A 144,179-nucleotide genomic window follows, 5' to 3' on the forward strand; every position below is an offset into this window, starting at 1 on the left:
AAGGATGAATGACTATGCCTGCTTGCCCTGACTCCTAGATCCCAGCGCTGAGGAGGACCCCCTTGGGGAGTCCCTGGCCCAGTTGGCTGTGTTGGTGGAAGAGGAGGAGCACATGAGTGTGTTGCTAGAGGTACTAGAAGCGAAGGAGGAGCTGGATGTATTGTCAGAGCAGTCAGAAGACTTGGAGGAGACCATGACCCAGTTGGCTGTGTTGGTGGAAGAGGAGGAGCACATGAGTGTGTTGCTAGAGGTACTAGAAGCGAAGGAGGAGCTGGATGTATTGTCAGAGCAGTCAGAAGACTTGGAGGAGACCATGGCCCAGTTGGCTGTGTTGGAGGACGTGCTCGTGGAGGAGAAATAAAGGGAGGTAGAGGAGGAGCTTATTGTGTCATCACAGCAGAAGCAGTTCTCATGGGGAGAAGGAAATCAAGTTGAGAAGCAGCTCTGTCACACCCAGGACCGACTACGGCTGAAGGAGAGAGGTGAGGGAGGAGGGGCTAGTGGAGGAAGACGTGCTCGAGGAGAAGGGGAGGGAGAGGTGAGGGATGAGGGGCTAGAGGAGGAGGAGAGAGAGGTGAGGGAGGAGGGGCTCGAGGAGAAAGAGAGAGCGAGAGAGAGAGGGGGGAGGAGGGACTAGTGGAGGAGGACGTGCTAGAGGAGGAGGAGAGAGAGGTGAGGGAGGAGGGTCTAGAGGAGGAGGAGAGAGAGGTGATGGAGGAGGGTCTAGAGGAGGAGGAGAGAGAGGTGAGGGAGGAGGGTCTAGAGGAGGAGGAGAGAGAGGTGAGGGAGGAGGGGCTAGAGGAGGAGGAGAGAGAGGTGAGGGGGAGGGTCTAGAGGAGAAAGAGAGAGAGAGAGAGAGAGGGAGAGGTGAGGGAGGAGGGGCTAGAGGAGGAGGAGAGAGAGGTGAGGGAGGCGGGTCTAGAGGAGAAGGAGGGGCTAGAGGAGGAGGAGAGAGAGGTGAGGGAGGAGGGTCTAGAGGAGGAGGAGGGGCTAGAGGAGGAGGAGAGAGAGGTGAGGGAGGCGGGTCTAGAGGAGGAGGAGGGGCTAGAGGAGGAGGAGGAGAGAGAGGTGAGGGAGGAGGGTCTAGAGGAGGAGGAGGGGCTAGTGGAGGAGGAGGGAGAGGTGAGGTGAGGGAGGCGGGTCTAGAGGAGGAGGAGGGGCTAGAGGAGGAGGAGAGACAGGTGAGGGAGGAGGGTCTAGAGGATAAGGAGGGGTTAGAGGAAGAGAGGTGAGGGAGGAGGGACTAGTGGAGGAGGACGTGCTAGAGGAGGAGGGGCTTGAGGAGAGAGAGGTGAGGGGGAGGGGCTAGAGGAGAAGGAGAGAGAGGTGAGGGAGGAGGGGCTAGAGGAGGAGGAAGACTAGAGGAGAAGGAGAGAGAGGTGAGGGAGGAGGGGCTCATAAACCCCCTTTACTGTGCTAAGCCTGATTGTGAAAGCATGAGGAATATGAGTTATTACATGTTCATTGATCACCTCAAATCATCATCTGAAATGGACCAATAACCGTGAATAGAATGTACAGATGTTTCAATTCAGTTACGAAATGAATCATTTATACACATGGAAGGTGAAAACAGTGTGTGTGTGAGGAGCTGCAGAACGAGCTGGAGGTCGTGGAGGCAGAGTACCAGGTCCGTCTGATGCAGCAGCAGCACAGTGACAATCTCCCTCCCTCTATTGTCCCCATAACCCATGTAATGAAATGAAATGCATTTCTCAAATATGCCCCTGACGGCCCAGTTACATCCACTTTGAAGTAAATGTTGTTTTTTATTACTGTGCTTGAATACAGGTTAACGTTTCAAAGATGTTTCTAGATGCCTTGTGTCTTGTGGCTGACTTTGTGTGTGTGCTCCTGCTGCTGCACCTGTCCGTGGTGATGGGTGCCATCTTGTGGGCGTGGCTCCCTCCTTTCAGGGACCAGGTCCAGGACCTGTACTCGGCTGTAGAGGAACACATAGAGGGCTATCTACTGCAGGCAGCTTTAGCACAGCTCTCTGGCTGCTTCAGGCCTATCTGGCCACAACACTAGCCTGAGTCACAGGTTGGTGTGTGCTCTCTTGCCAACTCTATGACAGAGGAGGCTCTCTTGCCAACTCTATGACAGAGGAGGCTGTCTTACATTTACATTTAAGTCATTTAGCAGACACTCTTATCCAGAGCGACTTACAGTAGTGAATGCATACATTTCATACATTTAATTTCATGCATTTTTTTGTTTTTGTACTGGCCCCCACGTGGGAATCGAACCCACAACCCTGGCGTTGCACACACCATGCTCTACCAACTGAGCCACAGGGAAGACCAAGTCTTGCCAACTCTATGACAGAGGAGGCTGTCTTGCCAATTCTATGACAGAGGAGGCTGTCTTGCCAATTCTATGACAGAGGAGGCTGTCTTGCCAATTCTATGACATTGGAAGCTCTCTTGCCAACTCTATGACATTGGAAGCTCTCTTGCCAACTCTATGACATTGGAAGCTCTCTTGCCAACTCTATGACATTGGAAGCTCTCTTGCCAACTCTATGACATTGGAAGCTCTCTTGCCAACTCTATGACATTGGAAGCTCTCTGCCAACTGTACGACATTGGACTTGGCAAGACAGTACAATGAGATCTGGGACTCAGGCTACCACAGCACAGCTCAGGAATAGGAGTTTGTTTGGTGTAAATTATGAGTTTCTCTTCAGGTATTAAACATTTATTTAATTTGTATCTCAGAACTGTTGGGTTCCTTTATAGATGAATGACGACTGAGAATGAGTTGTTTTTTCATTTCAACTTTAAAGAAGTCACTGCATATAGTTTGATTTATAGTACTTAAATGTTTACAATATGTTACACATTATGCAAACTCAGGGACTAAAAGTACAATATACTGCCTATATGCATCAATATGTAATAATTGTTCAATATCTGTGTTTAAAATGATCATATTTGGCTGCATATTTTACTTGGACAAAAATCAGTGCTGTTCATGAAAATCAGTTCATTAGTATTCTGTTTGTTTGATAAACAAAGTATTGGATGGGTGTTTCCACACTTTAAGGTAAATTATTTTCTGTACGTTGTTTTCTAACATCTCAACTACAAACTACCACTTTTTGTAGAACTTGAATAAAATGCCTGTAAGGTTTAATAATATGCCGAACTATTTCCAATGAGTTGTCTTTTTTTGTTGTTGCCTTTGTTGTAAACAGTTGTAAAATAAAACATTTAATTAACTCTATTAAAGACACCAAATCAAAGGAGGAAGTGACTGGAGGGGCCGACTGCTTCTGTTGTGGAGTCTCTGCAGCAGGATCTTTTGAAATACAAATTATTTTATGGAACAATGATACTGTCACTGTGAAATACATATGCTAATGTTCTTACAGATATTTTTGGTAGGAGAAGAGAGACTCACTGGCAGGATAGCTGCATTCATACCTCACTTCTAAATATTTCCAAATTGACGGACATGGATCCCCGAAAACAGAATTTGTTGCAGAGACTGCTCATTGTCTGTGGCCATTACACCTATGATAAAAAACGAGCTGCTATGTACAACTGTGTGTACGAACTGACAGGTGACATCCATAAATAAATACAGTAGGGGATGAGGTAATTGTTTGGGCTATTTATAGATGGGCTATGTACAGGTGCAGTGATCTGTGAGCTGCTCTGACAGCTGGTGCTTAAAGTTAGTGAGGGAGATAAGTGTTTCCAGTTTCACAGATTTTTGTAGTTCGTTCCAGTCATTGGCAACAAACACATTTCGGTGGGCACAACTCTATCGCAATTACCTATCCACTGGGAAACGAACCCGAGCCTCCCGTGTGGCAGGCGAGAATTCTACCACTGAACCACCAAAGCTATTGAAATGACGAAGACTCCCCGCAAATAACCCTTTTTATAATTGTCTATAGTCGTAAAATCAGGCACGTTCTACCGAGACAATTCCCAGAAAATAGCCCTAATTTAAAGGTCCAAGCGTTACTCCGGCGATGATTCTCATTACTCTCGCTCTCGTTGTCTCTGTCTTTCTCTTTTTCTCCCTTCTCTCTTAGGTCCCTTTCCCTTAAAGCCTCCTTTATGCTTATCTACAATTACCCCGATAGTTACTATTAGCTGCTCTGCTCCTTTCTGTTCTTTCTTTTTACAGTCTCGGTGATTATGGCCTACTTTATTGCAGTGTTTACACGGCGCCTCACAATCTCTAACAAAATGACCCGGTTTGTTACAGTTGAAGCATCTATCTCCCCCTTTCTCTTGACTGTCTCTTTCCGGACTCTGGTTATGGGAATCGAGTCTACTAAGGGCTCTAGGTCTTGCAGCCCCATGAACACGCTATCTTCCCTTTTCTCTTCCTCTCCCTTGTCTCCACATACCTTATGTATCTGTTTGATCATTAATTCTAGTTTTTCTATATTTAAACGTCCATCCATCAAATTCGTACTTTTTTCTCAATTTCGGGCAAAAATAAATGTTTCTTTTATCCTTGGATTCCATATACCTCTCATCCCCGGTTAATTCCGGGACCTCCTTTGAGGATTTATTTTCTTTGTTATTATGCTTATTCTCACAATCTATGTGTGTGCTCTTATTCTCATATATTTTTAATAGTCCCAGAATACTTCCCATATATTTTTACTAGTCCCAGACTACTTCCCATATATTTTTACTAGTCCCAGACTACTTCCCATATATTTTTACTAGTCCCAGACTACTTCCCATATATTTTTACTAGTTCCAGACTACTTCCCTGTAACGGCTGTCGGGAGAGAGAGTAGACCAAGGCGCAGCGGAGTTAGTGTTCATCATGATTGTATTTAATTAACGTAAGAACACTATACAAAAACAAGATAACCGACAGCAAAACAGTCCTGTTCGGAAATAATCTAAACAGAAACAATTACCCACAAAACCCCAACGGAAAAACAGGCACTTATGTGTGACTCCCAATCAGCAACAACCAACAACAGCTGTGCCTGATTGGAAGCCACACGGCCAAAATCAATGAAACAGACAACATAGAAAATGAACATAGAATGCCCACCCAATGTAACACCCTGGCCTAACCAAAATAAAGAACAAAAACCCCTCTCTATGGCCATGGCGTTACAGTATCTCCCCCCCAAGGTGCGGACTATGGCCGCAAAACCTGACTCTGAAGGGGAGGGTCCGGGTGGGCCTTCTTACGGCGGCGACTCAGGTGCGGGACGTGGCCTCCGCTCCACCCTCGGCGTCGCCCACTTAGGTAGCACCCCTGGCCGCGCCGGAGGACTGGAGGGCGAACCTGGCTGCGCCCGGCTGGCGGCGATGGCTGCGCCCGGCTGGCGGGCGGCGATGGCTGCGCCCGGCTGGCGGGCGACCCTGGCTGCGCCCGGCTGGCGGGCGGCGATGGCTGCGCCCGGCTGGCGGGCGCTCTGGTGGCTCCGGACAGGCGGGCAGCTCTGGCGGCTCCGGACAGGCGGGCGGCTCTGGCGGCTCCGGACAGGCGGGCGGCTCTGACGGCTCCGGACTAGCGGGCGGCTCTGACGGCTTGGAGGAGGCACAGGACGGACCAGGATGGGGGGACCCACTGGAGGCCTGGTCCTAGGAGGAGCCACAGGATAAACCGGGCTGTGGGGGAGCACTGGAGTTCTAGTATGGACGCTCTTTACCCACACTCCAGGCTGAATGCCCACTTTGGCCCGGCACGGGCGGAGCGCAGGCATTGGGCGAACTGGGCCCTCCCAGTGCTCTGGAGACACAGTGCGCAGCACGGTGCAGGATAACCTGGACCGAGGAGGCGCACTGGAGACCAGACGCGCTGAGCTGGCACCATCCGACCTGGCTTGATGCCTGCACTCGCATGGTACTTGTGGGGGGCTGGCCTATAGTGCACCGGGCTATGCACGCGCACTGGAGACACCGTGCGCTTTACCGCATAACACGGTGCCTGACCAGTACTGCGCTGCCTGCCGTAAGCACGGGGAGTAGGCCCAGAATTCCTTCCTGGTTCAGCCACACTCCCCGTGTGCCCCCCCCCCAAAAAAATTTTTGGGTCTGCCTCTCGTGCCTGTTGCGCTCCCTCGCTTCGTACCAGCGCCTCTCAGCTCTCGCCGCCTCTATCTCCCACTGCAGGCGGCGATAATCCCCAGCTTGAGCCCATGGTCCTTTCCCGTCCAGGATTTCCTCCCAAGTCCACGAATCCTGAACGCTCCTCTCCTGGCGCTTCTCCTTCCTCCGCTGCTTGGTCCGTTGTTGGTGGGTAATTCTGTAACGGCTGTCGGGAGAGAGAGTAGACCAAGGCGCAGCGGAGTTAGTGTTCATCATGATTGTATTTAATTAACGTAAGAACACTATACAAAAACAAGATAACCGACAGCAAAACAGTCCTGTTCGGAAATAATCTAAACAGAAACAATTACCCACAAAACCCCAACGGAAAAACAGGCACTTATATGTGACTCCCAATCAGCAACAACCAACAACAGCTGTGCCTGATTGGAAGCCACACGGCCAAAATCAATGAAACAGACAACATAGAAAATGAACATAGAATGCCCACCCAATGTAACACCCTGGCCTAACCAAAATAAAGAACAAAAACCCCTCTCTATGGCCAGGGCGTTACATTCCCATATATTTTTAATAGTCCCAGACTACTTCCCATATAGTTTTACTTGTCCCAGACTACTTCCCATATATTCTTACTAGTCCCAGACTACTTCCCATATGTTTTTAATAGTCCCAGACTACTTCCCATATATTTTTAATAGTCCCAGACTACTTCCCATATATTTTTAATAGTCCCAGACTACTTCCCATATATTTTTACTTGTCCCAGACTACTTCCCATATATTCTTACTAGTCCCAGACTACTTCCCATATGTTTTTAATAGTCCCAGACTACTTCCCATATATTTTTACTAGTCCTAGACTACTTCCCATATTCCTCTAATAGTCCCAGAGTATTTCGATACGGGGTAGTTTCTTTTGGTAATGGCCTCAACCACCTTGAGTCATTGAGGACCCAATTTTGTTCAATACTCAGCCCCCCGTTTTATATTTATCTAGATACTTTGTTACTTTTGAACTTTCTCTATATAAACTTCTAAAAACGGTATACTGAATATGAATCCTCCTGGACTTTAGTAATTATCACCTTACCTACACAAGAATTATAACAATGTATACATCTAATGCAAGTTTAGATCCTACCGCCGAAACCCATAAATAAAGACTACTGACCTTATTCTTGCAGCTGAGAATTCAATGTTGGTTGGATCTCGTCACCGTTTCTGTCGTATACCAGTTCGCCACCGGCCTGTAAAGAACCCTCAAACTGGGGCCAGGACTTTAATCTACGGATTTCTCATCCGCCCGTGCACGGTTTCGGTGTGTCCATGGACCGACAGAAGCAGATATTGAGATCCGGCCTCGAAAGGACCAAGCTGTCACGAGAATTTTCTATCCCAATGATGGTAACTAACAATTATTTAAGCTTTGACCAATCCCCGAGATTTGTAAGATCCTGGGTTTAATAATAATTAGGCAAAGACTCACCTTATGCAAAAGGTCCGTACAGTTTATTCAGAGAATTTTAAAGTTAAAAAAAATGCAAAGACATGACATTTTATAACTTCCATTTCTCCCATCTCCTTACACGTACATACAGACACACAAACAGTAGGTGGGCTGTATCTTTCCCCATTCCTAACCTAACCCATTCCTACATTCCTCGTCTATCACTACCAAGCTGGCAGTTCTATCCTCCCGAGATTAGAGGGACCTTGACGGGACTCCCTTTCCTGCCGTAAGTTTCTCAGAGTTCTAACCGGGTCAGGTCATGAATAGTTTAATTGTTCTCTGTGTTTTCTTAAGACACACACACACATTTCTACTTGTCTCGAACAAACCACACACACACACATTTCTACTTGTCTCGACCAAACCTTATTGGACTGTAGTTTATCATTCTAATTATTAATTATATATGTTACACAATCCATCAATTACGCTTCAGGGTGGAATTCTTTAGTCATTACCTTAAACATATAAATTCCCTTATCACAGGTGCCTTGGTGGAAGAGTGGGGTAACATCTCACAGCAAGAACTGGCAAATCTGGTGCAGTCCATGAGGAGGAGATTCACTGCAGTACTTAATGCAGCTGGTGGCCACACCAGATACTGTTACTTTTGATTTTGACCCCCCCTTTGTTCAGGGACACATTATTCCATTTCTGTTAGTCACATGTCTGTGGAACTTATTCAGTTTATGTCTCAGTTGTTGAATCTTGTTATGTTCATACAAATATTTATACATGTTAAGTTTGCTGAAAATAAAACGCAGTTGAAGTGCGAGGATGTTTCTTTTTTTGCTGAGTTTATTAAGCAAACCAGACGACACCATTTTTAAATGTATTTATTTTATTTATGGATAGCCAAGGGCACAGTCCAACATTCAGACATAATTTACAAATGAAACATGTGTGTTTAGTGAGTCCTCCAGATCAGAGGCAGTAGGGATGACCAGGGATGTTCTCTGTTACGTGAGTCCTCCAGATCAGAGGCAGTAGGGATGACCAGGGATGTTCTCTGTTTACTGAGTCCACCAGATCAGAGACAATAGGGATGACCAGGGATGTTCTCTGTTTAGTGAGTCCTCCAGATCAGAGGCAGTAGGGATGACCAGGGATGTTCTCTGTTTAGTGAGTCCACCAGATCAGAGACAGTAGGGATGACCAGGGATGTTCTCTGTTTAGTGAGTCCTCCAGATCAGAGGCAGTAGGGATGACCAGGGATGTTCTCTGTTTACTGAGTCCACCAGATCAGAGACAGTAGGGATGACCAGGGATGTTCTCTGTTTAGTGAGTCCTCCAGATCAGAGGCAGTAGGGATTACCAGGGATGTTCTCTGTTTAGTGAGTCCACCAGATCAGAGGCAGTAGGGATGACCAGGGATGTTTTCTTGAGAAGTGCGTGGATTGGACCATTTTCCTGTCCTGGTAAGCATTCGAAATGTAAGGAGGACTTTTGGATTTCAGATAAATATTTTCTTAAGGAATGTAGTGAAGTAAAAGTAGTCAAAAACATAATTAGTAACATACAGATACCCCAAAAAAATTACTTCAGTATTACTTTAAATTATTTTTACTTAAGTACTTTACACCACTGCTATGACATAACAAAAGATGTCAGCCTAACGTCTTTTCAACCAATAGTGCCATTTTGGAATATGACTGAAAAGCTGTAAAAAGAATAACATTACTTGTAAGACAAAATATCTAGTTAACTAGCATGGTAGCAGTTGGTATTACTTACACGCCATGTATCCCAAATGCCATGTGAGCAAACCCAACTATCTGTCCTTCCATAGTTGGCTTGACCTTTATGGTTCCCCAGTCTGATCTTTATGGTTCCCCAGTCTGATCTTTATGGTTCCCCAGTCTGATCTTTATGGTTCCCCAGTCTGACCTTTATGGTTCCCCAGTCTGACCTTTATGGTTCCGCAGTCTGATCTTTATGGTTCCCCAGTCTGATCTTTATGGTTCCCCAGTCTGACCTTTATGGTTCCCCAGTCTGATCTTTATGGTTCCCCAGTCTGACCTTTATGGTTCCCCAGTCTGATCTTTATGGTTCCCCAGTCTGACCTTTATGGTTCCCCAGTCTGTTCCCCAGTCTGATCTTTATGGTTCCCCAGTCTGACCTTTATGGTTCCCCAGTCTGATCTTTATGGTTCCCCAGTCTGACCTTTATGGTTCCCCAGTCTGTTCCCCAGTCTGACCTTTATGGTTCCCCAGTCTGATCTTTATGGTTCCCCAGTCTGACCTTTATGGTTCCCCAGTCTGATCTTTATGGTTCCCCAGTCTGTTCCGCAGTCTGACCTTTATGGTTCCGCAGTCTGACCTTTATGGTTCCGCAGTCTGATCTTTATGGTTCCCCAGTCTGATCTTTATGGTTCCCCAGTCTGACCTTTATGGTTCCGCAGTCTGACCTTTATGGTTCCCCAGTCTGTTCCCCAGTCTGACCTTTATGGTTCCCCAGTCTGATCTTTATGGTTCCGCAATCTGACCTTTATGGTTCCGCAGTCTGACCTTTATGGTTCCCCAGTCTGACCTTTATGGTTCCCCAGTCTGACCTTTATGGTTCCCCAGTCTGACCTTTATGGTTCCCCAGTCTGATCTTTATGGTTCCCCAGTCTGACCTTTATGGTTCCCCAGTCTGACCTTTATGGTTCCGCAGTCTGACCTTTATGGTTCCCCAGTCTGTTCCCCAGTCTGACCTTTATGGTTCCCCAGTCTGATCTTTATGGTTCCCCAGTCTGACCTTTATGGTTCCCCAGTCTGATCTTTATGGTTCCCCAGTCTGTTCCGCAGTCTGACCTTTATGGTTCCGCAGTCTGACCTTTATGGTTCCGCAGTCTGATCTTTATGGTTCCCCAGTCTGATCTTTATGGTTCCCCAGTCTGACCTTTATGGTTCCGCAGTCTGACCTTTATGGTTCCCCAGTCTGTTCCCCAGTCTGACCTTTATGGTTCCCCAGTCTGATCTTTATGGTTCCGCAATCTGATCTTTATGGTTCCCCAGTCTGACCTTTATGGTTCCCCAGTCTGACCTTTATGGTTCCGCAGTCTGACCTTTATGGTTCCCCAGTCTGACCTTTATGGTTCCGCAGTCTGACCTTTATGGTTCCCCAGTCTGACCTTTACGGTTCCCCAGTCTGACCTTTATGGTTCCCCAGTCTGACCTTTATGGTTCCCCAGTCTGATCTTTATGGTTCCCCAGTCTGATCTTTATGGTTCCCCAGTCTGATATTAATGGTTCCTCCATCTGTGGTAAAACATTACATTTACTGGAAAAGTCCACAATAGTGTCACAAATGACAGACATGTCATGACAACTTCCAGAGCTGGTTTATCCAGACACATTTTAAACCCAGTGCTGGACTAAGAAACACTTTCATTTGAGGAGTGCTTCTTAGTCCAGGACTAGGTATAATTTCATCTGTACTGGAAATCGACCCCAAATGTTAAAAACAGTACAGCTGTTTACAGCTGAAACAGGCTCCTATCAGAACTTACTACGATCAAGAGGAGCGGTATTCCCTTCACAAGCTTGAACAAACTTATCTGAAAATCGTGACAAAAATAAACAAAAGTCATTCAATATTTTTTTCACGTATTATGTATACACTTGTATGGGGCTGTAAAAAAAAAATGGATAAGAGGTTCAAGTGGTGAAGGGTCCCTTTAAGAATTTCTGTTTTTTTCTTCATTAAATCCATTTTATGTGGTAATGTATCTACTTGTTAAGCTTTTATTGTTTGATAAAAAAAATGCTTAGAAGATCCTGTATTGTAAGCTATTTCAAATATGATCGTATTAAAATAAATCCACATAGTATTCCATGGTAGAAGCGTATAAGGATACATTTAATGCAACAAAACAGATTATTTCTAAACTGCCGAAAATAAACACTAAAAGTGTGAGAAAAATATACTTAAAACATCAGACAACCCCACGTTTTGTCAAAGAACAAGAAACGATTTACTTAAAATATGCACAAAATTATATACTTTTACTTAAAGACCAGTTTCCTTACTCAGCACTACCAACGGGATACTATACACTTGATTGTCTAGTAATCATTGACAGACTTGGCCATAGACCCACAGTGTATTCCTTATTATTGTGTCTGAGTGGTAATTCATAAACACTACAAAGTGAAAGCTATTTTTTTTACTAGAGGGGCTGAAAACACAACTATTTCCTTGTACCTTAACTACCCCCTGAAATCTTAAAATGTAATGTCTAATGGCTACAATGCACAGGGTGAAAATATTTCGTTGGGCCAGGGGCTGATCATAGTTGGGGGTCCTTGACATGGAAAAGTTTGAAAACCCCTGATCTAGCTCACAGATTTAGAAGAATGATTGGCAGTCTTTTATTCATAGTCCTAGTATCATATGGATTCTCTCTGGTCTATTGTTGGGCAGCACTTCACCTTTGAGACAATAGTCAGTCAGAAGCAGAACTTTCTGAATGTGTGATGAAGTCCATTGTGCCTGTGTGTTTTCAGTGGTGTAGCCAATGTGGTGTGTGTGTGTGTGTGTGTGTGTGTGTGTGTGTGTGTGTGTGTGTGTGTGTGTGTGTGTGTGTGTGTGTGTGTGTGTGTGTGTGTGTGTGTGTGTGTGTGTGTGTGTAGTCAGTCAGAAGCAGAAGTTTCTGAATGTGTGATGGAGTCCATTGAGCCACTGTGTTCAGTGGTATAGCAAACGTTTCCAGATAGAGCTCCATTCTGAATTTCCCACTGACACAGCACAACAGACCCCTGCCCTCTGCCCCATGTTTGTGTCCCAAATGGCACCTTGTTCCCTATATAGGCACTACTTTTGACCAGAGCCCTATGAGTAAAAGACAGTTGGGGCTAATGGAATAGGGTGCCGTTTGGGACGCAGAATCTCATGTCTTTCACCCTCTATGTTACCTGTATGTTCCCAATATAGCACAGGACAGGACATTCGGGAGACGGCTCTTCCCTCCACTAGGGCTGACCTACCTGAGAAACTAGCACAGAGGGTAAGAGATATTCTGATTTCAAATGAGTAATATTAAGGATGTCTAATTCGATGAATATTACAGATTATTACGCAATATGAATGACATATTATACAACGGAAATATAAACGTTAAGCTACACAGCTGATCTAGTACAAACTTAGTTATGGATGAGTATCTATAACCCCAGACAAATACAGGCCCACGAACATGTTTTTATGTTGTCACAATTCAAACATAATTTTGAGCAGCTCTACTGTTTTACTGTGTTTACAGAAATCCTATTCAAAACAGAATGAAGTGGCCAGTTCTTGTGACGTGTTTTGTGGGACTGTGGCACATTGCAATGTCACTGAAAATTTGTGCCTTCAACGTTCAGAGCTTTGGGGAGGCGAAAGCTAACAACAAAAAGGTTATGGGAATTCTGATCAAGGTAGGTGTAAGAGACAAGAACTGTGAAGATAGCTACAACTAAACAACTAAACTAGACAGCTACAACTAAACAACTAAACTAGACAGCTACCACTAAACTAGACAGCTACAACTAAACTAGACAGCTACTACTAAACTAGACAGCTACTACTAAACTAGACAGCTACCACTAAACTAGACAGCTACCACTAAACTAGACAGCTACAACTAAACTAGACAGCTACTACTAAACTAGACAGCTACTACTAAACTAGACAGCTACCACTAAACTAGACAGCTACTACTAAACTAGACAGCTACTACTAAACCAGACAGCTACTACTAAACTAGACAGCTACCACTAAACTAGACAGCTACCACTAAACTAGACAGCTACCACTAAACTAGACAGCTAATACTAAACTAGACAGCTACCACTAAACTAGACAGCTACCACTAAACTAGACAGCTACAACTAAACTAGACAGCTACTACTAAACTAGACAGCTACTACTAAACTAGACAGCTACTACTAAACTAGACAGCTACTACTAAACTAGACAGCTACCACTAAACTAGACAGCTACCACTAAACTAGACAGCTACCACTAAACTAGACAGCTACTACTAAACTAGACAGCTACCACTAAACTAGACAGCTACCACTAAACTAGACAGCTACCACTAAACTAGACAGCTACAACTAAACTAGACAGCTACCACTAAACTAGACAGCTACCACTAAACTAGACAGCTACAACTAAACTAGACAGCTACCACTAAACTAGACAGCTACAACTAAACTAGACAGCTACTACTAAACTAGACAGCTGCAACTAAACTAGACAGCTACTACTAAACTAGACAGCTACAACTAAACTAGACAGCTACTACTAAACTAGACAGCTGCAACTAAACTAGACAGCTACTACTAAACTAGACAGCTACAACTAAACTAGACAGCTACTACTAAACTAGACAGCTACTACTAAACTAGACAGCTACCACTAAACTAGACAGCTACAACTAAACCAGACAGCTACTACTAAACTAGACAGCTACTACTAAACAACTAAACTAGACAGCTACTACTAAACAACTAAACTAGACAGCTACTACTAAACCAGACAGCTACTACTAAACAACTAAACTAGACAGCTACTACTAAACCAGACAGCTACCACTAAACTAGACAGCTACTACTAAACCAGACAGCTACTACTAAACAACTAAACTAGACAGCTACTACTAAACAACTAAACTAGACAGCTACAACTAAACTAGACAGCTACCACTAAACTAGACAGCTACCACTAAACTAGACAGCTACTACAACTAAACTAGACAGCTGCACTAAACAACTAAACTAGACAGCTACTACTAAACTAACTAGACAGCTACAACTAAACAACTAAACTAGACAGCTACTACTAAACAACTAAACCAGACAGCTACTACTAAACTAGACAGCTACTACTAAACTAGACAGCTGCAACTAAACTAGACAGCTACTACTAAACTAGACAGCTACAACTAAACTAGACAGCTACCACTAAACTAGACAGCTACCACTAAACTAGACAGCTACTACTAAACAACTAAACTAGACAGCTACAACTAAACTAGACAGCTACAACTAAACTAGACAGCTGCAACTAAACAACTAAACTAGACAGCTACTACTAAACAACTAAACTAGACAGCTACAACTAAACAACTAAACTAGACAGCTACTACTAAACAACTAAACCAGACAGCTACTACTAAACTAGACAGCTACTACTAAACTAGACAGCTGCAACTAAACTAGACAGCTACTACTAAACTAGACAGCTACAACTAAACTAGACAGCTACTACTAAACTAGACAGCTGCAACTAAACTAGACAGCTACTACTAAACTAGACAGCTACAACTAAACTAGACAGCTACAACTAAACAACTAGACAGCTACTACTAAACTAGACAGCTACTACTAAACTAGACAGCTACTACTAAACAACTAGACAGCTGCAACTAAACAACTAAACTAGACAGCTACTACTAAAAGAGCAAGAGGGAGTGTGGTGATGTAGTGTCCACTGTTATGTGTAAGGCTTGGATGCCACCTGCTGGTATGGTACTATACTGTTAGGTTACAGACCGGATGCCTTTGTTCTAACCGCGGGATATGACAGTTGTTACACGCTGGCTTCATGAAACATCCACAACTAAAGAATCATTGTGGAATCTGAAAATACACTTATCTTAAAAGTATGATGATGTACTTACTACGTGCACATGCTAAAAGAACGGAATGAGGTGGGTAGTAAGTGTAAGTCTCTAAGTGTGTCATTGTAGCAAAGGATTTATAAGCTAAAAATCATATCTCTTAAACCAGTGGTCATCAACCTTTTCTGAGTCAAGATCACTTTCGAAATCAAAAAGCAAGCTGAGATCTACAGCTCAGATTTTTTATTTTTTACATTAACCTGACACAAACAGTTTTGTAAGAATGAGGTTTGGGCAGTAGGACTAATACATTATCACAGCATATTGGCTATATGATTGGCCTGCGAATATTGTTAATCAGACCATAATATATTTAAAAACTCGAGCTTTGATAACAAAATAGATCAGTTGGTTAAGCACTTGTGAGGCACTGTGGAGCATGAAATAAAATAATTCATTTTTTATTTTACTGGACTAATGGTACCTGCATGACCACTAGCGGTTCTGGGGGGGGGGATGTGCCCCAACAATTTTGGACCCCTTGTGGCCCCCCTAAATGTGGAGTATGAAAAAAAAATGGCATAACACATTTTTGCTATCATTCTTTTTTACATCCATTATTAGACAGTGGCAACGCGGAACATGGTATTTTGCCTGCTAATGCCTGCGAAGAAAACGATATGACAACAATAACGTCTAATGTAACTGGCCCCTCTAACAGTACAACTGGCCCCAGCTTGGCCCCCCCAGTTGAAATGGTCTAGAACCGCCACTGCCTGCATCTGGTGGTCAACGAGATCAAATCACGACGTCAGTGATCTTCAGGTCGAAAAGTCGGAGCTCTAGAAAGATGCCCGAGTCTCCGACTTGGAATTCCGAGTTTGATGACCGTTCAAAACGATTTTTCACCGTCCCTGCTCTCTCCTTCCTTTCCTCCGGTGAGACTGATCAGAGAGAGGGGACACCGTCTTCACCCTGATGGCGAAACTCGAGTCGCACCGCATCTGCCTCATGCACAAATTCACATTGTTCCTATGACCAGAGAAAGTGAAATATTTCTTAATATTAAAATCGACACGACGAGCTGCTAATAATAATAAAACGCAGGGCTATCGATATTTGGCTACTCATTCAGCTGCAGCCCGAGCGGAAGTACGGAGAAGCGCGTTTTGTAATAGCGTTGAAGATGAACTCACTCATAAAAACAGCAGCTCTTTGATGTATTCGCTGACAGTCTCTCTGTGGTCATGGTTTGAAAAGTTGTTACATCTTACGTAGACTAGTAGCCTGTTAAACTTGGCTGTGGCCAGGGTCATGGAAGCTCTGTAGCCACGATGATTTGAGCTATCCGATTTGGGCAGCGCAGTAGGTGCACTCGATTTAGTCACAGATTCGCCGGTCCGCCGGGTAGGCGGAGTTTATCTCATGGGAACACTTTTCTACCCGGTGCGCAGGACTTTTGAATCAAGTGCACCTACCCTCAACAGCTCAACACGATTTTTAAAAAGGAGCCCAAGCCTTTATCGTTCGTTGGCTTTTCTACATAAATATTTGGTGTTCGACTAGGAATGCCTTAAAGATCGACCGGTCGATTGGCGACCACTGTGTTTAACGTTTCGTTCATTTTCTAAACAATAGGCCATAATTTATTTTGGCCCAATGGGCCTGGCATTTTCCCACGCTCAAGGAGCTTTCCGTTTTGATTGGGTTATTTTGTCTAAAAACCTTTAGGCCTACCTATAGAAATGTGTAAAAACAACTCTGCATCTCTGCCTAGCCTGACAAGACTGGCCAAAAGGTTGTTTAGCATCCCGTGGCTCTGCAGATGTGGAGAGAAAGTTTTCCGCTGCTGGCCGGTGCTGTGCCGAAAGTCTCCCCCCGCAAGACCCCCCCCTAGTTGAGATTTCTGTTCATGTTAGGCTACGTTTCATTTTATTATCCTTCGCCCCTTCTAATTGTCTTAATTTTGTGGCTAGAGTCAAATACTTTTTGTGGCACCCATCAGAGTCAAATATTTTCTATAGAACAAACTTCTTGTCAGGATAGGCAACCGAAATGAATATTGAATGTATGTGTGTTAAATTATTAAACATAGAGGAGGGAGTAAAATGTAGGCAAGCAATAAACATTTCAGAACAACTACTAGTGGAATAAGACATGGCAGAGATGACGAATTTTGGCAAAGAGATTTATTTATAGACTAATACACTTGAAACAAATAGCCAAACCGAAAACTGCAGACATTACTCGTGCCTCCCCCGCGATCAAACCGACATAAAATAAAAAATAAAAATGAAACGCAGCCTAACGTGATCAGAAATCTCAACTAGCAAGCAAGTCGCAGCAATGAAGAATTGAGTTCGTGCGCGTCCACCCGAAGGGGGGGCAGAATTCTGTCAGGGGGGAGATTTTCAGCACAACACCGGCTCTCCAAGCACCATCGCATGAATCTGAAGCCACAGACTGACTGGTCAAACTCGTGTTTCTAAAAACGAATTCTAAAAACGAATTCAAAGGCACTAATAAGTCATTTCTCGTTTAATATATTTAAGTAAGTCACAGCCTAATAAGTAAGTCACAACCTATATGCGCAATTTATAGACGAAATGTTGTTTAAATGCTGCGCGCTTTATGTCCCTACCAGCCTATTGTGTCGCAATCGCAAATCCTTCACAATGTATTTCTTTGTAGGTTATAGCCTTAAAATAATATAGCCTGAATAATTCATTTGCCTTCCTTCTTAGTCTCCCTGTCTGGCTCCTGACCTATATAGAGTGTTTATATGCTGTTTAATATGACATGTCGCCTATTTGAAACGATGTTCGCTTCTTAAATTCACCTTTTCATGTTTATTCAAAAACTTTTCATTCAAATCCATATGGTTTGGTTTCAATACTTAAAAAACAATTGGTAGGTCCAGGTAGTCACAGAAAATAGATGGGTGTTGGTTAAATGGTGATGTTAATGAATGGAGCGAATTTGCATGTTTTCCCTTTGCGCATGGAGCGTTTATAGTGGAGGCTTGGAGCGGTAGGAAAATACATGCAGCACCATGAGAGTGATTTCCAACTGCTCATCTCGGCTCACGTACTCTGGTCACAACTATTATGTGTTCATTATTATGGTATTTTGATATCCAACAATATAACCAAAAGCTTTTTCCCTCCCCTTCCCAGATTCTTGCTCGCTGTGACCTGTGTTTGATCCAGGAGGTCCGAGACGCAAAAGGTGAAGCAATACCTACACTGGTGAAAGATCTTAACAGGTACATAAATTGAAATTGCTTTGTTGACCTTTTTTTAAATGTGTGTTATGTTTTTAGATATGGATGATGCAGAGAGAGTGAGTCAGGTTAACATGTTTCCTGAAGTAATACATATACATATACAGCGGGGTCAGCCATTACAGAATAAAGCCTTTCCTTTATAACACATATACAGTACGTACAGATTAAGTCTGGTCACGGTTAGGGTTCTAATCGTCACCTGATGTCTGTTTGTCATTCCACCATCAGCTTTGACAAATCACATGCATACTCCTACGTGGAGAGTAAGAGACTGGGGAAGAAAACTTACAAAGAGCAATATGTCTACATTTACAAGTAAGCCATTACATTTTTACACAGGCTTTACATTAAACTTTACATTTTAGATAAAAAAATCTTTAAAACACTAACAGCACTCCTCATTTCAAGTATACTCTCTCTCGTTTGATTGGTTGGTTGGTTAGGTGATTGATTAATTGGCTTGAATCATCTCTAGGAAAGATGTGCTGCAGGTCCGAGAGCATTGCCAGTATCCTGAGATAGAGGGAGGAGAGGGGACGAATAACGACACTGAGGTTTTCTCCAGAGAGCCTTTCATTGTCCGGTTCCATTCACCCACTACCTGTGAGAACCTTCAATACATCGATCACTGGCTTAAGTTAAAATGTGATATCATCTCATATCATGCAATTTGGAGACAGGAACATGCCATGTGTTAAAGGATTTTAGGATAACTTAGACAGATAGCCCTAGCCTGGTCTCACATCTGTTTGTGCTGTCTTGCTAGCCATTGACCATGACGGTTGTCAAGACAGCACAAACCAGTGTTGTTTTCGTGACTACCTAAAGCGAGACCGATTCAAGACCTAGACCGGAGGGGGGGGAGACCGATTCAAGACCTAGACCTGGAGGGGGGGAGACCGATTCATGACCTAGACCGGAGGGGGACGAGACCGATTCAAGACCTAGACTGGAGGGGGGGTGAGACCGATTCAAGACCTAGACCGGAGGGGGGCGAGACCGATTCAAGACCTAGACACCTTGAACAGAAAAATGCGAGTTCAACTCAAGATCATGATTGTAATTTTGTCAAATCGACAACATAATAATACTTCAACAAATCCAAGATTTCCATGTTCATATTTCAGAAGAACATGTGGATCCTTTAGATATACAGAATGGTGAAATAATTAGTTCTTAACTGATTTACCTAGTTAAATATAAAAAAAAATATATCGGTCCTATGTGTTTTACAAAAAGTGCAATCCTATATGGAGTGCGCTGGTATAATGGGCGCTGGCCTTACAACATCAGGAGCCCGTTACAAACATCCTTGGACGTGTCACTGTTGTCGCTTTTGTGTGATAGTGTGAGAGTGATGGTGTCAGGCTACCACAAGGGTTGGGTAAACAGTCTGGTTGTGGTTGTTGCTATGGGTATTTTATTAGGATCCCCATTAGCTGTTGCAATAAAAGCCACAGCTTCCTGGGGTCCACACAGGACATGAAACGTGACATAATACAGAACGTTAATAGACAACAGCAGCTTAAGGACAGAAGTACATCAGTTTAAAAACACAAACCAAAACATACAAACTATCTAGGTCAAATACGGGAGAGGCGTTGTGCCATGAGGTGTTGCTTTATCAGTTTAAAAAAAAAAAAAAAAGGTTTGCTGTTCATTTGAGCAATATGAGATGGAATGGGAGTTCCATGCAATAATGGCTCTATATAATATTGTATCATGACACAAGGCGAGATCCAGATGCACATGGTTGGAGTCTTACAATGTTTATTAATCCAAAGGGAGTAGGCAAGAGAATGGCCGTGGACAGGCAAAAAGGTCAAAACCAGATCAGAGTCCAGGAGGTACAGAGTGGCAGACAGGCTCGTGGTCAAGGCAGGCAGAATGGTCAGGCAGGCGGGTGCAGAGTCCAGAAACAGGCAAGGGTTAAAATCGGGAGGACTTGAAAAAGGAGAACGCAAAAAGAAGGAGAACAGGAAACCGCTGGTTGACTTGGAAACATACAAGACAAACTGGCAGAGAGAAACAGGAAACACAGGGATAAATACACTGGGGAAAAATCAGCGACACCTGGAGGGGGTGGAGACAATCACAAGGACAGGTGAAACAGATCAGGTCGTGACAATATTGTAGCTTTCTTTAATTTATTCTGGATTTATGGACTGTGTTGTTGGACTATGGGGGCTATGTTGTTGGTAGCATTATCCATGTGTGTGTTATCTCTGTTTGAGTGGCAGCTCGAAGCTCGGCTCAGCCTCAGGCCGGTTTGACTCAGTTGGGTGCATTCAGTTATTTTTATGATTTTTTAATTTGGTACAACGTGTTGGAAGGTCCAATAGCCACCGTTCGCCACTGCCCAAACATGTCTATATATAAAGACTGTTACAATTCGCCGGGGGGGAGTGCGCAACTTTCAAACAATTCCCCCCACTCTTCACTACCAGCCAGATGATGTGAGCTGAGCGGGGCTGGAACAGAGCGAGGAGCAGAGAGTGCCCAATTTGACTGGAGCGTGGAGCGAGATTCACAAAGGCTAGACATAGGCTTTCACGCCCGCTCCAATTTCGCTTACTTCAGGAGCTCAGGGAATACCCGCCCCAGCATGCAATTGTAGTCTACTTGTGTGCTGCTAATAGCCACTTGCTTTAGCTACTGTCATGCAGTTCGCTAAATATTTTCATAAAGAAACTGATAAAACACACAGGTGCAAAATCAAGGTGACTTACAAAGAATGAGGTCCAAGAGCAAGAGAGGGAGTGTGGTGATGTAGTGTCCACTGTTATGTGTAAGGCTTGGATGCCACCTGCTGGTATGGTACTATACTGTTAAGTTACAGACCGGATGCCTTTGTTCTAACCGCGGGATATGACAGTTGTTACACGCTGGCTTCATGAAACATCCACAACTAAAGAATCATTGTGGAATCTGAAAATACACTTATCTTAAAAGTAGGATGGTGTACATGCTGGAATAAAGGAATGAGTTGCGTAGATAACGACGTGTGTTATTGTAGAGAAGTATTTATAAGCTAAAAAATCAGATCTCGTAAACTTTTCGTTCATTTTCGTTCTATTATCTATACAGTAGGCCATAGTTGATTTTGAACCAATAGGCCTGGCATATTCCCACGTTCAAGGAGCTTTCCATTTGATCTGTCCAGCCTGGCAAGAGTGGCCAAAGGGGTGTTTAGCATCTCCAGTGTATCTGCAAGTGTGTAGAGGAAATTCTCCGCTGCTGGGAGGTGTTGTGCCGAAAATCTCCCCCTGCCAGAATTCACCCTTCTGATTTCCTTAATTTTGTGGCTAGAGTCCAATACTTTCTGTGACACACATCAGAGTCATAATTTCTATAGAACAAACTTCGTCATGATAGGCAACCGAAATTAATCATTAATGTACGTGTGTTATATTAAACATAGAGGAGGGAGTAAAATGTAGGCAAGCAATAAACATTTCAGAACAACTATGGCTGAATTATTATCCTTACACTTAAAAAAAAAATACTAGTCAAATAAGACATGGGAGAGATGACGAATTTTTGTCAAAGAGATTTATTTATAGACTAATACATATCAGTAGCGGATTTAGGTACGGGCGACATGAGCAGCAGCCCAGCGCTGCATCTTGCCGGGGGCGGAACGGGGCGCTCCCGGGTGTTGGCGGGCGCTGAAAAAAATACACTTGAAACAAATAGCCAAACCGAAAACTGCACACAGAAATGCTTTCTGCTACTAAGATCAGTGAAATGTAGGCTATACTGAGAACCGAGTGAAGAGCATAAATCTCAACTATCAAGCAAGTCGCAGCAATGAAGAACGCGAAAGGGGGGGATTCTGTCAGTGGGGAGATTTTCAGCACAACACCTGTTCCCCTTGCACCATCGCATGAGCCTGAAGTCACAGACTGGCCTAACTCGTGTTTCTAAAAATGAATTCAAGATGAAGGAAAAAAGGAAACCGCACACTGCTCTTGATAGTATCACTGATCTTTAATAAGCTTTAAGTATCGGCCTTCGTCAGAGCTTTTGTGAGTTTAAAAAAAAAAGAGCACCCTTATCTAGACCTAGCCCCACCCACATCCGTTCCACGCATCGAAGGGGGTTGGAGGCGAAGGAAAAACAAATAAGTGATACCAAATATAACAATATGCATTTTATAAATATTCAAATAAAGTGTGTAAAACCACAATGAGGACATAAACCTACCGAGCAAGTTTTCATTAATCATTGTGTACATCGTACAAAAAGCATCAGAGTAATCATAAATAGGGGCATAATTCATGTTCAAATTTACAACATAACATACATAGGTATTTCATCATTAAGTCCTTTAGGAAATAGTGTCTGGAGGGTGAAAATCCCCAAACATTCTCTTTTACTCAGAGTATTATTAATATCACCTCCCCTGTCTGATATCTTAACTTTATACCACATCATCTAAAGGTAGAAATGTCATGCTTTAGGTCATTAAAATGTACTGCGACTGGATAATCCCTGTCGTTTCTCCTGATTTGAACTTTTATGTTCATTGATTCTCTATTTGAGAGAACGAGAGGTTTTACCTACATAGCAGAGCCCACATGGACATTTAATCATGTAAATAACATGGGTGGTGGAACACGTAATAATGTCATTTATTTGGAACCGTTTTCCTGTTATGTGGGTGGCAGACATATTCACACTTCATCATATTGTTGCACTGTGCGCATCCTCTGCATTTATAGCCACCATTTGGAACAGGGTGATAAAAATAGCCTGATACTATCAAGAGCAGTGTGCGGTTTCCTTTTTTCCTTCATCTTGTTCTACTGTTGCCATGCACCTGCAAAATAAGATTGCTCAGATGTGCGAGTGCCTTTTGAAATTTAAAAATGAATTCAAAGGCACTTTTGGTTTAATTTGTAGGCTTTTTAATTCAAAGTAAGTCACAGCCTATATGCGCAATGTATAGCCTATAATTATTTAATACAACGAAATGTTGTTAAAATGCTGCGCGCTTTATGTCCCTACCAGCCAATTATGTCGCACTCGCAAATACTTCACGATGCCTTTCTTTGTAGGCTATAGCCTTGAACTAATTGAAGTAATATAGCCTAAATAATTCATTTCCGTTCCTTCTTAGGCTCCCTGTCTGGCCCCTGACCTATCTAGAGTGTTTATTTAATTTATCCTTTAATTAACTAGGCAAGCCAGATAAGAAAACATTCGTATTTACAATGACGGCCTACCAGAAGGTAATTGGCATCCTGCGGGGACGGGGCTGGGATTAAAAATTAAAAAATCGAATAAAAATATAGCACAAAACACACATCACGACAAGAGAGACACCACAACACTACATAAAGAGAGACCTGCCTGGCAGCAACATATGACAACACAGCATGTTAGCAACACAACATGACAACAACATGGTAACAGCACAAAACATGGTACAGACAACAGCACAAAGGGCAAGAAGGTAGAGACAACAATACATCACACGAAGCAGCCACAACTGTCAGTAAGAGTGTCCATGATTGAGTCTTTGAATGAAGAGAGATAAAACTGTCCAGTTTGAGTGTTTGTTGCAGCTCGTTCCAGTCGCTAGCTGCAGTGAACTGGAAAGAGGAGAGACCCAGGGATGTGTGTGCTTTGAGGACCTTTAACAGAATGTGACTGGCAGAACAGGTGTTTATATGCTGTTTAACATGACATGTAGCCTATTTGAAATGGTGTTCGCTTCTTACATTCACCTTTTCATGTGTATTCAAATCATTTTCATTCAAATCCATATGATTTAGTTTCAATACTTAAAAACCAATCGGTAGGTCCAGGAAGTCACAAAAAAAGATCGGTGTTGGTTATATGGTGATTTGAATGAATGGAGCGAAATTGTAACGGGATTTTTTTTTAGTATAGAGAAGTTTTTAACAGAGCAGTAGTAAAGGACATGGAGCGCTGGAGCGATGCGCGTGAGTGATGAGCTGGATTTTCAACGAGAGAGACAAAGTGTTGAGGATATTTATTTTAAAGAACTGATTCTAGGTCTGAAAGATTATTTTAAAAAGCGGCCAATTATTGCAGGCCCGATAACATTGCTGGGCCGCTGCTGTGAAATATTCATCAAGCTACTGGCATTACACACCTAAGCGTTGTTGGCATAACTTTTATAAATAACACCTTTTGGAAACAGAAGATGTTCTACCGTGGGTTAACTGCCTTGTTCAGGGGCAGAACGACAGATTTTTACTTTGTCAGCTCAGGGATTCAATCCAGCAACCTTTCGGTTACTGGCCCAACGCTCTAACCACTAGGCTACCTGCCGCACCAAATTAACATATACATTAACATATGTAGCCTAATAAACAAGGCTCATGAATTCAATAACTTGCTAGTAACATATGACATTCATATACTGACTAACTATCTCTTAAACTTAGATAATACAGTACCTTTGATGATACAGTGGTAGCAAAACATGATTTCAACATCTTCAGAAGAGACAGGAATGCCAATGGTGGAGGTGTTGCCGTTTATGTTCAGAGTCATATTCCTGTCAAGCTTAGAGAGGATCTCATGTCAAATGCTGTTGAAGTAATATGGTAACAGGTTCACCTGCCTCACCTAAAGCCCATTTTTGTAAGAGGCTGCTATAGACCACCAAGTGCTAACAGTCAGTATCTGGATAATAAACTCAGCAAAAAAAGAAACGTCCTCTCACTGTCAACTGCATTTATTTTCAGCAAACTTAACATGTGTAAATATTTGTATGAACAAAACAAGATTCAACAACTGAGACATAAACTGAATAAGTTCCACAGACATGTGACTAACAGAAATTGAATAATGTGTCCCTGAACAAAGGTGTCGAAATCAAAAATAACAGTCAGTATCTTGTGTGGCCACCAGCTGCATTAAGTACTGCAGTGCATCTCCTCCTCATGGACTGCCCCAAATTTGCCAGTTCTTGCTATGAGATGTTACCCCACTCTTCCACCAAGGCACCTGCAAGTTCCCGGACATTTCTGTGGAGAATGGCCCTAGTCCTCACCCTCCGATCCAACAGGTCCCAGATGTGCTCAATGGGATTGAGATCCGGGCTCTTCGCTGGCCATGGCAGAACACTGACATTCCTGTCTTGCAGGAAATCACGCACAGAACGAGCAGTATGGCTGGTGGCATTGTCATGCTGGAGGGTCATGTCAGGATGAGCCTGCAGGAAGGGTACCACATGAGAGAGGAGGATGTCTTCCCTGTAACGCACAGCATTGAGATTGCCTGCAATGACAACAAGCTCAGTCCGATGATGCTGTGACACACCGCCCCAGACCATGACGGACCCTCCAAATCAATCCCGCTCCAGAGTACAGGCCTTGGTGTAACGCTCACTCCTTCAACAATAAACGCAAATCCGACCATCACCCCTGGTGAGACAAAACCGCGACTCGTCAGTGAAGAGCACTTTTTGCCAGTCCTGTCTGGTCCAGCGACGGTGGGTTTGTGCCCATAGGCGACGTTGTTGCCAGTGATGCCTGGTGAGGACCTGCCTTACAACAGGCCTACAAGCCCTCAGTCCAGCCTCTCTCAGGCTATTGTGGACAGTCTGAGCACTGATGGAGGGATTGTGCGTTCCTGGTGTAACTCGGGCAGTTGTTGTTGCCATCCTGTACCTGTCCCGCAGGTGTGATGTTCGGATGTAATGATCCTGTGCAGGTGTTGTTACACGTGGGCTGCCACTGCGAGGACGATCAGCTGTCCATCCTGTCTCCTTGTAGCGCCGTCTTAGGCGTCTCACAGTACGGACATTGCAATTTATTGCCCTGGCCACATCTGCAGTCCTCATGCCTCCTTGCAGCATGCCTAAGGCACATTCACGCAGATGAGCAGGGACCCTGGGCATCTTTATTTTGGTGTTTTTCAGAGTCCATAGAAAGGCCTCTTTAGTGTCCTACGTTTTCATAACTGTGACCTTAATTGCCTACCGTCTGTAAGCTGTCAGTGTCTTAACAACCCTTCCACAGGTGCATGTTCATTCATTGTTTATGGTTCATTGAACAAGCATGGGAAACAGTGTTTAAACCCTTTACAATGAAGATCTGTGAAATCATTTGGATTTTTACAAATTATCTTTGAAAGACAGGGTCCTGAAAAAGGGCCGTTTCTTTTTTTGCTGAGTTTATGTGTGAAACGCTTGATAATTTATGTGACATCAACAGAGAGGTATATTTTCTGGGTGACCTAAATATTGACTGGCTTTCATCAAGCTGCCCACTCAGGAATAAGATTCAAACTGTAACCAGTGCCTGTAACCTAGTTCAGGTTATCAGTCAACCTACCAGGATATATTCAAACAGCACAGGAATGAAATCATCAACATGTGATGATCACATCTTTACTAATGATGCAGAAATGTGCTCGAAAGCAGTATCCAGATCCATGGGATGTAGTGATCACAATACAGTAGCCATATCTAGGAAAACCATCGTTCCAAAGGCTGGGCCTAATGTAGTGTGTAAGAGGTCATACAATACGTTTTGTAGTGATTCCTATGTTGAAGATCTGTGGTGTGTAATGAGGAGCAACCAGACGCTGAACTTGACATATTTATGAAATTGCTAATAAACATTCACCAATTAAGAAATACTGTAAAAACGGTTAAATAGCTGAGGATTGATGAGAAATTGAAAAATTGTATGGTTGAGAGGGATGAGGCAAAAGGAATGGCAAATAAGTCTGGCTGCACAGCCGTTTGGCAAACGTACTGTAAATTGAGAAAATCATGTGACTAAACCCAACAAAAAGAAGAATAAAACTGTACTATGAAACAAAGATAAATGATATAAAGAATGATGGTAAAAAGCTTTGGAGCAGCTTAAATGAAACTTGGGGCAAAAAGGCAAACTCAGCTCCATCATTCATTGAATCAGATGGCTCATTTGTCACAAAACCCATCGATATTGCCAACTACTTTAATGATTTTTTTCATTGGCAAGATTAGCAAACTTAGACATGGCATCACAATCACATCACATGACATGACAGCCACAAATTCTGAACCTTCATATCTAAGCATTACTCACCAAATTATGAACAAAAAAAATTATAATTGCAATTCGTGAAGTGGTGAAAAAATTGTTGTCTATCAACAATGACAAGCCACCTGGGTCTGACAACTTGGATGGAAAATTACTGAGGATGATACCGGACGATATTGCCACTCCTATTTGCCATATCTTCAATCTAAGCCTACTAGAAAGTGTGTGCCCTCAGGCCTGGAGGGAAGTAAAAGTCATTCTACTACCCAAGAATAGATAAGCACCTTTGACTGGCTCAAACAGCCGACCAATCTAACGCGAGTCAGGATAAGACCCAGATGCAGACACAGGAAGCAGACAGTTTGAATCTCAGATGTTTATTACAAAACAGGGGGCAGGCAAACGGCAGGTCAAGGGTCAGTAATCCAAGGCAGCGTCAATATGGGACAGAACAGTCGGCAGGCTCAGGGCAGAACAGGGAGGACTAGAAAACAGAAACTAGAGATACTGGAAAATGTGAAAACACGCTGGTAAGACTTGACAAGACGAACTGGCAACAGACCAACAGAAAATGCAGGTATAAGTACACAGGGGATAATGGGGGAAGATTCGGAGACACCTGGTGGTGGGTGGAGACAAGCACAAGACAGGTGAAACAGATCAGGGTGTGACACAATCAGCCTGTTACCGACCCTTAGTAAACTTTTTTGGGAAAAATTGTGTTTGACAAGATATTTCACAGTAAACAAATTAACAACAGATTTTCAGCACACTTATAGGGAAGGACATTCGACATGTACGGCACTTACACAAATGACTGATGATTGGTTGAGAGAAATTTACAATAAAAATATTGAGGGAGCTGTTTTGTTAGACTTCAGTGCAGCTTTTGACATTATTGATTATAATCTGCAGTTGGAAAAACTGATGTGTTATGGCTTTACATCCCCTGCTATATTGTGGATAAAGAGTTACCTGTCTAACAGAACACAGAGGGTGTTCTTTAATGGAAGCCTCGCCAACATAATCCAAGTAGAGTCAGGTATTCCCCAGGGCAGCTGTTTAGGCCCCTTACTTTTTTCAATCTTTACTAATGACATGCCACTGGCTCTGAGTAAGGCCTGTGTGTCTTTGTATGCTGATGACTCAACACTATACACGTCAGCTACTACAGCAAGTGAAATCACTGCAACACTTAACAAAGTGCTGCCGTCAGTTTCAGAATGTCTGGCAAGAAATAAGTTAGTCCTCAATATTTCAAAAACTTAAAGCATTGTATTTGGGACAAATGATTCACTAAACCCTAAACCTCAACTAAATCTTGTAATGAATCATGTGGAAATTGAGGCAGTTGAGGATATTAAACTGATTGGAGTAACCTTGGATTGGAAACTGTCATGGTCAAAACCTATTGATGCAACAGTAGCCAAGATGGGGAGAGGTATTTCTATAATAAAGCTCTGTTTTGTCACACCTGGACTACTGTTCAGTCGTGTGGTCAAGTGCCACAAAGAGGGACTTAGGAAAATTGTAATTGGCCCTGAACATGGCAGCACGGCTGGCCCTTAAAATGTACACAGAGAGCTAACATTAATAACATGCATGTCAATCTCTTCTGGCTCAAAGTAGAGGAGGGATTGACTTCATCACTACTTGTATTTGTTAGAGGTATTGACATGTTGAATGCACCGAGCTGTCTGTTTAGACTACTAGCACACAGCTCAGACACCCCACAAGACATGCCACCAAAGGTCTCTTCCAAGTCCAGAACAGACTATGGGAGGCACACAGTACTACATAGAGCCATGACTACATGGAACTCTATTCCACATCAAATAACTTATGCAAGCAGTAAAATTAGATTTGAAAGAAAACGGATAAAAAATACACCCTATGGAACAGCAGCGACTGTGAAGAGACACACACACATGATAACATACACACTATACACACATGTACACATGGATTTTGTGTTGTAGATATGTGGTAGTAGAGTAGTGGCCTGAGGCCACACACTTAATGTGTTGCAAAATTCTGTTGTGAAATGTAATGTAATGGGGATCCATAATAAATACAAATACAAATATTCCGCTTGTCTCGGGAGGAAATGACAAGTCCTCACTGTCTGAGACCGAGTCCAGACTGAGTAGAAATGTATCCGACACCGAGACAAGATCATGACACTCAACATGTGGTCTCGAGACCAGACTCGACAACACTGTCAGAAATAGATCTGGGACAAGGCTAAGATAGTCTTATCAAACTTCCAAAATTACAAAATGATATGAGAGGAATTTCTTTTAAATCTCTCCTTCTGCAGTGGTGAAGGATTTTGTCTTGGTGGGCCAACACACCTGTCCCAAAACGGCAATGAAAGAGATTGATGAACTCTACACTGTTTTCAATGGGATCTGCAAGAAGTGGAAGACTGAGGTTAGCTAGTTTAAATCATTGATATCAGATAACATTATTAGAAGCTCCTCAGATTTCTAGAATCTTATTCCTTCCTATTCTCCTGATAATAACTAACTATTCCATTGAGGTCAATGTACTGTAACTTCCTGTTTTGTGTTTATTTGTTTGATACTGTTCGTTTGTCTTCCTCTAGAATGTGGTGATCTTAGGGGACCTGAACGCAGCCTGCAGCTACATCACCATCAAGGGCTTTAGAGCTGTGCGTTTGAGAAGCGACCCCAAGTTCCGCTGGCTGATTGGAGATGAACAGGATACAACCGTCCGGCAGAAGACACACTGCGCTTACGACAGGTCAGTGACCCCTGACAATAGAATCATTGTACAAGACTTGGATGTGTGCTGGTACATGTGTTCTGTATGTTTATCTGTGGGTGAAGCTTCTTCTTCTTCTTACTGTAATCATGATATGCCTCCTCTCTCTATACGTCATACTCCAGGATAGTTATCCATGGCAGAGAGATGATCTCTGGGATAGTTCCAGATTCAGCTAAACCCTTCAACTTTAAAGAGGAGTTCCACCTTACTGAAGACGAGGTAACTTAACTTCTCAGACATTTGAAATCAGTTGATATGTATGATATACGTTTAAATTAACCTGTATTCTTTTGATTGACTGATTGATTATTTGTTTGTTTACATTTAGGCCTTGGAAGTCAGCGACCACTTCCCAGTAGAAGTTGACCTGAAGCCCATCCATCGCTATCTCTTGCGCCATGAACTTTAGACCCCACTGCACCATCAACATTACCAACAACCATTGCAATCATGTTTTTACTCCCAATTATTTCAGTTGTATTTATTTATTTCAATTTATTTTAGGTACTTAAATTAAATTATGTAGGAGTTTAGAAAAAAATGATAGTGATTGTTGTTGGAATTTATAGTGTACTAAACTGTATATACTATTAAGGAAATAAACATACTGTATCTTTGTCTACACAGAGACTAATAAACTTAATTTATTGGATATCTAAATATTGTGATGTAGAATGAATTCTACTTTGGATTAATCCCTAACTCAGACTAACATAAGGAAATCAGTTGATTTAAATAAATTCATTAGGCCCTTATCTATGGATTTCACATGACTGTGCAGGGGCGCAGCCATGGGTGGGCCTGGGAGGGCATAGGCCCACCCACTTTGGAGCCAGGCCCACCCACTGGGGAGCCAGGCCTAGCCAATCAAAATGAGTTTTTCCCCACAAAAGGGCTTTATTATAGACAGAAATACTCAGTTTCATCAGCTGTCCGGGTGGCTGGTCTCAGAAGATCCCGCAGGTGAAGAAGCCGGATGTGGAGGTCCTGGGCAGCTTTATGGTAGAGAAATTAACATTCAATTCTCAGTGAACCGTTCTGGTGGACATTCCTACAGTCAGCATGGCAATTGCACGCTTCTTCAAAACTTGAGACATCTTTGACATTGTGTTGTGACAAAACTGCACATTTTTAGTGGCCTTTTATTGCCCCCAACACAAGGTGCACCTGTGTAATGATCATGCTGTTCAGCTTCTTGATATGGCTCACCTGTCAGGTGTATAGATTATCTTGGTAAAGGAGAAATGCTCACTAACAGTGATGTAAACAAATTTGTGCCCAAAATTTGAGAGAAATAAGCTTTTTGTGTGTATGGAACATTTCTGGGATGTTTTATATCAGCTCATGAAACATAGGACCAACACATTACATGTTGCGTTTATATTTTTGTTCAGTATAAATTAGGGCCTGCCCTATACAGACGATGCTTCATTTGATAGAGCCAGACACAGTCAGGGTGGAAGTGGTAGCCTACATCTCTGAGGGAGGGAGGGCTGGGTCTTGTGTTAGACATCGGAAAGTAAAACCACAGCACGGCTTATGTGCTGAATCTACGGTGAGTACATCAACATCTTCCTATGTGGGACTTCATTTATGAACAACCAAAGCCTTTTAACAGACTTGGGTTTTGTGGCATTTCAATTTGCATATTTTTTTAAATTATTTTGTTGTTCTCTTTGTCCTGTCTGTCACTACTTGTCGATGAGTTTTGATCTATTTCTGCATCCCCTTATTTTGACAGGAAGCTAGTTGAAGCAATAACAGACGAGAAACCTAACACACTCTCTTCCTGTCAGAAATCAGAAGAATTTTGTTGTTAAAGATGCTTTCAAATCTTGCCAAAACGTGTCTCTTGGTAAACTGAATAACTTAAAAGGCACAGAAATCTTATGACATATAGTTTGACTTTACCTATTACCTAGAGAAGATGGAACAGAACTTTGCTGATTTGTTAACGGATGCATTTTCAGGTAAGCGTTATGCAGGTTGTAGTTAGAACACTGCACCTTCACTGACATTTAGTACAATCATTTCCGGAAAGTTACAATTCATATATTATTGCTTGGGTTTTCTGTCTGTCATTATTTGCCATGTTGATGTTGTTGTTGCAGACACATCCCTACCATCTTTCCCTGAAGGAGGGTTCGACTTTGAGCCTCTCGATTTTGACGAAGCCAAGACAGAAATGTCCTCTGGAAGATTACCAGTGCTGAGAGAGGAAGAGGAAGATGTGGATGAAGGACAGGAAGAGGAAGAGCCTGGTGGAGAAACTGGAACTGTACCTGACCATATCTCAGTGAAGACATATGATGTGAGTTTGACTGAAGAAGATACACAACATATTGATGATGTGGAGAAGTGGGAGGAGGAGGGCAAGGAGGAGGAAGAGGAGGAGGAGGAGGGCAAGGAGGAGGGCAAGGAGGAGGAAGAGGAGGAGGGCAAGGAGGAGGAAGAGGAGGAAGAGGAGGGCAAGGAGGAGGAAGAGGAGGGGGAAGAAGAGGAGATGGACTCAGGAGAAGAAGAGGACACAGGAATAGAGAACATTGGCTCCCCAGGGGTTAGGTCTGTGGTTGTTCACTACGACGAAGAGAATATAGAAAATATAACTACAGGACAACCTTTTGCCCAAGAGGAGAGGGAAAACCCTAACATCAGAAACATAGAGCAAGGTGCTTACGAGAACAGTGATGTGAGTTATTTTGAGAGTGTTACTGAAGATGACACCATGAAGATCACAGCAGATATAAGTGAAGGGATTGAAGAAGAGGAGAAACCGACGGCTGAAGAAAATCAAGAGAAATCATCTGATTCAGACCTGGAGGTCCTGACAAGCTCTATCACTGAAAACCAGAGAGAAGAGGGAAAGAAAGAAGTGAACTTACTCTCCCCACATTTTCCCCAGGAGAATGAAGAGGAAGAAGAGCAAGATGAACATGGAGCTCCAGAGATTGTTTCTGATTGTCCTGATCCAGCAGCAACACAGAATCTGCAATCTCTTATGGTCAATACCTTTGTGGAACACCCGCTTGAGGAGAAAATTAAGGACTTCCTAGGGGACGACCACCAAGAGGCGGGTGAAAGCTTTGCAGATTACCCCTCTGACTTCTCTCCGAGTGAATACGACAAGGATGGAGGGAAAGGGAGAGAGCGAAACAAAAATGGGAGCACACTGTCTAGTCCCTCTGAGGGTCATTTAAAGATAGACCAGAATGTCTACCCGGAGAGAGAAATAACCGAGCAGAAGGATAGCCATGTACAGGGAGAGGAAGATGAAAAGGAAGATGCAATACCTGCTATCTCTCTGAGCGTAGAAGGCAAACAAGATTTTGCAGATTGTGCGATGTGTAATATCAATATTGACATTAGCATGGGCAAGGGCAAGATTATTGAAGACAATCTTGAAGCTGATTGCTCCAGTGATAGCTCCAGTGATAGCTCCAGTGATGGCTCCAGTGATGGCTCCAGTGAGGATGAGAAGGATGAAGACCCAGAGAAGCATAATGAAGAACACCCAGCACTGCCAAGATACCAGGGTATTCCTCAGAGAGACTGCGGATCTGATGTTTCACCTCTACCTGACTGGGAGGGTGGAGAGGAGAACAGCTCCAAGCAGAGTGTTGCTGACCTGCATCTTTCAGACACCATCTCCGATGTCCCCACTTTTACCCTTCACAGTGAGGCCGGACCCAGTACAGCAGAGGTAACCAGGTTTAACAGGGGTAAGAGGAGTACAGGCAACATGTCATCATCTGACTCTGAGGATAATTTTCCCGGAGAATTTTGTACGTTGGAGACTGAACTAAGAAAGGACAAAGGGGAGACTTGCATTTGGGGTAAAGAAGAGTATCTTCCAGAAATCCCGCCGGAGCTAGAAAGAACGTTGGAGAACCACCTTCACACCAATATAAGCTGGGACACAGGGGATAATAACGTGGACAGGAGTGGTTTCATTGTAAATTACAAGTATGAGGGGAGTGGAATCACAGTCGGAGAGGAACAATTTGCAGATGATGAAGAAGAGGAGGAGAGGAGTTGGAAACAAGAGAGAGTGAGAATCGAGGCATTCTACAAGTTCTATAATGACGAAGAGGAGAAGGAGGCGATGGAAACAGAAGATGCTTTTTCAGGGAGGAAGCCTAGAGTTCAGTTCTGCATGGATCCCCTGCCTCAAGTCATTGAATATACAGACAGGTAAGGGAAATTGCCTCCATAAAATTACTCAAGACACCCGCCAACCAGGAAATGCTTGTTTCTACTTGAACAAGACATGTTCACTGTGGTAGATAGATAAGTGAAATAATTTCCTATATTACTGTCTGTCTACTACGTTCTTAGCAGCAGTGACACGGATTTGGTCGACAGCTCATCTGACAGAGATGAGGACCTGGATTCTACAGCAAGGCTTGAAGTGAGAGCTCTCTCTCTCTCTCTCTCTCTCTCTCTCTCTCTCTCTCTCTCTCTCGCTCTCTCACTTTCTCTCTCTCTCTTAGCCACCAGCAGCACATGACAATGCAGTGTGTCTATTTCAGGAGCAGCGTGAGCCTGAGACTCAGGAGAGTCAGAAGCCACAAGGAGAACTACAAGATCTCAGCAAAATACCTCGGACACACAGCAAGAGAGACCGGGTAAGTCTTTAACCAACAACTTTCTGTAAAAAGGGCTTCATGAAATTGATGGATTCCTCTGACACACTGTGTTTGTGTAGTGTCTGAGGGTGCTGAAGTTCCTGCTGAAGATGGCCCTTTTGACATTGATTGGACTTTTGACATTCTGGTGGACAACAGACCTACTGGACTTGGACTGGTGATCTGGACCAAATACAGTTTTTACTAACAACTGTACTGTATTGTCAATATGCCTGAAAATAATTACATAATAAAGTAGCAGCAGCTAAGTAAAAAATGCTTACTTGTAAGGAAAATACTATCTCCTTATACTGTAGTTGCTGTCACTTTCATTTTCATCTGTAACATGACTTCATCTGTAATGTGACTTCATCTGTAACATGTCTTCATCTGTTTGATGGATAATAAAAAGGGGTCTATTTATATTCCCATTCAACTTTAAGGTTCAGTATTTTATATATTGTTTTACATCAAAGATATCTGTAACATGCGCAGTTCGGTGCTTGGCTTTTCCACACAAATATAAGCCTTATTGTCTAAATTCTCTGGTACTATGTGACTCTTGCCAGAGCATAAGATATACCTAAGAGGCTGCTGTCACGGATGATTTTTTTTTTTAAAGAGGAACCTGAAACAACGTTGTAACAATCATATAAATAGAATGAATCAAACGGATATCCGCTATTCAAGTCAATGACGGTATAATGATTGGACTGGTGGTCATTGGGAGTGTACCCACCCATAGGAGCAAAGCAGGAAGTAAAAGCAGGAAGTACACCCATCAATATAAATCAAATTAATTGTATTTGTCACATGCTTTGTAAACAACAGGTGTAGACTAACAGTGAAATGCTTACTTATGCTGTGATTTGTTGATCCAACTCAACTGACATTACAATACGTACATTCTATTGCATGAGCCACAACAATTAACATAATTTAAATGAACAAATCTACATTACCATTAAAATTATCGCATCATAATAACAGGCAACCATTGCGAGTGTACCAGTCAAACTGCCAGGGTAGTACCAAAGACAGCACAGTATGAAGAACGGTCAAAAATGTTTAATTCAAATCACAGATGAACAATTTACTTTATTATCCAAATATCATTTTTTAAATTCAAAATACAGATCAACTATTTACATTCTTATCCAAATTGAAATCCCCGATGACACGGTGGTGTTGGCTAACTAATCTCATGCTTTAGAAACACGTCGTCGGGTCCTAACAGTCGTCTCAGTCGTCTCGCACCGAACTGCGCATGTGCAAACCGTCAATTCAAACGCACTCCTTCGAATAAAATGTCGTTTATGACGAAAATTGAAAAACTGTTTGTTCCCGTTTCATAAAGCTTTTTCCCGGAAGTCTCGCGATATTACCCCTCCGGGTTTTAGAAACTTTGTGGTCTGAGGGTCCAAGTCCGTTCTGTTCATAATATTTCTATGGTAGCAATGTGTGGAAGTGGGTGGTGCCAGAACATTGTCGATTTTTGCTAATTAAACTGTAGTTAATGTAGCCAGTCAACACGAGTCATTTTCCGTTGCAATCAAAGAGCAAAATATATAGGCGACAGTATGGCCACACTGAGAAGTAAGTCTGACCAAGAAATCATGGAATTGTTGGACGAGTATGGAATTAAGCACGGGCCTATCGTTGGTAAGTCATGCTTTCATTTTTTAACGTTAACGATAGCTAGCTAAGCTTACCCAGCCCTCAGCTGAATTATGTTTTAGCTAGCTACTCTAGCTATTCATTCCTAGCCTACTAGTCTAACGTTATGTCTATGACCAGACAGTCTCAAACGTATTGATGATATTATAATAGTTATGTAGCAATGGTTTCATTGCATTACTGAGCCACATCTAACATTTCTGCATTTTTGGAGACACTACAAGACCCCTGTATGAGAAGAAGCTAAAAGAGGCCATGGCCAAAGACAAGAAAGTCACAAAACCATCCTCAGACAAAACCTTCTACAGAGAAGAGCGTAAGTTATACATACATGACAACACAATGCTACATTATGCATACACATACTATCTTTAGACTGAGCTAAGTGGAAATCAGGAATTATATTTTTTGTCGTTTAGCAGATGCTTTTATCCAGAGCGACTTACAGGAGTAATGAGGGTTAAGTGTATTGCTCAAGGGCACAGCGACAGGTTTTTCACCTAGTCGGCTCGGGGATTCGAACCAGCGACCATTGGGTTACTGGATCGACTCTCTAACACCTAGGTTACCTGACTGAATGTTTGTTTACTTTTTCTTTCTTCATTTCAGAGGAAGAAGTCACTTACGTTACCTATCGCACACCAGTAAGTATCCAACCTTGGGTTGATTCATTTGTTCGTAGTTGCGTCTACATTGTAAATAAGAATTTGTTCTTAACTGACTTGCCTAGTTAAATAAACTCATTTTATAGATGAAAAATCTTACCATCAATATTATTCTGTTTCTCATATTTGCAGGTTATAAGTGAAGGGCCTTCAGGAGATGGAAAACCTTACATGAGGTCAAGACCAGAGTATAGTGAGAGGGACTTTGTGGATGAGTACGTTTGTTTACAGATTTTTATGTTATCCGGTGTTTTTTTTATTTATTTTTATGGTCAGTTGATTTAAAGTAGACCAATAAAAATGAATCCACTTGTTTCTCTCTCCTTTGCAGAAAACTCTATTCAAGATCAAGACCAGAGTACAGCAGCGGAAGACAATACATTGATGAGTGAGTCTCTTGTTTTGAAAGATTTCAAATTGTTTATGTATAATAATGTTTTCATAGCTTGGTCCCAAATCTTTTTTTAAAATGTTTTATGCCGTCTTGCCAAGTCATATGGTCGTTGTCATCCCGACAAGAACCATATGACAAACAGATACTGAAACTATGCTCATGTTCATGGATGTGATTCCTGCCTTTCTGACATTTATCCTCCATTCCTATTCCGTGCCTTCTGAAGGTATTCATACCCCTCGACTTATTCCACATTGTCGTTACAGCCTAAATTCAAAATTGATTAAATATTTGTTTTTTTTCCTCACCCATCTACACACAATACCCCATAATGACAGTGTAAACACGTTTTGAGACATTTTTGCAACTGTATTAAATGAAATACAGAAATATCTCATTTACATAAGTATTCACACCCCTGAGTCAATACATTTTAGAATCACCTTTGGCAGCGATTACAGCTGTGAGTCTTTCTGGGTAAGATTTTTGCACACTTTGACTGTACAATATTTCCCCATTCTTTTTTTCAAAATTCTTCAAGCTCTGTCAAATTAGTTGTTGATCATTGCTAGGCAACCATTTAAGTCTTGCCATAGATTTAAGCAGATTTAAGTCAAAACTGTAACTTAGCCACTCAGGAATATTCACTTTCTTCTTGGTAAGCTACTCCAGTGTAGATTTAGCCTTGTTTCAGGTTATTGTCTTGCTAAAAGGTGAATTAGTCTTCCAGTGGATAGCAAACTGAACCAGGTGTTCCTCTAGTTTTGCCTGTACTTAGCTCCATTCAGTAAACATTTTTATCCAAAAAAAAAAACTCCCCAGTCCTTAACGATTACAAGCATACCCATAATATGATGCAGCCACCACTATGGTTGAAAATATGGAGAATGGTACTCAATGTGTTTTGGAATGTTTTCTATTCTGTACAGGCTTCCTTCTTTTCACTGTGAATTAGGTTAGTATTGGTGATCTATCCTCAGTTTTCTCCTATCACAGCCATTAAACTCTCTTTTAAAGTCACCATTGGTCTCATGGTTAAATCCCTGTGCGGTTTCCTTCCTCTCCGGCAACTGAGTTAGGAAGGACGCCTGTATCTTTGTAGTGACTGGGTGTATTGATACAACATCCAAAGTGTAATAAATAACTTCACCATGCTCAAAGGGGATATTCAATGCCTGTTTTTAAAAATTTGTACCCATCTAGCAATAGGTGTCCTTCTCTGTGAGGCAATTGGAAAACCTCCCTGGTCTTTGTGGTTGAATCTGTATTTTGAAATTAACTTCTCGACTGAGGGACCTTACAATTATCTGTATGTGTGGGGTACAGAGATGAGGTAGTCATTCAAAAATCATGTTCAACACTTACTGCACACAGTAAGTCCATGCAGCTTATGTGACTTGTTAAGCACATTTTTATCCCTGAACTGATTTAGCCTTGAATACTTATTGACTGAAGATATTTCAGCTTTTCCTTTTATAATTTGTAAAAAATAAAAACATTCCACCCTCACGTGGTATTGTGTGTTGGCCAGTGATACAATCTCAATTTAATCAATTTTAAATTCAGGCTGTAACATGTGGAAAAAGTTGAGGGCTGTGACTACTTTCTGAAGCAGTGTATATACACTGAGCATACAAAACATTAAGAACACTCTTTCCATGACAGCATTTATCTAGTCAGTCTATCACCCTTTATTGGTCACTTATAAATCCACTTGTGTAGATGAAGGGGAGGAGATGGGTTCAAGAATGATTTTTTTTTTTTTTAAGATTTGAAATTAAATGAGACATGGATTGTGTATGTGTTCATTCAGAGGGTGAATGGTCAAGACAAAAGATTAGTGCCTTTGAACGGGTTTTGGTAGTAGGTGCCAAACACACCGGTTTGTCAGGACTGCAACGCTGCTGGGTTTTTTTCCCACACTCAACAGTTTCCCGTGTGTATCAAGAATGGTCCACCACCCAAAGGACATCCAGCCAACTTGACACAACTGTGAGAAGCATTGGAGTCAACCACAGGAGGTTGTTGGCACCTTAATTGGGGAGGACGGGCTCGTGGTAATGGCTGGAGCAGAATAAGTGGAATGGTATCAAATACATGGTTTCCATGTGTTTGATGCCATTGCAGCCAGTATTATGAGCCGTCCTCCCCTCAGCTGCCTCCACTGCAGTCAACATGGGCCAGCATTCTGGTGGAATGCTTTTGACACCTTGTAGAGTCCATGTCCCTGACGAATTGAGGCTGTTCTGAGGGCAAACGGGGAGGGGTGCAACTCAATATGAGGTAAGTTGCTCATAATGTTTGGTATACTCAGTGTCTATGGAAACTGACCTATCCCCTAGCTAAGAGCCTGCTTTTCTATGTTCTGATCACATACCTGAATGTAGTCATGTGAGACTAAACCCCCCCCGTTTTCAGGCCCCATGTCTACAACACACCATCATACTCCTCCTACTCCAAACCAACGCCTGTGGTGAAGTCTGGAGGTGGCGTTGTTAAGGATGAAAAAACAGAGAGTTCTGAGAGACTGGTCCCTCTCTGGATCCAGTTCCTGGTCTTCCTGATCGTAGCCGGATTCCTCTACTTCATATTTATCAACATGGAGTCCGTAGAGAGTAACCCCTTTAACAGAATCCAATGATCAAATTTTACCAAAATCTGGGATGTGTTCATTAGGCAGAAAATTTCAAAAGAAAACAGTCCAAAATGGGGAGGTAGTATTTTTTTAAAAACGTATACATTAATAAAATTGCAAATTTTCCGTTGGACGTTTTTAAAACGTTTCACTACGGTGTGAATGAATACGACCCAGTGTTCATATTTTGACAGATGTATTATGGCAAATCCCATGCCTGTCATTCTTTGTGCTTGTGGTTTATATAAAAAGGTGACTGACATTGGATTCTGCCAAAGGAAAGCCAGAACATTTCCTCCCGTCCAGACTCGTATTTAGTTACTAGATGATGTATAGTATTCTGTTATCATACAGCTATGTTACCAAAATGGGGTGCTTCTACTATGGGTAATAGTGATGACACTTTCTCACAGTACTATCTTCCAAAAAATGTAATGTCCACAGCTTATAGTAAATACATATACCACATACTATATATATATATATATATATATATATATAGTGTATCAAATCAGAAATACACTATATACACAAGTATGTGGTCACCCCATCAAATTGTTGGATTAGGCTATTTGTTGCTGACTGGTATAAAATCGAGCACACAGCCATGCAATCTCCATAGACAAAAAGTATAATGGCCAATTTCAACGTCAGTTCCTCAAATTTTTGCCCTGCTAGAGCTGCCCCGATTAACTATAAGTGCTGTTATTGTGAAGTGGAAACGTCTAGGAGCAACAACGGCTCAGCCACACAGTGGTTGAGGCCACACAAGCTCACAGAACGGTACCTCCGAGTGCTGAAGTGCCTAGAGCGTAAAAATCGTCTGTCCTCGGTTGCAACATTCACTACTGAGTTCCAAATTATCTCTGGAAGCAACGTCAGCACAATAACTGTTATTTGGGAGCTTCATGAAATGGGTTTCCATGGCCGAGCAGCCGCACACAAGTCTAAAGCCCACTGCCATTGGACTGAAGCAAGCAGTGGAAATCAGTTCTCTGGAGTGATGAATCACACTTCACCATCTGGGTTTGGCAGATGCCAGGAGATCGCTACCTGCCCCAATGCATAGTGCTAACTGTAAAGTTTGTTGGAGGAATAATTGTCAGGGGCTGTTTTTCATGGTTCTAGGCCCCTTCGTTCCGGTGAAGGGAAATCTTAAAGCTGCAGCATACAAATGACATTCTAGACCATTCTGTGCTTTCTAACTTTGTGGCAACAGTTTGGGGAAGGCCCTTACCTGTTTCAACATTACAATGCCCCTGTGCACCAAGCGGGGTCCATACATAAATGGTTTGTTGACATCGGTGTGGAAGAACTTGACTGGCCTACACAGAGCCCTGACCTCAACCTCATCGAACACCTTATGGATGTAGCCGACTGCGAGCCAGGCCTAATCGCCCAACCTCACTAATCCTCCTGGCTGAATGGAAGCAAGTTCCTGCAGCAATGTTCCAACATCTAGTGGAAAGCCTTCCCAGAAGAGTGGAGGCTGTTATAGCAGCAAAGGGGGGACCATCTCCATATTAATACCCATGATATTGGAAAGAGATGTTTGGCGAGCAGGTGTCCACATACTTTTGGTCATGTAGTGTACTATGATTTGGTTATGGCTATTTGTGTAAAAGTCCTGACACAATGTGCTATCTAGTTGTATATAGTCTGGCTTAGTCAGTCATACGCAGTATCCTCATATTCTCTCTACGTCCTGGGGTATACTACAAAGTAGCAACAATGACTCTTGCCTAACTATTGTGAAAAACGGTATTTATTTGGAAGATGAGCTTGAAATGGGCATGGTCTAATTGAATCAAAAACACAAGTTAAGCTTTCTTCATAAACAAGAAAATCAATTGTTATTTTTGGTTGTTTAAATGACATTAAAAGTTCTAAATTACAAGGTTCTAAATGGCATTAAAGTTCTAAATGACAAGGTTCTAAATGGCATTAAAGTTGAAAATGAAGTGCCTTAGCATTTTGACCTGTTAAAGGTTCCATTCACACTATTATACAAATGCAATTGCTGTGATAGGTGTGTTGTCATTCAAATGTTCAGTGTGTGAGGTGGTTCTGTTAGATGTACATTTACATTTTTTACATTTTAGTCATTTAGCAGACGCTCTTATCCAGAGCGACTTACAGTAGTGAATGCATACATTTCATACAATTTCATACATTTTTTTTTCTGTGCTGGCCCCCCGTGTACTCGTGACGTCACCATAAGACATGTTTCTACACCTGCAGTATCATTTGTAATACTCACTATGACGTTACCAGACACTTGTCTGTTTTATCAGAGATCACTTTGGTCACACAATAATGTTTAGCACAGATTGCATCCTATATGGCACCCTAGTCCCTATATAGTGTACTACTTTTGTAGTTCGCGTGCACTATATAGGGAATAAATAGGATGCAGTCTACAAGTAAATACTTTTCAGCAAGACAGTAACTGTTGACATATTTTGTATCCAGTCATTTTGAGTCATTCCTATGAATCTCCCAATTTTAAAATAAATGTTTCTGTATCAAACAGAATTTCTGTAATTTCTTTCTTTAACTTATTGAATACAGGTTAGTAGAGAATAAAATATAAATATTTTGTATTTATTCCCAGCAACATACGGTGAACAGAACTTACAGCGATACCGGTGAATGTGGGAACTGAAATATAAAACCCTGGGACCCAGAGATTCTAGATACTAAAGGGCAAACTGTTTCTATTGGAGATGGACCAGTCAGTCTCTACTGGAGATGGACATCAGCTAGTCGGTCTCTACTGGAGATGAACATCAGCTAGTCGGTCTCTACTGGAGATGGACATCAGCTAGTCGGTCTCTACTGGAGATGAACATCAGCTAGTCGGTCTCTACTGGAGATGAACATCAGCTAGTCGGTCTCTACTGGAGATGGACCAGTCGGTCTCTACTGGAGATGGACATCAGCTAGTCAGTCTCTACTGGAGATGGACAAGTCAGTCTCTACAGGAGATGGACATGAACTAGTCAGTCTACTGGAGATGGACCAGTCAGTCTCTACTGGAGATGGACCAGTCAGTCTCTTCTGGAGATGAACATCAGCTAGTCAGTCTCTACTGGAGATGGACCAGTCAGTCTCTACTGGAGATGGACATCAGCTAGTCAGTCTTTACTGGAGATGGACATCAGCTAGTCAGTCTCTACTGGAGATGGACATCAGCTAGTCAGTCTCTACTGGAGATGGACATCAGCTAGTCAGTCTCTACTGGAGATGGACCAGTCGGTCTCTACTGGAGATGGACCAGTCGGTCTCTACTGGAGATGGACATCAGCTAGTCAGTCTGTACTGGAGATGGACATCAGCTAGTCTCGCAAATTCTAACTTCCAGATCGATCGAATCCTGGGCTTCCGAGGCTACATCATAACTACCAGCAAGATGGTCCCATATCGGTTTGTGCGACCCATCCTAACTATGGTCGCGTGGGTCCCCTCTACTCAAACATAACTACACATTTCTCTAACTAATCATGGACTGTTATCTGTGAAAGCAAGAATTCATGATCCTTGATGTAGCCTCGTGGTAATTTACAATCTTGTAAAATAAAAAAATGGATTCAACGAATAAATAGTGGAAATACACAACATATTAACAAGAGACATGAAGCGAATAGATGGATTTCACAGTCAAAGCTTTGAATACCAGTATCATCAAAAACGGCTAGCGACCACTCCTGTGGTCATTGTCTCACCAACAGTGGCAAAACAGCAAAAACTGATCTGGGACCAGGCTATCAAACTACTCCACCAATCAGGAGTGGAGCTGCCAAGACTGAAGGCATCCATCGGCATGCTTACAAACCGACAACCAGTTCGGGAGAGTTTGTGCATATATTATGACAATTGTGTCGTTTTTTAATGTTGTTCATGCACACATTTTTTTTTATAAAGGCAAGCCGAACCCCTTCGTCGGTGATTCTTCAGTAAAGTCTGTTGTCATTCAACGAGAGACGACGTTTGCGGTTCCAATTCATAAAAGACACACCCTCGCCTTATGCCCTTGGGGGAATCCCCGTCACCATCTTGGTGGGCGGTCCAAATGAATAGTAAGGGAAGTTTGCAACGTCAGCCCCTCAGCCCTCGTTTTTAGACTAGTTTGCTTGTGTACAGTTATGTTCACTTCGGAGCCTGAAACTCCCCATAATTCAAATCGCGGCGATTGTACATCCGCTAAGAAAAGTACGCCAAAAAATTAAAACCTCAACGTCAATATATGGAGTCAAAATACAAGTGTAAGTAAAAACGAATATAAATAAGTTAGAAATTGTGCTACTAATGCACATGAAGGCACAAACATGTCTCATTAAAGTAATGATGTTTTTGTTTGGTTAGCTTTTGGAAATTGTAGAAATAAAACATTTTCCTTCAGAAGTTCCAGCTAGGCAGGCTAATGTCATTTAGCTAATACATTTTTCTAGACATCATATAGTAGGCGTATATTAATAATTATATATTTAATGTAAGTAGACATGCAATCATAATTGACTGTGAAGCATATACAGCCCCCACAAACTACCGGTGGCTGAAAACATAATCACCGCGGGGTGAACGACTGACGAGTTTCCGGCCAAGGACGGTCCATTTAAAAATCACTCCTTCCTCCCCCGCCCTGCAAGTTGTCATGACACGTCATCAGAAGTGTCCACTTCATTTGAGTGCTGAGGGGATAAGATGCTTTTCGGTCTTGTTGTCATGCACATTTTTTTCATTGCGAAATACTGCACCAAACGTCTTAGTTAGATGTAAAATTACACGACTAAAGTCCCCTGAGCAAAAACGTCAAGACAGATGTCTTGAGTTACTGTACCTTAGATTAATTCATACTATTTTCAGGAAGTATATACTGGCTACGGCGTCTCAAACTGGACAAACAGTACTACTGCCTCTTTTCTTGTTTTTCAAGCGAAGGTCTTTTAAGGGAGTAGGCGACCACACTCGTTCGGTTTGCCTAGCCGAACTGAAGTATGCCGACGCCTTAAAGTGAATCTTTCTTCAGTCCAACAAGTGTCCGCTGTTCTCTTGTTGACGTCAATAGTGAAATAGTTTAACTGACCGTCAGTCTTATTCAACCATCATTTAACAATTAAAATCATTGGCATTGGAACTTAGTGCTCAGTCGAATTCATGTCCAGTCTCCTCACTTGTAGCTGCTTTTTGGCATGAGAACTGGCCTAGAAAGGCCAAAGTGTCATTGTAGTCATTGTCCTTTTATAGTTAGTTGATTGTAGTGTTCATTACAGTGTGCCTGGTATATGGATGATGGCTTAACAAATCTACCTACAAGTGTTGTCATGTTCTAATGCAGGATTCTACCAGGTTCTAGTAGATGTCGTGTGTATGGCTCAGGGGCGGAAATCCCGGGGGGGCGGGGGGGACACGACCCCCCCATCCTGGAAAAAATATGATTTGTCCCCCCCAATATATCACTGAAACATAACTATGTAATTTAAATAATATTAATAATACGCAATGAAAGCAATTGTGCTGATTATAGACACTTAATAGCGCGTTTTTAAGTTTTAAAAGATTGCGACCCCTCCGCCCTTTGCCTCACAATGGTTTGATCCACTGCCAGTTCCTTAGCTTGCTACGTAACTGCCGTGAGGTTCATCCAGTCAATCGCGCACACACACACTAGCTGAATATGCAGAGCTAGCGCGCAAATATTAACTATTAAGCTAGCTAGTACCTATTCCATTTATGTGGCATCGTCAAAGATGGAATCAGCATGCAGATGATGTAAGTTAGTGCTTCAAAGTCCCTGTGATAAGGTTAGCGATAAACTGAAGTCCAAACTGAACAGAACTACACTCTCATCTACCATTGTCTTAAATATATTTAATGGTCTCGTTGCAAAAGCTAAATTGTCGCAAGGGAACTTTTATTTATTTAATTTCACCTTTATTTAACCCGGGTAGCAAAGATTATAGCAAACACCACTGAAACTGAATTGGTGCTCGCTAGCTTTGCAAATTCAGCTATTGTTGGAAGCCAGCCAATATGAAACAAACTATTAAAATTACAAAAGGTTGCAGCATATGTTGTGTAAACTCATACAGCTGTCAACTCTTGTCATTTTAATCCGTTTCACATTTGCTAGCTACCTTTTAGATCGAAGCCAATATAGAATGATTGAAGATGATAGAAGCCCATCTCCTACTGCAAATAACCTACACACTGTGTGTGTAGCCAGCCAGGTAGAAAAATGGCAGAAAAATAAAAGACGGACATCAGAGTATTTTTCAATACACCAAAACGCATAGTAAGAACCCTAGTAGCCTAATATCTCAAAGACTAGTTGATAAAATGTTCATAAGAAAGAAATGGAATTCTAATGGAAATGTTTCACAATGATGTCATTAGGCAGAGCAGGCAACAGATGGCACACAGACAGCAGAGTTGGGGACAGATATGCAGAGACAGACTGGCAGAGACAGGGAGTCTCAGGTAAGTTTGTTGAGTCTTTGTTTGGCAACATTATGAAAGGTTCTCAATTTTTTTTACTTGTAAAATAGGAACATAATTGGAAAATGCCATGGATACCCCCACTCTCAACTTAAACTGGTGACTGAACTAAGATTTGTTAAAGGCAATGGTATTGCTGTTGTGATTAGTTGTGTAGTTTTGGGTACCGGTAGTTAGGAGTACGGCAAACACCTTATTTCTTTGGTTCCTCAATATACATTTACCATATTACAATGTAGGCTATGTGTTACAGCACTACTTTTGGTGTCCCCCTCAGGAATTACTCTTGAGAAAATTTCATGTAATTGTCCCCTCCAAAGTGGATATCAGATTTTCGCCCCTGGTATGGCTCCTACGTAGTGCTTTGGTACTTGTCTTGTGTCACTATCTCTGTCTGTGACCCATCCCTGAGGAAGGTTGTCAGCTCAGGAATGTCTGAATTGTGGGTTCCGTTGTGGTGGAAAATTGTCTTAAGAATAACATTTCTTACAAGAACTTGTAAATTCAATATAGACTTTAATACAGAGTAAAAAAGCCGAGCCAGTCCGCGGACAACAACTCCCTCTTTCCGGCCCCGGCTCTGCTTTTATGCACATACAATACATAGGTCCATCCTCTATGTAAATGAAGTAAAACCCCCTATGCCTTCTGCCACCTTTTTCTTTCAACTCAATGGATAACGCCCATATCTGCTTTTAGCTCTAACATAGTAGGGGCTAGACTCCTCATATGGATATGAAATAATGCTTGCATTCAGGGGCGGAAATCCCGGGGGGGACGGGGGGGACACGACCCCCCCATCCTGGGAAAAATAAGATTTGTCCCCTCCAATATATCACTGAAACATAACTATGTAATTTAAATAATATTAATAATACGCAATGAAAGCAATTGTGCTGATTATAGACACTTAATAGCGCGTTTTTAAGTTTTAAAAGATTGCGACCCCCCCGCCCTTTGCCTCACAATGGTTTGATCCACTGCCAGTTCCTTAGCTTGCTACGTAACTGCCGTGAGGTTCATCCAGTCAATCGCGCACACACACACTAGCTGAATATGCAGAGCTAGCGCGCAAATATTAACTATTAAGCTAGCTAGTACCTATGCCATTTATGTGGCGTCGTCAAAGATGGAATCAGCATGCAGATGATGTAAGTTAGTGCTTCAAAGTCCCTGTGATAAGGTTAGCGATAAACTGAAGTCCAAACTGAACAGAACTACACTCTCATCTACCATTGTCTTAAATATATTTAATGGTCTCGTTGCAAAAGCTAAATTGTCGCAAGGGAACTTTTATTTATTTAATTTCACCTTTATTTAACCCGGGTAGCAAAGATTATAGCAAACACCACTGAAACTGAATTGGTGCTCGCTAGCTTTGCAAATTCAGCTATTGTTGGAAGCCAGCCAATATGAAACAAACTATTAAAATTACAAAAGGTTGCAGCATATGTTGTGTAAACTCATACAGCTGTCAACTCTTGTCATTTTAATCCGTTTCACATTTGCTAGCTACCTTTTAGATCGAAGCCAATATAGAATGATAGAAGATGATAGAAGCCCATCTCCTACTGTAAATAACCTACACACTGTGTGTGTAGCCAGCCAGGTAGAAAAATGGCAGAAAAATAAAAGACGGACATCAGAGTATTTTTCAATACACCAAAACGCATAGTAAGAACCCTAGTAGCCTAATATCTCAAAGACTAGTTGATAAAATGTTCATAAGAAAGAAATGAAATTCTAATGGAAATGTTTCACAATGATGTCATTAGGCAGAGCAGGCAACAGATGGCACACAGACAGCAGAGTTGGGGACAGATATGCAGAGACAGACTGGCAGAGACAGGGAGTCTCAGGTAAGTTTGTTGAGTCTTTGTTTGGCAACATTATGAAAGGTTCTCAATTTTTTTTTACTTGTAAAATAGGAACATAATTGGAAAATGCCATGGATACCCCCACTCTCAACTTAAACTGGTGACTGAACTAAGATTTGTTAAAGGCAATGGTATTGCTGTTGTGATTAGTTGTGTAGTTTTGGGTACCGGTAGTTAGGAGTACGGCAAACACCTTATTTCTTTGGTTCCTCAATATACATTTACCATATTAAACGTAGGCTATGTGTTACAGCACTACTTTTGGTGTCCCCCTCAGGAATTGCTCTTGAGAAAATTTCATGTAATTGTCCCCTCCAAAGTGGATATCAGATTTTCGCCACTGCTTGCATTGCATGCTTACGCTTGGCATATATTTAGTCATGGCCATACATACGGCTTGCCTGGCCTTTGCGTGGTTCCTGCTTGGGGATGCATAGCCATCTGTTATTTCCACTCAGGGCCTGCTGCCAGTCTCCTCTTTCGCTAGCTAATGTATTTCTATTTTTCTTTCCCTCAGCAAGTCTACCTTTCTCCCACACCGTCTTGATGGTTCTCTCACAAACACATGGTCCTTCTCTTTATCCAATATATCTGCCCTGCTCATCACCCAAGGCAACGTACGTGTTGTCCACACCTGTTGGTCAAATCAGACATGTAAATAGTCTGTTAGTGGTTATATAGGATGATTCTTCTGAATTAACTTGACAGTGGTAAGCAAAGATAGCCAGGAATCCAAACTGATAAGCCCTGTTTCACCAGTGTTTTCTATCTGTTAGGATTCCAGCAGAGTTCAAGTCAAATTATTTTCAATGGGAGGAAAATATGGAATTGGGTTTACTTTCTGATTTGACTGGAATTGAAATGGAAATGACCCCAACCTGGATTCCAGGATAAAAGCTAGGAGTGGGACGATACAAGACAAGGACTCACTGGTTCTGGTCTCTAGCTCTAGCGCCAAGTGGTTCTCCTGTCTCTTGCAGAGCTTGACTCTGGCAACGATGATGATGATGATGATGGCGACGAGAGTCACGAGGAAGGTCAGAGCAGAAGCTAGCCAGCTGATCACCATAGGGCTCAACACTGGGTCTGGGTCGCACACAACCCAGATGGACAGACAATATGAGAAGTGATAAATGTTTTATATTACAGTTAATATCTTCCAAAATCATGGGCATTAATGTGTACTTGGTACCCTTCCCCAGATCTGTGCCTCGACACAATCCTGTCTCGGAGCTCTACGGACAATTCTTTCGACCTCATGGCTTGTTTTTTGCTCTGACATGCACTGTCAACTGTGGGACCTTAAAAAGACAGGTGTATGCCTTACCAAATCATGTCCAATCAATTGAATTTACAACAGGTGGAAACATCTCAAGGATGATCAATGGAAACAGGATGCACTGGAGCTCAATTTAGAACCTCATAGCAAAGGGTCTGAATACTTATGTAAATAAGCAGTTTATGTTCAATACAGTCTCAGTCAAAAGTTTGGACACCTAATCATTCAAGGGTTTTTCTTTATTTTTTACTCTTTTATACACTGTAGAAAAATAGTGAAGACACTATGAAGTAACACATATGGAATCATGTAGTAACCAAAAAAGTGTTAAACAAATCAAAATATTTGAGATTCAAAGTTGCCATCCTTTGCCTTGACAGCATTGCACACTTGGCATTCTCTCAACCAGCTTCACCTGGAATGCTTTTCCAACAGTCTTGAAGGAGTTCCCACATATGCTGAGCACTTGTTGTCTGCTTTGCTTTCACTCTGCAGTCCAACTCATCCCAAACCATCTCAATTGGGTTGAGGTAGGGTGATTGTGGAGGCCAGGTCATCTGATGCAGCCCTCCATCACTCTCCTTCTTGGTCAAATAGCCCTTACAGCCTCCCGAGTGGCGCAGCAGTCTAAGGCACTGCATCGCAGTGCTATCTGCATCACTACAGATCCTCGTTCGATCCCAGGCTGTGTCGCAGCCTGCCGTGACCTGGAGACCCATAAGGTGGCGCACAATTGGCCCAGCGTCGTCTGGGTTAGGGGAGTGCTTGGCCGGCCGATGTGTCCTTGTCTGATTGCGCTCTAGCGACTCCTGTGATAGTGTGCACTGCGCCCGGCCTAACACGGTCGCCAGGTGTACTGTGTTTCCTCCGACACATTGGTGCGGCTGGCTTCCGGGTTAAGTGGGCATTGTGTCAAGAAGCAGTGCGGCTTGGCGAGGTCATGTTTCGGAGGACACAAGGCTCTCGAACTTCGCCTCTCCCGAGTCCGTACGGGAGTTGCAGCGATGGGACAAGACTGTAACTACCAATTGGAAATCATGAAATTGTGGAGAAAAGAGGCTAAAAATATAATAAAAATATATATTAATATAAAAAAAAATAGCCCTTACACAGTGAAAAACAAATGATTGTCCCACTAAGCCCAAACCAGATGGGATGGCGTATCGCTGCAGAATGCTGTGGTAGCCATGCTGGTTAAGTGTGCCTAGAATTCTAAATAAATCACAGACAGTGTCAACAGCAAAGCACCATCACACCTCCTCCATGGTTCACAGTGGGAACCACACATGCAGAGATCATCCTTTCACCTACTGTGCGTCTTACAAAGACACGGCGGTTGGAACCAAAAATCGCACCTTTGGACAGATTTCCACCGGTCTAATGTCCATTGCTCGTGTTTCTTGGCCCAAACAAGTGGTTTCTTTGCAGCAATTCGAAGGCGTGAATCACACAGTCTCCTCTGAACAGTTGATGTTGAGATGTGTCTGTTACTTGAACTCTTCATTTGGGTTGCAATTTCTGAGGCTGGTAACTCTAATGAACTTATCCTCTGCAGCAGAGGTAACTCTGGGTCTTCCTTTCCTGTGGCGGTCCTCATGAGAGCCAGTTTCATCATAGCGCTTGATGTTTTTTGCAACTGCACTTGAAGAAACTTTCAAATGTTCCGGATTGACTGACCTTCATGTCTTAAAGTAATGATGGACAGTCATTTCTCTTTGCTTATTTGAGCTGTTCTTGCCATAATATGTACGTGGTCTTTTACCAAATAGGGCTATCTTCTGTATACCAACCCTACTTTGTCACAACACAACTGATTGGCTCAAACACATTAAGGAAATAAATTCCACAAATGAACTTTTAACAAGGCACACCTGTTAATTGAAATGCATATCAGGTGATTACCTCATGAAGCTGGTTGAGAGAATGCCAAGAGTGTGCAAAGCTATCATCAAGGCAAAGGGTGGCTACTTTGAAGAATCTCAAATATAATAATTATAATAATTATTTTTTTTAACACTTTTTTGGTTACTACATGATTCCATATGTGTTATTTCATAGTTTTGATGTTTTCACTATTATTCAACAATGTAGAAAATAGAGAAAAACCCTGGAATAAGTAGGTGTCCAAACTTTTGACTGGTACTGTACATTTGCTAAAATTTCGAAGAATCTGTTTTCGCTTTGTCATTATGGGCTATTGTTTATAGATTGAGGATTTAAAAAAAAATGTATTAATCAATTTTAGAACAAGGCTGTAACGTAACAAAATGCGGAAAAAGGGAAGGGGTGCGAATACTTCCCGAATGTACTGTACGTCTACGGACACAACCGAGATGGACAGAGTCATTATATGAACATTGAGAAAATGTTGCAGTTTTAAAGTAAGTTTGCTGCAATTCTACACATTTTACCACGGGGAGAAATATATGCAGTTTTTAATGATATGAGTGAGACTGACTAACAAAATCAATGGGGGCCCCCCGGGCCAGTAATTCAATCATGATAACAAGTTTAGATAGCTGGCCGCTAAACTAATTTCAGCAATCCCCCCAAAAACATATTGCTGACATAGGCTAATTGACTGACTATCAGTGACATAACAAAACAAAAAAACTGCTGATACACAACAACATTTTGAAATTGCATATTTTCTATTCTACTATTTTGGGGGAAATTGAGCCGAGGGCTTCAAAAAGGGGAGCCTGTGCCAGTTGCCCATCCCTGCCGTAGATGCTGACTGGCCTGCCCTCACCTCTGATGGAGACAAGGAGCGGTTGGCTCTCCCGGGACACGAAGGTTCTCCCGTCAAGCTGGACCATATAGAGGCAGTAATAGAAGCCCTCGTTGGAGAGCTGTGCGTTTGAGAAGCTGAAGGTGACAGCGGGAGTGAGGGCGGGCAGTGAATAGCGTACCGTTTTGTTGGAGCGGATCAGACGCAGCTGGAAGGAACCTCAATAAGGAAATAAAACAATTTATTTAATATCGTGTTATCCTGGATAAGTTTTGTAAATGTAGCTATGTACGGCTTGTTCTTGCCTATATGGGCCGGTACTGCTTGTTCTCCGGTTTTCCGGAGACAGCTTAGCACTAGACTAAAAAGATTGCTTATTGGAGAATCTCCATTGAAATTGCTATTTAGTCCAGGTCTAGGCTTAATGTCCAAGAAACCAGACCAATTAGTATTTCAAAATCTTTTTTTTTTTGAAATGGTAAAATAAATCAAATCATTTAATGTGTCAATCAATCAAGCTACCTCCAGGATACTGCTTCTCAGTGAAGCAGGTGATGTTGAAGCTGTGGCCTTTGACGACAGAGCCTGTGGGAGCCTCGATGGACATGTTGTACCAGTGCTGAGGGGTGAGCAGCTCCACTGACGAGATGGGAGGGAGACAGGGAGTTGTGGATCAATTTGACCCGTCATTGAGTTACAGGACAGATCAAAATGACAAAACGAAGTCAGTTTTTTTCTTTTCTTTTGTTTTGTTACTGGAAAGGATGTCAGGATCTCATGACAAAACCAAAATGATAAAAGATGAGTTCAGTAGGGAGAACAGAGTGAAACGAGGCAGTACTACCTATCCTGAACTCGTCCAATAAAAAAAAACAAGTTGTCCCTTTTTTTATGTTGCAAAAACATTTCTCTACGTTTTGCTCTAATGAACTTTAAAGCATACTGTAGCAAATCCCTTTTTCCTCTTCCATTGGAGCAAATCCCTTCCATCTTCCTCTAACTGAACAGGCCCTAGATGACTCACCCACAGTGATGTTGATAGTGTTGCTAGGTGGAGAGCTGAGCATGGAGGAGGAGGGAGGGATACCCTTGATCCTGTACAGACAGCTATAACTGCCCTGATGAGTAGTCTTCAGGTTTGACAGAGTAAACTCCACCCTGGACTGGTCAAAGCCCACCGGCTGAGTCTTCAACGGTGTGGCTATGCCCCTCTTATACAGGTGGAAGTCATTCAGGTGGTGGCCCAGTAGCACAGTACAGCTGAAGCGAACCGCCTCACCGGGAGATAAGGTGGTGTGAGGGGAGAGCAGGGACAGGGTGGGGATCAACATTGCACCTGTCAGGGAGATAGGTACAGTGCCTTCAGAAAGTATTCATATCCATTGACTTATTCCACATTTTGTTATGTTACAGCCTGAATTCAAAATGGATTACATTGATATTTTTTCTCACCAATCTACAACCAATACCCCATAATTAAAAATGTTTTTAGAAAATGTTGCCTATTTATTGACAATTAAATACTGAAATCTCATTTACATAAGTATTCACACCCCTGAGTCAATACATGTTAGAATCACCTTTTGGCAGTGATTACAGCTGTGAGTCTTTCTGGGTAACTCGAAGAACATTCCACACCTGGATTGTGCAACATTCGCCCATTATCCGTTTCAAAATTCTTCAAGCTCTGTCAAATTGGTTGTTGATCATTGCTAGACAACCATTTTCATGTCTTGCCATAGATTTATGGGTATGCTTGTATTTGTTAAGTACTGGGGAGTTTCAAGATAAAAAGAAATGGAATGGAGCTAAGCACAAGCAAAATCCTAGAGGAAAACCTGGTTCAGCTTTCCACCAGACACCGGGAGGTGAATTCACCTTTCAGCAGGACAATAACCTAAAACACAAAGGTCAAATCTACACTGGAGTTGCTCACCAAGAAGACAGTGAATATTCCTGAGTGGCCGAGTTACAGTTTTGACTTAAATCTACCTCTTAAGGATCCACCTCTTTTTTTTTAATTTTCGCCTAAAATGACACGCAAATCTAACTGCCTGTAGCTTAGGACCTGAAGCAAGGATACGCATATTCTTGATACCATTTGAAAGGAAACACTTTAAAGTTTGTGGAAATGTGAAATTAATGTAGGAGAATATAACACATTAGATCTGGTAAAAGATAATACAAAGAAAAAACCAACCATGTTTTGTATTTTTTTTTTACCATCTTTGAAATGCAAAAGAAAGGCCACAATGTATTATTCCAGCCCAGGTGCAATTTAGATATTGGCCACTAGATGGCAGCAGTGTATGTGCACAGTTTTAGACTGATCCAATTAACCATTGCATTTCTGTTCAAAATGTTGTATCAAGACTGCCCAAATGTGCCTAATTGGTTTATTAATAACTTTTCAAGTTCATAATTGTGCACTCTCCTCAAACAATAGCATGGTATTATTTCACTGTAATTGCTACTGTAAATTGGACAATGCATTTAGATTAACAAGAATTTAAGCTTTCTGCCCAAATCAGATATGTCTATGTCCTGGGAAATGTTCTTGTTACTTACAAGCTAATCGCATTAGCCTATGTTAGTTCAACCGTCCTGTGGGGGACCCACCAATCCTGTAAAGGATAACATGATGCAGCTACCACTATGCTTAAAAATATGGAGAGTGGTACTCAGTAATGTGTTGTGTTGGATTTGCCCCAAATGTAACATTTTGTATTCAGGACAAAAAATGTATTGCTTTGCCACATTTTGTGCAGTATTACTTCAGTCCCTTGTTGCAAACGGGATGAATTTTTTTGAATGTTTTTTATTCTATACACAGGATTCCTTCTTTTTAATTCTGTCAATTAGGTTAGTATTGTGGAGTAACTACAATGTTGTTGATCCATGCTCAGTTTCCTCCTATCACAGCCATTCAACTATTTTAAAAATCTCCACTGGCCTCATGGTGAGATCCCTGTGCGGTTTCCTTCCTCTCGGGCATCTGAGTTACGCCTGTATCTTTGTAGTAACTGGGTATGTTAATACACCATCCAAAGTGTAATTAAATAACTTCACCATGCTCAAAGAGATATTTTTTTTTACCCATCTACCAATAGGTGACCTTCTTTGCGAGGTTTTGGAAAACCCCCCTGGTCTTTGTGGATGAATCTGTGTTTCACTGAATGAATGACGTCAATTGATGAACATCAGATAGAAACTGATAATTGTGCACATGACTTCACGATTACATTTGAAGAGAACTGAAATAATGAGGATGATTGAGTTTAGAACAACAGTGTGTAAGAATTGCTCTTCCTCTGTCCCAAGCGCACAAAGGCTCACACCTGGGAAAAATACACCTTGTTTTTTGTTTTTACTTTGTCAGAAGAAGCTATAACTGGACTGTAGAATATGACTTACTATAACTGTTGTTACACTGTAATGTTTTTAAAGAGAAACTAAAATGTTACATTATATTTCATTATATTCTTACTGTAAAATATGTTCACTGAATATATGCGATTGGTGTCTGCTAAATGAATGAGTTTGATGGTGCAGCCATATAGCCTCGGCTACTAAGCACAGATAAATTCAACTCAAAACACAATATTAATATATTTTAAAATACATTGTCTTAGTTTCATGTTTTTTTTTTTATGACCTTCCTAAATGAAAGCCTCATATGAAGCAGACAATGTGGTCTTGGATAGAGTGAGGGGTGCAGAGAAATAAATCTGGTCTCTTTGAAGCGAGAGGAACTCAACAAGAGCCCCAAGTATTCTTTCACAATAGCTGGCCTTATGTTATCTGCAGTTTTGCGCTGGGAACTGTTCCTCTCCATGGTGGATTGCAACCTCTCCACGAGCATCCACTCTTTGTTTATGTAATGGGCTGTATCCTATTTTTTTTTAAATCGTCAGTTCACGTGAAGTATAACTGCGCCATTACTCAAGTTCTCTCAACTGATTTAATTTTGTCCCGATTCAGAACTAGAGTGCGAGAGGAGAGAGACTCTCAGACAGAAACATTCACACCTCCATTCATTTACAAAGGGATAGGTGTGAAAATCCCCCAATTTGTGCCAGGAATGGGTTTATCCTGCTGATGAATGAATGAATTATTATGTTATATTACCGAACAGATGACAAAAATAGAAAGAAGCATCTTGTAGCATCTAGATTTACAGCATTTCTCTCACTCAGACAACAGAACATTTCTCTCACTCAGACAACAGAACATTTCTCTCACTCAGACAACAGAACATTTCTCTCACTCAGACAACAGAACATTTGCAAAAGTAGCCCAATTAGCTGGAGAGATGGGGCATCTTGTTGTTGTTGTTGCGCGGTGCTGAAGTTTCTAACCGCTGTCAGTCAAACCCATACAGCCCTGTGAACCGGAGAACGGGCTACCACTAAAATCATCCTAAATAAAATATCAACAAGAGAATGTAGAATGGAACAAGTCACATTTGAATTGAAATAACCAGATTTAAATTGAAACGACCAAATGTCGGTCTTTAACCATCCAAATATTTCATACAGTATTCTGCCCATGTTGGGACTCGGCTTGCTTGATCTTCTTCCGTTTCGCTTCCCATTGACCATAAATGAAATATATCATTCCATTTTAATCATGAAGTGTACTCACAATTGCATGGCATGGTGATCTCTGCTCAGCTTCAAAAGCCCTTACTAATAAATGGAGTAGAAGTGCTCAAAGATGCCGGCAAGCACTGTAACGCATACCGCACACTACACCATGGTATGATGCAACTTTTAATTGAGGAACCACTGTACAAACACATCACACGCATATTATGAATTCTTAAAACGTTACTATTGTTAAGATGTATTACTTAATTACATTCCAATGTGGAAATGTTTTCTGTCCCATAACAAAACCCCTACTATTTTAGGTGTCTTTACCTCCTGAAGCATGGGGGCCCCAGATCTGTTTAAACAATTTCAACTGATCTGGTACCAGGCTATCCTCCTGGGACTCAGTCTCACCTGAACATTTCACCCCAGCGTCATTATCATGGGTGCAGGTGGGGTTCCCGTTGTCAACCCTGGGACATCGCGTCAGGCTCGCCTCATGGCCCGAACACTTGACGTGCCTCAGCCAGATCTCTCCGGTGCCCCTTCCAAACGCAGCTCTACGGACGGCTTTATCAGCCAGCCCACAGCCCAACTCCTTGCACAACACGTCAGCATCTTTCAGGTCCCAACCTTCGTCACACACCGTCCCCCACTGCTCTCCCTGGAGCAGCTCCACGCGCCCCGCACAGTCACTGTCCCCACGGACTAGACGGATGAACGAAAAGCCATCTGCAGCTGGTATTATTCTGAGTGACTCACCGTCTGCACCTACCCCATCCCAAATAACAAGAGCACAGCCTGTACAACAAGACCACAGCCTGTACAACAAGAGCACAGCCTGTACAACAAGACCACAGCCTGTACAACAAGACCACAGCATGTACAACAAGACCACAGCCTGTATGGGAACAGCAAGAGAAAGAGTGAGGAAAACTGCAAATTTAATCTATAATCTTGAAAATACTTGTCAAATCGATGTTAGTTGCTACAGTATCAGTACTCAAGGTTGTCTCTGATACTTAACTCATCACACAAGCATATTGAAATACTTAAACTAGCTAATTCTAAAATTAACAAATTACACCACACAGAAAAAAAAAATGGAATGATCACTGACCTAGCGTTGTAAAGACGAGTAGAATATTCAGCATCTTTGTCATCATTTCATTTGACAGCAAGTCGAGAGATGATTCTGCTGACGTTTAGCTTGATGCGGTTTTCGAGGGAAACGGTCTCCTCAAACTGCACCCAAAAGTGGAGTAGAGACCTTCAACTTGAGACCGCTATAGTTGGCTAACTAGTCAAATTACCGCAATACTATCTGAAGGATTTCGGTGTGTTAGCCTGTAGTACAGCTGGCTACTACATACCTACTCGCTGCCAGGCAGCTAGCTTAATTCCTTCAGTCACTGACACGGCTCGATCATGCCTGGTTAGTTTAGCTGGCTAACTTCAGGTCCGACCCGATCTTTCCTTTCGCGTTTCATAACGTATATCAAACACATACAAATATCAATCCGAGAAAACTACTCCATGTCGTAACTATGAATATTCTTTCACTACAAAACCTTGTTTTAAAGAACGCGAAAGTTATAGTTAAAAACATTAATTATTCAATATGTAGATACAGTATTATTTGTCATCGATATATAATCACGTCAAAACTATCAGGGAATCCTTTCGAAAGATTTGTTGTTTTCGGAAGAAAAAAAAATAGCAAGACACATATACGTAATTACATATCCTTAAATACGTAATTACGTACGGAATTCTACCAGTGTTTGGGGAACTACATCAGCGTGAGCAACTATAGTGGAATCGGCGGTTCGCCTTCAAAATCAATGGCCCCCAATGAAACATGTAAACTGATAAAAAATTATAATAATAGTGGAATCATGCCACAATTAGAGTAAATAATGGTGAATACGTTTGGAATGCTGTTACATATATTCAACAAAACCAAATAATGAGTTAATTTTACAAAACAAATCTGTGCAAATCGCACTGTGGATGTATTTAGATTCAGAATTGCGTTGGGGGCTTATATGCCTAGCCCTTGATCATCAAAATCAAATCAAATTGTATTGGTTACTTACACATATTTAGTAGATGGGTGTAGCGAAATGTTTGTGCTCCTAGGTCCAACGGTGCAGTAGTATCTAACAATTCACAACAATACACACATCTAAAAGTAGAAGAATGGAATTAAGAAATATATCATTATTAGGACGAGCAACATCGGAGTGGCATTGAATAAAATACAGTAGAATAGAATACATTATATACATATGAGATGAGTAAAGCAGTATGTAAACATTATTTAATCATTATTAAAGTGACTAGTGTTCCATTATTAAAGTGGCCAGTGATTCCAAGTCTATGTATATAGGGCAGCAGCCTCTAAGGTGGAGGGTTGAGTAACCGGGTGGTAGCCTGCTAGTGATGGCTATTTAACAGTCTGATGGCCTTGAGATAGAAGCTGTTTTTCAGTCTCTCTGTGTCAGTTTTGATGTACCTGTACTGACCTCGCCTTCTGGATGATAGCGGGGTGAACAGGCAGTGGCTCGGGTGGTTATTGTCCTTGATGATCTTTTTGGCCTTCCTGTGATATCGGGTGCTGTAGGTGTCCTAGAGGGCAGGTAGTTTGACCCCTGTGATGCGTTGGGCAGACCGCACCACCCTCTGGGGAGCCCTGCGGTTGCTGCCTGTGCAGTTGCCGTACCAGGCAGGATGGTCTCAATTGTGCATCTGTAAAAGATTGTCAGGGTCTTAGGGGCCAAGGCAAATTTCTTCAGCCTCCTGAGGTTGAAGAGGCTCTGTTGTGCCTTCTTCACCACACTGTCTGTGTGGGTGGACCATTTCAGTTCCATTACACATAAGAGGGAAAGGGGGATACCTAGTCAGTTGTACAACTGAATGCATTCAACTGAAATGTGTCTCCCACATTTAACCCAAGCCCTCTGAATCAGAGAGGTGCAGGGGGCTGCCTTAATCAACATCCACAGCACCTGGGGGTTAACTGCCTTGCTCAGGTGCAGAACAACAGATTTTCACCTTGTCAGCTCAGGGATTTGATCCAGCAACCTTTCGGTTACTGGCCCAACGCTCTAACCACTAGGATACCAGTCATTGGACAAAGGTGTTTTGTGTTTTGTTAAGATCTCCGACGGTATTGGAAGCCTAAGGACGTCTTTCATATCAGTGAGAAATCATTTTGGAAAAACAAATGTTAAATTGATACACACGTTTATAGGGTTAGTGTTCCCACAGGGCCATACCTCCATGTTACAGCGTGTGTTTACGGAAAACACGGAAGATGAGGCGACCGCCGCTACTAATTAGCTACCTAGCATGCTCCGAACAACTGCATGTAAACGTAACTCGCGAAGTGTATCAGAAATGTAGTTTGGTCTGGAGGCACCCGTAGCTGTATAGAGCCCCACAGTGGAGGTGTCATTAATACCCATAAAATCTAGCGGTCAAACAGGGAAATTAGCATTTTTGAAATCTGAGAGTAAATTGAAATTGGTTATCAAAACGTCACGCAAGGGTAAGCCTACACGAAACACAGCCCTTATTTTAAGTGTTTCTAAAATTCCCTATGGGAAAAATGAATGGTGGAAAAACAATTGGAACTATTTCCTTGTTTGACCGCTAGGTTTTATGGCTATTATGACTCATACTGTAGTACTCTATTGATCTGTACAAAACTGCTACAGTAAATGTATATTTTTATTTAAAGGATTGCTTCTCTCTGATGAAAGATAAGGGCCATACGTTTTGAAAGCCGTTATCACAAGCGACGATTATTGACGTTCCCAAAGGCTAAAACACAGCGTCGGTATTATACTTATCATATGAGGCAGTCGTGTGCGAAGCTAATGGCTGAGAACTGTAGGGAGAGAAGGCAGAATGCAGCCTAGAGTTTTTTCGAGAGCCATGTACAGCCTAACCTATGGACTGTGCACCCATGAAATGGAGTATCAGCCTACTCAGTGACATCAACAGAACACAACTATGTAGAGTTTACACCTATATTAGCTTCGCAGCTCTTATTGCAGAGCTTTGACATAGGGCACTATACAGTTGAAGTCGGAAGTTTACATACACTTAGGTTAGAGTCATTAAAACTCATTTTTCAACCACTTCACAAATTTCTTGATAACAAACTATAGTTTTGGCAAGTCGGTTAGGACATCTACGTTGTGCATGACGCAAGTAATTTTTCCAACAATTGTTTACAGACAGATTATTTCACTTATAATTCACTGTATCACACTTCCAGTGGGTCAGAAGTTTACATACACTAAGTTGACTGTGCCTTTAAACAGCTTGGAAAATTCCAGAACATGATGTCATGGCTTTAGAAGCTTCTGATAGGCTAATTGACATCATTTGAGTCAATTGGAGGTGTGGATGTATTCCATGGCCTACCTTCAAATTCAGTGCCTCTTTGCTTGACATCATGGGAAAATGAAAAGAAATCAGCCAAGACCTCAGAAAAACTATTGTAGACCTCCACAAGTCTGGTTCGTCCTTGGGAGCAATTTCCAAACGCCTGAAGGTACCACGTTCATCTGTACAAACAAGTATAAACACCATGGGACCACGCAGCCGTCATACCGCTCAGGAAGGAGACTCGTTCTGTCTCCTAGAGAATAATGTACTTTGATGCGAAAAGTGCAAATCAATCCCAGAACAACAGCAAAGGACCTTGTGAAGATGCTGGAGGAAACAGGTACAAAACTATCTATATCCACAGTAAAACAAGTCCTATATCGACATAACCTGAAAGGCCGCTCAGCAAGGAAGAAGCCACTGCTCCAAAACCGCCATAAAAATGTCAAACTGCGGTTTGAAACTGCACATGGGGACAAAGATCGTACTTTTAGAAGAAATGTCCTCTGGTCTGATGGAACAAAAATAGAACTGTTTGGCCATAATGACCATCATTATGTTTGGAAGAAAAAGTGGGAGGCTTGCAAGCTGAAGAACACCATCCCAACCGTGAAGCACGGGGGTGGAAGCATCAAGTTGTGGGGGTGCTTTGTTGCAGGAGGGGCTGGTGCACTTCACAAAATAGATGGCATCATGAGGGAGAAAAATTATGTGGATATATTGAAGCAACATCTCAAGACATCAGTCAGGAAGTTAAAGCTTGGTCACAAATGGGTTTTCCAAATGGACAATGACCCCAAGCATACTTCTAAAGTTGTGGCAAAATGGCTTAAGGACAACAAAGTCAAGGTATTGGAGTGGCCATCACAAAGCCCTGACCTCAATCCCATAGACAATTTGTGGGCAGAACTGAAAAAGCATGTGCGAGCAAGGAGGCCTACAAACCTGACTCAGTTACACCAGCTCTGTCAGGAGGAATGGGCCAAAATTCACCCAACTTATTGTGGGAAGCTTGTGGAAGGCTAACCGAAACATTTGACCCAAGTTAAACAATTTAAAGGCAATGCTACCAAATACTAATTGAGTGTATGTTAACTTCTGACCCACTGGGAATGTGATGAAAGACATAAAAGCTGAAATGAATCATTCTCTCTACTATTATCCTGACATTTCACATTCTTAAAATAAAGGGGTTGATCCTAGCTGACCTAAGACATGGAATTTTTACTAGGATTAAATGTCAGGAATTGTGAAATACTGAGTTTAAATGTATTTGGCTAAGGTGTATGTAAACTACCGACTTCAACTGTATATTAGCATTGTAACTCTTACTGCGGGACTCTGAAACCGTTGTAATGAACATTAAGCTCACCAGTTAAACAGTGTGTATTGCAATGTCCAGCCTACTTCAGTGACAGCCACAGAACACAACTATGTAGATGTGATTGCCTCTGCGTTGTGTTTTGATCGGCTTACAGGATCAGGTTGGTGTTGATATTTTATTCTCTGATAAAGAAACAAACAACATCCATAAATGAAGCGTTGTGCTGCACTTATGCATCAAACTCATCTATTCCACATAGATACAATAGAAAAAGGCAAGAATAACAATAATGTAATTTGACAATGTCCTGGAAGATGTCCTTGATCATCAGGCCAACAGGCAGCCTGGGTTCTCTACCAAACATCAAGTAGAAGGGTGCAAAGCCAGTGGTCTCATGAGCAGTACAGTTGTACACCAAAGTCAAGTTCCGGATTATCTGGGGCTACTTCTGCTTTGACTTTGTGGGGGCAAGGATCTCAGTATGTTGCCTAGTGTTCTGTTGAACCTCTTGATGCTCTCCAATGGGGCTCTTGCTGCGGGCACACCTTTGACAGGTCTTGACATAGTTGCGGACGTTTTTCTTCATTTCGTGCCAGAAGAACCTCAGACGGGCGAAGGAGAGGGTGTGTGGCTTACCCTGGTGGCCAGCCATGTTGTGAACACTGGACAAGGCCTCCTTCCTCAGAGTCTCAGGCAGGACGTACTGGTATCTCTTACTCTTGGTCAGTGGATCATTGGAAACTGTACAAGATACTGTTCAGCAGTCTGAGCTTTTCCCATTGCTTCAGAATCTTCAGAGCGAGCAGGTTTCTCATTGTGATGCTCACGCTTGGATGGTCTGCGCTTTCTATACAACAATAGTGGATCACTCTGGAGATGGCAGTATTTTGTTGTTGTTGGGACTTGAGCTCTTCCATGGACAAGGAGCGAAATGTGTCTTTTTTTAGCCATCTGGGGGCTAACGTGCTCATGTGGTCCACTAACACAGCAGCTCTCTGTCGAGACGCAGACCCCCAGTGAGAGGAGAGTAAAGCTGACTCGTCATTCTCAGACAAGGACACACACAGGGAGGAGTTGTCCAGGACTTGCGGCTGACACATCGGGGACACACACACACACACACACAGGGAGGAGTTGTCCAAGACTTGTGGCTGACACATCAGGCGGAATGCATCCTGCACACATCCATCTCCCAGGGGTGTCGTAAAGGCTGTTCATTTTTAGTTAGACTCATGGGGGCGGTAGGTAGCCTAGTGGGTAAAGTGTTTGGCCAGTAACCGAAAGGTTGCTGCATCCAATCCCTGAGCTTACAAGGTAAAAGTCTGTTGTTATGCCCCTGAACAAGGCAGTTAACCCACTGTTCCCCGGCAGGCCGTCTTTGTAAATAACAATTTGTTCTTAACTGACATGCCTAGTGAAATTTTAAATAAATGTATGTAGAGGGACATTGTAGAACCCTGGTGTGAGGTCCATGATGCAGAAATAGGCGTTTCAACCAAGGGCAGCCAGGCAGTCAGCTTGAGGTGGCGTCCTTGATTGTCCTCGCGTTGATCCATAGGTAAGGCTGTACAGTGAAATATGAATGCACAATAGGCTGAATAGTGAGGTAAATTCCCACAGTCAAAGCTCTGCAATAAGAGCTGCGAAGCTAATACAGGTGTAAACTCTACATATTTGCATTCTGTTGGTGTCAATGAGTAGGCTGATAATCCCTTTCATGGGTGCTCAATCCATAGGTTAGGCTGTACAGTGCAGTATGAATGTCCAATACACACAATAGACTAACTGGAAAGGTCAGTCTTTCTTTATGCCCCCAATGCAATTCTGAATTCAAATACATCCACAGTGCGATTTCAACTGATTTTAATTTTTGTTGTTGTTGTTTAGTTGTCTTTTGTTTAATTTATATAACATTCCAACCTTGTTTAGCATTATCTAGTCCAGTGATTCCACAATTTGTATCCGTTTGTATCAGTTTCAATGGGTGACTTTTATTTTGAAGGTGAACCACAGATTCTACTATTGCTGCTCAAGCTAATGTTGTTCGCAACACACTGGTAGGAATTATCATGGTCCACACACACCAACACAGTCATCTTCCAGCCTCTTCCCCCCTCGGGAGGCTGCAAAGATACACCATGGGTCCTCAGATCCTCAAAAAGTTCTACAGCTGCACCATCGAGAGCATCTTGACTGGCTGCATCACCACATGGTTTAGCAACTGCTTCGCATCCGACCGTAAAGTGCTACAGAGGGTAGTGCGTAAAGCCCAGTACATCATTGGGGCCGAGTTCTCTGCAATCGAGGACCTCTACACCTAGGGTGACCATATGTCCTCTTTTTCCAGGACATGTCCTCTTTTTCCAGGACATGTCCTCTTTTTCCAGGACATGTCCTCTTTTTCCAGGACATGTCCTCTTTTTCCAGGACATGTCCTCTTTTTCCAGGACATGTCCTCTTTTTGGACCTAAAAAAATGCGTCCGGCCGGGATTTCTAAATCGCCCAAAATGTCCGGGATTCGGCTTTTGCTTTCTACAGTCTCCATTCAGTGTGTGCGTTTTTGGGGTTTTGCATTGCTTTGACCTTTCTCTTTAGGTCCCGCCTTCTCACACGCCACCATTGGTGGGTCATGTAGGGCCTACGCAAACATTGGTCAAACTGCATCTCAATCATTACCCTCACCATGGCAACAGCCAAGAGACAGAGCAGCAGCTTGCTTGTCAACAGTGGCACATGGCTCCAGAACAGCGTAAAAATGCCCAAACGCAAATGTAAATTCACAGACGATTTACAGAGAAAATTCCCGTGTTTTTGTCTTGGTCGGGATCCGTGTGAAGCAGAATGCATGACCTGCAAAGCTGGCACGTACGTGTCAGTGTCAAATAAAGGTGCTAGCGACCTAGAAGCCCACATAAGCTCCGCAAAACACAACATTGCAGCTAAAGGAGAGAGTTCGTCAGGTAAATTAACTGACTATTTTGTGAGAGCAGGTAAAACAGAAGATTGCATCACAAAGGCTACAGATCAATGGACTACACGTCTGCCTTGTTAAAAAAGGCTTTCCCTGATTCCGAGACTGCGCCAAAAATGTTCAGGCGCTCGTACTAAGACCGAAGCTGTGATAGCAGCACATTCTGTCGAGAAAGCTCAGAAAGCACTAGAAGACATACTTTACTGTGGTGTTTCTACTGATGGGAGCAATCACGGTGCTGTGAAAATATTCCCCCTGCTTATTCAGTATTTTGATTGGAAGAATGGTGGCGTGCAAAGTAAATTAGTCGAAGTTAAAAAAACACTCCAAATGAGACAGCTGATACGATCGCGCAATACATCAAAGAAACACTGGAAAATAATTGGATTTTTTCCAAATGTATTGCATTTACAGGTGACAACTGCAATACAATGTTCGGGGGAATCCGGCGTGATGAAGAAGGGAAGAATGTTTTCGCAAACTTAAAGAAGTCATTGCAGAACAAGTCTTTAATCGGTGTGGGCTGCCCAGCACACGTCCTGAACAATTGTGTTCATTACGGGGCAGACACACTAGATGTCGATATTGAGAACATCATCTTCAAAATATGTCAATATTTTCACATCTACACTGTGCGCACAGAGAATCTGAAGGAGTACTGTGAATGTGTTGATGTTGAATACAGAAGTCTCCTTTCTCACAACAAGACGCGATGGCTGTCATTATTCCCAGGTATTGAGAGGCTGCTACAGATGTTTCCAGCCTTGAAAGCATTCTTTTTGTCACAGGAAAAAACACCCTCCTTGATCAAGAAGTTTTTTGGAAGATGAGTTCAGTGAAATTTACCTCTAGCACATGCACTCACTCATGTGTGTGTTTCATTCACATATCCAAGAGATGGAAAGGGAGAGTAATTCAATTGTGGAAGGGAAGAACCTTTTGAACAAAGTCCACACCATGCTTCTTGAACGCAAGACCAATAACTTCATGTCCCTTAAAGTTAAGAGACTATTGGCACAAAAGCACAAGGATGGACTTGGTAAGAATTGTGACCATTTCAGTGCTCAAGTACAGGGTCTGTACAGTTCATGCCTGGAGTATCTGGAGAAATGGATGGCACCCATGGAGGAGTTCTCCTCTTTCATGTGGATGGATCTGAGTGAGACACCTGACTGGAATGACATAGAAGCCTGTATAAAACACCTGGGAGAAAAGGGGGTGCCAATTGATGATGCAAAGTGCTTTGACCAGGTCACCAACCTGAAGAAATTCACAGAAATGTGTAACAGTGATGGAGAGTTCAGTAATCTGCAAGCACACAAGAAGTGGACCAAATATTTTGAAAGGTCCAAAAGCATAGATTTTCATTCAGAGCTACTGAAGATTGCACAGTTTTTCTTTGCTAATCCTTCTCACAATGCAAATGTAGAGAGAGTTTTTTCACTGATGCAAAGCCAGTGGACAAAGGAAAGGAATCACTTGTCTGTTGAGTCACTGAAGGGGCTTCTGTGTACACAATACAACTTTACAAACATGTCTTACAAAGACTTTCATGCCTACTTGATTGGTAATCAAGGACTGTTGGGAAAGATTCGATCTTCAGGAAAGTATCAGGAGGACTGACATTATTTTTGACTGAAATAGTGGATTTTTTTTGTAACTGTTTTTTAACCTATGGCCATGAAAAGAAAGGTGTTAAAAGCTAAACTATTTTTTGTTTGTTTTTTGTTATTATTCTATTGTTGAGGGCCAACAGTTGAATGGAAAGGATGTATTACTTCATGTATTAAAGTTCAATAACATGGTTGAATGGAAAGGATGTTTTACTTCATGTATTAAAGTTCAATAACATAGTTGAATGGAAAGGATGTTTTACTTCATGTATTAAAGTTCAATAACATAGTTGAATGGAAAGGATGTATTACTTTATGTATTAAAGTTCAATAACATAGTTGAATGGAAAGGATGTATTACTTTATGTATTAAAGTTCAATAACATAGTTGAATGGAAAGGATGTTTTACTTTATGTATTAAAGTTCAATAACATAGTTGAATGGAAAGGAGGTTTTACTTCATGTATTAAAGTTCAATAACATAGTTGAATGGAAAGGATGTATTACTTCATGTATTAAAGTTCAATAACATGGTTGAATGGAAAGGATGTTTTACTTCATGTATTAAAGTTCAATAACATGGTTGAATGGAAAGGATGTATTACTTTATGTATTAAAGTTCAATAACATAGTTGAATGGAAAGGATGTATTACTTCATGTATTAAAGTTCAATAACATGGTTGAATGGAAAGGATGTATTACTTTATGTATTAAAGTTCAATAACATAGTTGAATGGAAAGGATGTATTACTTCATGTATTAAAGTTCAATAACATGGTTGAATGGAAAGGATGTATTACTTCATGTATTAAAGTTCAATAACATGGTTGAATGGAAAGGATGTATTACTTTATGTATTAAAGTTCAATAACATAGTTGAATGGAAAGGATGTATTACTTCATGTATTAAAGTTCAATAACATAGTTGAATGGAAAGGATGTATTACTTCATGTATTAAAGTTCAATAACATAGTTGAATGGTTGTGAACGCATTTGTATTTACCGCCCCCTGTGTCCGTCTGATAATACCCTACCTACACCAAGCGGTGTCAGAGGAAGGCCCTAAACGTGGTCAAAGACGCCAGCCACCCAAGTCATAGACAGTTCTCACTGCTACCGCACAGCAAGTGGTAACGATGCAGCAAGTCTGTAACCAGCAGGACCCTGAACAGCTTCTACCCCCAAGTCATAAGACTGTTAAATAGTTAGTCCAGGTATCGATTGGTTAACTATTTAACTATCTGCATTCACCCTTTTTGCAACTCTTTTGACTCATCACATATGCAGCTGCTACTGTTTATTATCTATCCTGTTGACTAGTCACTTTATCCCTACTTACATCCGCAGCCGATGTGAGAAAGACCTTTAAATAGGTCAACATTCACAAGGCCGCAGGGCCAGACGGATTACCAGGACGTGTACTCCGAGCATGCGCTGACCAACTGGCAAGTGTCTTCAATTACATTTTCAACCTCTCCCTGTCTGTCTGTAATACCAACATGTTTCAAGCAGACCAGTGCCTGTGCCCAAGAACACTGTCATCCCTGTGGCTCAGTTGGTAGAGCATGGTGTGTGCAACGCCAGGGTTGTGGGTTCGATTCCCAAGGGGGGCCAGTACAAAAAATAAAAAATGCATGAAATAAAATGTATCAAATGTCTGTATTCACTACTGTAAGTTGCTCTGGATAAGAGCGTCTGCTAAATGACTTAAATGTAAAATGTAAACACTAAGGTAACATGACTACAGATCCACAGATGATGCCATCTCTATTGCACTCCACACTGCCCTTTCCCACCTAGACAAAAGGAACACCTATGTGAGAATGCTGTTCATTGACTACAGCTCAGTGTTCAACACCATAGTGCCCTCAAAGCACATCACTAAGCTAAGGACCCTGGGACTAAACACCTCCCTCTGCAACTGGACCCTGGACTTCCAGAGGGGCGGCCCCCAGATGGTAAGGGTAGGTAACAACACATCCGCCACGCTGATCCTCAACATGGGGGCCCCTCAGGGGTGCGTGCTCAGTCCCCTCTAGAGTGAGCAGGTTGAGAGCTTCATGTTCCTTGGTGTCCACATCACCAACAAACTAACATGGTCCAAAGCACACCGAGACGGTCGTGAAGAGGGCACGACAAAACCTATTCCCCCTCAGGAGACTGAAAAGATTTGGCATGGGTCTTCAGATCCTCAAAAGGTTTTACAGCTGAACCATCGAGAGCATCCTGACGGGTTGCATCACTGCCTGGTATGGCAACTGCTAGGCCTCCGACCGCAAGGCGCTACAGAGGGTAATGCGTAAAGCCCAGTACATCACAGGGGCCAAGCTTCTTGCCATCCAGGAACTCGGTGTCGGAGGAAGGCCCTAAAAATTGTCAAAGACTCCAGCCAGCCTAGTCATAGACTGTTTTCTCTGCTGCCGCACGGCAAGTGGTACCGGAGCACCAAGTCTAGGTCCAAGAGGCTTCTAAACAGCTTCTACCCCCAAGCCATAAGACTCCTGAACAGCTAATCAAATGGCTACCTAGACTATTTGCAATGCCCCCCCCCCCATGCTGCTGCTACTTTCTGTTATTATCTATGCATAGTCACTTTAATAACTCTACCAACATGTACATATTACCTCGACACCGGTGCCCCCGCACATTGACTCTGTAGCGGTACCGCCTGTATATAGCCCCGCTATTGTTTTTTACTGCTGCTCTTTAATTATTTGCTATTCTTAGCTCTTACATTCTTTTTGGTTCTTAAAACTGCATTGTTGATTAAGGGCTTGTAAGCATTTCACTGTAAGGTCTACATCTGTTGTATTCGGTGCATGTGACAAATACAATTTGATTTGATTTTTATGTACATATCTACCTCAATTACCTTGTACCACTGCACATCGACTCGGTACTGGTACCCTGTGTATAGCCAAGTTATCATTACTCATTGTATATTTATTCCTTGTGTTATTATTTTTCTATTTTTTTTCTCTCCCCGCATTGTTGGGAAGGGTCCTTAAGTAAGCATTTCACTGGTAGTCTACAAAGTGTTTGACAAATAAAATGGTATTTTATTTGATCAGATGTTGTTTTCTCTTAAGTCAATGACATGTGACTATAGAATTAGGATTCTCTATGCGTGACCATCATCCTGCAGACAGAGGTCACTCATTCACCACTAGCTAATCTGCTACAATGTATCCCGAGAATGCCGAGAGAATGCCAAGAGTGTGCAAAGCTGTCATCAAGGCGGCTACTTTGAAGAATCTAAAATGAAAAATATATTTTGATTTGTTTAACACTTTTTTGGTTACTACATGACTCCATATGTGTTATTTCATAGTTTTGATGTCTTTACTATTATTCTACAAAGTAGAAAATAGTAAAAATAAAGAAAAACCTTTGAATGACTGGTGTTCTAAAACTTTTGACCGGTAGTGTATATAGATTGTGTATAGGCTTGTCTCCCGTTTCAATCTTATTTTTGTGCCAGACTGGGTTTTTCTGTATATGTTATGTGTATATATACAGTGTATATGTACATATGTAAACTCTGCAAAAAAAGAAATGTCCCTTTCGCAGGACCCTGTCTTTCAAAGATAATTCGTAAAAATCTAAATGACTTCAAAGATCTTCATTGTAAAGGGTTTAAACACTGTTTCCCATGCTTGTTCAATGAACCATAAACAATTAATGAACATGCACCTGTGGAACGGTCGTTAAGACACTAACAGCTTACAGATGGTAGGCAATTAAAGTCACAGATATGAAAACTTAGGACACTAAAGAGGCCTTTCTACTGGTCTCGTATGGCTCAGTTGGTAGAGCATGGTGTTTGCAATGCCAGGGCTGTGGGTTCGATTCCCACGGGGGACCAGTACGGAGAAAGAAATGTATGCATTCACTGCTGTAAGTCGCTCTGGATAAGAGTGTCTGCTTAATGACTGAAATGTAAAATGTACTGACTCTGAAAAACACCAAAATAAATATTCCCAGGGTCCCTGCTCATCTGCGTGAACGTGCCTTAGGCGTGCTGCAAGGAGGCATGAGGACTGCAGATGTGGCCAGGGCAATAAATTGCAATATCAGTACTGTGAGACGCCTAAGACAGCGCTACAGGGAGACAGGATGGACAGCTGATCGTCCTCGCAGTGGCAGACAACGTGTAACAACACCTGCACAGGATCGGTACATCCGAACATCACACCTGCGGGACAGGTACAGGATGGCAACAACAACTGCCCGAGTTACACCAGGAATGCATAATCCCTCCATCAGTGCTCAGACTGTCCGCAATAGACTGAGGGCTTGTAGGCCTGTTGTAAGGCAGGTCCTCACCAGACAGCACCGGCAACAATGTCCCCTATGGGCACAAACCCACCGTCGCTGGACCAGACAGGACTGGCAAAAAGTGCTCTTCACTGATGAGTCGCAGTTTTGTCTCACCAGGGGTGATGGTCGGATTCGCATTTATCGTCAAAGGAATGAGCATTACACCGAGGCCTGTACTCTGGATCGAGGTGGAGGGTCCGTTATGGTCTGGGGCAGGGTGTGACAGCATCATCGGACTGAGCTTGCTGTCATTGCAGGCAATCTCAACGCTGTGCGTCACAGGGAAGACATCGTCCTCCCTCATGTGGTACCCTTCCTGCAGGCTCATCCTGACATGACCCTCCAGCATGACAATGCCACCAGCCATACAGCTCGTTCTGTGCGTGATTTCCTGCAAGACAGGAATGTCAGTGTTCTGCCACGGCCAGCGAAGAGCCCAGATCTCAATCCCATTGAGCACGTCTGGGACCTGTTGGATCTGAGGGTGAGGGCTAGGGCCATTCCCCCCAGAAATGTCCGAGACTATGCAGGTGCCGTGGTGGAAGAGTGGGGTAACATCTCAGAGCAAGAACTGGCAAATCTGGTGCAGTCCATGAGGAGGAGATGCACTGCAGTACTTAATGCAGCTGGTGGCCACACCAGATGTTACTTTTGATTTTGACCCCCCCTTTGTTCAGGGACACATTATTCAATTTCTGTTAGTCACATGTCTGTGGAACTTGTTCAGTTTATGTCTGTTGTTGATACAAATATTGACACGTTAAGTTTGCTGAAAATAAACACAGTTGACAGTGAGAGGACGTTTCTATTTTTGCAGAGTTGATATTCTTTTACCACTCTAGGGATATAATTAGTTTTGATAACCTTATTTACTATTATATACTGCTCAAAAAAATAAAGGGAACACTTAAACAACACAATGTAACTCCAAGTCAATCACACTTCTGTGAAATCAAACTGTCCACTTAGGAAGCAACACTGATTGACAATACATTTCACATGCTGTTGTGCAAATGGAATAGACAACAGGTGGAAATTATAGGCAATAAGCAAGACACCCCCAATAAAGGAGTGGTTCTGCAGGTGGAGACCACAGACCACTTCTCAGTTCCTATGCTTCCTGGCTGATGTTTTGGTCACTTTTGAATGCTGGCGGTGCTTTCACTCTAGTGGTAGCATGAGACGGAGTCTACAACCCACACAAGTGGCTCAGGTAGTGCAGCTCATCCAGGATGGCACATCAATGCGAGCTGTGGCAAGAAGGTTTGCTGTGTCTGTCAGCGTAGTGTCCAGAGCATGGAGGCGCTACCAGGAGACAGGCCAGTACATCAGGAGACGTGGAGGAGGCCGTAGGAGGGCATCAACCCAGCAGCAGGACCGCTACCTCCGCTTTTGTGCAAGGAGGAGCACTGCCAGAGCCCTGCAAAATGACCTCCAGCAGGCCACAAATGTGCATGTGTCTGCTCAAACGGTCAGAAACAGACTCCATAAGGGTGGTATGAGGGCCCGACATCCACAGGTGGGGGTTGTGCTTACAGCCCAACACCGTGCAGGACGTTTGGCATTTGCCAGAGAACACCAAGATTGGCAAATTCGCCACTGGCGCCCTGTGCTCTTCACAGATGAAAGCAGGTTCACACTGAGCACGTGACAGACGTGACAGAGTCTGGAGACGCCATGGAGAACGTTTTGCTGCCTGCAACATCCTCCAGCATGACCGGTTTGGCGGTGGGTCAGTCATGGTGTGGGGTGGCATTTCTTTGGGGGGCCGCACAGCCCTCCATGTGCTCGCCAGAGGTAGCCTGACTGCCATTAGGTACCGAGATGAGAGCCTCAGACCCCTTGTGAGACCATATGCTGGTGCGGTTGGCCCTGGGTTCCTCCTAATGCAAGACAATGCTAGACCTCATGTGGCTGGAGTGTCAGCAGTTCCTGCAAGAGGAAGGCATTGATGCTATGGACTGGCCCGCCCGTTCCCCAGACCTGAATCCAATTGAGCACATCTGGGACATCATGTCTCGCTCCATCCACCAACGCCACGTTGCACCACAGACTGTCCCGGAGTTGGCGGATGCTTTAGTCCAGGTCTGGGAGGAGATCCCTCAGGAGACCATCCGCCACCTCATCAGGAGCATGCCCAGGCGTTGTAGGGAGGTCATACAGGCACGTGGAGGCCACACACACTACTGAGCCTCATTTTGACTTGTTTTAAGGACATTACATCAAAGTTGGATCAGCCTGTAGTGTGGTTTTCCACTTTAATTTTGAGTGTGACTCCAAATCCAGACCTCCATGGGTTGATAAATTGGATTTCCATTGATTATTTTTGTGTGATTTTGTTGTCAGCACATTCAACTATGTAAAGAAAAAAGTATTTAATAAGATTATTTCTTTCATTCAGATCTAGGATGTGTTGTTTAAGTGTTCCCTTTATTTTTTTGAGCAGTGTACATTGAATTGTTTCACTCTTTATGCGATGCACCCTGCAGAGAACACCGGAAGAAGAATTATCACTGAATTACCTCAGTGAATTGTAAAGTCTGTTTGTGTCAATTCATTCCATAAGGGATGGGTTGTAAATTGGCGATTTGACATGAAAACATTTTTCATTCATTCAGTGTAAGAATAGTTATTACTGACACACTGTATGAATAGTGATAATACACTGTATGAATAAAGGTATCGGTACTTATCACAATTAAAATGTTAGACTTTGGATACAAACCCATGGGATTGCATTCCAAATCCACTAAATGTACTTTACAGTACTTTACTTTTAATTATTTTAGTAGGGATAGACTTTTCAAGCTACAGTATTTTAGTGTGCACAGTCCTCTCCAAAACAGTTTATACAACATGTTATGGTAATCAAAAATTTCATTGGATAAAGATTAATAGACAATCACTAATATGTACCCTTCAAAGTACAGTAATGTAATAATCTCAATCAGGCATAGTGGTTCAATCAAAAGTGAAAATCATTTATATAAGTGTAGTTTGATTTATATTGTGAAGCTGTGAGGAAACTCAGTTAACATTTTCAGCACCTTTACTAAATTCCACCAAGTGAAATCTTAAACACCACTGGTCCAGTCCATCTTTCTCAACCAGATTACTGTAGTTTTACACCATTCAAAAACAATGAACCGAACACTGGAGCCAAATTTTATTGAGCCACTGGTCAAATAAGCATTCACGTTGTGATATTGTAAAAAAGGCGATTATGTTCTTTAACACAATATAGAAATTAACCTGTATTTAACCTGTATTTGTCATGGAAAATAATTAAAATCACACTTCAAAAATCACTAATGGTAGTAAATGAATAAGCAGGAACTATCGTGATGGATGGTGTGTGGTGGCTCACAAGGAACAATTCTAGCTATGCCTTGATCTTCCTTAATTAGAGGAAAATTAAATAACCTGTAGCCCAAGACCTTTGACGGATCTTTGGACATTCAACATTGATAAGCATCAGAGAAAGTCAGACAATATAATAACAAAATACTAAAATAATTTAGTTCCAACTTAAAACAGTACTCTTCTATTCAGATGACCTCTTAATCTTGTATGACAACTACAGTTATTCTCATATGGTCCTAGCCTGAATCCCAGATACTTTTGTGCCGTCTTGCCAACTCAACCCATGACAGCAATGGAGTTGGCGATACAACACAAACAGATCTGGGACTCAGGCTAGAGTTGTCCTGTCAGTAGTACCACAATTCTTGAGAGTTTAAATTCTTCTGAACAACTTCTAAGTAACATGCTTTAATTAAAACAAAAAAAAAAGTGTGTTAAGTGTCCAAAATGGCCCCTTATACAGTGCACTACGTTTGACCAGAGCCCTATGGACCCTGGTCAAAAGTAGTGCACTAAATAGGGGATAGTTTGCTATTTAGGATGTATCCTAAAAATCCGTTACAGCTCATTGGATAACAGTAAAACCTGCCTTCAGATTCCCTCAAGAGAAACCAACCGTCTCTAAACCAGTCTTTCCAACAGAAATTCAGTTTCTTCTGCAATTTCACAATTGTCTCTTTCTTGCCCAACGTGCCCTTGGATATATCTACATTGTGTTGCCCTTCCATCTAGGATGGGCCGACCAAAACTGGTCTTTTCCTTAGCTACCATGTTGTTGTTGTTGTTGTCGTCGATCACTGCGAGGAGTCTCCCATCAGGTGGACAATGAGTTCGTAGGTGGAGAGGACGATGGCTGTGTTGGGGATCTGTCTGATAAGCTGAGGAATGAGTCCTCTGTAAAAAGCAGCGTAGCCCTCCTCCACTGCAACCAACCGTGCTGTCTGGAAAAAGTACTGATATTTACTGCCCTCTTCTCGCAGCCTTGTACGAATCACCTCTGATGAATGGAGGGAACGCAGAGAGAGAGAGAGAGAGAGAGAGAGAAGCGACAGAGACAGACAGAGAGAAGGGGAGAAATTAAGATGAATTAGAAATAAAAGGTGATTTTGAACGCAGTTTACAGAGTATTTTGACTAAAGACGGAAGGGAATGTATTGAGTTTTAGTAAAGGCTTCTCACTCAAGTTAACATTGAGTCATGGTTGTATGCTGTGCTACTGTACAGTAGACAGTTGTAGATTGGGCCATCGTCAATTAAAAGCTGTTGTTTTGCCTCTTACGTTAATGTGTGTTGTTGTCGTTTGAGGTGTGGTATGACAAGTTAATACCATAGCCATTTATTTGATTCATACCCGTTAATACCCAAGCTTACCGTGTGGGTAGGCTATGCAAGAAGCACAACCCTTAGCGAAAGCAGCCGCCATCATCAGGCCTAGGAAATCCGACGCCCCTTTTTCAGTTTCGCTGTTTGGCGAAGTGAAGCGCGCTTCGTTCAGGCGTTTTTTCAGCGTCTCGTAGATGAGGAAACAGATCATGGTCTCGGAGATGCCAGCGTAGGACGCCGTCAGGCCCCGGTAGAAACCTCTCATGCCCTCCGTCTTGTAAACGTAACGGGCACACTGCAGCGCATTCGTCTTCTTCTCCCCTCGTACCCTGGAGGAAAAGACAGTCAGTATTGATCTAAAACACCTGCAGGTGTCACAAAGTGTTTTTGGCAGAAGATTTAGAGAAGACGTTGAATTGGATCAGAAAAACATTTTCCTGCAGGAAAGTCGTTTTGTGGGTGGTAACCTACCATCTGAACTTGTTCTATAAGAGTGGTTTTGCTATATTTTGTTAAGGTGTGCCCTAATGCAGATGACCAAGAACAGAGGTGTCAGGGGCACAATAGCCAGGAAACAACACAACCTCGAGCAGATCAAGTGGCATACCTCACAACCTCGGGCAGATCAAGTGGCATACCTCACAACCTCGGGCAGATCAAGTGGCATACCTCACAACCTCGGGCAGATCAAGTGGCATACCTCACAACCTCGGGCAGATCAAGTGGCATACCTCACAACCTCGGGAAGATCAAGTGGCATACCTCACAACCTCGAGCAGATCAAGTGGCATACCTCACAACCTCGGGCAGATCAAGTGGCATACCTCACAACCTCGAGCAGATCAAGTGGCATACCTCACAACCTCGGGCAGATCAAGTGGCATACCTCACAACCTCGAGCAGATCAAGTGGCATACCTCACAACCTCGAGCAGATCAAGTGGCACACCTCACAACCTCGAGCAGATCAAGTGGCATACCTCACAACCTCGAGCAGATCAAGTGGCATACCTCACAACCTCGAGCAGATCAAGTGGCATACCTCACAACCTCGAGCAGATCAAGTGGCATACCTCACAACCTCGAGCAGATCAAGTGGCATACCTCACAACCTCGAACAGATCAAGTGGCATACCTCACAACCTCGAACAGATCAAGTGGCATACCTCACAACCTCGAACAGATCAAGTGGCATACCTCACACTCCAGTCTTGTGACAAATAATCAAGGAGACATCCTGTTACTTTTTTTTGTTTAAAACCTTTTATGAAATGTGCATTTAACATGATACTATTTAAAAATATATATTCCTATTTTTCATCTACCAAATCCCCTCCCCACTAGTTAACTATAGTTTGAGTGACTACCTATATGAACAAGTCAGCAGGGTGAATAGGACACTAGGTCACCAGACATTGTCCCTGTAACGGTGACCCTCAGACGGTTCTATTACTCCATATGTTCCAAACGCCACCTCATTTCCTACATAGGGTCACTACTTTGGAACATGTTTCTGGTCAAAAGTAGTGCCCCTATATAGGGTGCCATTTGGGATACAGATCCTGTGTAAATATAGCCTCTTCCTCCAACGCAGCCTAATGCGTCAGCAGCTATGGGTATTTATGGATCTGTCTGGTCACGTTACACCACGCAAACTGAGTAACCCAAGGACAGGAGAGCAGCCAAGATGGGGGGGGCCCGTCAAAGATCACATTCAAATGGTGGTGGTGGTGGTGGTGGTGGGGACTGGCGACAGAACTGGAATTACACACTACCTACAGTAACCCTTTAATGAATGTTCTGACTCCATTAGTACAAAACTAACATCTAAAATATGTCTGCATTTAAAGCCTTTAAAAAGCTTCTAAAAGAGACTTAATAAAAGTAAATGAAATAGGAAGTAAGAACCGTAGAATAATATAAATGTACATACTTCCTCTCCAGCTGCATCCTGGTCTTAACCATCCAGACGGGGTTCATGAGGGAGTTTGTAACAAAGGCTGAAACAGGAAGTAGAAACAGAGAGTTGTGTCATATCACTGGATGGAGCAAGAGAAAGGGACAGAGTTCATTTTATATTTCTGGATGGGAGTTCAGGGAAAGAACAGGTCAGGGAGGGCAAATCCTCCAGGATTCCTGACAGAGCAGAAATTCAATTATTATACAACACATTATAGTTAGAGTTATATAATAAATACGTGTATTATATACACACATTATAGTTATAGAGTTATATAATAAATACGTGTATTATATACACACATTATAGTTATAGAGTTATATAATAAATACGTGTATTATATACACACATTATAGTTATAGAGTTATATAATAAATACGTGTATTATATACACACATTATAGTTATAGAGTTATATAATAAATACGTGTATTATATACACACATTATAGTTATAGAGTTATATAATAAATACGTGTATTATATACACACATTATAGTTATAGAGTTATATAATAAATACGTGTATTATATACACACATTATAGTTATAGAGTTATATAATAAAAACGTGTATTATATACACACATTATAGTTATAGAGTTATATAATAAATACGTGTATTATATACACACATTATAGTTATAGAGTTATATAATAAATACGTGTATTATATACACACATTATAGTTATAGAGTTATATAATAAATACGTGTATTATATACACACATTATAGTTATAGAGTTATATAATAAATACGTGTATTATATACACACATTATAGTTATAGAGTTATATAATAAATACGTGTATTATAGTTATAGAGTTATATAATAAATACGTGTATTATATACACACATTATAGTTATAGAGTTATATAATAAATACGTGTATTATAGTTATAGAGTTATATAATAAATACGTGTATTATATACACACATTATAGTTATAGAGTTATATAATAAATACGTGTATTATAGTTATAGAGTTATATAATAAATACGTGTATTATATACACACATTATAGTTATAGAGTTATATAATAAATACGTGTATTATATACACACATTATAGTTATAGAGTTATATAATAAATACGTGTATTATATACACACATTCTAGTTATAGAGTTATATAATAAATACGTGTATTATAGTTATAGAGTTATATAATAAATACGTGTATTATATACACACATTATAGTTATAGAGTTATATAATAAATACGTGTATTATAGTTATAGAGTTATATAATAAATACGTGTATTATATACACACATTATAGTTATAGAGTTATATAATAAAAACGTGTATTATATACACACATTATAGTTATAGAGTTATATAATAAATACGTGTATTATATACACACATAGTTATAGAGTTATATAATAAATACGTGTATTATATACACACATTATAGTTATAGAGTTATATAATAAATACGTGTATTATATACACACATTATAGTTATAGAGTTATATAATAAATACGTGTATTATATACACACATTATAGTTATAGAGTTATATAATAAATACGTGTATTATATACACACATTATAGTTATAGAGTTATATAATAAATACGTGTATTATATACACACATTATAGTTATAGAGTTATATAATAAATACGTGTATTATATACACACATTATAGTTAGAGTTATATAATAAATACGTGTATTATATACACACATTATAGTTATAGAGTTATATAATAAATACGTGTATTATATACACACATTACAGTTATAGAGTTATATAATAAATACGTGTATTATATACACACATTATAGTTATAGAGTTATATAATAAATACGTGTATTATATACACACATTATAGTTATAGAGTTATATAATAAATACGTGTATTATATACACACATAGTTATAGAGTTATATAATAAATACGTGTATTATATACACACATTATAGTTATAGAGTTATATAATAAATACATGTATTATATACACACATTATAGTTATAGAGTTATATAATAAATACGTGTATTATATACACACATTATAGTTATAGAGTTATATAATAAAAACGTGTATTATATACACACATTATAGTTATAGAGTTATATAATAAAAACGTGTATTATATACACACATTATAGTTATAGAGTTATATAATAAATACGTGTATTATATACACACATTATAGTTATAGAGTTATATAATAAATACGTGTATTATATACACACATTATAGTTATAGAGTTATATAATAAATACGTGTATTATATACACACATTATAGTTATAGAGTTATATAATAAAAACGTGTATTATATACACACATTATAGTTATAGAGTTATATAATAAAAACGTGTATTATATACACACATTATAGTTATAGAGTTATATAATAAATACGTGTATTATAGTTATAGAGTTATATAATAAATACGTGTATTATATACACACATTATAGTTATAGAGTTATATAATAAATACGTGTATTATAGTTATAGAGTTATATAATAAATACGTGTATTATATACACACATTATAGTTATAGAGTTATATAATAAATACGTGTATTATATACACACATTATAGTTATAGAGTTATATAATAAATACGTGTATTATATACACACATTATAGTTATAGAGTTATATAATAAATACGTGTATTATAGTTAGAGTTATATAATAAATACGTGTATTATATACACACATTATAGTTATAGAGTTATATAATAAATACGTGTATTATAGTTAGAGTTATATAATAAATACGTGTATTATATACACACATTATAGTTATAGAGTTATATAATAAATACGTGTATTATATACACACATTATAGTTATAGAGTTATATAATAAATACGTGTATTATATACACACATAGTTATAGAGTTATATAATAAATACGTGTATTATATACACACATTATAGTTATAGAGTTATATAATAAATACGTGTATTATAGTTATAGAGTTATATAATAAATACGTGTATTATATACACACATTATAGTTATAGAGTTACATAATAAATACGTGTATTATAGTTATAGAGTTATATAATAAATACGTGTATTATATACACACATTATAGTTATAGAGTTATATAATAAATACGTGTATTATATACCAGTTATAGAGTTATATAATAAATACGTGTATTATATACACACATTATAGTTATAGAGTTACATAATAAATACGTGTATTATAGTTATAGAGTTATATAATAAATACGTGTATTATATACACACATTATAGTTATAGAGTTATATAATAAATACGTGTATTATATACACACATTATAGTTATAGAGTTATATAATAAATACGTGTATTATATACACACATTATAGTTATAGAGTTATATAATAAATACGTGTATTATATACACACATTATAGTTATAGAGTTATATAATAAATACGTGTATTATATACACACATTATAGTTATAGAGTTATATAATAAATACGTGTATTATATACACACATAGTTATAGAGTTATATAATAAATACGTGTATTATATACACACATAGTTATAGAGTTATATAATAAATACGTGTATTATATACACACATTATAGTTATAGAGTTATATAATAAATACGTGTATTATATACACACATTATAGTTATAGAGTTATATAATAAATACGTGTATTATATACACACATTATAGTTATAGAGTTATATAATAAAAACGTGTATTATATACACACATTATAGTTATAGAGTTATATAATAAATACGTGTATTATATACACACATTATAGTTATAGAGTTATATAATAAATACGTGTATTATATACACACATTATAGTTATAGAGTTATATAATAAATACGTGTATTATATACACACATTTTAGTTGACATAATGGCAACAACAAAAACTTGACTCTTGTTTCCCCAGCAGGCATAGAACCCACATGGTTTCCCCAGCAGGCATAGAACCCACATGGTTTCCCCAGCAGGCATAGAACCCACATGGTTTCCCCAGCAGGCATAGAACCCACATGGTTTCCCCAGCAGGCATAGAACCCACATGGTTTCCCCAGCAGGCATAGAACCCACATGGTTTCCCCAGCAGGCATAGAACCCACATGGTTTCCCCAGCAGGCATAGAACCCACATGGTTTCCCCAGCAGGCATAGAACCCACATGGTTTCCCCAGCAGGCATAGAACCCACATGGTTTCCCCAGCAGGCATAGAACCCACATGGTTTCCCCCAGCAGGCATAGAACCCACATGGTTTCCCCAGCAGGCATAGAACCCACATGGTTTCCCCAGCAGGCATAGAACCCACATGGTTTCCCCAGCAGGCATAGAACCCACATGGTTTCCCCAGCAGGTATACAACCTACATGGTTCTATTGCTTTGTGTTTCATACAGAATGAGGGTAGAGTGCTCCCCCCCTACGCCGGCGTCTCCGCCCCCCACGCCCGGCGTCTCCCCCCCCCCCTACGCCGGCGTCTCCGCCCCCCCACCCCTACGCCGGCGTCTCCGCCCCCCCCCTACGTTGGCGTCTCCGCCCCCCCCTACGCCGGCGTCTCCGCCCCCCACCCCTACGCCGGCGTCTCCGCCCCCCCCCCTACGCCGGCGTCTCCGCCCCCCCTACGCCGGCGTCTCCGCCCCCCCTACGCCGGCGTCTCCGCCCCCCCCTACGCCGGCGTCTCCGCCCCCCTACGCCGGCGTCTCCGCCCCCCTACGCCGGCGTCTCCGCCCCCCTTACGCCGGGCGTCTCCGCCCCCCTACGCCGGCGTCTCCGCCCCCCTACGCCGGCGTCTCCGCCCCCCCTACGCCCGGCGTCTCCGCCCCCCTACGCCGGCGTCTCCGCCCCCCCTACGCCGGCGTCTCCGCCCCCCTACGCCGGCGTCTCCGCCCCCCTACGCCGGCGTCTCCGCCCCCCTCGCCGGCGTCTCGCCCCCCCTACGCCGGCGTCTCCGCCCCCCTACGCCGGCGTCTCCGCCCCCCCTACGCCGGCGTCTCCGCCCCCCTACGCCGGCGTCTCCGCCCCCCCTACGCGTCTCCGCCCCCCCTACGCCGGCGTCTCCGCCCCCCCTACGCCGGCGTCTCCGCCCCCCCTACGCCGGCGTCTCCGCCCCCCCCTACGCCGGCGTGTCTGTGGTCTGCTTCAGACAGTCTCACCTGCAAAGCCAGCTGAGGACATGTGCACCAGTCCACTGTTAGGGACGAAGACGCCATTGAACGCCTCCTTAGACCTCTTGTAGGCAGCAAAATAAATAGCTCTACAAGAAAGACAGAAGACAAAAAGGGTGAGAAATCAGATTCCCTCTTTAAAATGTACAAACAAATGTATATACCAGTATATTTCTCAGTGAGTGGGTGTCCATCTTTCACTGTGTTTTAGAAAACGGCAGTGTGCGTTTATGTAACATCCCGTTTCCAGGTGCTGCCTGAAACCTGTGAAGCAGCAGCCTTTGACAGAGCCAGCTAAGCCACGTGTGTCCTGTCCAGAGTAGTCTGCTATGCTTCTGGAACAGTCCATCCCATACAGTGTGTGTATCACAGGCAGCAGCAGAATGGCTTGAATAAGCACCGAGGCAGGCCACGGGGGGTGGTCGAGAGAGAGATGGGTCTGGACTAGTGCTATTCTCATTCTGAATGCCAGGCAGGGTTTGGAAGCTGGCTGACCCTCCCTCTGCTCCATGCTACCTATTTCTGGGAGTGAAATCGTTTTGACGGTATGTTGGTGAGTTTCCAGAGTGACCCCTCCCCATTCCCACCCTACTTACTGAGGACTGTATAATACGTTACTGTACAAACCCAAGGAGTGTAAAAATGTCTTGTTTATATGAATGGCAGCGCTTGTAAGTTGGGCGATGGCATAATGCAGAGAGAGAGAGAGAGAGAGAGAGAGAGAGAGGGACAGACAAACCCCTTAGTGAGGACTGTATACTACGTACTGTAGACGGTGCATTCATAAAGTATTCAGACCCCTTCACCTTTTCCACATTTTTTGTGGACTCGAGGCTGTAATTCGCTGCAAAAGTTGCTTCAACAAAGTACTGAGCAAAAAGTCTGATTTTTAAGTTGTTTACTTTTAATACATTTGCAAACATTTCTAAAAACCTGCTTTTGCTTTGTCATTAGGGGGTATTGTGTGTAGATTGATAAGGGGGGGGGACGGGGAACGATTTAATCCATTTTAGAATAAGGCTGTAAGTAACAAAATGTGGAAAAAGTCAAGGGGTCTGAATACTTTGCGAATGCCCTGTAGAATCCCAATTTATGGCCACAATTCTGTCCTCTCTCACCCCACCGTTCTGACCTCGTATGACTTCATTCAACAACACAGCAGTAATAATATATTACAGTCTGAAAGCTGGTCCTTGGTAATGACATGATAAAAAGGATGAGTGTGTAGGTTGTTAAGGGTGTGGACATACAAAACACATCCACACCCAAACATTACTTACACCAAAACGAATCCACCCTTTCAAATGCAGTCCGTGTCTCATTAGCAGGCTTACCTTGAAGGGGCCACCCCAACAAGATTGGGACCCAGTCCCCGGAAAAGAGACCTTGGTCCTTCTTTTTCTAGAATTGACCTAGAAATGGGAAGAGAAAACAAACCAGTTCATTGAATAGACACTTTAAAAATGTTTGAATGACAAGAACATTATTTTGGACGGGTATTCAGTAGTTGGGACAACTGCGGTAGGGTTCAAGAAGTTGTATGGTCAATCCGACGTCTGCATTGGCCAAACAGCATGTACTGCCATGGGTATATTGTTCAATTTATCGTTAGTGATAATTCAGTTAATTAAATCGTGATATGAATTTTTGTTCCCCCCCCTTCCATATCACCCACCTCTGCAGAGTTTGTTTTGGACAAGACCCTACTCTCAACCCAGTACCCTTTGAAACTGGAGGTGCACTGAACTCCTTCGCCTCTGTGGGATTAACTTCACACACACACACACACTTAGCCCAGTAGCAGACAAATAGGCCAGGTGAGTGGACACACAGGGACACAACAGGACTGATACATTGGTCCCACACTCTGCTGTAAACCACACTCTACTTAAAAAGGACACTGTTATTCGTTTGTTTTCCCACACTGTAACGTCATTTTGTTCCAATAGATAAAACCACCCTTCAGGCTAAGGAAATAAAGGATTTAAAAGTTAACATGTTATGACCCAACAGGATATTGATTTAGAGATTAAAGAGTATTAACATTTTACCTTTGAAACAGACCAACAACAGCGTTTGTTAAATGAGTCATTGTAATTCCAAGTGACTCTACAAAACCTTCAAGCAACCTTATACTGTCTTTACAGACAACACTGGATAAACAAGGATTTGAGAGAAGAGGTTCATTCAACAGTTATTGGAGAAATTAACCAAAATGGATGCTTGAAGGTTGTAGAGTCACTTAGAATTACAATGGCTCACCTCCAAATGCCATTGTTGGTCAGTTTCAAAGGTAAAAATGTTAAAACTGCACTGGGTGAACAGGTTGAGGATACCATTTGAGCCATTCCCCTCTGAACCATTCAGCTGAGTCCAGTCCCAGACTGGTTCAGTCACATTCAGCCAAAGGCCTCCAGCACTAAACCCTTGAGGCGAGAAACATGAGAAACCACGGACTGCATTTCTGGACGTCAGCCGGCACGGCTCCCTCCTCGTGTTCAATTTGGCAGAGGCACAGTCACACCATCACTCTCACCCAGTCTGTGGTCTGAGGCAACCCTCTCTGGGCCTCGGGGGTGAGGGACATTTCCACAGGTGGCATCAGCACTTACATAAGTGTCCTCGCTGCACTGTGCGTCAGTGCGTGTGCATGCGTTCCCCACAGCTGGCAAACAGCTCTTAGAGTATCTTGTTCTAATCCATCTTTAATCTCTAGTATTTGTGTATAAAACAGGATAACGGTAATGGCCTTCAAATTAATAGCACCCCGTCAGGCAGGGTAGGAGAAGGGCCCCCCGTCAGGCAGGGTAGGAGAAGGGCCCCCCGTCAGGCAGGGTAGGAGACGGGCCCCCCGTCAGGCAGGGTAGGAGAAGGGCCCCCCGTCAGGCAGGGTAGGAGAAGGGCCCCCCGTCAGGCAGGGTAGGAGAAGGGCCCCCCGTCAGGCAGGGTAGGAGAAGGGCCCCCATCAGGCAGGGTAGGAGACGGGCCCCCATCAGGCAGGGTAGGAGACGGGCCCCCATCAGGCAGGGTAGGAGACGGGCCCCCATCAGGCAGGGTAGGAGACGGGCCCCCATCAGGCAGGGTAGAAGACGGGCCCCCATCAGGCAGGGGTAGGAGAAGGGCCCCCATCAGGCAGGGTAGGAGAAGGGCCCCCATCAGGCAGGGTAGGAGACGGGCCCCCATCAGGCAGGGTAGGAGACGGGCCCCCATCAGGCAGGGTAGGAGTCGGGCCCCCATCAGGCAGGGTAGGAGTCGGGCCCCCATCAGGCAGGGTAGGAGAAGGGCCCCCGTCAGGCAGGGTAGGAGACGGGCCCCCGTCAGGCAGGGTAGGAGACGGGCCCCCGTCAGGCAGGGTAGGAGAAGGGCCCCCCGTCAGGCAGGGTAGGAGAAGGCCCCCCGTCAGGCAGGGTAGGAGATGGCCCCCCGTCAGGCAGGGTAGGAAGAGGGCCCCCATCAGGCAGGGTAGGAGACGGGCCCCCATCAGGCAGGGTAGGAGACGGGCCCCCATCAGGCAGGGTAGGAGACGGGCCCCCATCAGGCAGGGTAGGAGTCGGGCCCCCATCAGGCAGGGTAGGAGAAGGGCCCCCATCAGGCAGGGTAGGAGAAGGGCCCCCATCAGGCAGGGTAGGAGACGGGCCCCCGTCAGGCAGGGTAGGAGAAGGCCCCCCCGTCAGGCAGGGTAGGAGAAGGGCCCCCCGTCAGGCAGGGTAGGAAGAGGGCCCCCCTCAGGCAGGGTAGGAGACGGGCCCCCATCAGGCAGGGTAGGAGACGGGCCCCCATCAGGCAGGGTAGGAGACGGGCCCATTTCCTCCTCGTTAGACAGAGTTGTAGAGTAAAGACACAGGCCTATTCACACAACAAAGGAGGGACAACCCCTTACCGTAAGACCCATAGTAGACTAGCCCCACTCCAATACGAAGGAGGGACAACCCCTTACCGTAAGACCCATAGTAGACTAGCCCCACTCCAATACTAAGGAGGGACAACCCCTTACCGTAAGACCCATAGACTAGCCCCACTCCAATACGAAGGAGGGACAACCCCTTACCGTAAGACCCATAGACTAGCCCCACTCCAATACGAAGGAGGGACAACCCCTTACCGTAAGACCCATAGTAGACTAGCCACACTCCAATACGAAGGAGGGACAACCCCTTACCGTAAGACCCATAGACTAGCCCCACTCCAATACGAAGGAGGGACAACCCCTTACCGTAAGACCCATAGACTAGCCCCACTCCAATACGAAGGAGGGACAACCCCTTACCGTAAGACCCATAGTAGACTAGCCCCACTCCAATACGAAGGAGGGACAACCCCTTACCGTAAGACCCATAGTAGACTAGCCCCACTCCAATACGAAGGAGGGACAACCCCTTACCGTAAGACCCATAGTAGACTAGCCCCACTCCAATACTAAGGAGGGACAACCCCTTACCGTAAGACCCATAGACTAGCCCCACTCCAATACTAAGGAGGGACAACCCCTTACCGTAAGACCCATAGACTAGCCACACTCCAATAGTAAGGAGGGACAACCCCTTACCGTAAGACCCATAGTAGACTAGCCCCACTCCAATACTAAGGAGGAACAACCCCTTACCGTAAGAACCATAGACTAGCCCCACTCCAATACGAAGGAGGGACAACCCCTTACCGTAAGACCCATAGTAGACTAGCCCCACTCCAATACTAAGGAGGGACAACCCCTTACCGTAAGACCCATAGTAGACTAGCCCCACTCCAATACTAAGGAGTGACAACCCCTTACCGTAAGAACCATAGACTAGCCCCACTCCAATACTAAGGAGGGACAACCCCTTACCGTAAGACCCATAGACTAGCCCCACTCCAATACTAAGGAGGGACAACCCCTTAACGTAAGAACCATAGACTAGCCCCACTCCAATACTAAGGAGGGACAACCCCTTACCGTAAGACCCATAGACTAGCCCCACTCCAATACTAAGGAGGGACAACCCCTTACCGTAAGACCCATAGTAGACTAGCCACACGCTAAGAATAAGAAGAGGGACAAACTCTTACCGTAAGACCTGCAGCAGGCCAGGTGGCGTAACGGTGCCCGAGCCTGGTCTGATGACCCCAGTACCATTGAGCGTGCCCAGCTGGACCTGGAACACGGGCCGGAGCGCGAGGCCTGACGACTGCAGCCTTGTCTTCAGCACCTCCAGAGGACAGGTCACGATGGCTCCCACCGTGCCGCTACATCTGCAGAGAGGAAGATGGGGAAAAAAATACGTTAACATTTATAATACAGTAATAATATATACTAATCTCAGGTCATTTAAAGTCAGGTTTACAACATCAGCCTCAGAGAATAGGAAAACATTAATATGGCGTTAATTAATTAACATGGCGAACGACAACGGAGATTGAGCTCCAATAACGGTGGAAAGGATTACCAAAGAGCTTCAGGAAGCGGAGAGCCTTAGTTGTATGCCCTACGCACCTGAACCAGCCTTTTATCAGGGCATGGTAGACTATAAAAATACAAAAACATGTGTATTTACATTTGTGTAATTTGTAGTGTGGTATGTTTATACCGGGTGAAGTAGTCCTGCTGCAGTGTTATCAGTGAGTTTCAGTTGGGTCACAGTTCCCCTGGATCAGATTTGTTTTTTATATTTCTCCCTCTCTCAGGGAATGTAATTTACCATCAATATACAGAACAGTAGCAGCTACACTGTACTTTTATGGTGTTACTAAAAGAGACAGTGTCATGAACAGTCTCTCACATTTACTCTATACACAATCTGGTACAAAAGGTCATTGAACCAAGAAGCTCTAATTTGACTAAAGCTACAGAGAGGTCTTACAGCCTCTTCTACATAGCCGTTTAAAAATGTCCAAATCATGCACTTAATTTGATTTATGACCTAAAAAAAAAAGTGAGGAATAGTCTTGCGTCACAGAAGATATTAACCTCTCTACAACCCCTGTCCATCCAAGACAAGGCGTGACAGAATTAGATTAATTTTGCCCCTGAGAGGGCCCGCATTCCGTCTTCAACGGGGTCCAGAGTTTATTTTCTTGCTGTTTTGGTGATTATTAGCGAGCTAGACACCGTTCGGATTTGGTTTTAGTGATTTAAAAAAAAAAAAATTAACTTAAAACATAGTGACTTCAGAAAGTATTCATATCCCTTGACTTTATCCACATTTTGTTGTGTTAAATATATTAAATATATATTTTTTAAATCCCTTGCCTATCTACACACAATACCCCATAATGACAAAGTGAAAACATGTTTATTGAAATTTTTGCAAATGTATTGAAAATCTGTTTTACATAAGTATTCACACCCCCGAGTCAATACATACACCTTTGGCAACAATTACAGCTTGGAGTCTTTTGGGTAAGTCTATGAGCTTTGCATAGCTGGATTTTTTTAAATTCTTCCGAGCTCTGCCAAGTTGTTTGTAGATCATTGCAAGACAGCCATTTTCAAGTCTTACCATAGATTTTCAAGACAATCCATTCTCAGCTCTACCATCACAGCCATTAAACTCTGTTTTAAAGTCACCATTGGTCTCCTGGTGAAATCCCTAAGCGGTTTCCTTCCTCTCCGGCAACTGAGTTAGGAAGGACGCCTGACTTTTCCTAGAGCTGGCTGTTTGGCCAAACTGAGCAATCGGGGGAGAAGGGCCTGCTCTTGGAGGTGACCAAGAACCCGATGGTCACTCTGACAGTGCTCCAGAGTTCTTCTGTAGAGATGGAAGACCTCAGACTGGGGCAAAGGTTCACCTTCCAACAGGACAACGACCCTAAGCACACAGCCAAGACAACACAGGAGTGGTTTCGGGACAAGTCTCTGAATGTCCTTGAGTGGCCCAGCCAGAGCCCGGACTTGAACTCGATCGAAACATCTCTGGAGAGACCTGAAAATAGCTGCGCAGCGACGCTCCCTATCCAATGTGACAGAGCTTGAGAGGATCTGCAGAGAAGAATGGGAGAAACTCCTCAAATACAAGTGTGCCAAGCTTGTAGCGTCATACCCAAGAAGACTCGAGGCTGTAGTCACTGCCAAAGGTGCTTCAACAATGTACTGAGTAAAGGGGCTGAATACTTACGTAAATGTGATATTTCCATTGGAAAAATCTCTTCATTTTTTTTTGATGAGGCTGTAACATTACAAAATGTGGAAACCGTAAAGGGGTCTGAATACTTTCCGAATGCACTGTGTGTGAACAAAAATATAAAACGCAACATGTAAATTGTTGGTCCCATGTTTCATGAGATTAAATTAAAAAATCCTGGAAATGCTCCATATGCACAAGACCTTTTAAATTGTGTACAAATTTGTTTACATCCCTGTTAGTGAGCATTTCTCCTTTGCCAAGATAATCCATCCACCTGACAGGTGTGGCATATCAAGAGCTGATTAAACAGCATGTGGGCAGCAGGGTAGCCTAGTGGTTAGAGCGTTGGACTAGCAATCGAAAGGTTGCAAGTTCAAATCCCCGAGCAGACAAGGTACAAATCTGTCGTTCTGCCCCTGAACAAGGCAGAACAACCCACTGTTCCTAGGCCGTCATTGAAAATATGAATTTGTTCTTAACTGACCTGCCTAGTTAAATAAAGATAAAATAACATTTTTAAAAATTACTGGGGGACAATAAAGGGTTACTCTAAAATGTGCCGTTTTGTCACACAACAATGCCACATCTCAAGTTGAGGGAGTGGACAATTGGCATGCTCACTCAGGAATGTCCACCAGAGCTGTTGCCAAAGAATTTAATGTTAATTTCTCTACCATATGCTGCCTCCTACGTCGTTTTAGAGAACTTGGCAGTACGTCTAACCAGCCTTACAACCACAGACCACGTGTAACAACGCCACACAGCCAAGACCATGGGAGGCGCAAGACCTACTGAGGAGTATTTCTGTCTGTAATAAAGCCCTTTTGTGGGGAAAAACAAATTCTGATTGACTGGACCTGGCTGCCAAGTGGGTGGGCCTATGCCCTCCCAAGACCACTCATGGCTGCACCCCTGGCCAGTCATGTGAAATCCATAAATTAGGGCCTAAATAATTTTTCCAATTGACTGATTTCCTTATATGAACTGTAACTCTGTAAAATATTTTTTAATTTGTGCATGTTGCATTCATATTTTTGTTCAGTATAATATTATATTTTTTTTTACTAAACCACCCGCAGGCCGGATATGTTTGAAACAGAATTAGGTCGGTCGTTTTGGTCAGGGAGCTTATCAACCATGGTTTGCCAGTGCTGTGATAGTGTATAATAATGAATTTATCTGCACTGTATATTTGTTACCAAAGCTACCCTGCCAGTTTTAGGAATGACACCATTATTGATTCAACTTTTCAAATTAACTGCCAATATTCCATTCAAACAACACAGTCAATCTACACCCATAAACTAACATCGGCTGATGACACCTTACACAGCTTATCTTAAAACCGGTGTAAGGTCAAAAACCTAAATAATCATACCCCGATTAAAAACACTTGGTTTTCTGAGCAATCTTTCAAATGATTAGGACATGCAAAACGCCCCCCAAAAAAAATATATATATCTTTTTTTTTTTTTATCTGCGTTTAATTTGTTCTGCGCATGTGTTAGCGTCAGCCTCCCTCTTTAGCGTGACTGAAGTGAGTTCAGAACAACTGAATGTATGAGTACTAGAAGTCGTTTTTAACATACAAACTTTATATGTTCGAACTCAGAACAAAATATGCTTCCCAAAAATAACATGTTGATGGTGGAAGAACATTTATTTAGAATGCCGATTTTCTGCATCTATCAAAGTGCCATAAGGTAGCCTGATTTCAGATATGTCCATGTAAAACAGGAGTATTTTCTGCATCTATCAAAGTGCCATAAGGTAGCCTGATTTCAGATATGTCCATGTAAAACAGGAGTATTAGGGGGATTGTTCCTCTTACAAAGCATGTAAACGTTTTAATCAAACTTATATTAATCTGACTATCCAAAATAAATCGCATTACTGTGTGCATGTAACTGTACTCTGAGACCTTTTTAGTATGTTACATATATTTTAGAGGCTATTTAGACAGAACATTTGTATCAAACAAAAATAAACTATTTATAATTATATGACAATATTTTAGATTGACAATTATATTACACAATTTCTGATATATCACGTCTGATTGGTGGAGTGCTACAGAGATGGTTGTCCTTCTGGAAGGTTTCTCGCATCTCCACAGAGGAACTCTGGAGCTCTGTCAGAGTGACTGACGTCTAAAGGGCACGTGATGCCGAATGCAACTGCCTCCAATAACAAACACATAAGCTATCCATTCACTCAGTTTATCATAAGCATCTCCTTGCGGTCTGGGACGCAATGAGGAAAAACATACTGTGGATGAGACAGAGTTGCATAACCCTACATGTGACAGTGATATACACACTAAACACGGTATGGCAAAAGGCCATATATCATGGTGTCCTCCAGACACCCAAAGTTAACATTTTGAATCAGTTCAAATGTGAAACCAGAAGCCACCATTAAATAGGGCATTCATTAACTAGCTCAGAAGAGACCATGGCATGTAAACAGCCTCTGTAAATACAGTTCTCAATGTTATGTCTGCAGTCAGTGTGCAGCTTGGAAAGGCAGTCTAGACTAGATTCTTCGAACTCAATCCCAAAATAATGTACTATTGCCTTGACAATGATATTCAGTGTGAGCTTGTCACTTATGAGGTTTGCTCTATTCTACTATAGCGACTAATATACTTTTTTCTTTTTTCAACTGTAATATTATGTTCTGATTTTATAAATAAAGTAAGCGTTATTTCCATTATCTTCACCACTATGGTACTTCTTAACATTGGCTGTTCTAAGAAATACAGGGCCTATATAGACATAACTATATGACTGGCATTTCTATTCCTCTGTGGGTCCAATACAGGATCATATATCCCCCCCCCCCCCAACTAAATATCCCCAGCTTTCCCCAAATGTCAAGAGCTGTCAATGGGTGACCTTGAGTGACAATAGTTCTACTAGCTTGCAAAAAAAATCTTGATAAACTTCCAAGTTCAAGCCGGATAATATTTCTCATGAATTGCTAGCTACATATTAGCTAAAATACATTTTAGGTAACTTTTGATAATCTTTTATACATCTTAGAATATAATATATCGCTAGCTATAAATATAGTAGATTCATCTATTCTAAGCTGCAGTAGCTAACACGCGACAGCTTGCTAGCTGCAGCACTTTACATGGTCACATGGATGACCGATTGCCTGGGAACGATTATGTAACTCGAGGACATATTCTAAGGTCAGAATAGACTGCGACACTTGCCAGTTAGCTAATGCCACATCAAATTAAAACATTAATACTCTTGGTTGTTGTATTCGAGTTCATATCTCAAGCGTTAGGACCTTCGTAGAAATAAAGGTCATTACAAATGGCTAGGATTTCCACATTTCCTCTATGAAGTTAGCTCACTGTTAACGCTAGTCGGATAGGTAAACTAGCGACGCTTCATAAATCAATATCCGGTTGATTAGCCTAGCTAGCATGCTAGCAGTGAGAAGGACAATAGTTGGCCACCTGACATTGCATAACTAGACGAATGACATAGTAAACACTTGTTAGCCAGTTAAAATACTGTTCTGGAATCTTTGGCAAAATTGCAAAAAAATTAAAAAAAATCACCACTGTCCACCATTAGCGTTAGCTGGCAACCTCAGGCTGTAGCGAGGGAGGCCTTGTCACCCCTTCAGTTGAGAGTGAGTAACGTTAGCTAGTTAGTGACATTTCGGTTTAGCGAGAATATGATTCGTTTGGTCAAGACTGGGGCACAAATATCCTAAAACGTCAGCGCAAGCTGCCGAATACCCATCAATCTAACACAATAGTTAACATAATTTACCACGACAAAAAAGCAGAAGCCGCTAGACTATTTTACAAATATTCAGCTATGATAATGCTAGCTGAACATGCTAATGCTAGCTAGATAAAAAAATGTAAAAAAGGAACACTTACCCCCCTGCGAATAGATGTAATAGCGTATTATTATTATGTGCCATTTTTAAAAATTATAACCATACTCTTCTTTGTCTTCTCGTAAATGTAATCTCTACAAGTCAGAGGCGAAAATGTGGTTTATCTTGCTCGTCAGCTGTTGTCGCTAGCCAGTCGACCACCCGGCTTTCTCTGAAGCGTTCCAAACTCTGACCAGTGTTCTGACAGCAGCACAAACGATGACGTCAGTTGCGTATGGTAACGAACCTTCAAAATAATAGCCTGCATTTGGAAAACATTGCGATCTGGATAACCCATTCGAAAAAATATAGATTTTTAAAATATTTTTTTTAATCAATGGTCACTTTTATTGTGCCAACATAAAAATTCTCTAAGTAATTTCTGAAAACAAATATAAAATATGGTTTTTGAAAACATTTTTTTTTAAAGACAAATAATGAACAAATATGTTGACATTGGTATGTTGAGAATATTGGGCTGTAGATGGAAAACTTTTCTACCTAGCTCAGCTAAAGTGGGGTGGAAAATACCCAGTAGTCTTCACTAACCGAATATGGTTAGTTTCTTTAAATATAGCCTACACAAATGCTTTCAACATAACAGTATTTGCATAAACTTTCAAAAGAAATGCTGATATAAATAATACACTATTAAAATGAAGATATGTCAAATTATCCATTTCTCTTTCAAAGGTTGTTTCAGTGCTGTGAAAAACAGTTGTATTGCACTGTAGTTCAAAGCAAAACAAAAAAAATGATATTCCCAGTTGTGTTTCTTTGCAAGGGGACTATTATGTTGAAAATAAATCCGCGATCATGCTAGCAGGATAATATCCTGCTGCTAGGAGAACGGTAATCAAATTCTGAAGAATCAAATTTACGTCATAGGGGCTGGTCGGGGGAGTTGACCGTGACGTTGAGAGGTCTGTCAACGACACAAGTGGGGGCCTCTATTTATTTACGGCAAGAGGATTGACCAATTGATTGACAGAACAGTTGACCACGGAGAGAGATACATAATTTATCCAACCCAAAGGAGTGCATCTGATGCCCTATCCTGCCCTTCATTTAGTCCAGGTTACTGATAAGAAAGAACTGGGCAGGTGGAAATAATTATAAAGGGTTATATACCTTATAACATGTTACTTTCACTTAGCCAGTGTACTAAGTGAGAACATTAAGATTTTATGCGTTTTTAGGTAATTGATGTTAAAAGGTAAAAATACATTTTTATTAAAAATGATAATAATCAAGAAATTATCAAATAGTTTGACAACCATGTTTGAAAACGTTTTGATATCAAACTTAACCATTAGCTCTTCCAGTGATGAAGAAAATGTCAACTCTGAGTGAGCACCTCTCCGAAATATTTTGGCATTCAGGTCCGAACAGTTATTCTCTAACTACTTCTACCAAGGGCAAATATGTATAGATAGTTTCATTCAAATCAAAAAGGGGGTGAGGTCAAAAAGGGATTGAAATCAAATGGAACAACCCAGAGGGGTTAGCAAAAGGAGGTCTTGATGCATACAGTGATTCAACTAGTGGATAGACCACACAAGGCTAGCTTTAAATCCATAGAGCTGTATGTCTACACCTGGTCACTAAACCTGGTGACCACACTTCAGAGAAATCATATGGCAAGTGCCCAATTCAAAATTCCAATCCAAGTCCCTTACCCCCTACCCTTCAGCACAATCCAAGTCCCTTAACCCCTACCCTTCAGCACAATCATTGACCTTACCCCCCCAAGGAACTCTAAGAATTGAAAGGACATTTAGTCAGCAGGCCTGGTAGAACATCAGAATCCCCCTGGTAGAATATCAGAATTTAAAAACCAGTCAAACAACCCCTAGCATGCTGTCCTGTGTGGTGCAGTTGGTAGACCATTGCACTTGCAACACCAGGAGCGTATGTTCAGTTCCTGCTGGGGCCACCCATTAGAAAATGTGTGCATGCATTACTGTAGGTCACTTTGAAAAACAGATGCTAAATGGCCTATAATTATTCTAACTAACCCACAGCAGAGGCCATGAGGGTACACATGGGTGACAGCTATTTGCTTTGTCCTTTGTAAAACTGCTTGATTCAGAATGGCAAACAATCAAAACTGCAATGAGGATAATTGAAATACAATAGTTTCAAAAATAACATTGTGTAGTTTATTTTTCTTACTATAAAGTGCTAATTTAGTAAAACCACATGTCCATTTATCCTCTCCTTGTCTTGGTATGTGTGACTGGGAGCGTGCGTCTATGCAGATGTATTATTGCCTGTGTTCTGTTTGTGGTCGTCGGAGGTCCGTGTGGCGTGACCCGGAAGAACTCTGGTCCGCATTTCCCTGACGGGAACCAAAGCACTATTGGAAATCATTTTGAAATACTTTCTCTCTACTTTATTGAGCTTGTCTGTTGAACTGGCACCAACAGACAAGCCATCTGCCACTCCAGACAGGCTAAAGCAAATGCTTGACGTATTTGAAAGATTACGAATTGCATTTGGACCCAGTTCTGGAGGTGTATGAAAAAAAATGGTATGTCACTGGATAACTCACATTATTACTAAGGGGAAATAAACCTTTCCTGTTAACACAAATGACTTCACACACACACACACACCTTCTCTGATGACTCTGATATAGTAATCTGTCTGAGGGGACAAAACTCATCGCAGTGATACAACGTTGAGGAGTCCTTTGTGAAATGATGCGAGGTCAACTACCTGCGACAGCCTCGACCCATTCTCTACCCAGCCTCTACCCAGCCTCTACCCAGCCTCGCTCTATTTTGAAATAGTACATTTTCTTCTTCCCGATTGGCCCGATTCCTCATGATGACCCCGGTTGCGCATGACTCCAACAGGGTCACCAGGAGTGATCAGCCAATGAAGTTAGAAGTCCCACTCAGTTGACAACATAAACAAAACAAAACAAAAAACAAAATGGTGGAAGCCATAAAACGGTGCTGCCATGAGAATACAGCCTTTTGGTTATTGGAGGCCTCGATCATTCTCTACGAGTGAGATCGCCAACAGCATTTCTTAACACCTTTTAAAAATTTTTTAATAAAATCGGGACTCTTCTTACATGTCTACAGGTGCATTCATGTGGGTGTGTGTTGTCATGGTTACATGTTTTGTCCAAGTGATTTATTGATGATACGGATTGATTAAACAATTACCTAAAGTACTACTTTACATGGTATCAAGGTTCATATCCTATGGAGTACAGAGAAGTAATTCACTTCACATGGTATCAAGGTTCATATCCTATGGAGTACAGACAGAAGTAATTCATTCAACCATGTGATAAGTGAAATATGCTGACTGATCAGTTTAAAATTTAAAAAAAAATACAACTTGTTTGTTGACTTTTCCATAGACGTAGTAGACGTTCACATTTTTGTTTGCAGTAAGCAATTTTGAGTGGATATCTGTATTAATACAAAGGTCTTCATTATGATCACACACACTAAGCCGCTACAGTAAGCCTTTCACTTTGGGGTTTAATAACAAGAGGTTCTTTGACTTTTGCGATTTAACTAAACGGTCATAAGGTAGTTGGTGCAGTAAGATATTGTTCTTTGGCGTCCCCTGAAGGCTAGATAAGGAAAATGCCGGTGGAGCTCCCATTTCCTACTAAATCAGAAGCCGTTAGATAAAGTAAATATTTTTCGTTTGGGTGGCCCCAGCGGGAATCAAACCTATGATCACAGCAAAACGACAGAGGTTGAAATATCATCACACAATTCAGTCCCATTTCCACTTGCTTCTGCTACCTTGATACTTTGAGCGCCAATTAAAATCACACAGAACAACAAAAAAAAAGTCAGTTACAGCACAAAACATATACATTTGAAATAAACTTTTATTATATATAGTAACAAACCATTTCATCAAGGAACACAAACAGAACAAGCGGTTGCAAGTGAGATGGAAATAAAAACAAAATCAGCGCAGCATAGTCAAGACTCGACACAATGCCAAACTTGGACCATATCTGGACATTTAAAAAATTACTCAAATGGAAAAAAAAATAATCTCATAATTTGACAATATGCTGTCAATTTGTACCCTCTTGGCATCACGTTGCAGCAGCACGTGTGGATTGGCTTGTCTCCATTATTACTTCACCATTGTACATCCCAAATGGCACCCTATTCAGTGCACTATTGACCAGAGCCCTATGGACCCTTGTCAAAAGTAGGGCACCATGTTGGGAATAGGGTGCCATTTGAACCTATGCTTTCCAACTAAAACATACTATAGCTAACTAATTAAAAGACCCCATACCATCCAATGAAAGCCCCCCCCCCACACACACAGTCACATTTCAGCATCCCCGATCCCTCTACCCAAACAAGTCCTCTAAATACATTAAACACCATGTATGGATCCCAAAGCAGGAAGAGAAATCATGAACATGGACAGTGATTGGCTTGATGGGCAATGAGAAAACATCAGCTACTGGTGCATGCTACAAAATGATCACAGCGATGTCATCCTTCAGTTTATATAAAATGCTCTCCAATAAAATAAAGTCTTAAATCTGTCGTCCCCAAACAGTCCATAAAACAGCTAGGCAGAAAGAAACCCTGAGTGCAGCAGAGTAGTGTTAAAGGGATTGTTCATTGAAAATACTAAAACATCTCTTTTCCTTACGCTATACGCATTCTAGGGACAATGGGGAGGCTATGTAAACTAACCCGAAGCGTGTATTGCACTAGAATGATTGGGAACTAAATATGTAATTTGGTTGAACTATCCCTTTTAAAGGGGTGGGAGTAGGGTGGGGTTAGGGTCACCTTGAGATCTAAACGGTGGTAGTAATAGTGGCGCTTCATCACCTCATCAATATTAGAGGACAGTTCTGGTCTGTCCAGCCTACCGGGCCTAGCAGATAGCACTGCTGTTTAACACACTGGGCTAAAAACCCCCCCTCTGTAGAGGTCACACACACACACGGCTAACCACCCCCACTGTAGAGGTCACACACAGGGCCAAATTCACCCCCACCCACCCCGGAGAGGTCAACCACCTTCAACGGATGAGAGTGAGGATGGTGAACAGTAACTAACTTCATAAAACCATTAAGGAAATCAAGGAGCACCATTTCATGGTGGTCCTCTGTAGCTCCGTTGGTATAGCATGGTGCTTGTAACGACAGGGTAATGGGTTCAATTCCCGGGTACACCCAAACGTAAAATGTATTCACGCATGACTAAGTCGCTTTGGATAAAAGGAGTGCTAAACAGCATATTATTATTATTATTATTATTATTATTATTATGTACCAACGACAAAGGGAATTGTAAAGACATGAGAAATGGCGACACCTTGTGGTCAGAAAGTGTTAGTGTTTGGAAAATAATTATTTAAGAAACTCAGCACTTCAATGGGGATCATAAACATTTTTTTTTTAAACGAATCTATTCTACCACACAACCGCCCCGCCAATGAACTTAGGAAGTGACAGGTTTGATTCCAACAGGACATGTCATACAGACATCACGTGATTGAAATTTAAAAATCAAAGCCAAACTGAAAACAAAAAGGAGAGAAAAGTAAATCACAAGGTGTTGCAGTCATAACAGACTGACATAGCGTCAAACTCATTGCACTTCAACACAGATAGGACACCAACTTACGTTTTTATATGGTGGTTGTCAGGAACAGCAGAGATCTGTATAAAGTCCTGTCTGCATGTCAAGTCCGTCACGGCCGTGGATGTCCCAGTATATGATTCAAGTAAGCCATAAAAACTGGGTTATAAAACGGGGCCTAAAATGTTTTTTTTTGGTCCAGCAGTCATTGTTGTAGGTAGAAACAAAAATCACCCAGCCACTCAAATTCTTTAACCAGCTGAAAAAAACTGATGCTCATGCTTTGTAATGTTTCTAAAACAAGAAATGTGTTAGTAAGAAGTACAATTTAATAAATAAAAAAACTGTGACCTCAGTCTTAAATCAAAATATCTGAGACAAAATGTTCAGTTGCCCCCTTTAAGGGCGGGAAGTTACCGTGGTAACGGGGCCACTCGCATTCTGTCGTGTGAGAGAGAGAGAGAGAGATTTGGGCTCTGACTAGGGAGTTTCTTTGCCATCCATTGAAGCAGCAGACTCAAAACGAACGTTGAAAAACAACCGAGCTTGTGAACAAAATAATTTAAATAGCCAAGAAACACGGGGACAAAGTCCCACTTTGTAGACTTGAGTAAATTAGACCAACGTTCATGCCTGTGAGCATGAATCTACCAGCACTTCACTCAGTGAGCCCAGCTCCCCTGCCAGGCAGTGCTGCTGCTCCAGGTGGGATATAGAACGTGAGCCCAGCTCCCCTGCCAGGCAGTGCTGCTGCTCCAGGTGGGATATAGAACGTGAGCCCAGCTCCCCTGCCAGGCAGTGCTGCTGCTCCAGGTGGGATATAGAACGTGAGCTCAGCTCCCCTGCCAGGCAGTGCTGCTGCTCCAGGTGGGATATAGAACGTGAGCTCAGCTCCCCTGCCAGGCAGTGCTGCTGCTCCAGGTGGGATATAGAACGTGAGCTCAGCTCCCCTGCCAGGCAGTGTTGCTGCTCCAGGTGGGATATAGAACGTGAGCTCAGCTCCCCTGCCAGGCAGTGCTGCTGCTCCAGGTGGGATATAGAACGTGAGCCCAGCTCCCCTGCCAGGCAGTGCTGCTGCTCCAGGTGGGATATAGAACGTGAGCTCAGCTCCCCTGCCAGGCAGTGCTGCTGCTCCAGGTGGGATATAGAACGTGAGCCCAGCTCCCCTGCCAGGCAGTGCTGCTGCTCCAGGTGGGATATAGGATTAGTACAATTAGCAGCTACGAAACAAAACAGAAATACTTTGAAAACCGCTATTGCAGTATTCTTCTAACATGTGCATACTTGACTATTTTTGTTATTGGTGAATTTAAAACACTGGCACTGTAGAGGCCTGCAAATTGACCACCCGCCAGTACCTAAATCTTGCCGCATTTGGCGGGTGTTCATTGTATGCGCCGATTATTAAAAACCTAAAGACCTGACCGAACACCAACCACCGTTCCTATAGCTTCCTGAACACGCCAAGCGTCACACAACGGCGTTCTCCTCACCTCTGTGGTGTAATGTGATTAGTACTAATGATTAGTACTAATGAGCCCTGAGGGCTGGGTTGGGAGGATTAGTGATGAGATGAAGCACAGAAGCTGGAGTGATGTTGGGTTGTTGAGCTGGTTAGTTTACCCTCAGTGGGAACAGTCACAAAGACAGTGAGCGAGGGTGAGGTGTGCTCTGTGTGCTCTGTGTATGTATTGGAGGGCACAGAGGGGACAGTCAGGGGAGAGACATGCTGTAAGTGAGTCCCAGACCCTCCCTTGGTAGTTCTTGATCGAGGCCGGTAAGAGTGGGCTGTGGTTCTGAGCCTGTGCTCAGCGTACAAGATGAGGGTTGTGAACGGACAAGGCAGTCCCTAGTGAGGGGACAGGACAGTCCCTCGAGTTGTAATTGGTAGTAGGTGATTAGGGACAGTGCTATGAACAGAGGCTGACAGTTACACTCGGTGTATATTGTGAGAGGGCACAGGGCAGCCCCTTGGTAGTTCCTGGTTGAGGCCGGCAGGGGCAGCCGACGGATCGGAGGCATGTTCTATGTTGTGCTGAGGGTCCCGGGCTCATTGGTAGAGAAGGTAATTCTTGAGAGAGGCTGGTAGAGGCAGACCATGGATCTCACTCAGTCGTTCTCTGCCTAACGCTACCCTCACAGAGCGCCGACACAGGTCCAGCAGAGGGAGAGGCTCAGCTGAGGAGAGAGAGAGAGAAACTTAGAGTACAGCAATACTTTCACATTTAGTTTACCTTAAATATCAGAGAGAGACACAGAGAGAGACACAGAGAGAGACACAGAGAGAGAATAAACCCCCCCATGTCCAATCATAACTGTCCTGTTGTTTTGTTGAACATTTACTAGTGAGGTTATCCGTATTAGTGTACACGGAGTGAATCGCTCCAGTACAACAACATGTTTTGATAAACATTTTCTCATCAGAAATCACATTACCTCGAGAGGAGCAGTCATGAGGGCCAGTCAGTCAGTCCAGTGGGAGTCATTTCCACACTTGTCAAGCATCGTGTTTTGTTTTTGTCCACGGAGGCTCGTTTCACCCTTCAAAAGCCACAATGCTTTGTTATCTAAACTAGAGAGGGGGGGTTAGTCACCACGTCCCTGGCTCCTAGATATCTAAACTAGAGAGGGGGTTAGTTACCACGTCCCTGGCTCCTAGATATCTAAACTAGAGAGGGGGGAGGGTTAGTTACCACGTCCCTGGCTCCTAGATATCTAAACTAGAGAGGGGGGGGGTTAGTCACCACGTCCCTGGCTCCTAGATATCTAAACTAGAGAGGGGGGGTTAGTTACCACGTCCCTGGCTCCTAGATATCTAAACTAGAGAGGGGGGGTTAGTCACCACGTCCCTGGCTCCTAGATATCTAAAATAGAGGGGGGGGTTAGTCACCACGTCCCTGGCTCCTAGATATCTAAACTAGAGAGGGGGGGTTAGTCACCACGTCCCTGGCTCCTAGATATCTAAACTAGAGAGGGGGGGGTTAGTCACCACGTCCCTGGCTCCTAGATATCTAAACTAGAGAGGGGGGGGTTAGTCACCACGTCCCTGGCTCCTAGATATCTAAACTAGAGAGGGGGGTTAGTTACCACGTCCCTGGCTCCTAGATATCTAAACTAGAGAGGGGGTTAGTTACCACGTCCCTGGCTCCTAGATATCTAAACTAGAGAGGGGGGGTTAGTCACCACGTCCCTGGCTCCTAGATATCTAAACTAGAGAGGGGGGGGTTAGTCACCACGTCCCTGGCTCCTAGATATCTAAACTAGAGAGGGGGTTAGTCACCACGTCCCTGGCTCCTAGATATCTAAACTAGAGAGGGGGGGTTAGTTACCACGTCCCTGGCTCCTAGATATCTAAACTAGAGAGGGGGGGGTTAGTCACCACGTCCCTGGCTCCTAGATATCTAAACTAGAGAGGGGGGGGTTAGTCACCACGTCCCTGGCTCCTAGATATCTAAACTAGAGAGGGGGTTAGTCACCACGTCCCTGGCTCCTAGATATCTAAACTAGAGGGGGGGTTAGTCACCACGTCCCTGGCTCCTAGATATCTAAACTAGAGAGGGGGGGTTAGTCACCACGTCCCTGGCTCCTAGATATCTAAACTAGAGAGGGGGGGGTTAGTTACCACGTCCCTGGCTCCTAGATATCTAAACTAGAGAGGGGGTTAGTCACCACGTCCCTGGCTCCTAGATATCTAAACTAGAGAGGGGGGTTAGTCACCACGTCCCTGGCTCCTAGATATCTAAACTAGAGAGGGGGGGTTAGTCACCACGTCCCTGGCTCCTAGATATCTAAACTAGAGAGGGGGGGGTTAGTCACCACGTCCCTGGCTCCTAGATATCTAAACTAGAGAGGGGGGGTTAGTCACCACGTCCCTGGCTCCTAGATATCTAAACTAGAGGGGGGGTTAGTCACCACGTCCCTGGCTCCTAGATATCTAAACTAGAGAGGGGGTTAGTCACCACGTCCCTGGCTCCTAGATATCTAAACTAGAGAGGGGGGGGTTAGTCACCACGTCCCTGGCTCCTAGATATCTAAACTAGAGAGGGGGGTTAGTCACCACGTCCCTGGCTCCTAGATATCTAAACTAGAGAGGGGGGTTAGTCACCACGTCCCTGGCTCCTAGATATCTAAACTAGAGAGGGGGGGTTAGTCACCACGTCCCTGGCTCCTAGATATCTAAACTAGAGAGGGGGGGTTAGTCACCACGTCCCTGGCTCCTAGATATCTAAACTAGAGAGGGGGGGTTAGTCACCACGTCCCTGGCTCCTAGATATCTAAAATAGAGAGGGGGGGTTAGTCACCACGTCCCTGGCTCCTAGATATCTAAACTAGAGAGGGGGGGTTAGTCACCACGTCCCTGGCTCCTAGATATCTAAACTAGAGAGGGGGGGTTAGTCACCACGTCCCTGGCTCCTAGATATCTAAACTAGAGAGGGGGGTTAGTCACCACGTCCCTGGCTCCTAGATATCTAAACTAGAGAGGGGGGGTTAGTCACCACGTCCCTGGCTCCTAGATATCTAAACTAGAGAGGGGGGGTTAGTCACCACGTCCCTGGCTCCTAGATATCTAAACTAGAGAGGGGGGTTAGTCACCACGTCCCTGGCTCCTAGATATCTAAACTAGAGAGGGGGGGTTAGTCACCACGTCCCTGGCTCCTAGATATCTAAACTAGAGAGGGGGGGTTAGTCACCACGTCCCTGGCTCCTAGATATCTAAACTAGAGGGGGGGTTAGTCACCACGTCCCTGGCTCCTAGATATCTAAACTAGAGAGGGGGGGTTAGTCACCACGTCCCTGGCTCCTAGATATCTAAACTAGAGAGGGGGGTTAGTTACCACGTCCCTGGCTCCTAGATATCTAAACTAGAGAGGGGGTTAGTCACCACGTCCCTGGCTCCTAGATATCTAAACTAGAGAGGGGGGTTAGTCACCACGTCCCTGGCTCCTAGATATCTAAACTAGAGAGGGGGGGGTTAGTCACCACGTCCCTGGCTCCTAGATATCTAAACTAGAGAGGGGGGGTTAGTCACCACGTCCCTGGCTCCTAGATATCTAAACTAGAGAGGGGGGGTTAGTTACCACGTCCCTGGCTCCTAGATATCTAAACTAGAGAGGGGGGGTTAGTTACCACGTCCCTGGCTCCTAGATATCTAAACTAGAGAGGGGGGTTAGTCACCACGTCCCTGGCTCCTAGATATCTAAACTAGAGAGGGGGGGTTAGTCACCACGTCCCTGGCTCCTAGATATCTAAACTAGAGAGGGGGGTTAGTCACCACGTCCCTGGCTCCTAGATATCTAAACTAGAGAGGGGGGTTAGTCACCACGTCCCTGGCTCCTAGATATCTAAACTAGAGAGGGGGTTAGTCACCACGTCCCTGGCTCCTAGATATCTAAACTAGAGAGGGGGGGGTTAGTTACCACGTCCCTGGCTCCTAGATATCTAAACTAGAGAGGGGGGGTTAGTCACCACGTCCCTGGCTCCTAGATATCTAAACTAGAGAGGGGGTTAGTCACCACGTCCCTGGCTCCTAGATATCTAAACTAGAGAGGGGGGTTAGTCACCACGTCCCTGGCTCCTAGATATCTAAACTAGAGAGGGGGGTTAGTCACCACGTCCCTGGCTCCTAGATATCTAAACTAGAGAGGGGGTTAGTCACCACGTCCCTGGCTCCTAGATATCTAAAATAGAGAGGGGGGGTTAGTCACCACGTCCCTGGCTCCTAGATATCTAAACTAGAGAGGGGGTTAGTCACCACGTCCCTGGCTCCTAGATATCTAAACTAGAGAGGGGGTTAGTCACCACGTCCCTGGCTCCTAGATATCTAAACTAGAGAGGGGGTTAGTCACCACGTCCCTGGCTCCTAGATATCTAAACTAGAGAGGGGGTTAGTCACCACGTCCCTGGCTCCTAGATATCTAAACTAGAGAGGGGGAATCTAGTAGCCAGAGATTTGCATGGTGAAAACGGTTTGAATACTCTTGAAATTCATGCTTCCTTCCACGCTTCTGACATGACATAATAGTGAAAGCAATGCAATGGAAAGCTTGCTTAGAGTACACCATTCTACTTCTGTCAGATCAGTGATTATTTTAAGGGATCATTCTCATGACACCTTACTGCAGACAATGCTACCCAAAGCCCCGAGACGAGGCAGCACAGCCAAGCCCCGAGACGAGGCAGCACAGCCAAGCCCCGAGACGAGGCAGCACAGCCAAGCCCCGAGACGAGGCAGCACAGCCAAGCCCCGAGACGAGGCAGCACAGCCAAGCCCCGAGACGAGGCAGCACAGCCAAGCCCCGAGACGAGGCAGCACAGCCAAGCCCCGAGACGAGGCAGCACAGCCAAGCCCCGAGACGAGGCAGCACAGCCAAGATGGTAGAAGAGAAGAAAAAAAAAATGTGATCAACAGGTTTGTTTAGTTATTAATTTACCGTCGTCTCTGGGGCATAGGTCAGAGAGATCAAGTGATGTCATCACGATGCCAGTTGTACCTTATCACATAGTGCCCAACTGTCTGGGATAATAGTTAGGATCAATGGCTGTTAGCCTAAACAGATCTGGGACCAGGCTGTCTTGCTGAATTGACAAGCTCCAGTTTGAGAGAACAGCACAAACAGATCTGGGACCAGGCAAGCCTAAACGTAGTTCGTTCTAGCCTGGTCCCAGATAGGCGTTGGCAAGGCAACACAAACCAACACATTAAAAACAGTAACCATAGGAATTGGCAAGAGAGCACAAACTGATCTGGGAACAGACAAGAAAGCCTCAATGCTCTGGTGTAACTTTGGTGTGCAGTAATTTGTTTTAAAAAAAACAGCCCAACCTTTGAATGTACAGTAACGCTCAAGTTCATTACATCAATAAAACACTGCAATTGTGTGTACGTCCCAAACAAATGGCACCCTATATAGTGCACTACTTTTGACCAGAGCCCTATCAAAAGTAGTGCACTACATAGGGAGTCATTAGGGACGCAGCCCAAAAATTGTGTCTATGATGTAGTTATGAATCACGTCATGTCTGTACAACGAAAGAGCAGACCGAGCTGCTTAAGTTCCCTAGGAGGAAGTGTTCATGGGATAGCTAGGAACACGAGCAGTGTAACCCTAACGTTACAGATCAAAACAGTCATGAACAGAGCCAACATTATTCCTTATCCTACTGCATGTCAGAGAGGCCCGTTTGATCTACATAGCAGGTTTCTATCTGAACGTTCCAAAAAACGTTGTGTAGTGCTGACAGACACTACAGAGCACCGCAGACACTACAGAGCCCCTACAGAGCACCGCAGAGCACTACAGAGCACCGCAGGCATTACAGAGCACCGCAGGCATTACAGAGCACCGCAGGCATTACAGAGCACCGCAGGCATTACAGAGCACCGCAGGCATTACAGAGCACCGCAGGCATTACAGAGCACCGCAGGCATTACAGAGCACCGCAGACACTACAGAGCACCGCAGAGCCCCTACAGACACTACAGAGCCCCTACAGACACTACAGAGCCCCTACAGACACTACAGAGCACCGCAGAGCCCCTACAGACACTACAGAGCACCACAGGCATTACAGAGCACCGCAGAGCCCCTACAGACAATACAGAGCACCGCAGAGCCCCTACAGACACTACAGAGCACCACAGAGCACCGCAGACACTACAGCGCACCACAGAGCACCGCAGGCACCACAGAGCACCGCAGGCACCACAGAGCACCGCAGGCACCACAGAGCACCGCAGGCACCACAGAGCACCGCAGGCACCACAGAGCACCGCAGGCACCACAGAGCACCGCAGGCACCACAGAGCACCGCAGGCACTACAGAGCACCGCAGGCACTACAGAGCACCGCAGGCACTACAGAGCACCGCAGACACCACAGAGCCCCGCAGACACCACAGAGCCCCACAGACACCACAGAGCCCCACAGACACTACAGAGCCCTACTGGCCCATGAGACTCCTATGGCGTTTAGAAAGTCTAAACCAATGTCTCTGGTAGAGCTGCACCATTAATCCAATTCAGATCCAAATTTGGATATTGACATGTGTAATATCCATATAATTTTCTACATGCACAAGAAGATGCTGACCAATCACAAGCGGGCTCTCTAACTCTGCATGGCATGTCGGCCAATCACACTTCAGCCACCAATGTTAAAAGGCATTGATTGCCGATGCGTTTTAAGTGTGACACCCCTTTGACAAAACATCCCGATAGACATAGGCGATAATCCTCAGTGGTTTCTATCACATAGCCAAAAACATTATTTCACCTCTATGGCCTATTTATTGCCTTACCTCCCTACTCTTCTACGTTTGCACACACTGTACATAGATTTTTCTATTGTGTTATTGACTGTGCGTTTATTCCATGTGTAACTCTGTTCTTGTTTTTGTCGCACTGCTTTGCTTCATCTTGGCCAGGTCACAGTTCTCAACTGGCCTACCTGGTTAAATAAAAGGTGATTTTAAATAAATAAATAAAAATAAAACCTTATTTTTTTTTAAACTGGTACCTATCTAGTTGTATGGAAGCATTTCACGGTCAGGTCTACACCTGTTGTATTCAGCGCATGTGACAATCAGTTTCTAGAAGTTCACAAGCCGGACAGGAAATACAAGATTCCATCTCGCACAGATTTCTAAAATTAGGTCCTTAAGTCATAATCGCAATCTCTGGCCAAAGAAATTAATTAGATACTTTGTCCAAACGGTGCAGCCCTAGTCTCAGAGCAAAGACGAAAGCCAACCCTGAACCCCTTAAAATATACTTACGATCGAGTCCATTGATGTACCGGATTCGTATTTCACAGTGCCCCCACACAGCACTGACGACAGGGTACAGCTTCCTCCCTTTGAGTCCTCTGAAAGCCACCCCAAGGTACTGTCCGTCCACTATATAGCTCAGAGTCCCCTCGTCCATGTCCAACACTACCAGGAATGAGTCGGGGACTAGAAACGTCTCATCCGGCTCCAGGAACGAAGGGTATGCCTTACTGGGCTGGTTCTTCCCATCGTGGTGCAGTTTATTCCGTCCCAGGTCCCAGCCCCAGGACTCGTGGTTATTACCCACCAGGGTCGTGTAGCCTACAGAATGTAACGGCGCGTCTCCTGTCGCCACGCCAACAACGGCGTGCGTGCCCCGCTGTCTCATGGCCCAGCTGATCTCCCAGACGTGGAGTCCCCGGGTGTAGCCGATACAGGCCCGGATGGCATCCGTGCTCTGAGCCACGGGGTGCCGATGGAAGACCAGTTTGTTGTCGTCCTTGACGAAGATGTTGAGCGATCGGTCGTTGTTGTTCCACGAGTGCTGCATCTGCACCTCCTGTCCAGCAGGGGGCATGTCCAGCAGCAGATCCAGCCTGGAGGGCTTGGCGTGGTCCAGAGCTGCCAACTCCAGCTTCAGAGGCCTGAACGCCGGGTCCCTCATGTCAATAGTCTTTATGCCTCCAGGGACGCTTTGTCCCATGCTCTTCTGGGAAGTGAGCCCAAGTCCTCCTGCTCCTCCCCCTCCCAAAAAATTTAAAAATTAAAAATGGGGGAGCAAATCAAATCAGTTGATTGTTAGTTTCCCCCTCCTCTCCACAGCCAATCAGGAGGCTGGATTGGTTGCCGGTTCCAGCTGCTGGTTCAATCCCGCCTGCAGAGAGATGGGGAAAGAAGAAGAGAGGTAGAACATTCAGCATTACACCACAGTACCCTGTTTCCTAATCACTATAATATGGTCCTGTGTGACTCAGTTGGTAAGAGCCTGGACATTCCTTTAGTCAGTATGCTAATTGCATACTCCCTCAAAACTTGAGACATCTGAGGAATTGTGTGACAAAACTGCACATTTTAGTGGTCTTTTATTATCCCCCAGCACAAGGTGCACCTGTGTAATGATCATGCTGTTTAAATCAGAGCAAACAACTTCAGGGATATATTCACAAAGCAATATTACTGATCCAGGATCAGGTCTCCCCCTCATCCATATCATTATAATGATAAAAAAAAGTGCTGTTCTAGAATCAGTTTAGCCTTTCTCGTTCATAATGAGTAAGATTGTGTGGTCAGATCCTAGATCTGCACTCCTACTCCGAGAAGCTTTAGTAGATACGGGACCAAGTGTCCTCAACTCATGGGATACTGGTGTCCACGGAACACATTAAGGCTTTATGAAATCATGTCTTCAGAATATTTTGAAAATTTCCGTGACAATTATTCCAAGAAATGCTTGAAGAAAGGTTGAGGGCAACGTCATAGCTCATTGCCGAAAGAAATGCCCCTCCTGGAAAGGCATAGTAGGCCTAACTAACTCAATAATGGTGCATAAAAGTACAACTGAGCTCAACGGTCAGCCATTTGTGCTGCGAAGAGATTTGAATTAGCTGAACCCGATTGAATGTTTTATGACTCAAACAACTGACACAGCCTTCAAGACAGACAACAAGGGAAGACTGGGTGTGTAAACCAACGATTATTTGTGGTTTCACATACAGCGAGTGGGAAAAACATTACCGCATTATTTGCAACTGAGGCCCTGCTAGTGTAAACAGACAGAGGACCAGACAGCTGCTAAGGCCTGGTTTCCCCATCTCTGCAGTAAACATAGATATTCAGACAAACTAAAACTATGCCCACAAATAGGAAATAAGAAAGGAAACGCCTCTGGCTTTCTGCCCTATTATACAGCCGCCTGGTCGGGGCCGGCCGCCACAGCCGCCTGGTCGGGGCTAGCTGTTCACTATTGTACAGTTAACAGGAAAAGCAATCAAAACTGGTCTTAAAAATATAAACACACTGTTACTGTCTGTTGTTTTCAAGGGCAGGATAACACAAGGCTACTGGTCTGGCTACACTGACCGACTACTACTGGACAGCGCTACAAACCCCCCCCTACTGCGCTACAAACCCCCCTACTGCGCTACAAACCCCCCTACTGACTTTGCACCAAGTCCTAAGTGAAAGCCTGATGCACTGAGAAATTCAGCCATACAATGCAGTGTGTAGGACTAGATGGACACCATGTTCACACACAGACAACACACACAGGTAACTCTCTCACACACACAGGTAACTCACACACACACACACACACACACACAGGTAACTCTCACACACACACAGGTAACTCTCTCACACACACACAGGTAACTCTCTCACACACAGGTAACTCTCTCACACACACACACACAGGTAACTCACATAAGCACTTACTTTTTAATGAATGAATAGGAGGATTTCTTGACTGACTCAAACGCTGTAATCGTATGGAATAACAGTTGGCATAGCTTGGAACATAACGAACTCATAACATCTTTCAAATCAATGCTTTCTGCCACATTTGTTTGTTGCCGTGAGTTCAGAACGTCTTACAGGAAGTCCCATGAAGAAAATGATTCACTTTACTGGAACACCTCAGATGTCATTTCCCCATCGGCAGCTTTGATTGAATCTATTTCTGTCCATGTTGCTAGGAGGTCATGAAGAAGACGCACAGGAAACTAATTACACACACACACACAGCCAGGGAGGGAACTATAGACACACACACAGCCAGCCAGCCAGGGAGGGAACTATAGACACACACACAGCCAGCCAGCCAGGGAGGGAACTATAGACACACACACACACACACACACACACAGCCAGCCAGCCAGCGAGCGAACTGTAGACACACACACACACACACACACACACACACAGCCAGCCAGCCAGGGAGCGAACTGTAGACACACACACACACACACACACAGCCAGCCAGCCAGGGAGCGAACTGTAGACACACACACACAGCCACAGCCAGCCAGCCAGGGAGCGAACTGTAGACACACACACACACAGCCAGCCAGCCAGCCAGGGAGCGAACTGTAGACACACACACACAGCCAGCCAGCCAGCCAGGGAGCGAACTGTAGACACACACACACAGCCAGCCAGCCAGCCAGGGAGCGAACTGTAGACACACACACACAGCCAGCCAGCCAGGGAGCGAACTGTAGACACACACACACAGCCAGCCAGCCAGGGAGCGAACTATAGACACACACACACACAGCCAGCCAGCCAGCCAGGGAGCGAACTATAGACACACACACACACAGCCAGCCAGCCAGCCAGGGAGCGAACTATAGACACACACACAGCCAGCCAGCCAGCCAGGGAGCGAACTGTAGACACACACACACCAGCCAGCCAGCCAGCCAGGGAGCGAACTATAGACACACACACACACAGCCAGCCAGCCAGCCAGGGAGCGAACTGTAGACACACACACAGCCAGCCAGCCAGCCAGGGAGCGAACTGAAGACACACACACAGCCAGCCAGCCAGCCAGGGAACTGTAGACACACACACAGCCAGCCAGCCAGCCAGGGAGAACTATAGACACACACACAGCCAGCCAGCCAGCCAGGGAGCGAACTATAGACACACACAGCCAGCCAGCCAGCCAGGGAACTGTGGCATCACACACACAGCCAGCCAGCCAGCCAGGGAACTGTGGCATCACACACACAGCCAGCCAGCCAGCCAGGGAACTGTGGCATCACACACACAGCCAGCCAGCCAGGGAACTGTGGCATCACACACACAGCCAGCCAGCCAGGGAACTGTGGCATCACACACACAGCCAGCCAGCCAGGGAACTGTGGCATCACACACACAGCCAGCCAGCCCACACACCACCAGGGAACTGTGGCATCACACACACAGCCAGCCAGCCAGGGAACTGTGGCATCACACACACAGCCAGCCAGGGAACTGTGGCATCACACACACAGCCAGCCAGGGAACTGTGGCATCACACACACAGCCAGGGAACTGTGGCATCACACACACAGCCAGGGAACTGTGGCATCACACACACAGCCAGGGAACTGTGGCATCACACACACAGCCAGGGAACTGTGGCATCACACACACAGCCAGGGAACTGTGGCATCACACACACAGCCAGGGAACTGTGGCATCACACACACAGCCAGGGAGCTACAGGGAGCTACAGGCGGCCAGGGAGCTACAGGCGGCCAGGGAGCTATGGCATCAGAAACTAAACTGTGCAAGCTGCTGCTGAGAAGGGAAAGGCCCGACTAATTTAATTGTAGACAACAGTTCATTGAGAAGTGTTTTGGCTCTTTTTCTAATGCAAGTAAACAACTATTTTAAGTGGGTCATGTCTCCTCAGTGATGACCAAAACAGAGGAAGAATAGCCCTGCAGTGGGTGGCCACATGGCTCAAACGGCACCCTTTTACTTACATAGAGCCCTACTTTTGACCAGCGCTGTAACGAGTCCTGGTCAAAAGTAGGGCACTAAATAGAGAGGAGTTCACAATCACAGCCTGGTTTAATCAATCATCCCGCTCAATGCCTGTCCAGCCTTCAGGGCCTCAGGACAGGGAGTATGAAACATGTTAAATTGGCACACTCTGTGCTGGAGACTTAGTCACCCCCCCCATGTAGTGCACTACTTTTGACCAGAGCCCTATAAAAAGTAGTGCTCTATATAGGAAATTTGGGATGCAAACTTAACCATTCATTCTTCCTTCTCAGAAGAACCACCACCGCTGTGCTGAAGTACTGAATTTCAAACCAAACACTTCATAAACGTGGGATTAAAGTAGAAACACACTGAACTAAAATATATATTTTTAAACGCAACATGTAAAGTGTTGGTCCCATGTTTCATGAGCTGAAATAAAAGATCACAGAAATGTTCCATACACACAAAATTTGTATTTCTCTCAAATTGTGTGCACAAATTTGTTTACATCCCTGTTAGTGAGCATTTCTCCTTTGCCAAGATAATCCATCCACCTGACAGGTGTGGCATATCAAGAAGCTGATTAAACAGCATGATCATTACACAGGTGCACCTTGTGCTGGGGGCAATAGAAGGCCACTAAAATATGCAGTTGTCGCACAAACGCCACAGGTGTCCCAAGCTGAGGGAGTGTATAATTGGCATGCCGACTGCAGAAATGTCCACCAGAGCTGTTGCCAGAGAATTGAATGTTCATTTCTCTACCATAAGCCACCTCCAAGGTTTTTTTAGAGAATACGACAGTACGTCCAACCGGCCTCAACCGCAGTGACAGTTGGTTTGTACTACCCTTCGATGGTTGTCCTCCAATAACAGAAACTTTAAAGTAATTCTTTACATTTTTGGTCTTAGGTTGAAGAAGGACAGGTGTTGAAAATGACCCATTTGATTGTTTATTCAACGTGTTCGTACTCATCCATATTCATACCATCCATAAATGAACGTGAGGGGAGGTGGAGGGTCTTGGTGTAATAACCCTGCAGCTGGGCTTGTTGGGGTTTCTGGGCCCCTGGGTTAGTAAGGAGCTGATTGAGATGGAGGGGACTAAGGGATTTAGCTGAGCCAAAGGAACACTAGTCTCTCGCATTGACCAAGTCCGCATCTCATCTCTTGCGTTGATCAAGTCCACATTTAGGCCAAAACATTAACTATGTAGATGTCGTCGCAGTTTTACGCTCCCATCTACCTCCAGTTTCTGAATCCTGGGTTGCTATTAGAGTACAAAGAGTAAAATGAAAGAAGCCAACTCCAATAAGCAGGTTGAACCTACTGGGGAAGTCCCAGGTATAGATAGATAGATACATGGGTGTAGAAAGCTTTATTCAATGTGGAGCAATATCTTTGCTTCAGATTTTCATGTGAATATTATAAAACATGAAAAAGATATGCGCATTTCCACACCAGAATTGCTTTGTTGCAGATAAAAGGCTGTGTGTGATGACATACTGTACACCAAGACACTTTTGCGCTTAAGCTATGTCCCAAATAAAAGATAAATTAGTTTAATGCATTTCCATTGCATTTTCCAATCTATCAATAGTTGTCACACCAACTGTGGCAATAAAAGTCAAACTTGCCCAATCTGGTTCACGCATGCTCTCTAGCCAATAGTTTGCTGATAAACTAACCCGTCCAGTCTACACTTTATGATGAGATGGATTAGAGAAAGAACATTTTTGTGTGTTAATTGGCAGCTAAGCACCAATCATCGTGTCACTAGCATACAAATGACTGTATTGGAAAAGAGCATCAAACTATATCACCTTGCACCTTCACCACCCTGTAGCCTAAACTGTGCATGCTCTTTCCAAGTCGCAGTGGGAGGACCACACAACATAGCAATGCATGACTGCAAATTTAAACTCAAAATGGTGGTTATTCTAAATCAACAATGGCACAATAAATGTGTTTCCACTTCAATTCATTGCATAGTTAAAATGACCAAAACAAGTAGATGTCGAACAAACGGTCAACATTTATAAAATTGTTGCTTTTAAATATAGTACAGCAGAACTTTACTCACATAAATACTGGATGGAAACAAACTATAGTTTTTATTGTAACTTTCTGTAAAAAAAAAAAATTATAAAAAAAAAAAAAAAAAAAGTGTTCAGTACGCTACCATAAATTCTAAAGAAACTTTGACAGAATACCGTAAACTTTACAGTAATGTACTGTTAAACCAACGTTTCTTTGGAATTCCTGGTAACATACTGTACTAATTATTACAGTAATCTCCAGGTAATTGGTTACCTGTAAATTAACGTAAAAAACATGTGTTTTACAGTGTGGTTTATAACTTTCTCCATGTAATTAACTCATTTAAAACACGAGTTAAATTGTCAGCTAGGCAGTAGCCAGAATCCGACTACATGTTTCATTACATTCTGTAGTTGGATAAAGGATAAATCACCATCAGTAAAGCTCTGAGCCGGCGAGAGATATGGCTCTGAAAACGTACCTCAATCCAGGGCAGTGAAATCCTAATTATCCCAACTGGCAAATCGAGCAGATTAAAAATAATCCTAGTTTTTAAATGACTGATAGTTTGTCAGTATGCTAGGCTAGCTAATGTTATAGCAGCCCATTGGGTTCGACTACACTTCCGGTAGCTTCTCACCCCCAACACTAAGTGTCACATTGTCATGGAATTCAATGGGCTGTTATACAATTAGTTAACCTAGTATACAGAGGACAAACTAGCACCATGTATAATCTTCTCTATTTGTTTTTCGGGATAATTAGAGTACACTGCCATCCCTGGATTGAGATAGGTTTTCCAAGCCATATCTCACACCGGCAGCGCTGTCCTGGTCGTGGCAGAGCCAAGGTTTAACCGGAGAATAATGAACGTCTAGTTAGTGGGATTCCGGTGTCCGTCTGCTCCTGGCTAGTCGGTATACCGTAACATTCACTCCGGTTGGAAGTAAACTATGACACTTGAGTCCCATGTGTGAACGTGTCTCTAGCACCCAGCAAGGTGAAGGTACTTCACAGTGACTTTGTAGCTCTAACAGAGGAAGTGTGTCAACAAAAAAGAAAAGTACATTCATTGTCGAAAATAAATGAATATAACTGACTTCATGACATTTGATACTTGTTAAGTTATCAACTTCTCTCACATGTTTTGTTGTTTGCGACTAAAAACACTGAATGCCAATTAGCGACCTAGACATGAAAACAGCATAAGTAAAACCGAAAACAAAATCTCTAAAAACACGAACTAAATACAACTCACCTTTGCTTGGCAACTTAGTGTTTTGTTTTTGTTCAACCAATAGCACCTGCAGAGGATTTGAAACGCGAGGTTTTGCGATTGAAACCAAACTCGTGAACTATAGCATTGCTGTTGGTTTTATCCTCTCCAGTCGTCTTTCCCATTCGGGGTTGGATGTGAATTAGGTAAAACCAGTCACATGGTCCAACAGCGCCCAGATGCTCTGCTGGGGTAAATTCATCAGGAACCAAACCTGGAGGAGGAACTACACGGATTTATCTAATAACAAACGCTCGCTTTCGCACGAAAACCTTTTTTTTTACCGTTTGGAGAGAATCAGCCAATTAAATTGGAAATCCCAACCAGTTTACTACATTAAAATGGTGGAAGCCCTCAATAGAGCCCCACAGTGGAGGTGTCATAATACCCATAAAACCTAGTGGTCAAACAGGGAATTAAACAGGGAGATTTCCAGTCGTTTTTCCACCATTCATTTTTCCCATGGTGGATTTTAGAAACACTTAAAATAAGGTCTGTTTTTCGTGTAGGCTTACCTTGGCGTGACGTTTTTATAACCATGTAAATCTCTCTCAGACAAGGTGTCTTGCCAATATATTTGCCTATATTTACCCCCCAACAAATGAAATTTTAATATGCTGCTAACGTGGCTATCTTAACAACTATAAACGAGACTGCCAAATCGAGGCAAAGGTAAGACTCTCTGGAATAACTATCTAATGTTAGCTAAATCTAGTAATTAATACATTGACAACATTTCTTTAAATATACCTGTTAGCATAGGTGCCAGCTAGAGATGAGGTGCAGGGATTTGTAATCTACTTTGATGCTAATTTAACATTTTTGAATCTGGGAATAAATAGAGCCGAATATATTGATAAAAGTCACCTTGTCCGAGAGAGATTTACATGCTTATCAAAACGTCACGTCAGGGTAACCCTACACAATTATTCTAACCATTTCCCTGTTTGACCGTTGGGTTACAGGGGCATTATGACTCATACAGTGGTACTCTATGGTGCTGCTCATGACTCATACAGTGGTACTCTATGGTGCTGCTCATGACTCATACAGTGGTACTCTATGGTGCTGCTCATGACTCATACAGTGGTACTCTATGGTGCTGCTCATGACTCAAAACAAAGGAGATGATCGTGGACTTCAGGGAGCAGCCCCCTATCTACATCGACGGGACAGTAGTGGAGAAGGTGGAAAGTTTTAAGTTCCTCGGCGTACACATCACGGACAAACTGAAATGGTCCACCCACACAGACAGCGTGGTGAAGAAGGCGCAGCAGCGCCTCTTCAACCTCAGGAGGCTGAAGAAATTCAGCTTGTCACCAAAAACACTCACAAACTTTTACAGATGCACATTTGAGAGCATCCTGTCAGGCTGTATCACCACCTGGTACGGCAACTGCTCCGCCCACAACCGTAAGGCTCTCCAGAGGGTAGTGAGGTCTGCACAACTCATCACCGGGGGCAAACTACCTGCCCTCCAGGACACCTACACCACCCGATGTCACCGGAAGGCCAAAAAGATCATCAAGGACAACAACCACCCGAGCCACTGCCAGTTCACCCCGCTAACATCCAGAAGACGAGGTCAGTACAGGTACATCAAAGCTGGGACCGAGAGACTGAAAAACAGCTTCCATCTCAAGGCCATCAGACTGTTAAACAGCCATCACTAACATTGAGTGGCTGCTGCCAACATACTGACTCACCTCTAGCCACTTTAATAATGGGAAAATTGATGTAATCAATGTATCACTAGCCACTTTAAACAATGCCACTTTATATAATGTTTACATACCCTACATTACTCATCTCATATGTATATACAGTACTCTATACCATCTACTGCATCTTGCCTATGCTCTTTGGTCATCGCTCATCCATATATTTTTATGTACATATTCTTATTCATTCCTTTACACTTGTGTGTATAAGGTAGTTCTTGTGAAATTGTTAGGTTATATAACTTGTTAGATATTACTGCATGGTCGGAACTAGAAGCACAAGCATTTCGCTACACTCTCATTAACATCTGCTAACCATGTGTATGTGACAAATAAGATTTGATTTGATGACTCATACGGTGGTACTCTATAGTGCTGCCCATTTTAATATGGCCTATTGGCCACTAGAGGACTCTATCACTCTCCAGTGTCAAACTCATTCCACTGAGCACTGAGTGTCTGCACGTTTCTGCTCATCCCTTGTACTTGATTGACGAGTTAAGGCCACTAATTAGTAAATAACTCCCCTCACCTGGTTGTCTAGGTCTTAATTGAAAGGGAAAACCAAAAAAACCTGCAGACACTAGGCCCTCCATGGAAGGTGTTGGACACTGCTGCTCTAGTCTCCCTACTGAGCAACTCACCATATAAAGGTTCATTTGGTCTCCAGGAGAGAATCTCAATCGTATACTCCTCATGTCCTCTCCTCCTACTCAAAACCCATTGGAAAAGAAGGTCAGAGGGGAGGGACATCTGGCTTTCTCATCCAATGCGTTTTGAGAAGGACGCGAGTGAGGACACGAGGAGTATGCAATAGAGATTCTCCCCAGGACTTCACGGCCCGAAACATTGCAAGGAATACTGTCCAAATATGCTCTTCATTCTTAGGCCCCAGAGCCTGTAGGGATCGGAGTTGATATTTGAATCTGACTAAAGGAGCACATAGATTTTTGTTTCTTAGTTTTTTGTTAATTGTTTGGGAACAATATGAGTGTCCCTCTGTACACTAACCCGTACACTGTGTGGCGGCATGCACCTTTAACGTTTGCAGACTGCCATAATACCACAGAAGAAGAAGACGAAGAAGACTCCACCATAGAAATTATTTTTATTTATGGAACTATTTATTACAACAAGGTCCTGAGATGACTTGGGCTGTAGAAAACACTTGGTTCAGATCTCACTGCAGTGACTGTGCAGTTAACTCCCTGGGGTGTTAGTTTGGACTGTGCAGTTAACTCCCTGGGGTGTTAGTTTGGACTGTGCAGTTAACTCCCTGGGGTGTTAGTTTGGACTGTGGATTTAACTCCCCGGGGGAGTTAGTTTGGACTGTGCAGTTAACTCCCTGGGGTGTTAGTTTGGACTGTGCAGTTAACTCCCTGGGGGAGTTAGTTTGGACTGTGGATTTAACTCCCTGGGGTTGTTAGATTGGACTGTGGATTTAACTCCCCGGGGGAGTTAGATTGGACTGTGGATTTAACTCCCCGGGGGAGTTAGATTGGACTGTGGATTTAACTCCCTGGGGTGTTAGATTGGACTGTGGATTTAACTCCCCGGGGTTGTTAGATTGGACTGTGGATTTAACTCCCCGGGGGAGTTAGATTGGACTGTGGATTTAACTCCCTGGGGTGTTAGATTGGACTGTGGATTTAACTCCCTGGGGTTGTTAGATTGGACTGTGGATTTAACTCCCTGGGGTTGTTAGATTGGACTGTGGATTTAACTCCCTGGGGTTGTTAGATTGGACTGTGGATTTAACTCCCTGGGGTTGTTAGATTGGACTGTGGATTTAACTCCCCGGGGGAGTTAGTTTGGACTGTGGATTTAACTCCCCGGGGGAGTTAGTTTGTGACAATAAGATGTAATAAGTCAGGGCTCCTTGCGCATGTCATTCTGGGTCCTTATGTGCTGTCCCAGTCATGTCTAACCCTGTTGATATGGTATATTTACATTTTAGTCATTTAGCAGACACTCTTATCCAGAGCGACTTACAGTAAGTAGTGAATACAAACACCATGCTCTACCAACTGAGCCACAGGGAAGACTATATGAACACGACACTTCACAAAGACCCCACTAAGTGTTTCAAGGTATTCCTGTCAAGTGTACTTGATATCATTCCTTCCTACTTAAATTATGCTAGCTTTCTATTTGATTCAGATGTACTGTGTTGCACCGATGACTTTACGGTATGTATTTGATATGATACACCGGTTGGAGGACTCTACTGCCATCAAGTGGCTTCAATGCACACAGTTCTAAGATTATACCATTAGAGACACTTTTATCCAAAGTGACTGACTTGGAATCCTGTGCAAAAAGTAGGAGACAGACAAGTCACTTAACGTGATCACGATTATAAAAAGTATAAAATCCCAGTGTTCTGCTATTATTCTGCAATAGCTCACTCAGTTATTTCCTTCCTTACATCCGGCTAATGTCGATTCTTATCACCTGATCATAATAGCATTTTAATTTGACCTATGACAAGGCCAATAACGAACCTTATTTGTCCATGAATGTGCAACGTGATGAAGTGTTGTCTGGAAGTAAATCAGCTCTTGTTCCGTGTTCCGGACTAGAATTACTCTCCACTTAGCTGTCCGGGAGCACAAATCCCATTTTCCCCTGTGTGGGTGGGTGGGTGTGTGGGTGTGGCAGGCTATAGAGCAATATGCTGAGAATGCTGATATATCTCTGGCTATAGCCGAGTCCGGCCTCACCGTGTGTGTGTGTGTGTGTGTGTGTGTGTGTGTGTGTGTGTGTGTGTGTGTGTGTGTGTGTGTGTGTGTGTGTGTGTGTGTGTGTGTGTGTGTGCGCGTACGAACCGGACGACAGCTGAGATGTGCTTACAGCGCTCCTCTTTTATTTTCTGCCTGTCTGTCTTTTAAAAAGCATCATTTCAGCAGCAGGATCGATAGAACGTCCCAGTCCACAGCTCTACAGTTTTACAGAAATACACTGTGTTTCTATTGGAGAGAGAGAGAGACAGAGAGAGAGGAAGTGTTATATTGCAGGGAGAGAGAGAAAGGTAGAGTGTTGTATTGCAGTGAGAGAGAGAGAGAGAGAGAAAGGTAGAGTGTTGTATTGCAGTGAGAGAGAGGTAGAGAGACACTGTGCTTCTATTGGAGAGCGAAATAGAGAGAGAGAGAAACACAAACATTTCTTCCCACAGGGTCGTGGGGTGAGACAGGGATTTAGCTTAAGCCCCACCCTCTTCAACATATATATCAACGAATTGGCGAGGGCACTAGAACAATCTGCAGCACCCGGCCTCACACTACTAGAATCTGAAGTCAAATGTCTACTCTTTGCTGATGATCTGGTGCTTCTGTCACCAACCAAGGAGGGCCTACAGCAGCACCTAGATCTTCTGCACAGATTCTGCCAGACCTGGGCCCTGACAGTAAATCTCAGTAAGACCAAAATAATGGTTTTCCAAAAAAGGTCCAGTCGCCAGGACCACAAATACAAATTCCATCTAGACACCGTTGCCCTAGAGCACACAAAAAACTATACATACCTTGGCCTAAACATCAGTGCCACAGGTAACTTCCACAAAGCTGTGAACAATCTGAGAGACAAGGCAAGAAGGGCATTCTATACCATCAAAAGGAACATTAAAATTTGACATTACAATTAGGATCTGGCTAAAAATACTTGAATCAGTTATAGAACTCATTGCCCTTTATGGTTGTGAGGTCTGGGGTCCGCTCACCAACCAAGAATTCACAAAATGGGACAAACACCAAATTGAGATTGCATGCAGAATTCTGCAAAAATGTCCTCCGTGTACAACATAAACCACCAAATAATGCATGCAGAGCAGAATTAGGCCTATACCCGCTAATTATCAAAATCCAGAAAAGTGACGTTAAATTCTACAACCACCTAAAAGGAAGCGATTCCCAAACCTTCCATAACAAAGCCATCACCTACAGAGAGATGAACCTGGAGAAGAGTCCCCTAAGCAAGCTGGTCCTGGGGCTGTGTTCACAAACACAAACAGACCCCACAGAGCCCCAGGACAGCAACACAATTAGACCCAACCAAATCATGAGAAAACAAAAAGATAATTACTTGACACATAAGAAAGAATTCACAAAAAACAGAGCAAACTAGAATGCTATTTGTCCCTAAACAGAGAGTACACAGTGGCAGAATACCTGACCACTGTGACTGACCCAAACTTAAGGAAAGCTTTGACTATGTACAGACTCAGTGAGCATAGCCTTGCTATTGAGAAAGGACGCCATAGGCAGACCTGGCTCTCAAGAGAAGGCAGGCTATGTGCACACAGACCCACAAAATGAGGTGGAAACTGAGCTGCACTTCCTAACATCCTGCCAAATGTATGACCATATTAGAGACACATATTTCCCTCAGATTACACAGACCCACAAAAAAATTGAAAACAAACCCAATTTTGATCAACTTCCATATCTACTGGGTGAAATACCACAGTGTGCCATCACAGCAGCAATATTTGTGACCTGTTGCCACAAGAAAAGGGCAACCAGTGAAGAACAAACACCATTGTAAATACAACCCATATTTATGTTTATTTATTTTTCCTTTTGTACATTAACTATTTGTACATCGTTACAACATTGTGTATAGCCATAATATGACATTTGAAATGTTGGCAGGTAGCCTAGTGGTTAGAGCATTGGGCCAGTAACCAAAAGGTTGGTAGATCAAACAAGGTACAAATCTGCCGTTCTGCCCCTGAACAGACCGTTCCGAGGCCGTCATTGTAAATAAGAATTTGTTCTTAATTGACTTGCCTAATTAAAATAGAATAAAAACATATTTTGGAACTTCTGTGAGTGTAATGTTAACTGTACATTTTTATTGTTAACTTCCCTTTTGTTTATTATCTACTTCTCTTGCTTTGGCAATGTTAACATTCGTTTCCAATGCCAATAAAGCCCCTTAAATTGAAAGGTAGAGGGTGTTATATTGCAGTGAGATGGAGAGTGAAAGGTAGTGTTATATTGCAGTGAGATGGAGGGGGAGAGAGAGAGAGAGAGACAAGGAGAGTGGGAGAAAGGTAGAGAGAGAAAGAGAGAGAGAAAGGTAGAGCATTCTATTGTAGAGAGAGAGAGAGAGAGAGAGAGAGAGAGAGAGAGAGAGAGAGAGAGAGAGGAGAGAGAGAGCATTCTATTGCAGTGAGGGATAGAGAGTAACTTTTGTGAGTGTAATATATACTGTTAAATTCTGATTATTTATTTCACTTGTGTTTATTATCTATTTCACTTGCTTTGGCAATGTAAACATGTTTCCCATGCCAATAAAGCCCTTTGAATTGAATTGAAAGAGACAGAGAGAGTGATTATACTGGCCTGACTCAGAGCATGTATATCTGGATGATGATGGCATCACCTAGAGGAGAGGAGAGAGTCACAGTCAGGACCACAGAGCCAAGAAGATTTGCGTCCCAAATGGCACCATATTCCCTATATAGTGCACTACTTTTGACCATGGCCAATAGGTCTCTGGTCAAAGGTAGTGCACTATATAGGGAATAGGGTGCCATTTGGGACACAGACAATGTGAATGAAGGCATGCTGCGTCAGACAGCGAGCCAGAGAGCCAGCTCACAGCTTGTATAGGACAGGACACTTTACAAGGTGCAGTTTCAAGTTAAAGCCAGTGGGCGGATACTAGCCCCAAGGCAGGCTGTGGTTATACTTGCTGCAGGACAGCACCACCCAACCAACGGAGAGGATAGCTCTGGTCCAGGGCATTAGGGCTCATTGTTCAACCTGGAGGAAACCGCATTAACACCCTGGACCAGAGCTCAAGACAGTAGTAATTGCATAGGAAGCTAGTTATTGTAAAACTCATTTTCTCAAATTTACAGCAGCGGTGGGAAGAGAGAGGCTAGATTGGAGTAACATCAACTAAAGGACTGTATTAGCAGTAGTGTTCCCAGCACCTTGGTTAGAGAACGAGGTAGGATTAGTGTTCCCAGCACCTTGGTTAGAGAACGAGGTAGGAGTAGTGTTCCCAGCACTTTGGTTAAGAGCGAGGTAGCAGTAGTGTTCCCAGCACTTTGGTTAAAGAGCGAGGTAGAAGTAGTGTTCCCAGCACCTTGGTTAGAGAGCGAGGTAGGAGTAGTGTTCCCAGCACCTTGGTTAGAGAATGAGGTAGCAGTAGTGTTCCCAGCACCTTGGTTAGAGAGCGAGGTAGGAGTAGTGTTCCCAGCACCTTGGTTAGAGAACGAGGTAGAAGTAGTGTTCCCAGCACCTTGGTTAGAGAGTGAGGTAGGAGTAGTGTTCCCAGCACCTTGGTTAGAGAATGAGGTAGCAGTAGAGTCCCAGCACCTTGGTTAGAGAATGAGGTAGCAGTAGTGTTCCCAGCACCTTGGTTAGAGAACGAGGAAGCAGTAGTGTTCCCAGCACCTTGGTTAGAGAATGAGGTAGCAGTAGTGTTCCCAGCACCTTGGTTAAAAAAATGAGGTAGCAGTAGTGTTCCCAGCAACTTGGTTGAAAAGCGAGGTAGCAGAAGTGTACCCAGCACCTTGGTTGGAAAGTGAGGTAGCAGCAGTGTTCCCAGCACCTTGGTTGGAGAGCGAGGTAGCGACAGTGTTCCCAGCACCTTGGTTGGAAAGTGAGGTAGCGACAGTGTTTCCAGCACCGTAGAGCGAGGTAGCGGCAGTGTTCCCAACATCTTGGTTGGAAAGTGAGGTAGCAGCAGTGTTCCCAGCACCTTGGTTGGAGAGCGAGGTAGCGGCAGTCTTCCCAGCACCTTGGTTAGAGAGCGAGGTAGCGGTAGTGTTCCCAGCACTTTGGTTGGAAAGCGAGGTAGGGAGAGTAATCCCAGCACCTTGGTTGGAAAGCGAGGTAGCGGCAGTGTTTCCAGCAACTTTGTTGGAAAGAGAGGTAGCGGCATTTTTCCCAGCACCTTGGTTGAAGAGCGAGGTAGCGGCAGTGTTCCCAGCACCTTGATTAGAGAGCGAGGTAGTGGCAGTGTTCCCAGCACCTTGGTTGGAAAGCGAGGTAGCAGTATTGTTCCAAGCACCTTGGTTAGACAGCGAGGTAGCGACAGTGTTCCCAGCACCTTGGTTGGAAAGCGAGGTAGTAGAGGTGTTCCCAGCACCTTGGTTGGAAAGCGAGGTAGCGACAGTGTTCCCAGCGCCTTGGTTAGACAGCGAGGTAGCGCCAGTGTTCCCAGCACCTTGGTTAGACAGCAAGGTAGCGACAGTGTTCCCAGCGCCTTGGTTAGACAGCGAGGTAGCGGCAGTGTTCCCATCCTTTTATTCTAAATTAGACTTCTCTGTTTTCGAAACTCCCACTGATGTAGAAAAACAAATCAGTGACTCATACGTGGTGCACGTGAGACATAACTCTGTAATGTTAGTGTCTAGGTTTATATGAGCAGCCTGTATGCACCCACACATCCATGATGTTTGTGGGGTTTAAGCTACCGTCAAGTAGGAGAGAATAGGATTTGATGACACACCAGGGCAGCAGGGGTGGAGAAAAATAGAGACTATAAAGACTACAGAGCAGGGGTGGAGAAAAATAGAGCCTATAAAGACTACAGAGCAGGGGTGGAGAAAAATAGAGACTATAAAGACTACAGAGCAGGGGTGGAGAAAAATAGAGCCTATAAAGACTACAGAGCAGGGGTGGAGAAAAATAGAGCCTATAAAGACTACAGAGCAGGGGTGGAGAAAAATAGAGCCTATAAAGACTACAGAGCAGGGGTGGAGAAAAATAGAGCCTATAAAGACTGCAGAGCAGGGGTGGAGAAAAATAGAGCCTATAAAGACTACAGAGCAGGGGTGGAGAAAAATAGAGCCTATAAAGACTACAGAGCAGGGGTGGAGAAAAATAGAGCCTATAAAGACTACAGAGCAGGGGTGGAGAAAAATAGAGCCTATAAAGACTACAGAGCTGGGGTGGAGAAAAATAGAGCCTATAAAGACTACAGAGCAGGGGTGGAGAAAAATAGAGCCTATAAAGACTACAGAGCAGGGGTGGAGAAAAATAGAGCCTATAAAGACTGCAGAGCAGGGGTGGAGAAAAATAGAGCCTATAAAGACTACAGAGCAGGGGTGGAGAAAAATAGAGCCTATAAAGACTACAGAGCAGGGGTGGAGAAAAATAGAGCCTATAAAGACTACAGAGCAGGGGTGGAGAAAAATAGAGCCTATAAAGACTACAGAGCAGGGGTGGAGAAAAATAGAGCCTATAAAGACTACAGAGCAGGGGTGGAGAAAAATAGAGCCTATAAAGACTACAGAGCAGGGGTGGAGAAAAATAGAGCCTATAAAGACTACAGAGCAGGGGTGGAGAAAAATAGAGCCTATAAAGACTACAGAGCAGGGGTGGAGAAAAATAGAGCCTATAAAGACTACAGAGCTGGGGTGGAGAAAAATAGAGCCTATAAAGACTACAGAGCAGGGGTGGAGAAAAATAGAGATTATGAAGACTATAGTTTCCAGTTGGCTGTGAAATAAATAACATTACAAGACTATATTCCACGTGTTTAATTAAATCTATTTTGATGCCAAAATCAATCAATTTCACACTGATATAAAACCACACAGAAATGACTCTGCTCCCGCCTGAGGGTGAAGGGTTAAAGACGACTGATACCTGATACCTTTAACAGGTCAGTGAGGTCACCGATCCATCACGACTGGTCTGCTGACGTAACCGTCCGAGGGGGCTACGACTGACTCTTCCATCGCGATGTCCCCCTAAGGCCCTTCTGCTAGCCTGCTAGCCCCGGCCCGCTAGCTGTCTGAATCGCTGTGTCTCCAGCTCGCCTAGCTACTCACTGGTCCCTATGATCACTCGGCTACGCATGCCTCTCCCTAATGTCAATATGCCGTTGTCCATTGCTGTTTTGGTTAGTGATTATTGTCTTATTTCACTGTAGAGCCTCCAGCCCTGCTCAATATGCCTTAGCTAGCCCTTTTGTTTCACCTCCCACACATGCGGTGACCTCACCTGGTCTAAAGGATGTTTCTAGAGACAAAACCTCTCTCATCGTCACTCAATGCCTCGGTTTACCTCCACTGTATTCACATCCTACCATACCCTTGTCTGTACATTATGCCTTGAATCTATTCTTCCGCGCCCATGTTAACATTAGAAGCCTCCTCCCTAAGTTTTTGTTTTATTCACTGCTTTAGCACACTCTGCCAAGCCGGATGTCCTAGCCGTGTCTGAATCCTGGCTTAGGAAGGCCACCAAAAATCCAGAAATTTCCATCCCTAACTAAAACATTTTCCGACAAGATAGAACTGTCAAAGGGGGTGGAGTTAGCCTGCAGAGTTCTGTCATACTATCCAGGTCTCTGCCCAAAACAATTCGAGCTTCTACTTCTAAAAATCCACCTTTCCAGAAACAAGTGTCTCACCATTGCCGCTTGTTATAGACCACCTTCTGCCCCCAGCTGTGCCCTGGACACCATAAGTGAATTGATTGCCCCCCATCTATCTTCAGAGCTCATAATGTTAGGTGACCTAAACTGGGACATGCTTAACACCTTGGCCGTCCTACAATCTAAGCTAGATGCCCTCAATCTCACACAAATTATCAATGAACCTACCAGGTTCCCCAAATCCGTCCATGGAGAATAAGAGCACCTCCTCCCAGCTGCTTCCTGCACTGAGGCTAGGAAACACTGTCACCACTGATAAATCCACAATAATTGAGAATTTCAATAAGCATGTTTTTATCGGCTGGCCATGCTTTCCACCTGGCTACCCTTACCCCGGTCAACAGCCCTGCACCCCCACAGCAATTTGCCCAAGCCTCCCCCATTTCTCCTTCACCCAAATCCAGATAGCTGATGTTCTGAAAGAGTTTCAAAATCTGGAACCCTACAAATCAGCCGGGCTAGACAATCTGGACCCTCTCTTTCTAAAATTATCCGCTGCAATTGTTGCAACCCCGATTACTAGCCTGATCAACCTCTCTTTTGTATCATCTGAGATCCCCAAAGATTGGAAAGCTGCTGTGGTCATCCCCCTCTTCAAAGGAGGAGACACTCTAGACCCAAACTGTTACAGACCTATATCTATCCTACCGTGCCTTTCTAAGGTCTTCAAAAGCCAAGTTAACAAACAGATCACCGACCATTTCGAATCCCACAGTACCTTCTCCGCAATGCAATCTGTTTTCAGAGCTGGTCATGGGTGCACTTCAGCCACGCTCAAGGTCCTAAACGATATCATAACCGCCATCGATTAAAAGACAATACTGTGCAGCCGTATTCATCGAGCTGGCCAAGGCTTTAGACTCTGTCAATCACCACATTCTTATCAGCAGACTCAACAGCCTTGGTTCTCACATGACTGCCTCGCCTGGTTCACCAACTACTTCTCTGATAGAGTTCAGTGTGTCAAATCGGAGGACCTGTTGTCCGGACCTCTGGCTGTCTCTATGGGGGTGCCACAGTGTTCAATTCTCGTGCCGACTCTTTTCTCTGTATACATCAATGATGTCGCTCTTGCTGCTGGTGATTCTCTGATCCACCTCTACGCAGACAACACCATTCTGTATACTTCTGGCCCTTCTTTGGACACTGTGTTAACAACCCTCCAGACGAGCTTCAATGCCATACAACTCTCCTTCCGTGACCTCTTCAGCCGATTGCTGCCCGCCCGTCCTCCAGCATCACTACTCTGGACGGTTCTGATTTATGTGGACAATTACAAATAGCTAGGTGTCTGGTAAGACTGTAAACTGTCCTTCACATTAAGCATCTCCAATCCAAAATTAAATCTAGAATCGGCTTCCTATTTCGCAAAAAAGCATCCTTCACTCATGCTGCCAAACATACCCTCGTAAAACTGACTATCCTACCGATCCTTGACTTCGGCGATGCCATTTACAAAATAGCCTCCAACACTCTACTCAGCAAATTGGATGCAGTCTATCACAGTGCCATCCGTTTTGTCACCCAAGCCCCATATACCACCCACCACTGCGACCTGTATGCTCTCGTTGGCTGGCCCTCGCTTCATATTCGTCGCCAGACCCACTGGCTCCAGGTCATCTATAAGTCTTTGCTAGGTAAAGCCCAACCTTATCTCAGCTCACTGGTCACCATAGCAGCACCCACTCGTAGCACGCGCTCCAGCAGGTATATTTCACTGGTCACCCCCAAAGCCAATTCCTCCTTTGGCCGCCTTTCCTTCCAGTTCTCTGCTGCCAATGACTGGAACGAATTGCAAAAATTGCTGAAGCTGGAGACTCATATCTCCCTCACTAACTTTAAGCATCAGCTGTCAGAGCAGCTCACAGATCATAGCACCTGTACACAGCCAATCTGTGAATAGCCCATCCAACTACCTCATCCCCATATTGATATTTGTTTATTTGCTTCTTTGCACCCCAATATCTCTACTTGCACATTCATCTTCTGCACATCCATCACTCCAGTGTTTAATTGCTAAATTGTAATTACTTTGCCACTACGGCATATTTATTGCCTTACCTCCCTAATCTTACCTCATTTGCACACACTGTATATAGATTTTTTTCCTATTGTGTTATTGACTGTACGTTTGTTTATTCCATGTGTAACTCTGTGTTGTTGTTTGTGTCGCACTGCTTTGCTTTATCTTGGCCAGGTCGCAGTTGTAAATGAGAACTTGTTCTCAACTGGCCTACGTGGTTAAATAAAGGTGAAATACATTTTTTTTTTTTAAAAGGGGGGACTTCACACATTAGTTGGGTTGGGTGTTCCAATGCGGTATGGGACAGTGGTACAGTATAGTGCAAGCACCAAGCACCCCTCTCCCCCTGCCCTGCCCTGCCCTGCCCTGCCCTGCCCTGCCCTGCCCTGCCCTGCCCTGCCCTGCCCTGCCCTATCCTATCCTCTCCTCTCCCCCTGCCCTATCCTCTCCTCTCCCCTGCCCTATCCCCTCCTCTCCCCTGCCCTCTCCCCTGCCCTCCTCTCCCCTGCCCTATCCTCTCCCCTGCCCTATCCTCTCCCCCCGCCCTATCCTCTCCTCTGCCCTATCCTCTCCTCTCCCCCTGCCCTATCCTCTCCTCTCCCCTGCTCTACCCTCCTCTCCCCCTGCCCTATCCTCTCCTCTCCCACTGCTCTATCCTCTCTTCTCACCCTGCTCTGTCCTCTCCCCATCCTCTCTCCTCTCTTCTGCTCTATCCTCTCCCCCTGCTAGAGCCTCTCCGATGCTCTCTCCTCTCCCCCCTGCTCTTTCCTCTCCCCCTGCTCTATCCTCTCCTCTCCCACTGCTCTATCCTTTCCTCTCCCCCTGCTCTATTCTCTCCTCTCCCCCTGCTCTATCCTCTCCTCTCCTCCTGCTCTATTCTCTCCTCTCCCCCCTGCTCTATCCTCTCCTCTCCCCCTGCTCTATCCTCTCCTCTCCCCCCGCGCTATCCTCTCCTCTCTCCTCTCCCCCTGCTCTATTCTCTCCTCTTCCCTTGCTCTATTCTCTCCTCTCCCCCTGCTCTATCCTCTCCACCCACTCTATCCTCTCCTCTCTTCACTCCCCTGCTCTATCCTCTCCTCTCTCCTCTCCCCAGCTCTATCCTCTCCTCTCTCCTCTCCCCCAGCTCTATCATCTCCTCTCTACTCTCCCTCCTGCTCTATCCTCTCCTCTCTCCCTGCTCTATCCTCTCCTCTCTCCTCTCCCCCCTGCTCTATCCTCTCCTCTCCCCCTGCTCTATACTCTCCTCTCCCCCTGCTCTATTCTCTCCTCTCCCCTTGCTCTATCCTCTCCTCTCCCCCAGCTCTATCCTCTCCTCTCTCCTCTCCCTCCTGCTCTATCCTCTCCCTCCTGCTCTATCCTCTCCTCTCTCCCTGCTCTATCCTCTCCTCTCTCCTCTCCCCCTGCTCTATCCTCTCCTCTCCCCCGCTCTATCCTCTCCTCTCCCCCTGCTCTATCCTCTCCTCTCCCCTGCTCTATCCTCTCCTCTCCCCTGCTCTATTCTCTCCTCTCTCCCTGCTCTATTCTCTCCTCTCCCCCTGCTCTATTCTCTCCTCTCCCCCTGCTCTCTCCTCTCCTCTCCCCCTGCTCTATTCTCTCCTCTCCCCCTGCTCTATCCTCTCCTTTCCCCCTGCTCTATCCTCTCCTCTCTCCTCTCCCCTGCTCTATCCTCTCCTCTCTCCTCTCCCCCTGCTCTATCCTCTCCTCTCTCTCTCCCCCTGCTCTATCCTCTCCTCTCCCCCTGCTCTATCCTCTCCTCTCCCCCTGCTCTCTCCTCTCCTCTCCCCCTGCTCTCTCCTCTCCTCTCCTCCTGCCCTATCCTCTCCTCTCTCCTCTCCCCCTGCTCTATCCTCTCCTCTCTCCTCTCCCCCTGCTCTATCCTCTCCTCTCTCCTCTCCCCCTGCTCTATCCTCTCCTCTCCCCCTGCTCTATTCTCTCCTCTCCCCCTGCTCTCTCCTCTCCTCTCCCCCTGCTCCAGCCTCTCCTCTCCCCCTGCTCTATCGTCTCCTCTCTCCTCTCCCCCTGCTCTATCCTCTCCTCTCCCCCTGCTCTATACTCTCCTCTCCCCCTGCTCTATTCTCTCCTCTCCCCCTGCTCTATCCTCTCCTCTCTCCTCTCCCCCTGCTCTATCCTCTCCTCTCCCCCTGCTCTATTCTCTCCTCTCCCCCTGCTCTCTCCTCTCCTCTCCCTCTGCTCTCTCCTCTCCTCTCCCCCTGCTCTCTCCTCTCCTCCCCCCCTGCTCTATCCTCTCCTCTCCCCCTGCTCTATTCTCTCCTCTCCCTCCTGCTCTATCGTCTCCTCTCCCCCTGCTCTATCCTCTCCTCTCCCCCTGCTCTATCCTCTCCTCTCCCCCTGCTGTATCCTCTCCTCTCCCCCTGCTCTATCCTCTCCTCTCCCCCTGCTCTATCCTCTCCTCTCCCCCTGCTCTATCCTCTCCTCTCCCCCCTGCTCTATCCTCTCCTCTCCCCCTGCTCTATCCTCTCCTCTCCCCCTGCTCTATTCTCTCCTCTCCCCCTGCTCTATCCTCTCCTCTCCCCCTGCTCTATCCTCTCCTCTCTCCCTGCTCTATCCTCTCCTCTCTCCTCTCCCCTGCTCTATCCTCTCCTCTCCCCCCTGCTCTATCCTCTCCTCTCCCCCTGCTCTATCCTCTCCTCTCCCCTGCTCTATCCTCTCCTCTCCCCTGCTCTATCCTCTCCTCTCCCCCTGCTCTATCCTCTCCTCTCCCCCTGCTCTATTCTCTCCTCTCCCCCTGCTCTATCCTCTCCTCTCCCCCTGCTCTATCCTCTCCTCTCTCCCTGCTCTATCCTCTCCTCTCTCCTCTCCCCCTGCTCTATCCTCTCCTCTCTCCTCTCCCCCTGCTCTATCCTCTCCTCTCTCCTCTCCCCCTGCTATATCCTCTCCTCTTCTCTTTCTCCACTCCTATCCCTTTGCTACTCATTTGTCAAGTTACCTGCAGAGTAGACTTGAGTGGTGCATTGCTGCTAAAACAGAAGCAATGTAGTGTGCATCCCAAAATAGCACCCTAGTTCCTATGTATTGCACAACTTTTGACCAGAGCCCTATGGACCTATATGGCTCTGGTCAAAAGTATTGCTCTATAAAAGGGAAAGTCAGTGATCTACAAATTAGGACCGCGGACCCCCAGTCTCCTTAGGTGAGCTAGAGATCTAGAGGCTACATTGGCATCAGGGAGGAGGATTAAAATGAGATTCATACTGCGCTGTCAGGCAACATGTTGGTAGTTCCACCACAGAAAATGTCTCTCAGAACTAAACATATTATGGTCTGCGTTGTCTTAGTATTACATCATTTTCATAGTGTTTAGATGGAAATTGAGAAAAGTATAGCCGAGGGGGGGGGGGAAATACAATAGTATTTGTCCTCATATAATCTTTATTACAGAACATTTCAGTAGATTAGGCACTTTTCTCAGAGTGGAGAGACTTTAGTCTTGTATTGTAGCAATGCAGCCATTTTCTCTGTGTGGGTGGGTACATGTGGTGACAGCCCAGAGCTGTCACAGCATTCTCCATGGGTTTGTGCTGGTCATCGATACGGCGGTAGACCCATAGAGTTCACTTAATAATAATTTAATATACATGTCATTATATTTTAGCAGACGTTTTTTATCCAACAATGATTTTATTAAATTATTATTTCAGTTAAGTGATCCCACTCAGGAATGAATATGCTGGTGGAGTATATTATGTTCAACAATATATTGAAAAATGTACAAAAAGAGATGTTCGATCAGGTTCCAGTCCGGGCTCTGATTGGGCCACTCAAGGACATTCATAGACTTGTCATGAAGCCAATCCTGCGTTGCCTTGGCTGTGTGCTTAGGGCCGTTGTCCTGTTGGAAGGTGAACCTTCGCCCCAGTCTGAGGTCCTGAGCGCTCTGGAGCAGGTTTTCATCAAGGGTCTCTGTACTTTGCTCCATTCATCTTTCCCTCGATCCTGACTAGTATCCCAGTCCCTGCCGCTGAGAAACACCCCCACAGCATGATGCTGCCACCACCATGCTTCACCGTAGGGATGGTGCCGGGTTTCCTCCAGACGTTCTACTGAGGAGTGGCTTCTATCTGGCCACTCTACCATAAAGGCTTGATTGATGGAGTGCTGCAGAGATGGTTGTCCTTCTGGAAGGTTCTCCCATCTCTACAGAGGAACTCTGGAGCTCTGTCAGAGTGACCATTGGGTTCTTGGTCACCTCCCTGACCAATGCCCTTCTCCCCCGATTACTCAGTTTGGCTGGGTGGCTAGCTCTAGGAAGAGTCTTGGTGGGTCCAAACTTCTTTCAATTAAGAATGATGGAGGCCACTGTGTTCTTGGGGACCTTCAATGCTGCATACATTTTTTGGTACCCTTCCCCAGATCGGAGCTCTACAGACAATTCCTTCGACATCATGGCTTGGTTTCTGCTCTGACATGCATTGTCAACTGTGGGACCTTAAATAGACAGGTGTGTGCCTTTCCAAATCATGTCCAATCAATTCAATTTACCACAGGTGGACTCCAATCAAGTTATAGAAACATCTCAAGGATGATCAATGGAAACAGGATGCACCTGAGATCAATTTCAAGTCTCATAGCAAAGGGTCTGTATACTTACGTAAATAAGGTATTTCTGTTTTTTATTTTTAATACATTTGCAAAAAACTCTAAAACCTGTTTTTGCTTTGTCATTATGGGCTATTGTGTATAGATTGATGAGGAAAAACAAATGTATTACATTTTTTAATACGGCTGTAACGTAACAAAATGTGGAAAAAGTCAAGGGGTCTGAATACTTTCTGAATGCACTGTATGCAAACTTTGATGAATTATTACTAAATTATGCTTTTAGATACAAATGTCAAATATAGGTCAACAAGACTTAATCTTAAGGACCATTCTATGGAGAATTGATTTTTGTTTGTCCTGGTTTCATGAGAAATCACTCACCTCTAAAGCTGTCCATGTCAGAGTTCCTGGGGAAGAGGGTGTCCATGTCAGAGTTCCTGGGGAAGAGGGTGTCCATGTCAGAGTATCAGGGTTCCTGGGGAAGAGGGTGTCCATGTCAGAGTATCAGGGTTCCTGTGGAAGAGGGTGTCCATGTCAGAGTATCAGGGTTCCTGGGGAAGAGGGTGTCCATGTCAGAGTATCAGGGTTCCTGGGGAAGAGGGTGTCCATGTCAGAGTATCAGGGTTCCTGGGGAAGAGGGTGTCCATGTCAGAGTATCAGGGTTCCTGGGGAAGAGGGTGTCCATGTCAGAGTATCAGGGTTCCTGTGGAAGAGGGTGTCCATGTCAGAGTATCAGGGTTCCTGGGGAAGAGGGTGTCCATGTCAGAGTATCAGGGTTCCTGGGGAAGAGGGTGTCCATGTCAGAGTATCAGGGTTCCTGGGGAAGAGGGTGTCCATGTCAGAGTATCAGGGTTCCTGGGGAAGAGGGTGTCCGAGTATCAGGGTTCTTGGGGAAGAGGATGTCCATGTCAGGAAAAGCATCTGATCTGCTGCCGGACAGCTTTAAAAAGACATATTACCTAACTGTATGAGACATGCGTCAGCCTCCAACATCCAACAGAGCAAGCTGGGAGGCCATAAATTATTGTCTCCGTCCCAAGTTGTGCCCTATTCCCTACATGGTGCACTACATTAGACCAGAGCCCTATGGACCCTAATCAAAAGTAGTGCGCTAGATAGGGAATAGGTTGCCATTTGGGACAGCCACACACCTTTTATTTATTTTTACTTCAAGTGCCATACCTCTTTCTGACGGTACAAACAACGATGCTGAATGTTGGACCAAGAGTTCACACATCCTTCCAGATGACAGGAGTTACTGTAGAGAATATGCAGCACACCCCCAAGAACCTGGAAGACACACTGTCGGTATACAGTGTGTCTTCCAGGCCTAAAACACTACAGAAAGAAAGCTACAGCTTTGCTAGGTCTTCCTTTGCCGTACAGTTAATCAAGATGGGACCAGACCAGAACCCGAACAACTGGTACTGTGGATCTGGACACAGAACATATTTTTTTATACCAGACACATACAGTTGAAGTCAGAAGTTTACATACACTTAGGTTGGAGTCATTAAAACTCATTTTTCAACCACTCCACAAATGTCTTGATTACAAAGTTTTGGCAAGTCGGTTAGGACATCTACTTTGTGCACAAGTAATTTTTACAACAATTGTTTACAGACAGATTATTTCACTTATAATTCACTGTATCACAATTCCAGTGGGTCAGAAGTTTACATACACTAAGTTGACTGTGCCTTTAAACAGCTTGGAAAATTCCAGAAAATGATGTCATAGCTTTAGAAGCTTCTGATAGGCTAATTGACATCATTTGAGTCAGTTGGAGGTGTACCTGTGGATGAATTTCAAGGCCTACCTTCAAACTCAGTGCCTCTTTCCTTTACATCATGGGAAAATCAAAAGAAATCAGCCAAGACCTCAGAAAAAAAAATTGTAGACCTCCACAAGTCTGGTTCATCCTTGGGAGCAATTTCCAAACGCCTGAAGATACCACGTTCATCTGTACAAACAAATATAAACACCATGGCACCACGAAGCCGTCAAACCGCTCAGGAAGGAGACGCGTTCTGTCCTCCTAGAGATTAATGAACTGTGGTGCGAAAAGCGCAAACCAATCCCAGAACAGCTACAAAGGACCTTGTGAAGATGCTGGAGGAAACAGGTACAAAAGTATTTATATCCACAGTGAAATGAGTCCTATATCGACATAACCTGAAAGGCGGCTCTGCAAGCAAGAAGCCACTGCTCCAAAACCACAATAAAAAGCCAGACTACGGTTTGAAACTGCACATGGGGACAAAGATCGTACTTTTTTGAGAAATATCCTCTGGTCTGATGAAACAAAAATAGAACTGTTTGGCCATAATGACCATAGTTATGTTTGGAGGAAAAAGGGGGAGGCTTGCAAGCCGAAGAACACCATCCCAACCGTGAAGCACGGTGGTGGCAGCATCATGTTGTGGGGGTGCTTTGCTGCAGGAGGGACTGGTGTACTTCACAAAATAGATGGCATCATGAAGAGGGAAAATGATGTGGATATATTGAAGCAACATCTCAAGACATCAGTCAGGAAGTTAAAGCTTGGTCGCAAATGGGTCTTCCAAATGGACAATGACCCCAAGCATACTTCCAAAGTTGTGGTAAAATGGCTTAAGGACAACAAAGTCAAGGTATTGGAGTGGCCATCACAAAGCCCTTACTTCAATCCAATAGAAAATTTGTGGGCAGAACTGAAAAAGCGTGTGCGAGCAAGGAGGCCTACAAAATTGATTCAGTAACACCAGCTCTGTCAGGAGGAATGGGCCAAAATTCACCCAACTTATTGTGGGAAGCTTGTGGAAGGCTACCCGAAATGTTTGACCCAAGTTAAACAATTTAAAGGCAATGCTACCAAATACTAATTGAGTGTATGTAAACTTCTGACCCCCTGGGAATGTGATTAAAGAAATAAAAGCTCTCTACTATTATTCTGACATTTCACATTCTTAAAATAAAGTGGTGATCCTAACTGACCTAAGACAAGGAATTTTTACGAGGATTAAATGTCAGGAATTGTGAAACTGAGTTTAAATGTAATTGGCTAAGGTGTATGTAAACTTCCGACTTCAACTGTACCTCTCTCCATCTTCACAACAACTTTGTCAATATGACTTGACCATGATAATAGACCATTCAATGTTATTCCTAGGAGTTTAGCTTCTTCAACTTGCTCAATAGTCACACCCTTTATATACAACTCCAGTTGACGTTTCGGTCTTACAGAATGTTTTGAACCAAATACAATACCTTTTAGTTTTATATTTAGTTAACCTGTCTTCTATTCCTATGTTGTGTAGTGGTGCCGGATGCTCTGACAGTTTACAAAGTCCGAGCTCATGACCAACATGGAGCAGCCAGTCACAGAGCTGTAGGCCCTAGATCAGCCAGTCACAGAGCTGTAGGCCCTAGACCAGCCAGTCACAGAGCTGAAGGCCCTAGACCAGCCAGTCAGAGAGCTGTAGGCCCTAGACCAGCCAGTCACAGAGCTGAAGGCCCTAGACCAGCCAGTCAGAGAGCTGTAGGCCCTAGACCAGCCAGTTACAGAGCTGAAGACCCTAGACCAGCCAGTCACAGAGCTGTAGGCCCTAGACCAGCCAGTCACAGAGCTGTAGGCCCTAGACCAGCCAGTCACAGAGCTGTAGGCCCTAGACTTATATCATCAGCCACTTGGAGTAGCACAGGGGGGGTGTTACTCCAATCTCTTTAATGCTGAGTGAGACATAGAGGCCTGTTTTTTTTTAAACACACACACACACACACAGACACACACAGACACACACAGACACACACAAAGAGCTGACGGGACTTTTAAAGCGCCTGGCACTTAACCTATTTATGATCATTATGAATTCTAGTCCAGGGGCGGCAGGTAGTCTGGTGGTTAGAGTGTAGGGGAGGCAGGTAGCCTAGTGGTTAGAGTGTAGGGGAGGCAGGTAGTCTGGTGGTTAGAGTGTAGGGGAGGCAGGTAGTCTGGTGGTTAGAGTGTAGGGGAGGCAGGTAGTCTGGTGGTTAGAGTGTAGGGGAGGCAGGTAGTCTGGTGGTTAGAGTGTAGGGGAGGCAGGTAGTCTGGTGGTTAGAGTGTAGGGGAGGCAGGTAGTCTGGTGGTTAGAGTGTAGGGGAGGCAGGTAGCCTGGTGGTTAGAGTGTAGGGGAGGCAGGTAGTCTGGTGGTTAGAGTGTAGGGGAGGCAGGTAGCCTAGTGGTTAGAGCGTTGGGCCAGTAAGCGAAAGGTTACTCGAATCCCCGAGCTGACAAGGTAAAGCTGACAAGGTAAAAAATCTGTCGTTCTGCCTCTGAACAAGGCAGTTAACCCATTGTTCCCCGGTAGGCTGTCATTGTAAATAAGAATTTGTTCTTAACTGACTTGCCTAGTTAAATAAATAAAAAATATCAGCATTAACCTTTGCTAAAACATAGCCAGAGTGTATATATATATATACATGATTATTCCTGCATGATGTATGAAAAGTACGCTTCTAGGTGAAATCTCTGGAACACTGGAAACACTGCACTGCTCTGCCTGTTCTGTTTCCTACCAACTCAACACTGCATCTGTCTGTCTGTCTGATACTAACTCAACTCGCTCTTGCTGCGGGTGTCGCTCTTGCTGCGGGTGATTCCTTGGTCCACCGCTACGTAAACGACACCATTCTGTATACATCTGGCCCTTCTTTGGACACTGTGTTAACAAACCTCCAAACGAACTTCAATGCCATACAACACTCCTTCTGTGGCCTCCAACTGCTCTTAAACGCTAGTAAAACTAAATGCATGCTCTTCAACCGATCGCTGCCCGCACCTGCCTGCCCGTCCATCCAGCATCACTACTCTGGACGGTTCTGACATAGAATATGTGGACAATTACAAATACCTAGGTGTCCAGCTAAACTGTAAACTTTCCTTCCAGACTCATATTAAGCATCTCCAATCCAAAATGAAATCTAGAATCGGCTTCCTATTTCGCAACAAAGCATCCTTCACTCACGCAGCCAAACATACCCTTGTAAATCTGACTATCCTACCGATCCTCGACTTCGGCGATGCCATTTACAAAATAGCCTCCAACACTCTACTCAGCAAACTGGATGCAGTCTATCACAGTGCCATCCATTTTGTCACCAAAGCCCCATATACCACCCACCACTGCGACCTGTATGCTCTCGTCGGCAGGCCCTCGCTACATATTCGTCCCCAGACCCACTGGCTCCAGGTCATCTATAAGTCTTTGCTAGGTAAAGCTCCACCTTATCTCAGCTCACTGGTCACCATAACAACACCCACCCGTAGCACACGCTCCAGCAGGTATATCTCACTGGTCATTCCCAAAGCCAACACCTCCTTTGGCCGCCTTTCCTTCCAGTTCTCTGCTGCCAATGACTGAAATGAATTGCAAAAATCGCTGAAGTTGGAGACCTATATCTCCCTCACTAACTTTAAACATCAGCTATCTGAGCAGCTAACCGATCACTGCAGCTGTACACAGCCCATCTGTAAATATCCCATCCAACTATCTACCTCATCCCCATATTGTTTTTATTTACTTTTTTGCTCTTTTGCACACCAGTATCTCTACTTGCACATCATCATCTGCACATCTATCACTCCTGTGTTAATTTGCTAAATTGTAATTACTTCGCTACTATGGCCTTACCCCCTTTTTTATATTTGCACACACTGCATAAAGATTTTTCTATTGTGTTATTGATTGTACTTTTGTTTATTCCATGTGTAACTCTGTGTTGTTGTTTTTTGTCACACTGCTTTGCTTTATCTTGGCCAGGTCGCAGTTGTAAATGAGAACTTGTTCTCAACTAGCCTACCAGGTTAAATAAAGGTGAAATAAATCAAATAAACTCTCCACCAGTCCATCTGTCGGTCAGTCTGTCTGTCTGTTGCTAACTCAACTCTCCACCAGTCCATCTGTCCGTCAGTCTGTCTGTCTGTTGCTTACTCAACTCTCCACCAGTCCATCTGTCCGTCAGTCTGTCTGTCTGTTGCTAACTCAACTCTCCACCAGTCCATCTGTCCGTCAGTCTGTCTGTCTGTTGCTAACTCAACTCTCCCTCAGTCCATCTGTCCGTCAGTCTGTCTGTCTGTTGCTAACTCAACTCTCCACCAGTCCGTCTGTCTGTCTGGTTATAACACCTGTATTACATGTTAAGGATGATGATACTGTATTTGTTATCTGACTTTACCTTTTTATTAATTATTATTGAAGAGATAAAAAAAGTTTTATTAAATTGAATTGAGAAAACTGTGATAGGTTAGAAAAATCTAGACATAGTTCATAGGTTATTACTGTGTAATTACTGCGTATCAACCATGATACCGCCATATAATTACTAATGACCGTGTATCAACCATGATACGCCATATAATTACTAATGACCGTGTATCAACCATGATACCGCCATATAATTACTAACGAAACACCATGTGATTTCTGTCCAGTAAAAGAAAGTCCAATCAGAAACCAGCAGTTAATTAATGGTGCACTACCCTTAGCTTCCTCCTTAGCTTCCTCCTCAGCTTCCTCCTCAGCTTCCTCCTTAGCTTCCTCCTTAGCTTCCTCCTCAGCTTCCTCCTCAGATTCCTCCTTAGCTTCCTCCTCAGCTTCCTCCTTAACTTCCTCCTCAGCTTCCTCCTCAACTTCCTCCTCAGCTTCCTCCTTAGCTTCTTCCTCAGCTTCCTCCTCAGCTTCCTCCTCGGCTTCCTCCTCGGCATCCTCCTCGGCATCCTCCTCAGCTTCCTCCTCAGCATCCTCCTCAGCATCCTCCTTAGCTTCCTCCTCAGCATCCTCCTTAGCTTCCTCCTCAGCATCCTCCTTAGCTTCCTCCTTGGCATCCTCCTCAGCTTCCTCCTCAGCATCCTCCTTAGCATCCTCCTTAGCTTCCTCCTCAGCATCCTCCTTAGCTTCCTCCTCAGCATCCTCCTTAGCTTCCTCCTCGGCATCCTCCTCAGCTTCCTCCTCAGCATCCTCCTTAGCATCCTCCTTAGCTTCCTCCTCAGCATCCTCCTTAGCTTCCTCCTTAGCTTCCTCCTCACTTCAACACAACAACTAATTAGCAAAGCCAGGTTTTCCCTTTGGACCGAATCAACTCCTCTGTAGTGAGAATGAAATCACTAGCTTTGTGTAAGACAGAGAAACGAATAGCTTTCTGCCCACTGAGCTCTGTTATCGGTCTGTCTGAATATGTCTCTTATGTTACCTTGGAGACAACAGGAGACAGGAGAAACAGATTATTGAAGGACCAGTGTGTTGTAGTAACCTGAAGTGAGGATTATACTAGTAATAAATCAGCCTCTGGCAGTTGTGTGGTGCAAAAAAAAAGAAAAAGAAAATAACTGCAATAGCAAAATCACATCAGCAGAATGAATCATGCATACAGCACAGGGTCTAAGATGCAGTCAAGACACTGTTACATCAGTCATGTTACCTTTCAACTGGAGAGTACAGAATCAAGGACCCAGTCTGCTACACTAACATTCCAATGCAGTGAGGATGAAAACGAATAATTGTATATTTTATTTAACCTTTATTTAGACAGGGAAGGGCCATTGAGAGCCATGTCTCTACAATACGCTGGCTTAGCTGTTGCGCTGCAAAAAAATAAATACATCTTGAAACGTCTGCAGAATTATCCATGCAGGAGTCCAGAGACACTTTTACCTCTCTCTAGTGGAGAAAACAGATTCACCAATGACACGTGGATACCATGACAATGTAGTGAGTAGGATAAGTAATATGTCTGCCCAAAATAGCTGTCATGCTGGAGCTGAAAAAAACCTGAAACCTTTGCAAATCAGAAACGCAAATCAGAAACGCTTAACCAGATCCACCACGCAGGAGTCAGTTAGTTCAGAGACACACTTTAAAATCTTGTCTTGATTGAAGACTATTGAGACTGAGCTTGGCCTGATGGTTAACAATGCTCCTGCTATCTTCTCTGGACAGATCAATAGGGTAGTGAAGCAATAGGCCGGGCAGCGGTAGCAGTAAGCCAGAGTCACACTGCGAAATTATATTTATATGTTTTTACCAAACTTCAGCAATTAATAGACTACTGATAGACTATTTATAGACTATTGATAGACTACTGATAGACTATTGATAGATTACTGATAGACTACTGATAGATTACTGATAGACTACTGATAGATTACTGATAGACTACTGATAGATTACTGATAGACTACTGATAGACTAGTGATAGACTACTGATAGACTACTGATAGACTACTGATAGACTACTGATAGATTACTGATAGACTATTGATAGATTACTGATAGACTACTGATAGATTACTGATAGACTACTGATAGATTACTGATAGACTACTGATATACTAGTGATAGACTACTGATAGACTACTGATAGACTACTGATAGACTACTGATAGATTACTGATAGACTACTGATAGACTACTGATAGACTCGTGATAGACTACTGATAGACTACTGATAGACTACTGATAGACTACTGATATAGTATTGATAGACTATTGATAGACAACTAATAGACTACTGGTAGACCATTGATAGACTACTGATAGACTATTGATAGACTACTGATAGACTACTGATAGACTAGTGATAGACTACTGATAGACTACTGATAGACTACTGATAGACAACTAATAGACTACTGGTATAGTATTGATAGACTACTGATAGATTACTGATTGACTATTGATAGACTACTGATATAGTATTGATAGACTACTGATAGACTACTGATAGACTACTGATAGACTACTGATAGACTACTGATAGACTACTGATAGATTACTAATAAAATATTGATAGACTATTGATAGACTATTGATAGACTACAAATATACTGCTAATATACTATTGATAGACTACTGATAGACTATTGATAGACTACTGATAGATTACTAATAGAATATTGATAGACTATTGATAGACTATTGATAGACTATTGATAGACTACAAATATACTGCTAATATACTATTGATAGACTACTGATAGACTACTGATAGACTACTGATAGACTATTGATAGACTACTGATAGACAATTAATAGACTACTGATAGACTATTGATAGACTACTGATAGACTATTGATAGACTAGTGATAGACTACTGATAGACTATTGATAGACTACTGATAGACTACTGATATACTACTGATAGACTAGTGATAGACTACTGATAGACTATTGATAGACTATTGATAGACTAGTGATAGACTATTGATAGACTAGTGATCATTGACACAACAAGGAGCCCAACATACAGTACAGGTTGGTCTATAGTACGTCTAACGTACTGCCCTTGAGTAGTAGACAGGATCTCCAGGATGAGAAGATGTTGTTCTGTTCTGACCATGTCATCTGCTTTCAGGCAGGGAGGTAGCAGGGGCCTGCCCACACCACAACCATAGGAAACCTTATTCCCTATATGGAGAACTACTTTAGACCAGAGCCATCTCAGCATAAAGTAGTGTAAAGTGAGAGGCTGTCTGTTCTGACAGTTGGGACCGTAATATAATCAGACATGTAAAAGGGACCAGGCCTTAGCCTCGTGTGTTATTTATCAGAGGGATGTCATTACTGAACAGCCCTGCATGTAGAGAGGATGAGGGATATGCTGCTGGGAGCATTTTATACTAGAGAGAGAGAGAGAGAGATAGAAGTCACACACACGCCCAGGCCTTG

General features: G+C 43.4%; 6 protein-coding genes and 1 long non-coding RNA gene across 15 annotated transcripts; 4 read left to right on the forward strand and 3 right to left on the reverse strand.

The window, feature by feature from the left end:
- The first annotated feature begins 12,388 nt into the window (after window positions 1-12,388).
- Window positions 12,389-30,849, forward strand: dnase1l1l (deoxyribonuclease I-like 1-like). Of its 2 annotated transcripts, XM_014147468.2 has the most exons (9): window positions 12,389-12,547; window positions 12,803-12,959; window positions 18,325-18,413; window positions 18,663-18,749; window positions 18,910-19,037; window positions 29,769-29,881; window positions 30,057-30,214; window positions 30,361-30,457; window positions 30,567-30,849. In XM_014147468.2, the coding sequence occupies exons 2-9, from the start codon at window positions 12,822-12,824 to the stop codon at window positions 30,645-30,647; spliced, it is 891 nt and encodes a 296-aa protein (XP_014002943.1). In that variant the 5' UTR covers window positions 12,389-12,547; window positions 12,803-12,821; the 3' UTR covers window positions 30,648-30,849. The 2 variants fall into 2 exon arrangements, with proteins under 2 accessions (XP_014002943.1, XP_014002944.1); XM_014147469.2 differs by lacking the exon at window positions 12,803-12,959 and having other exon boundaries at window positions 12,391-12,547.
- An 809-nt stretch (window positions 30,850-31,658) lies between these two features.
- On the forward strand, window positions 31,659-35,305 carry LOC106572891 (protein Ycf2). Of its 5 annotated transcripts, none has more exons than XM_045696464.1 (6): window positions 31,676-31,793; window positions 31,980-32,208; window positions 32,350-34,429; window positions 34,577-34,646; window positions 34,768-34,863; window positions 34,944-35,305. In XM_045696464.1, exons 2-6 carry the CDS (start codon window positions 32,166-32,168, stop codon window positions 35,043-35,045), a joined length of 2,391 nt encoding a protein of 796 aa, XP_045552420.1. In that variant the 5' UTR covers window positions 31,676-31,793; window positions 31,980-32,165; the 3' UTR covers window positions 35,046-35,305. The 5 variants fall into 5 exon arrangements, with proteins under 5 accessions (XP_045552421.1, XP_045552420.1, XP_014002945.2 ...); XM_045696461.1 differs by having other exon boundaries at window positions 31,680-31,793; window positions 34,574-34,646; XM_045696465.1 differs by lacking the exon at window positions 34,577-34,646 and having other exon boundaries at window positions 31,659-31,793.
- Window positions 35,306-36,228: 923 nt separating this feature from the next.
- LOC106572892 (emerin) lies at window positions 36,229-41,428 on the forward strand. Its single transcript, XM_014147471.2, has 6 exons — window positions 36,229-36,525; window positions 36,755-36,856; window positions 37,150-37,184; window positions 37,338-37,420; window positions 37,537-37,593; window positions 40,018-41,428. Exons 1-6 carry the CDS (start codon window positions 36,444-36,446, stop codon window positions 40,238-40,240), a joined length of 582 nt encoding a protein of 193 aa, XP_014002946.1. The 5' UTR covers window positions 36,229-36,443; the 3' UTR covers window positions 40,241-41,428.
- Window positions 41,429-41,555: 127 nt separating this feature from the next.
- LOC123727372 (uncharacterized) lies at window positions 41,556-42,769 on the forward strand. Its single transcript, XR_006759365.1, has 2 exons — window positions 41,556-42,132; window positions 42,166-42,769. It is a non-coding gene; the product is annotated as an uncharacterized lncRNA (long non-coding RNA).
- A 5,941-nt stretch (window positions 42,770-48,710) lies between these two features.
- Window positions 48,711-58,931, reverse strand: LOC106572873 (uncharacterized). 3 transcript variants are annotated; one of them, XM_045696467.1, is made up of 6 exons: window positions 57,626-58,297; window positions 53,644-53,955; window positions 53,142-53,258; window positions 52,641-52,838; window positions 49,540-49,695; window positions 48,711-49,243 (listed from the first exon to the last, which is right to left on the reverse strand). In XM_045696467.1, exons 1-6 carry the CDS (start codon window positions 58,092-58,094, stop codon window positions 49,188-49,190), a joined length of 1,308 nt encoding a protein of 435 aa, XP_045552423.1. In that variant the 5' UTR covers window positions 58,095-58,297; the 3' UTR covers window positions 48,711-49,187. The 3 variants fall into 3 exon arrangements, with proteins under 3 accessions (XP_045552423.1, XP_045552422.1, XP_014002891.1); XM_014147416.2 differs by lacking the exon at window positions 48,711-49,243 and adding an exon at window positions 58,332-58,931 and having other exon boundaries at window positions 49,258-49,695; window positions 57,626-57,982; XM_045696466.1 differs by lacking the exon at window positions 48,711-49,243 and having other exon boundaries at window positions 49,257-49,695; window positions 57,626-58,301.
- A 16,065-nt stretch (window positions 58,932-74,996) lies between these two features.
- s2533 (Solute carrier family 25 member 33) lies at window positions 74,997-94,785 on the reverse strand. Its single transcript, NM_001140233.1, is given in 7 exon segments — window positions 74,997-76,204; window positions 76,579-76,859; window positions 78,463-78,529; window positions 83,608-83,708; window positions 84,954-85,031; window positions 88,666-88,848; window positions 94,630-94,785. Coding segments are annotated over 7 exon segments (957 nt in total). The 5' UTR covers window positions 94,674-94,785; the 3' UTR covers window positions 74,997-76,001.
- A 3,690-nt stretch (window positions 94,786-98,475) lies between these two features.
- Window positions 98,476-117,151, reverse strand: LOC106572893 (SPRY domain-containing SOCS box protein 1). Of its 2 annotated transcripts, none has more exons than XM_014147473.2 (3): window positions 116,772-117,151; window positions 109,004-109,868; window positions 98,476-102,406 (listed from the first exon to the last, which is right to left on the reverse strand). In XM_014147473.2, the coding sequence occupies exons 2-3, from the start codon at window positions 109,695-109,697 to the stop codon at window positions 102,279-102,281; spliced, it is 822 nt and encodes a 273-aa protein (XP_014002948.1). In that variant the 5' UTR covers window positions 109,698-109,868; window positions 116,772-117,151; the 3' UTR covers window positions 98,476-102,278. The 2 variants fall into 2 exon arrangements, with proteins under 2 accessions (XP_014002948.1, XP_045552425.1); XM_045696469.1 differs by lacking the exon at window positions 116,772-117,151 and adding an exon at window positions 111,428-111,640.
- Between the last annotated feature and the right edge of the window lie 27,028 nt (window positions 117,152-144,179).

Source organism: Salmo salar, chromosome ssa15, assembly GCF_905237065.1.
Source record: "Salmo salar chromosome ssa15, Ssal_v3.1, whole genome shotgun sequence".
NCBI lineage: Eukaryota > Metazoa > Chordata > Actinopteri > Salmoniformes > Salmonidae > Salmo > Salmo salar.

Bases quoted from the DNA above. Each gene is read 5' to 3' on its own strand.
- dnase1l1l (XM_014147468.2), top strand. From the start codon at position 12,822: ATGAAGTGGCCAGTTCTTGTGACGTGTTTTGTGGGACTGTGGCACATT. The intron at 12,960-18,324 runs GTAGGTGTAAGA...TCCCCTTCCCAG, and splicing joins TTATGGGAATTCTGATCAAG to ATTCTTGCTCGCTGTGACCT. The intron at 29,882-30,056 runs GTTAGCTAGTTT...GTCTTCCTCTAG, and splicing joins GCAAGAAGTGGAAGACTGAG to AATGTGGTGATCTTAGGGGA.
- LOC106572891 (XM_045696461.1), top strand. From the start codon at position 32,166: ATGGAACAGAACTTTGCTGATTTGTTAACGGATGCATTTTCAG. The intron at 32,209-32,349 runs GTAAGCGTTATG...TTGTTGTTGCAG, and splicing joins GTTAACGGATGCATTTTCAG to ACACATCCCTACCATCTTTC. The intron at 34,647-34,767 runs GTGAGAGCTCTC...TGTCTATTTCAG, and splicing joins ATTCTACAGCAAGGCTTGAA to GAGCAGCGTGAGCCTGAGAC.
- LOC106572892 (XM_014147471.2), top strand. From the start codon at position 36,444: ATGGCCACACTGAGAAGTAAGTCTGACCAAGAAATCATGGAATTGTTG. The intron at 36,857-37,149 runs GTAAGTTATACA...TCTTCATTTCAG, and splicing joins AACCTTCTACAGAGAAGAGC to AGGAAGAAGTCACTTACGTT. The intron at 37,421-37,536 runs GTACGTTTGTTT...TCTCCTTTGCAG, and splicing joins GAGAGGGACTTTGTGGATGA to AAAACTCTATTCAAGATCAA.
- LOC106572873 (XM_045696466.1), bottom strand. From the start codon at position 58,094: ATGCTGTGGTCTTGTTGTACAGGCTGTGGTCTTGTTGTACAGGCTGTG. The intron at 53,956-57,625 runs GTGAGACTGAGT...TCTCCCTGACAG, and splicing joins CGCTGGGGTGAAATGTTCAG to GTGCAATGTTGATCCCCACC. The intron at 53,259-53,643 runs GTGAGTCATCTA...CCATCTCGTCAG, and splicing joins CACTATCAACATCACTGTGG to TGGAGCTGCTCACCCCTCAG.
- LOC106572893 (XM_014147473.2), bottom strand. From the start codon at position 109,697: ATGGGACAAAGCGTCCCTGGAGGCATAAAGACTATTGACATGAGGGAC. The intron at 102,407-109,003 runs GTAAGTATATTT...CTCTCTCCTCAG, and splicing joins GTACATCAATGGACTCGATC to CTGAGCCTCTCCCTCTGCTG.